This window comes from Protopterus annectens, chromosome 8.part1 (assembly GCF_019279795.1).
Source record: "Protopterus annectens isolate FY-2018-M chromosome 8.part1, PAN1.0, whole genome shotgun sequence".
Classification (NCBI taxonomy): domain Eukaryota; kingdom Metazoa; phylum Chordata; order Ceratodontiformes; family Protopteridae; genus Protopterus; species Protopterus annectens.
In genome coordinates, this window is record NC_056742.1 from 321753099 (window position 1) to 321897277 (window position 144179).

Sequence of the window (144179 nt, forward strand, 5' to 3'; positions counted from 1 at the left end):
GTCAGCCTCAGTAAAAAGCTGAGATCCCTCATAAAATCCTCCAAAGCTAGTTATGAAAACAAAATTGCCACTGATTCTAAAGACAACCACAAAGCATTCTATACCTATGTTAAGAATCTAAATGGCAACACTCAAATCTGCTCTGAGTTACAGCACAATGGCACTAAATATACAGAACCAACTTATATTGCCAACATCCTGGCAGATAGGTTCAGTGCTAACTTTACCCCCCTCTCACCCCCTAAGGGGCCCATCTCTATACCGGAAGAATGCAAAGTTCCTGTAATCATGGCTGCACAGGTAAAAAACACACTCTCCAAAGCCAAGAACACAGCATCCATGGGACCTGACAACATCCCTGGCTGCATTCTACAGGAGGTACAGAATGGACTGCACCCCACCTAAGTACCATATTCAATCATAACCTCACCCAGGCTTTGTGCCCACTGAATGGCGCACATCGATTGTAATCCCACTCCACAAAGGGGGAGCCACCACTGACCCCAGGAACTACTGCCCCATTAGCCTGATGAGCCTGGTCTGCAAGGCTGTGGAACGTATCATCATGGAACTTATAAACAATGACACTGGTAATCTCCAAACTCTGGACCCCACCCAGTTTGGGTTTGTAAAAGGCAGATCATGTCTCCTAAACCTGTTAGACTTCTTTGAAGTGGTCACTAAAGCCGTAGATGAGTGTAAGGTGGTTAACACAGCCTATCTAGATCTCTCCAAAGCTTTCCACACCATCCCCCACACTGGAATTATAGATAAACACACTAAACTAGGTATAAATCCCTATGTCACAAGATGGGTTGCTAACTGTCTCACTGACAGAACCCACACTGTGAAAGTAGCAGACTCCAAATCTGACTACAGACCAGTGACAATTGGAGTATCACAGGGTTCAGTCCTGGGTCCTCTCCTGTTTGCTATCAACTTTTCAGAAGTACAGGCTAACACAGAACGTCTTTGGCTAATGAAGTCCCCTGATGACTGCAAACTAGGAGCCATAATCGAAACTCCTAATGATGTGGACATCTTACAAAAGGGCCTCACTGAGACAGATGCCTGGTGTCAAAGCCATGGCCTCAAGCTCAATGCCAAAAAGTGCATTGTTATCCCTTTTAGTAAAAACTCTGTACCCATGAAGTACCACATAGGCGGCAGTCTACTTAACACTAAAAGTGTGATAAGAGACCTTGGGACACAGGTGGACAGTAGTCTCTCCTTTGATAATCACATCGCCACAGTAGTCAGGAAATCCTTCTACATGGCACACCTCATCACAAAAGGTTTCTCATCCAGGACAAAAGAGGTCATTGTTCCCCTCTACTCATCACTCATTAGACCCATTATAGAGTACAACACCCCTTTTGGTATGTACCTCACAAGACATCTACAACAACTAGAAAGGCCGCAGAAATACCTCACAAAAGGATTACTGGCCTCAAACAGATGCCCTACGCAGAACATCTCAAAAAACTCCAGCTTTACTCTGTCGCATATCACCTACTCAGAGGCGATCTCTGCCTAACATACAAAGCTATGTCAAACCCAGAGCTGTTGGACATGCTCCATTCAAAGAAATCCCAATCCCTCTGAGCTACATGCTCTAGGGACCTCAACCTTGTCACCACAATAAACAGACCATGCTGGAGGGATAGATTCCTGTCCCAGAGACTTCCTATACTCTGGAACAAACTACCTATCTATATCAAACAAAGCTCCTCATTAGCACTCTTCAAGAAAAGTCTTGATGACTGGATGGGAGATAGGAAATTCACCCAGGGGATCACTTCTGTGGCTCTGCTCGACAGGGGCACAGGAAAATAATTTTCTTGGGTGTCGAAAGGCAGGGTACGTTTTTGGCTAGGCTTATATAGGCCCTAGAGCTAATAGCCTAGTATCTAACTATGAACCATTGTATAAGTAGCCAAGGGAGTGTTAGTGCCCTCATTAGCATCCCGGTAATGAAGATTTTTATTCTGATCCTAACCCCAACCCCTGGTGACTGATGTTTGTACCTGTGTCACCTCAAGGGAATCCTATGCCCTTTCCCTATATTTGCAAACTCCCATAGACATGTCCACTAGGGCTACTGTCACTGGCTTGAAATCAAGCACATATCACCTGGTCCCATTTCCATTGGTAAGTTCCAAGTCTTCACTTGCACAGGAGTAGTATAACCTAATTGTGAGCAACGTTTCCCTTCCCCTAGGGTGACTGAGTCAGCCCTACTGTTCCAGTGTTTGAGATACTGCTTTACCTCAAGTTGTCTGTGTTGCATTCAAGACTTTGTGCTCTGACTCACTATTCTAGATAAGAACACAGAATATAGCTTGAGACAATTGGATATAACAATATATTTTTATTCTTAAATTATGCATGAAACTTGCTTCCTAGTTCCACATCCTAGTTTGGTGTATTGTCAGTAGCAATCTTGACCTCATACTGTTTTGTTATGTAAGGATATGGGAGAAATTACTTTCCATAGTTTTCCTATGATTATGATTATGTATGTTAAAGTGTGATTGTCTTATAAACTGTGGGTCATAGAATGTCTTGGTGAAGCTGGAGATACTGGATTACATTCTCTTGCCTTTTATAATTATTAAAATAAACTTTGAAGAACTCTGTTAGGGTATCTGTGAAGCATCTGTGTTTACACTTTGCAAAATTACAGACAGAATGTCACTCTTAGATGTAGCATGTACCCAAGGTCCCACTAGAATTTCTTGAACGTTTTACTAGGAACTGTCATATTCCAAGTGAGACATTGCTGTGTGCATGTATGCATTAAATTCTGGTTAGCATAATCATTTCAGTGTCAGACTTTTCCAAGGTGCATTGTATTCTGCTTCCATTATACTGGATGTTTTTTCTTCTACCTCTCTGAGATGGAATGTGTAATAATACAATGGCAAATATATTTCTGCTGGATTTTTTTTATACACCAGAAACAAAACTCATGGATATTTCTCAAGAAAGTAATATTTTCTGCCACTGGAAATATGTTGCCACAAAATATAGATAAATAAATACCTGCACTGATAACTGCAAAATGGTAGCAAGATTCAGTACTGAGCTGTATGTGATATGGTAAAAGTAGAATGATATTCTTACATGACTTAAGCATCCAAGTATCAAAATATAATTTCTTCAACAATGTTGTTGTTGTTGTCTTTCAGCTTTTCCCGGTTAGGGGGTCGCCACAGTGGAACTTCGGTCCGCTAATAATTGGCAGTAGATTTTCACAAACGCCGAGGTGCCAGCTCGACGTCCAAACTTCAACTAAGGCACGCCCTTTTACAATATGCTAAGAAATATAAAATGGCAACCTAAATATCAAATCTTAAATGCAGTCAAGAAATGCTAGTTTACACAGTCAGTTCACTGTCATTATCTGTAATTTGCAAATTGTATTATATTAATTTTATGTAAGAGGTGGTTATATCATTTTATTCAAGATGGTAAATTCACTACATGTCCACATCTATCTTTACTGATTTTTATATATGTTTTGCTAACCACGTTGAGGTCTATTTACAATAAAGGCCTGGGAGCATTGTCTGGGTAAGTGACTTGCAACAGGCAAACAGATAATGAAAAAATCAAACCTAGAACTACAGTCTTAAGTTTAGAAGCAGCTTGTATCCTTAATCCTCTCAGCTAAACTGCCAGAGTGGGCATTTAGTGGTCATATGCATTTATGGCTGAAAAGATGCCATAAACAAAAATCCTTGTACTGAAACGGGTTTAATGGTCAGGCCAAATTACGAATTGCATGTAAGTCCTTCAGGGTAGCATGACACAATATGTACCAAATGGCTGAAACAATTTTTTGCAAGCTTTACTAAGAACTGAGAAAGGGTGGTTAAAATATTGTTTCCTTCAGACAGGTACCTAATACAGGCTTGCAAACATTTAGTATTTCATTCTGACGAGTTTCACTCTACAGTGTTTCTATAAAAGCATAGCTATGCGATTGATTTTAAGGAAAAAATCCAGCAAGGCTTGATTTTCCATTGTGTGATTCCATTAGAAGTAACATGGGATATATGCAAATCACCCCTTAAGGACATCAGGTTTTTCAGCTATATGGCAGTTCTGAATGCCCATGACTTTTTTTCCTTTTAAGTCTGTTATGGATGAATTCAGGCCAATAAAGCCAACCCCCTAGCTGTGGACATGCAAGTTTCGGCCTTCTTATAGTCTTGTCAGCACAGCATAAGTGGAGTATCTGTGGCAAACAGTCTACTTATGCTGTGCTGACGAGGCCACAAAAAGTCTGAAACATGCATGTCCACAGCTAGTGGGGCTTGGCTTTATTGGCCAGAATTTCTCCATAACAGACTTAAAAGGGTAAAAGTTATGGTCATTTTGAACTGCCCTATAGCCCTTAAGGGGTTATTTGCATATATCCCAAGTTACCTCTAATATAAGAGGTTTTAAAGAATCACACAGTGGAAAATCTGCTTGGCTGGGTTTTTCTTTTGGTTTTTGCTGATTGTTTTTTCTGTGTGACCTTGTTTCTCATTGTTTGATTTTAAGGGAAAGGAATGCAATACACACCCATTGCAGATCTGTAATAAGTTGCCATTATATAACATGTAAAATCATTTACATTTCTGTATAAAATTAACCTTTTCTTTCATAGTGAATATGTTAGCCCCAACCAAATTTAGACACATTAAACGAAGAAATTTGCACCTATCTTTACCTAAAACAACACCAACAGAGTGCAGTCTGTAGCTGATTATCATGACATATTTTTCTGAGAGTATGATTTGGAAATTTCAGAATTTCACACAAACATTTCTGTACCACAAATGTATCTGCATAGCCACTGGACTGCTCTGTTTTATAAAATTTACTTCACAACAAATGTATTCATATGACCAGTGTTCTGGCTGGTAAATTCAGCAAATAAACTCAAGTCTTTATTATGCTGTTATAACATTATAAGTCAAATGTTATTAAAAAGTGATATTTCCTATCTTTCTAAATGTCACAGTAAGACAATTTTTCAAAAAAGTTGTATTTTCAGTTCTTTTGAATGTTGTGGTAAAAAAAGATTTTAAAATGCAAAAGTGGCATCCATACATTTAAGTCTTGTTTTTTCATTGTGTCAGTATGATTATCTGGTGCAGTGTATAGGATATTACAGTGTAACCAAATATATTCCCTAAACATGATCATTTGAAAAAAAGTGCTAAGAGAAATGGACGTTTGTGTTAATGGTTAAATTAAGGTAAACAATTACCGTTAACATTTCCAAAATGTTCAGTTTGAAACTTATGCATTGCTATTTATTATTTTCTGGATAATATAAATCTAAGCTATCAGACATATAAATATCAGTATATACTGCTATCAATATACTAGATTTAAAATGACTAGGTATACATCCATCAAAACTGAGATTTGCATTTTTCTAAGATGCATGGCATAAAACACAAATTTTAAGAAGCAGCTGCTACTTGGCCTTTGAAGATAAGAATGCCATCTGTTTAACAGGAAAAAACAACAATATAATTTCCTGAAAATATTATGAGACTAAGGTAAACAAATTTATAGACACAACCCTTCACAAAAAGAGGCAATAAAAAGCTGGACGCTGTCACTGATAGGGGTAGAAACTTCACAGGTTCATAGGCTTGATTATTAATAATCAGTAGCTTAATACATATTGCTTATTGTATAGCTTTTATTTCACTGTAATGAGTAGTAAAGGGGTCATGGCAATTGTTTAAGTACATCATCGGTATGATACTTCTTAATGCATACGTGTACCTAAATGTGATTATGAATTGCATTACAGCTTAGTCATAAGCTATCAGATTATAAATCATTAGTATAACTGATATGCAAGTGCTAATATAACTTTTACAGCACTGTTTAGTTGGACTGGCACTATGATTATTTAATTCAAATAGGAAATAAACAGAACATTTAGAGATGCATCAGATTTGTTCAGATAATCATAATCAGAAGTATAAATAAGGACATTGGAAAAAAGCAAATGTTAAATTATTCAGGAAGGATGATGCTGAAACAAATGGTAGTTACAGAGATGATCATAACCAAAACTATCTAATGGGATAAACAGAAAATAAAGTAAACAAATGAGCCCATTGGTATCCATGCTAACATTATAGTGTTATACAATTATAAGACAAATTAGAGACAATTGATTCATGAAGGTTTTTTTCCCCACAAGTAAGTCTCATCTATATATTCACAGATAAGAGTTACTTAGATATACTTAAATTGTTCAGTTCAGAGAAAAGAGAGACATGACATTTAATGGTGCTACTTAATAACAAAAGTGATGCTAATTTCTTGACTGCATCATTTTCTCATCTTAGCTTAACAATTACAAATCAAAAAATTGTGATTGAATGATGTTTGTTTACTACTGACCTCTCACATTAAATGTTGTAGTATGTTTTTCGAATAACAGTAATTTCAACAAAATATATACCTAAAACATCACTGGGAATAAAAAAATAATAAGATGTAATATCATATTAATGGTAAAAAATAGCATACTTATTTAAATATCTGCCACCATAGTGTCATTTTTAGCTTTACAATTATCTAAATACCTTAAAACACAAAGATACTTGAATGGATTCCTATTACAAGAACGAAAGTTCACAACTTCAAACATGTAATAGAAAGCCTCACTTACACGAAAGTTCACTTTAACGAAAGTGAACTTCCGCAAAAGTGCACTTCACCGAAAGTACTGCAACACAGTGGAGGACATCAAAAAACAAGCTATGTCCTCCACTATGGTGCGATACTCATGAACCTTAGGGTTAGGGCACGGGTTAGGGTAAGGGGATAGCTAGTAAAGCTATCCCCTTACCCTAACCCATGCCCTAACCCTAAGGTTCGTGACTATTGCACCATAGTGGAGGACATTGCTATGTCCTTCACTGCACTGCAGTCATCATGGACCTTAGGGTTAGGGCACAGGTCATGGTAAGGGGATAGCCCATAGGTCTATCCCCTTACCATGACTCGTGCCCTAGCCCTAAGGTCCGTGAGTACTGCACAGATGTTCAGTACAATGCCCGTTCATTGTACTGAACTTCGCGTAAGTGCACTTTCGCTGCAGTGTGCATTCCATACACTATTTCGAAGTAGTGAACATTCTATCTAGTGTATGGAATCCACTGGAATATACACATGATGTAATACCTTTTATTGGACCAACATAGGTTTTATAATTACTCAAGCTTTCGAGCTGGCATGAGCCCTTCGTCAGGAGTTATTAAGCTACCAATATAAAATACAATGCTTAAATATACACTTGTATCTTTTAACGGCGTGCAATCATTCATATTCTCTACATTCTGTTATATTCTACTCCATGGTGCAAGTGATATTTTCCTTGTAACATACATCACAGACATAGCAACAGCTTGTATTCATATGTGAAATCTTCCTGGAAACTTTCTCAAGCACTGATTTAGTTATTTCCTTTAGGGAAGATCTTACCCTACAGTAATTCTAACTTCATCCTGTTAGATCCTTGTACTTATCAGTGACATAGAGAATTGTCTCTTAGAGACTGATAGACATAGGAAAGTATAGTTTCCCTAGGAGCTTTTCTTCTTGGACCTTCACTTACACGGGGCTCTTCCAAATTCAGGATGTCTTAGCCTCTTAGCTTTCTACTACATACAATTACAGGACAGAGAGGGAAAAGTAGCAGATAATCCTCCCATCTTCTATACTTACTTCTATAATCTTTTTTTTTTTTTTATTTCTCCAAATGTTTTGGGTTTGTAATACCACGACAGGAATGGACCCCATTCCTAAGTCAAAGTATGATTAAAGTTCATGAAAATTAGTATTGTTTCAGTCTTTGATGTTAGCTAGAAGTGCTTTTCGCAGCACTTCAATGTGCCCAGTAATGACTCCTTCTGCAATTCATACAGTTACATGTATCGGTAACAGATCTAAATATGATTGTAGATTCTTTTTTTTATAAGACTCGTTGCTGCTACTACTACTGGAACTGTCTGGGTATCTTTCTTCCACATTGCTCTCATTTCTACCTGCAAATCCTGGTATTTTATGCCTTTATGTCTCTCTGTATGCAAGACACTGTAGTCACTGGGTATAGCAATTTCAATGATTAATGCTACTTTTGCCTTCTTTTCATGGGCTACTATATCTGGTTTTTTCACGTCTGTCTTTTGAACTGTTGTTAATGGGTGATTCCATGTGATGTAGACGTCATCATTTTCTACGATGGTTTGTGGCTCATGTTTCCAGTGTTTTTCAGCTACTTCAATATTACAATGTTTGCACAAACCCCAGTGCAACAGTCTTGCCACATTATCATACCTTTCAGTGTACAGTCCTTATGCCATTAGTATATTACAACCAGCAACAAGGTGTGCGACTGTTTCCAGTTCTGTTTTACAAAACCTACATTTGTCTGTTTCTCCCACATGTTCAATGGACTTTGTAAACCAACATACATGTAGTATACTATCTTGGGCCACCAATATTAACCTTTGTTCCAGGAGTTTTCATCTGATCCTTCACCTTATATTCTTTTTTTTTTTTTTTTTTTGGCACATTCAGTTGCTGCCTGATTTTTATCTACTTCTGGTTTGATTTCCATTCCTGCTTTAAGCCAATATGCTTCTGCTACACTAATCAGGGAAGTCATTTTAGCTTTATTCTCCTCATGTTTCAAAACTTCCACTATGTTTGGGTCTTGCGCAGGCAGCAGATATGTATGCAGTCCCATGATTGCAGCTCTATACATATAATTAATTTCAAGGAGGCTCATACCTCCTTCAGAATGGGGAATATATAATCTTTGTAGGCAATGACTTTTATAAATCATTTGATGAGCATGAAGCATCCTTCTTGTTTTCCTGTCCACCTTATCCAGCACCTTTTGGGGCCAGTCAATCACTCAAAAACTGTAAGTTAGGACAAGAAAAGCAAATTGGTTTATAGCCTGAAATTAGTTCATAGATGTCAACGTGGTTTTCAGGATAATTTAATTTAAGTCTTCTAAGATATTCCTGGCTAAGTTTTATTCACATTTGTTCATGTTTTATTGTTGATCCTTCATCATTTCCCAAATACATATACATTCCCACTTGCTCAAGTTCTATATAGGTTGTCTGATGATTCTGTATTACTCTTTGATAATCCCAAACATTCCCAAAAGTAATTGTCTCTAAATGCCCTATATACCTGAATAAGGCCTCCAGTTAAATGTTGATATGATACACTGTAGAAGTTCAGATATTTTAGTTTTTTATAATAGCTTAAATCTTCATATTCATGGATGCCATTGGTATATTTCTACTGTATTCTTTCCAAATTACTCATGCTTGTTTTCATATAAGGTTTCCATATTGCTATCCTATACTCATGTTTGTATCTAACGCAACTAGAAAACAATGATTTTTATCATTTCTGATTTCCTAGACTTTATAAACTTTTTTATGCAAACCATAGTTCTGTAACTATCACTAACCAATTTGCTGGTATGATTAGAAAAACTCAAAGCTAAAACAATAGGTAACAAGGTCACACAGACAAACCAATCAATAAAAACTAAAAGAAAAATCTAGCCAAGCTAGATTTTCCACTGTATGATTCCTTAAAACCTCTTGTATTAGAGGTAACATGGGATATACGCAAACGACCCCTTAAGGACGTCAGGAGTTTCAGCTGTATGGCAGCTCTGAATGATCATGATTTATTTTTCCTTTTTAAGCCTGTTATGGACAAATTCAGGCAAATAAAGCCAAACCCCACTAGCTGTGGACATGCATGTTTCAGCCTTATTGGTTTGTCTGTGTGATCTTGTTACTCATTGTTTGAGTTTGTTAGTTGGGGTATTTTGCAGACACCCTAATGCTTATGGACATCAGCTGGGTATGACAACCCTGTCTTTCCAAAGGTTAGCCAAACAGTCCACTTATGCTGTGCTGACAAGGCCATAAAGAAAGCTGAAACATTTTAGAGCTTGATGGTGTATCTGGTTTTATAATTACTTTGAATGAGACTGATTTATGGTGGGTGCAATGCTCTCCTATGTTAGTGAGTACTATGTCCAGGACATTTAAGCCTCTTGTGGGTGTGTTGACTAGCTGTTCCAGAGCATTTGCATTGACAAAGTCCAAGAACCTCTGAGCCAGCATGTTTGTGGTCATGTATGTTTCCCAATCGATGGTAGGATAATTAAAATCACCCATGAGTAAGGTGTTGGGCTGTATGGCAAGTGACTTCAGTAAGCCAAGGTATGTGGTGTGGTTTTCCTGTTTCATGGTGGGGGACCTATAGCTATGATGTGGTAGGGACTTTGCCTATAGCTAATTGGACATGGAGTAGCTCAAGAAAGTCATACTGTTTGACCAGTCCAGAGGTGTTCTTATCCTTAATGAAGATGGATACAGCTTCTCCTTTGGTTCTTACTTGTTCAGTTTGTGGTTTGAATGTATGGAGGGCATTGTAGCGCTGCATGGCTGGGGTGCTTTCTGTGCCTTTGAACCATATCTTGGTGATTGCACAAATGTCAGCATCTTTCAAAGTGAGGAGTGCTTCCAGGGAATGCAGTTTCTTGTTTAGATTCCTATCATTAAGCAGCAGCACCTTGAGTTTATATGGAGAGGATTTTGTTATTGTTATGTTGGCAGGCGTTTTTTTTTTTTGACACCGTGTAAAAAAGGCACAATAGGGGTGGTTAATGCCTTTACCAGTATTTGAAAGCCTAGGTGAGACACATGCAGACCATCTCTGGCAAAACAGCATGGCCTGTCGATCATGTCTCCTAGTCAGAAAGTCCTAGCAGATGAGACCATTTGTATCAACATGAATGAAAACAGTTCTATATTTCCAAACATTAGGACTTTCAAAAGCCTTTCTTACATTCTGTATTTTTGTTCCTGGCAAACATAACACTATGTGATGTTCATTAGTTTCTCTGGAAACATAAGTATCGGTTCCTCTTATAACTGAATCTCCAATTACAAGTATGTAATTTCTGACCAGAAAAAATGTCTACCTTCTAATTCAGTAACATCCGCTCTGTTAATTGTTACAAAGGAACGATCTTCCTCACCTTTCGTCTTATTATTCCCACTACTTTCTTTGCTTGTTAGATTTGTAAGCATACTAATCCAGCTGTCTTTGTACTTCCACAGCATGAGCCTTGTTGTCAACTTTAGACTTTCTCCTCATTTTGTCTTACAGTAATTTTCTTCAGTCATTCTCACTTCAGTTTTTATTTCTTCCTTTTCACCTGCCTACTTTTACATTTACATGAGAAAAAAAATCCCAGCTATAGTAGTACTGAATGAATGTCTTCTTTTTCTTTCAGCTGTTCCAATTAGGGGTCACCACAGCGGATCATCTGTTTCCATTTCTTCCTGTCCTCTGCATCTTGCTGTGTCACACCAACCATCTGCATGTCCTCTCTCACCACATCTATAAGCCTTATCATAGACCTTCCTCCTTTCCTCTTACCTAGCAGCATCCCTCTCAGCACATGTCCAAACCAATGCAATCTCACCTCTCTGGCTTTGTCTCCAAACCATCCAACCTGAGCTGACCCTCTAACCTAGTCATTTCTAATCCTGTCTATTCTCATCACACCCAGTGCAAATCTTAACATCTTTAACTCTGCCACCTCCAGCTTTGACTCCTGTCTTTTTGTCAGTGCCACAGTCTCTAACCCATATAACATAGCTGGTCTCACTGCCATCTTGTAGACCTTCCCTTTCACTGTTACTGGTACCCATCTGTCACAGATCACTCCTGACACTCTTCTCCACCCACTGCACCCTACCTGCACTCTGTTCTTAACCTCTCTTCCACACTCATATTCCACACACATATCATATTGATCTCAAGTATTTGTACAGGGTACAGGATGTTTGGACCCCGCCGATTCGCCCACAGATGTTTGGGCCAGCATAAAATAAAACAACGGAATATCGGAAGTGAAGCAAAAGCACAACAGAACCAAAATTCAAAAGAAAGACTGTTTAAACATTTATAAATTGGTTGAAATAAGTCTTTATTTTGTATTTATAAGCATGAAGTACAATTACGTTACATAAATAACAGTAATTAAGCAAAATAAAATACAAATAAAAAACTTGAATATTCCTTCTTGCAGACAAGCATATTTATACATCGTAAAAAAACTTCGCCGGTAAAAACAGAATCAAATGTTACAAACATACTAAAGAAGGCATTAAAATTAATAACAGTAATAACCAAAACAAATACTTATAAGCAAAAAAGCCATTCAAATTGAATTGAACAAAAAACTAACATAATGAAATGAGGAGGTAACTAACATTACCTGTTTAGTATGCAGAAATAAGGAATATACGACCAAGTAATCTGTACAGATTTGCCTATTCAAAAAAATTCAGCTTAAGTAGGGTAAAATAAATGGAAAATAGACATCAAAAAAATAAAGGTATAAAAATGCAACAACTCAATGAACAAAGGAACTAAACATCCAGAAGTTCATAGCATTGCCATAAGAAGGCTAGGTAAAACTGCAAACTTCCAGTTAGTAAGCAACCCAGATTAAAACAATTAAAAATATAACACAAATGCAACAAATAAAAACATAATATGACTATAAATTATGAGAACTGCATATAATGAAGAATGAATTACAAATAGTGTAAAACCCTGCATGCTAATAATAATAAAAATGTGTTAAAGAAAGTTTATGTTATATTTATACTAAAATTATATTTACTTATATGTATACTAACAAATGTAATAATTATTTAAAATAAAAATATTAATAAAAATATGTACAATGAAAAAATAAAAGTGTTATAATCGTATAATGATAAAGTTCATATTAGAATATGTTTGGGGTCGAATAGTTTGGAGTCAAATAGTCTGGGGTCGAACTGTCCACTAAAAAGTTCCATAGATAAAACATACAAATTTATACATGAAATTGCATTAAAATGCATTGGGGGTCAAACTGTTCAAGGGCGAACTGTCTGGACTCGAACTGTCCGGGGTCAAATAGTTCTGCTTCCTTTAAACTCATTCACCTTTGCCAGCTCTACTCCCTGCATTCTCAGCATTCCTCTGTCTTCTCTTTCATTCATGCTCATATAGTCTGTCTTAGTCCTGCTGACCTTCATTCCTCTCCTCTCTAGAGCATATATCCACCTCTCCAGGGTCTCCTCAACCTGTTCCCTACTCTCACAACAGATCACAATGTCATCTGCAAACATAATAGTCCAAGAGGACTCCTTTCTGATCTCATCTGTCAACCTGTCCATCAGAATTGCTAATAAGAAAGGGCTCAGAGCTGATCCTTGATGTAATCCCACCTCCACCATGAATGCATCCATCACTCCTACTGCAGACCTCACCACTGTTACACTGCCCTCATACATATCCCGTACTACTCTTACATACTTCTCTGCCACTCCTGAATTCCTCATACAGTACCACAACTCCACTCTAGGCACCTTGTCATATGCTTTCTCTGAGTCCACAAAGACACAATGCAATGCCTTCTGACCTTCTCTAGGCATTGCCATCAACACCCTCAGAGGAAACATTGCAGCTGTAGTGCTCTTTCCTGGCATAAAACTGTACAACTGCTCATTAATCATCATGTTCCTTCTTAACCTAGCTTCCACTACTCTTTCCCATAACTTCATGCTGTGGCTGATCAATTTTATCCCTCTGTAGTTACTACAGTTCTGTACATCACCCTTACTCTTAAAAATCAGTACCAAAACACTTCTCCACTCCTCAGGCATCCTCTCACTTTCCAAGATTTCATTAAACAATCTGGATAAAAACTCCACTGCCATCTCTCCTAAACACCTCCATGCTTCCACAGGTATGTCATCTGGACCAACAGCCTTTCCATTCTTCATCCTCTTCATAACTGTCCTTAGTTCCTCCTTGCTAATCTGTTTCACTTCCTGATTCACTATCCCCACATCATCCAACCTTCTCTCTCTCTCATTTTCTTCATTCATCAGCCCATCAAAGTACTCTTTCCATCAGCTCAACACACTCTCCTCACTTGTGAGTATGTTTCCCTCATTATCATTTATCACCCTAACCTGCTGCACATCTTTTCCAGCTTGGTCCCTCTGTCTAGCCAATCTATACAAATCATTTTCTCCCTCCTTATTGTCCAACCTTTCATACAACTCGCCATATACCTTATTCTTAGCCTTTGCCACCTCCCTCTTCAGGGTCTATTTTATATATTTGAATGCTTAAATGTTTGAATCACTAAAGATTGAACTTTAGTGATCAAATATTTAAATGTTCAAATATATTAAAAAATAAAAAAAAAACTAAACAAAAGAAATTAAAACTAAATGGTGTAAGCAGGGGGGCAAGCCAAATAAATATACCAACTCCAAGATCGCGCTACAGTGTAGGGAATGGGAAATTTTCCATTTCCACACTGTAGCACACTGAAGTGTGATCTCAGAGTTGGTATATGTAAGCAGCGGGGGGGTGTGGGGGGCACAGGGGTCTTGCCCCCTGCTTAAACCTTTTACTTTTACTTTTTTTTTGTTAAATGTTAATTTTTAATATATTCATACACTTACATATTCGTTCACTAAAGTTCGATCATTAGTGATTCGAACATTTAAACATTTGAATATATAAAATAGACCCTCTCTTCACCATATGCCGCATCTCCTTGTACTTCTGTCTACTTTCTTCATCTGTCTGACAATTCCACTTCTTTGCCAACCTCTTCCTCTGTATACTCTCCTGTACTTCCTCATTCCTCCACAAAGTCTCTTTGTCCTCCTTCCTCTGTCCAGATGTCATATCAAGCACATTTCTAGCTGTCTCCCTTGCCACCTCTGCTGTGGCTGTCCAGCTATCTGGTAAATCTTCACTACCACCCAGTGCCTGTCTTAACTCTTCCTGAACTCCACCTTACAGTCATCATTTTTCAACTTCCACCATTTGATTCTTGGAACTGCCCTCACTCTCCTCCTCTTCTTCTTGATCACCAGTGTCATCCTACAGACTGCCATCCTATGCTGCCTAACTACGTTTCCCCTGTCACCACTTTGTAGTCTCCAATCTCCTTCAGACTGGATCTCCTGAGTAGGATATAATCCACCTGTGGGCATCTTCCTCCACTTTTGTACGTCACCCTATGCTCCTCCCTCTTATTAAAATACATATTTACCTAAGCCATGTCCATCCTTTTCACAAAGTCTACTACCATCTGACCTACATATCACCTCCTCACCCTATCTGTTTCCTTCACTAACATGCCTATTGAAATCCGCTCCAATCACCCCTCTCTCACCCTTAGTTACACTCTCCACCGCTTCATCCAACTTGCTCCAAAATTTTTCTTTCTCATCCATCGCACACCCAGCTTGAGGAGCATATGCACTAACAACATTCATCATCACACCATCAGTTTCCAGCTTTATAAACATCACTCTATCCAACAATCTTTTCACCTCCAAAACACTTCTGACATACTGTTCCCCCAAGATAACCTCTACCCCATTTCTCTTCCCATCCACACCATAGTAGAACAGTTTGAACCCTCCTTCAATACACCTGGCCTTACTCCCCTTCGATCTGGTCCCTTGCATGCACAATATATCAACCTTCCTTTTCGCCATCATATCAGCTATCTCTTTCCATTTACCAGTCATACTGCCAGCATTCAAAGTTCCTACCCTCACTTCCATCCTCCTAACCTTCCTCCTCTCCTCCTGCCTTCCCACTCTTCTTTTCCTTCTCCTTCGGCGAACAGTAGCCTATTTTCCACCAGCACCCTGGTGGCGGTTGTTGTTAATCTGGGCCTTGACCAATTTGGTATGGAAATCTGTATGTTGTCCGCATATTTGATCTGCAAAAATTTTACACTGGATGCCCTTCCTGATGTAACCCTCCCTGTTCATCCAGGCTTGGGACCGGTATGAAGAAATATATATGTATTGAAACAGAAACCCTGGGATTCAGTAAGGTTCCATGCAGGAATAAGTGACCATTTAGGAGTGAAATGGCAGTGCACCATGCATAGTAATGAAGGTGCACTGCCTCTGCTCCTAAACAGACAAGGAGCGTGGACATGTACAGGGGTGTGTCTGAGAGCAGAGCTCTCACAATACACATGCCCTTGCACTCAGGAAGTGCCATTTGGCAATAACAATGAGCGAGAATGCTCAAAGGAGGTTGCATACCTCCCAACTGTACAAATCATTGCATAATGTCCACATTTGTTGCCCATATAGTTGGCCTGTACCCCAGTTGTACCCTGAAATCACAGGATGATGTCAGGAATGAAGCCATGAAATAATGGCATACATATGAGTATCAGACACCAAAATCCATCAGAAAATGTATATTAAAACCAATCCTGTTACTCTAGCAACTGTCCCAAGTTTATAAGAGTAATAATTAAAATATGTCCATAGTTGGACGTCATGTTGTCAACTTTGTCCAGATAATGTGCATTAAGAGGTTGAGAGGTATGGGGGTTTGCAAGGATGTCTGCCAAATGTGCAGATGAATGCAGAAATCCACAGTAATAAGTGAAACCTGTCCCTTCCAAGAGAAAATAGCAGTAGAAATTTTTTTTCAAACAGATTAAATTTAACCGTAGATGCGTGGGTTTTCCCATTGCTTAGCTACGCATACTGTAGCTTAAATGGCACAAGAAGATAAATAGCAAGATACATGCAAATGAAGCAGTACTGCAATAGTGTAGTGGTCAGAGAATTCGCCTTGTAAGCAGGCATTCCCAGTTCGATTCTCACTGTAGTAAATTCCATTTTCCATGTCAAATCACTTTATGAAGATTTTTTTGCCGTATAACCTACTAAATAACATATATTTGTGAACTGGAGTACTGCATTAAATGCAGATGTGAGGTGTCATTGTAATAATGTTGTGAAATCCACAGATAAACACAAGTGCCCCATACAGTATATGTACACATGAATCAGGGATACGAATTGAAGGTATAATGTGTAATGAATGATAAATCCATCGAGTGTCATGTCAAGAGCCATGTTACATTTCTGTCTAAATTAGTATGGGGGTAAGTGGGAGTAAGTACTTGTAAGCACTAGTAAGTGAGTTTAAGCCCATTTGCATGGGGGAAAGCAATGCGCACACAGGTTAAGCAATATTGAAGCTAACTCCCTGTAAGCATATTTAACCGGAAGTTAGCATTGCTTACCATCACGCAAACCTGCACAAACCCACTTACAACTGCTTAAAAGTGCCTTAATTACTCTGTATCCAACAGCCGCTGTTCTGCCCAGCAACAAAATAAAGAGCCCTTCCTGGTCTTGAACCCAGGACCCTGTACTATGTAGTCACAGCAGTTAACCACTGCGCCATGACAGCTGTGAAGGCCATTGTATTTTTCCAATATAGCTGTCAGTAGACATATTGAATAGTATTGAACAATTGCTGTGACTTCTACAATTGTGTAGTACTTGTTAGTGATATTACTGTTGCATCACATATGTTGTCATATCTAAATATGCACATATCAGGTAAATATGGTGTGATACATCTGTGAAGGTATACACAACAGTAATGTTTACACATGACAAGGATATATATATATATATATATATATATATATATATATATATATATATATATATATAATATGTAGATATATATGTACATGTACATACACATATATATATTCATATATATGTATTTATATACACCTGTATATTGCATCATATATATAGCATATTTAGATCTGTGTGTGTGTGTGTGTGTGTGTGTGTGTGTGTGTGTGTGTGTGTGTGTGTGTATGTGTGTGTGTGTGTGTGTGTATATATATATATATATATATATATATATATATATATATATATATATATATATATATATATATATATTTATTTATTTTACATTTATTTTACATTTGTTATACCGGGCTAGTCTGGCTGGATACATGTCCATTTTCAGCAGAGGCCGAGGAGAATAGCTCCACTATCAGACTATAACATACAGTTTAAACAGTATAATAAACTAACAATAAAATAATGTCAAAAAGTATATGCATATACAGTGTTCCTGGGCTATATGACTAGATGACAAGTCATATATCAGCCAAGGGCTGAGGAGAAATGTATCCAGTATCATAAATATAAAGTTTACAGTTAAAAATATATATAGTCACTAGTCAAAACATATATATATATATATATAAATATAAATAAATAAATAAATAATATGTCCAGAACATGAAGTGGAGTCCTACCTCAGCACAAATAGTCTCAACTTCTTAGTGCAAGGGGATGTCATGTATGTATTGCAGGTATATATGTAGACTATTGCTACTGTAACAGGGGTTGTCTTAACAGAAATGTTGTGTGTGGGAGGTCACATCTGCTATTGACATGTACACCATCAGTTACTGACAGACATCCTAAGGTCATTATAGAACAGTACCACTGATATCACAATAATGGTCCTGTGGAGTACAGCAGAGATATGACCAATAAATGTGGACAGTCTGACACACTCTGGTCAGTCCAGAGGTATACACAGAACCCCTTAGTGCAAGACATGTGAACCAAGCCTGACAATGTGGATGTTAACAGCCACGTAAATGGGTATATCACATAAATACTGGAATACATATGCCCACACAGTTTATGCATTCACACACTCCTGTCTGTCCTGACACATAACCGGTGGTGCAGAGGTCACATGGCCACATACTACCCACTAGTTAGTGACATACATCTGTACAGCATCCCACTGCTTTGTCAGAAATACCTGACAGTTATGGTGGCCTGGCAGCAGTACATCTGACAAATATCTGGATATAACATCAGACTGGGTAAGTACACTAAGCTGCTAGCCATGTAACAAAGCACTATGCAAACTACAGGCAGACTGCCACAACACTGGCCTACATTTCTTATGGGGGAATACACATGTACCTGCAAATATAGCAGGCTCTACAGGCATGTCACAGCACAGAGTAACAGACATCTGTGTGAAAGTGCATACCCACAACCAATGTGAACATAGCCACAGCCACATATGTTAAGCAAGCTTAATATTACAGTATATGGACTGTCTGATCAACACCATCCTAATATGTGCCAATCTCACACTAACCCTACATATACTGGGCCAATACACAGTGTAGTCCAATGTCTGTCTGTGGTATGGGACATGTGTGTGTTTTTCCTTACAAACATGTAAGCCAATAGGGTACCATACACTGGAGCAGCATGTAACATCAGATAGAACAAAACCAAGAACAATGACATCTACCACAGTCTGTACACAGGCCAAGGTACATATTCGCTATGCTCACACTGTCGACATTCACCATATGTGCACAGACCTCAGTACTGTACACACCACCACAGAATGCCCAGGTTATGTCCTCAAATATAACCCCTACTATACATAACATGTCTAGCAGTCTGATATCTCACTGGCTTGCTATCAGGTATGATGTCAATAAATAATGGTGTACTGAACATATGCACCTCTTACTGCATGACATATGTACAAAGGTTGACAGAGTTGTGGCTGGAGGCACACACAGAGGGCCAATATTGACATGTTGCTGTGATAACCTCATACATTTACTGTTGTAACAGGGTCTGTTGTGACATATGTCCTATGAGGGATATGAAGTCAGTAACTCTCATGGCTGTCACCATGTACTAACTGCAATCCTCAGACTATGCTTCTACAGTTCTAAGATAGGTAATCTGTGGGTAACACGAGATATATAAGACTCCAAACACTGGCCAGTCTGCAGATAACCCTACAGGTGGGTGTTTCCTCAAACATATAACACTGTCATGACAGGTATTAAATCATGTAGACCAGCCATATCCACACAAACCCTGTTAAACCAACAGTACTCCAAATGCAGAAGAGCAAAACTTACATTCTGTAGTCATGTCTGGAACATCCCCCTCGTGTTTGTTGGCCAGTCTTCACAGTGTATGTTGTTAGAGGTATATCCAACTACCCTCTGTGATGCTGTTTGTCAAACAATGACATGAAGTCCTGCTCACAATTAAAGAAAAGGGCCAACACCCACATGATGCTCCTAGTTATAGGAGTGTGTTTCCATGCAATTGGCTATGAGAATGTTACCACAGCTGTTCCACATGCAATCAGCTAGTGGGTGACTGCAGTTCATGCACAGGCCATCAGTTGATCATGAGCATCACTTACAAAACACAAGCTGCTGCCTAAGCAAAGCAGGTGTACTTCTCCACATCCACCAGAGAGGGAGTGAGAGAGACAGACAGAGACAAAGTAAGAGAGTAAAAGCTAAGCCTGCTTGTGTCACACAGTTACCAGTACAGGGTTTCAAACCCCTGCCTGACTATGTATTGCTATTACATTTCTATGCAATTATTGCATTTACCACAGAGCTTACATGCTGGGGAGCTGTCCAAAGGTATATTTGACAGTGAGTGACATCAGCAACAGTGATAAAGGAGGGATAAGGTAGGTGTAGTACATGTGCCTATCCACAAGAACAGGTGTCAAGGACAACACAGCCATACTCTCTCAGGGACTCACACACATTATCTCAGTTGGCAGGGTCAGGATTAGACTTCCTAACTAACTAGTTTGCCACACTTTGTTGTGTTTTGGTCTTGGTTTGGTGGCCAACAGGTGTGGTGAGAGCTGTACCTGGTATTGCAAGGGTGCTCTCTGTAGCCTTGGATCAGGTCTCTGTTACTGCATAGATATCAATGTTCTCCATTTTTAGGAGTGCCTAGTGACTGTGAATGGCCACAGAAGCATTGATCCCTACACACATGCCATGTCTGGGATTAGAATTCTTACCTAAGTAGTACATCACCCTACAGCATTACACAGTTATAGCTCACACCATGGAGCTTACTAGGCTACTTCTTCCACAAAGGTATATTTCAAAGTGAATGACATCAGCAGCCCTGCCAAAGTAGGGCAATGGAAATTGTAGTGAGTGGGAATGTCCTCAAAAACATTGATCCCTACACAGACAAACACACACAACGTTTTACAGTTGCCATGTCTAGGAATAGAACTCCTACTTAACTAGTACATCACACTACAGCATTATGCAGTTATAGCATGCACCACAGTGCTTATTGGGCTACTCTTTCCCCAAAGGTGTATTTTAAAGTGAATGACAGCAGCCCTGCCAAAGTAGGGCAATGGAAATTGAAGTGAGTGTCCTCAAAAGCAAGATCCCTACACAAACACAAAGTTCTACAGTTGCCATGTCTGGGAATAGAACTCCTACCTAACTAGTACATCACACCACAGCATTACACGGTTATAGGACACACCACAGAGCTTACTGGGCTGCTTCTTCCCCAAAGGTGTATATCAAAGTGAATAACATCAGCAGCCCTGCCAAAGTAGGGCAAAGGATATTGTAGTGAGTAAGTATAACTGGCTTGAAAAGCATTGATCCCTACAAAGGGAAACTCACAGAGAGTTCTACAGTTGCCATGTCTGGGAAGAGAACCCCTATCTAACTAATACATCATACTATAGCATTACACAGTTATAGCACACACCACATAGCTTATAGGGCTACTTTTTCCCAAAGGTGTATTTCAAAGTAAATGACATCAGCAGGTTTGCCAAAGTAGGGCAATGGGGAGTATAGTGACTGTGAATGGCCACAAAAGCATTGATCCCCACACACACACACACACACACACACACACACACACACACACACACACACAAACACACACACACTTGCCATGTCTGGGATCAAAACTCCTACCTAACTTGTACATCACACTATAGCATTATACAGTTATAGCACAAGCCATGGAGCTTATAGGGCTACTCTTTCACCAAAGGTGTATTTCAAGGTGAATGACATCAGCAGGCTTGTCATAGCAGGGCAATGGGGAGTGCAGTGTGTGTGTGCATGGGGAATAAACCATTCATCTGGAAGCAGACACACAATACTCAGGCACACACAGGTTTATATTTCACAGGTACGTGTATACAACTGCTAGATGAGTACTGACTTGTACAGTCATGTTAAACAGTTATCACAAACACCACAGACACTATAGTGGCTGAGGGATACCAGAGGCAAATGTCTGCAGTGATTGACATTTGCACAGCATGTGGTTTTAGCCAATTGGATGTGTGCTGGGTGGGACAGGCCTCATGATAGGAGGCTCTTTGTCACTGTCTGTCACCCTCTTTCACACATCTGTGTATGTGTAATTTTGGCCTAATATAGTGTGTTGTCCTTGGATATATGTGTGTATTCCTATCCAATGTGTGTGCAAAGAATGACTGGTGTGCAATGTGGAGTGTGTGCACAAACATCTGTGACTGTCAGATATGTATAGTCCAGTGTTGTTGCCACACATGGGCTTCATTACTTTGTGTGGGAGCATGCCCAGTATGACCTTTCAGTATTTTGTTGTCAGACACGAGCTTCGTTTCTCTAAGTGTGGGGGCATGCCCAGTATGACCTTCTGTATTGAATGTGTGAATCCATTCCAGGTAGGTTGTATTCCAGTGCAGGCTTTTGTGTTCTACACCTACAACTAACAGCCTGTTTCTGCTGGATATCTGTAGATCGGTTGACAATATGGGGTCAAAACGGGCAAAGAATAGTGGGTTACTGTAGGTAATTGTGTCTGTGCTGCTTCTGCTACATGGTTTTGGTGTTAGCAGAGATATTCAGACATATGTAGTGTTTTACGGTGTGATGTTTTATTTCATCAACTACTGTCAGGTATACATATTTGCTTGCAGTAATTTCCTGGGGAGCACAGGGTGAATGCAGCTGTGTCCAGTATTGTGGTCTGCAGCCTAAATATTCTTGCGCAATCATGCCATTCTGGAGGAGAAGCTGCAGACACTTGCTGATGGGTCTGTGTAAATGGTTCAATACCTTGGTATGGTGGTGGCTGAGGATCCCATGCTTGCACATCCATCGATGTGACAGTATGGCCATATCCTGCTGTGGCCATACCTCACAGCTGTACAGATTCACACAGGTTACTCAGAGGTAGGGGTCATATGTCTGGACATTACCTCTTCACATTGTGGTTTACAAGCAGGTTTGTAGTCACCCATTCCTGTGTTTGTAGGCAGGGATAGTATGTGCACACGGCTGAGTTTCAGACTTCACAAACTCCATGGCGTCCATGCTCCTACCCCCCTCTATTATTCTATCCTCTTCCATACATTATGCAAACATTAACTGATAAGTTCCCTACAGTTATCACTTCATCCCAGCAGTAATTTGGTGTTGGTCCACAGTTCATGCAGTAGGACATGTAGGACATGTTACTGGGATTTGTCCACATGGCCTTGCATTTGGGTTCTGTGGACTGTGTTATGTTGTTATTTGGGAGTCCATGACATAACATACATTGGCAGTATGGGTGAGACAAAGGCCTTTGGCAGAGGACTGTAGGGCATTTTGTAGTGATGCAAGCCAGCTGTAGCAGTCCATTGCATTGTGTCACTCCTACAGTTCCAGACTGCAAGCCACTATATTCCCCTGGGGTGACAGGGTAGGTGTGCAAGGTGTTAATGTCAATACTTTCTGTCATTATTGATCTAGTGGTATGGATGCTGGCAGGGTGCTGCTTACAGCTAGGGACACAACCTGCATGGGACACCTCTTCAGCATGCTGCATTCTGTGGCTATTTCCATACAGAGGTGGGCATCATATTGTACTCATTCTCAACAGCAGGGATAAGACCTGTGAAGTACCTGTGGATAATGGTGGAGTGAGCTGGGTGCATGTGTGCTATGGACGCTACTTGCATCTGACTCACAGATATACGTGGGGCATTCCATTTATGCTGGCTTGTGCAGGGACATCAGCAGTTTCTCAATACTTCATACCTGTGACCTTTGTGGTCTGCCGGTGTTTGGCCAGACAACATTGATATTCCATACTACAAACTAAACTAATGTGCTGCTAACCTGTATGTACATTTCCAAAGGTGTGTCCATTTGACAGTAACATATTATACACTGTCTGTCTGGGGTACTTCCACCTGTGTACTATATGTATGTCTGGGCCTACATTCATGCCATGTCCATTTTTCAGATGGTGACAGATATTACATACAAACAATTACTATGGCTTACTGCTGGAATGTGTTTTGCTGGTATGCATTGTGTTTGGCACTGCAGTTGTGAGAACTTGGCCCTGTCATCAGCAGTACTGGCCAACGGCTACCAGGACAAACCTCACCATACCTACATGCTGACCACTCTCACACAGTATACAACATACACCAACCTAACACACGCGGCCCTGCATATTGTACACATGTTAAAATCTATCCTGCTACTTTGGACAGCTCAGGTAATTTGTGCTCCACTGTTATTATACCTACACATACATGTTACTACATTTCTACATAGGATTGTGGGGGGCACACCTGACAAATGTACACATTTGCTGTGACTGTACTGGTGTTTCAGGTACTCCATTTCATTCTGTATTCTGACCTATCATGCAGACTATAGGCATATCAGTGTACTACAGTTCTTAGCTTTGATTGGCCTACATTTCAGTTTCTGACTTCTTACTCTTCAGAACTATCATCCCACTAACTGACCTGTTGTAGTCTGTCTGTGTAGGTCTGGAGGGGGGCTATTCTTCATAGCCATCAATCATAGGCCTTAGCACAGCCTTTCTTCATGTCTGTCTATGCTTGTCCTGATGGCTGAGAATGTTGTTGGGTATGTGTACCTCCCTGACTGGCATGTGTGTCCTATGGACACACATTTGGCCCACCACATATCCTGCAGTGGGTTTTGTCACCTTGTCTAGCACTGGCTACTGTGGTGACACCAGTGTTTGTTACAGATTTCATGCTGCCACTATAGGTGACTACTATCTCCTGGCATCCCATTCAGCCACCCGATTCCCTTGCATGCTCACATCCATACTATAGATGCAAGTAACAAAACATACTACTCCATTCAGCAATTGATAGGGAGAGTGACTTACCTTGTGGCTGTGCCAGTATTGAGGATGGTGCTGGAGGGCTGACTATGTCGGATACACATAGTACATTACCTATACATGGTTAAGCACAGGTAGTGTCATGTTTGGCATCCCTTTTGCTGTATGTGCGAGTCAGAGAGAGAGGTGTCATTCCCTGGGTTCCTACTATGTCAGTGTATGTGCTATGCGTTGCCTCTTTGTCAAGGCCTGGGCATACTGGACACACCTTCTTCTGCCTACTGGGGCAGGCTCAGGTTGTTCCTCCTCTGAGTCACTCTATGCTTGTGCAGGCCTTGGCAATGGTGTGGGACTGTGTGGTCCTGCCCCATGCTGTTCCTGCTGCAGCTGTTTCCACAGGATCATATTATGTAGCATGGCACATGCAATGACAATTTGGGTACATGTAGCTGGTGAGTACTACAAGGCTCCACCGGATATGTCCAGGCACATGTGAGCTGAGTATCCAAACACATGCTCTATTATGATTCTGGTCTGTGCGTGTGCCTCATTGTGGAGTTCTTGTTCGGGTGTGTGTGCATTTCTGATGGGTGTCATCAGCCATGGCTCCAGTGTGTAACCAGCATTCCCCACTAGGTGGCCACAAGGGATGTCCCCATTGGCAAATCTCTGGTACAGCTGCCTCATATGCCAGATGTGGGAGTCGTGATAGCTTCCAGGGCAGCCACCACACACATTCATTATAATGCCCTGGGCATCGCACACAACGTGGCAGTTGATGGAGGAGAAGCCCTTGCAGTTGATATAAACCCTACCTCGCTCACCGGGCGGTGCTTTGATGTATATGTGCGTGCAGTCTATAGCACCCACTAACTCAGGGTATTCTGCTATTTGGTGGAAGAGATGCATATTGCTGGTTAATGCCTCACAGCTGTTGTGGAAATATTCATGCTCACCAGCATGTGCTGACATGGCATCCAGGAACTGGTGGAGTACCCTGGATGCTGATGCCTGTGAGATCCTCATGATATCCCCAGTTGGCCTTTGCAAGGTACCTGTGTCTAGTATTCTTAGGCCTACACATACCTTCATACCCACTGGGATGGGTTCCCCTTTTTTGGTTCTGTGTGTGAGGTGTGGGCAGCACAGCTCAACAATTTGCTGTAGGAGGTCCCTGTCCACCCTATAGCGCTCCACTATCTACTGCTCATATAGCTCCTGGTATGTTACTTTGGGTCTGTACACTTTTCGCCTTCTCCTCATTGTGGGTTGGTCGTCAGCATTCTTATCCTCACCACCCTCAGCCTCTTCCACATGTTGATTTATGAGAGCTAATGCAGGTCCTATCAATTTGTTGCTTTTGTTTGGTAAAACTCAGTGGCGGCTGGTGACTTCAAATCAAAAGGGGGCTGCAGGAGACAGCTGAATGGGTGGGGTCAAGGGGTAGGGGTGTGGCCAACTAGAAAGGGGAGGAGCTATGCTCAAAACCACAAAAACTAACTTTAATTAAATACGCTGCCCTGGGTGCCAAACCATCATTATGAGAGTTCAATTAAGACAAAAATAAGTGTAGAAGAATAAAAATATTTCAATGCATTGGCTGCATGACAACTTACTTAATATCTAGATGGAAACAAAAAAGGTTGTGAGGCATGAAAAAATAAATTACTTTTTAAAAACATTACTGGAATGCCAGTCAAAATCAAGTATAAGAAAAACAAGCGGCACTCAACTCAAACCACTTCTCCTTGCATTGCAGTTCTAATTATACTTTATATTCAGCTTTATTAAAGTACCAAGTAACATGCTGAAAGTAGAAATCTCTGTGATGCCCCACTTGTAAAAATGTTTCTTATCCAAAAAAGACCTGCTGCCTGACAACTATCTACTTGTTTCATGGGGAAAACATGATCAAAGTAAAAAATGAAAAGCAAACAAGAAACAATCTCAAGATACATTGCTTAAAGGATTACTGTACAGGTTATGGACCACACATGATTGGCATTCTGTTTAGTTTACGGGTAAAGCCTGTAGAGATGACTGGAAGTCTCCAACAAGTGTGAGCTTTTTAAAAGAATGTAATCCTGTCCTTCAATACCCAAGGCTTATACATTATCTAGTTAGGTATTCTCTGCATGGCAACAACAGAAAGGCTTTCAATGTTGGCAATTCTTTAACAGTATGCTTATTAAAGCTTACTTGCATCTTACGATCTCAGACAAGCTTACCTTATGGTCATTAAAGCATTGCTACTTAAACACAGAGCAACAGGCACTTTGAGTAATAAGCATAAATCTGAGTAATAAGCATAAATCAACAGTACAAAAATATGACAGAAACCAGACCATTCTGCAAAATCAAGGACAGATGAAAAGCCACTGTAGTACTTGTGTCTACCTTGGATGGGGGGACACACTGCACATTTACACTGCATAACTACTCCTTGCCTTGCTTGGACACATCCAGAGTCACTACATGGGGGAGTGGGGTGCAACAAGTATGTCACAATTTGAAATGTCTCTGGCTGACAGTGATGGCCCTGACACATTTGTCATACCTCTCAACCTCAGAGCAAGAAATCTGGACAAAGCCATACACAGAAGTGGAACAAAGGCCCAAAAATAAGGACAATTTTTAAATATTGTTCTAATAAACTTAGAAAGATAATAGAATAGGTCTTGCATTAGTATGAATTTTCTGAAGGGTACAAAATCTGAAACTCAAATGTCTGTCATTATTTTCTAACTTCGGTCTTTAATGATTTGTCACTAATTTTCCAAAACACACAATTTTATGAAAAATGGACCAAAAATGTGATGCAAAAATATGAAATAGCCACACAATACAGCTGGGAACATGTCAAAGAAGGGACACTTTAATATTAGTACTGCTACCTTGAGCAGCTGACAAAATAAAAGAATCTACATGCATTTCAAGTAATCTATAACTTTGATTATTATAGTTATTTCTTAATTGTAAACCCTCCATGTTTTCTTCCAAAATTGCTATTTTGCGGAGGGATTATTAGGGGAAGAGCAACATTTTGAGCCAAAATCGGGGACAGTTGAGAGGTTGGCTATGCCTAATTCTATAAAGCAATTTATTTGCATGTACCTCTCAACCTGTTAATGCAGTAAATATGAACAAGGCCAAATATATTGGGGGAACATATAAACAGTACTAAAATTTGCTCTTGTATTAATTGAGACAGTTGATAGAATAACAGTTCTTACTTTAGCATGCATTTTTCTGAAGGTTATGAAGTCTGAAACTCAGTGTATCATTATTTAATGACTTAAAATTTGTAGTTTTCTGACAAATCATTTAGGAATTATGAAGAACAAACCAAAAATAAGAAGCAAAAATCTATACATTCTTTGAAAATCTGGACAGTTGGGAGGTATAGTTCATCTGGGCCTGTCTCAGTTTGCTGCCCTTCCCCCCTGACAAAATCATGGTTGAATGGAGCCTCTGCAGCCATTCCAATGATCCATTACTTGGCTATTTCACTCCATTTACCATAAACACTAATGTGCATACTGCTTTACTTCTATGATGATTTGGACTTCATTTGAAAGTTTTATTTTGTATTTTACAGCACAAACACCAAGACATCTGCTAAACAAAGCAATGCAGTCTCACAATGAAAAACAGACTTAGCATTAAAACTTCTCTGCCCTTGAAACTCACATTCATTGAAACAGCATTGAAACCCACATTCAAAGAAAATACATTTTGCCAGTGGCAGATAAAGATTAATTTTGGGCTGTTTTCAAATCATAGGCCCCTTGCATATGAAACATACATGTGCTCTTTGATACACCTTCCTCATTGTACTAAATTTATATTCCTTGTTCAATACAATACAGTTGTTAGAGGGTGTTTTAAATTTGTTTTGAACATTTTTCCAGTAAGCAATGAAACAAAACGCATGCACCCATAATGACAAAACTGCCCAGTTCAGAACATTTCCATCATAAAAGTCTACTCAGACTTCCACAGTCCACCATTATTAGTAAATATGCACAATTCTACAGTCCACCATTATCAGTAAATATGCACAATTCTACAGTCCATTATCAGTAAATATGTACAATTCTACAGTCCATTATCAGTAAATATGCACAATCTCTGAAGAAGTAAAAGTCATCTAAATAATTCCACATTAAAGAAATCTGTAACTAATGAAGAGGTTGCTGCTAGCAAACACCTTTATATTTCATGGTTTCATCGAAAAATCTGTTGCCCCTCAGGAATAAATTGCCTATATTATATTAAAAAAATGATAAGCTAGTAATATTGCAAGAGGAAATGGATGGCAAACTAATAACAGATTCATAGTTAGTATCTTCACCAAGGAGAACATTCTCAGTACGGCAGCATCCACCCCATGTGGGAGTAGAACCCACAGCCTTCTGCATCAAAAGCAAGTACACAACCTGTTGTGCTATTAACAAGGCAAGCCAACTTCACTTAAGCAACACTAAACTTCTGTTCCCCTGCAGCTCTCAGCTCCTTGTAAAATCGACTCAATACTCAACTTCATCTCAACTTCGTAGCACAAGAAAACTGGAAAAAGCCAAAATTTATTGTGGGGGGGGGGGGGTCAAAAGTCCAAAAACCAGGGACACATTAAACATTGCTTGTATAATCATGGAAAGTTGCTAGAATAAAATGCTGTGTTACCGCCATACATTTTACTGCCAAGGTCTCTGTGCAAAACAGTCAGAGCAACATACCACTACGCCAAATCAGCTGCTTTGTGAAAGAGAAATGCTGCATTACCACCATACATTTTACTGCCAAGGTCCCTGTGCAAAATGGTCAGAGCAACATACCACTATGCCAAATCAGCTGCTTTGTAAAAGAGAGGAAGACTGAAACTTAAATGGCTATCATTTAGTGAATTCAGTTCTCACCATAGCTGTCAACCTCTTAGTACAAAACACCTGGACAAACCCAGTAATGAGGGAATACAGCCCTCAAACATATTCAGTGAATTCAGTTCTTGCCATAGCTGTCAACCTTAGCACAAAAAACCTGGATGAAGCCAATAATGGGGGAATACAGTCCCAAAAATAGGGACACATTTCAAATATTCATCTTATAAACTTAGACAATTGCTAGAATAAAAGTTTGTGTTACTATGTATTTTCTGAAGAACATGAAGTCCGAAATTCAAATGTCTGTCAATTTTACTTCTGACAGAACAAAAACAATTTTCAGCAGAGGCCCAGCGAGAAATACTGCAGACACGTCTTTATAAAATGGCAGGGCACCAGAGCAAATCCACACAAACACAGGGAGGAGATGCAGACTCCACACAGAAGGCACCCCAGCCAAGAATTAAATCAGAAAAACCTATAGCTGTGAGGCAACAATACTACCACTGCACCATCAAATATGTAAGGAATTAAACATTCAGAAACCTGAAGTCTGAAATTCAAATGTCTGTCAATTTTATTTAACATTTGTTAATCAGGACAGTCTGACTTGGAACAAAAAAACAATTTTCAGCAGAGGCCCAGGAAGAAATAATGCAGACATGTCTTTGTAACATGGGGGGACACAAAAGTAAACCCACACAAACACAGGGAGAAGATACAGACCCCACAAAGAAGGCACCGCAGCCAAGAATCAAACCTGAAAACCTGCAGCTGTGAGGCAACAATGCTACCACTGCACCATCAAATATCAAGCATCGCAACATTTACAAACCACAGATATTATGAGGAACAGATCAGATCAAATATGAGGCAAAAATCTGCATTTTTTTTTACAAATGGTGGTGGGTAGGGAATTCAGGTCTTTAACACCTGCATACAAGGTACAGGGTTCAAGCCTGAGGTATTTCCTACCACACACACACACACACCTGTAGTAGCAAACCACAAAAACTAAATTTACTGCCCTGGGTGCCAAACTGTCATTATGAGAGTCCAATCAAGACAAAAGGAAATGTAGAAGAATGAAAATATTTCAATGCATTGGCTGCATGACAGCTTAATATCTAGATGGAAACAAAAAAAGGTTGTGAGGCACAAAAAAGAAATTACTTTTTTTTAAATACATTAATGGAATGCCAGTCAAAATCAAGTATAAGAAAAACAAACAGCACTCAACTCAAACCACTTCTTGCACTGCAGTTCTAATTATAATTTATATTCAGCTTTATTAAAGTACCAAGTAACATGCTGAAAGTAGAAATCTCTGATGCCCCCACTTGTAAAAATGTTCCTTATCCAAAAATAGACTTACTGCCTGACATCTACTTGTTTCATGGTGAAAACATGATCAAAGTAAAAAATGAAAAGCAAACAAGAAATAAGCTCAAGATACATTGCTTAAAAGGATTACTGTACAGGTTATGGACCACAAGATTGGCATTCTGTTTACGGGTAAAGCCTGCAGAGATGACTAGAAGTCTCCAAGTGTAATGAGACTCTTAAAATAATGTAATCCTGTCCTTTATTACAAATACTGGCATATGCATTTCAATACCCAAGGCTTATACATTATCTAGTTAAATATTCTCTACATGGCAACAGAAAGGCTTTCAATGTTGGCAATTCTTTAACAGTATGCTTATTAAAGCTTACTTGCAACTTGCAATCTCAGCCAAGCTTACCTGATGGTCATTAAAGTATTGCTACTAAATACAGAGCAACAGGCACTTTGAGTAATAAGCATAAATCAACAGTACAAAAAATATGACAGAAACTAGACCATTCTGTAAAAATCAAGGACAGATGAAAACACACACACACACACACACACACACACACACACACACACACACACACACACACCCTTACAGCAAACCGCCATATATCCAAATCCCTGTCCACACACTTACCTGTAGTAGATCTTGTCTGCAAAGTTTAACCAACCACCATAAATCCTATCCCCACAAGTGAAACCACCATAAATCCAAACCCCACGCAAATCCACTCCAGACCCGCAAAATCTTGACCCTGCACACAAAAAGACCCGCGAGGTCTTCCCCCGACGAGACTGCAGCAAACTCCAGACTGCTGACATTGCAGTCCGACCTCGACGCGTTTTCCCAGCGAGTTCCAGGACAGTCTATGCAGTTTAAAACTGCATAGACTTCTGGGAGCTCCATTCCTCATGTTTCCCAGTCAGGACTGCTGCTGAGACAATCTGCGCATGCTCCAGACTCTCAGCAGCAGTCCGGACTAGTGCGCATGCGCGAAGTCCGCAAATTTAAAATTTTTTTTTTCTTTTCTTTTTATTTTTATTTCTTTTACTTTACAGTTGAGGGGGCTGCAGTTTGGCAGTCCAATAGCACGGGCTGCCACTGGTAAAACTTCCCAGCTTGTGTACACCGGTGGTGTAGAGTTTGTGGGAAAAACATTTGCATAGGATTGTCTGCTAATGCCTAGTTACAACTCTGACACTGAGCCTTCCCCCTTAGCAACCACTATACACTAGTCATGTTGTCCTCTGCCTGCCATTGAATATAACGGCAAAATTGTGATTTTGGCTATAATACTTTTTTCAAGTTTTTTTTTTTTCGGGCCGATCCCATTTGCGTGCCTCTGCCCTACGCTTAAATGGCCAAAATTACCAAAAAAATCAAAGTTATTTTTTTTTTTATTTTTGCAACTGTTTTCCATGCCAATGGCCATATATTTGGCCATTTGCATGCTTTACACGTTATATGCACCCTTTATTTGGAGCTGTCATGGCTCCGTTTTGTAGTTTGTAGAAATGCTCTTGGTTACTAACTAAGTACATTTATGCAGATTACACTAGTCCTGCACAGCCAGCTGCCAGCTTCCTGGATTGCAAATTCACCTTGTTTGCATGGTTTTCACCTGCAAATGGGGTAATTTGCATACAGGAGCTGTGTCCGTGCAGGAATAGTGCAGGAACACTCATGCACATCCCGGGAGCTTGTTCCTGGATCTCCCGGCGGCTGTATTGCCTCCAGCAGCTCCTGCACTATTCCTGCAGAGCTTGCTGAATCCTGGGGAAAGTCTTGAGACCACAATATTGAGATGCTAAAACATTGAAAACATCTTCAAAAAAAACTCAAATACTGAAACTATATATAGGTTTCTACATCAAAAAATCTTGAATATTGAATGTTCCTACCAATGTGGATCCAGGAATGACTGCTACCATCGCTCCTGCAGTGAGAGAGGGGGGCATGTCCAAGAGATTGATACTGCGGTCTTAAACATTTTGGTCTTTCAATGTTATTGCCTCAGAATTTTGATTTTCAAAATTTTGTAAATATATATGATTATATTTCAAAATGCTGACAGTTCAGAATGCATGCAGTTTTACTGCAGTATCAGAATATCGACAGTTCATTTGACAGTCATAATGCATACATGGGTAAGTGTGTTTGTGTGAATGTTTTTGGGTTTGGGTTAGAATAAGGAGTTAGGAAAGATGGCAGCTTTAGTGATGGTCATGTTCCTTGGTGCATGTTTCAGTGTCTGAGCCTGTCTTGTGTAGTGGTAGTGTTACAAAAAAGTACAGGGTTAGGCAAGGGTTAGGAGTTGGGGCATTAGTAGGGTGGGCAGGGAGTCTTAGGCTAGCCCTAACATTCCCCCTATCCCTATCCCTAATCCTGTACTTTACATTATAAAAGCTCTTTCTGTAGCACTACCACTATTCAGACAAAGAAAAGCCTATGGTATTGCCATATGTGCTCTTTTTTTTATTTGTTTTATTTTTCATCAGTTTAGTTTTTGTGCGGTTGTGTTAGCATTGTCATTTCTTTATTTTAATGTGTGGATATTATAAACTGTCAGGTATTTTGATCTGTCACTATTATGAACTGTCAGCATTTAAGTGTCTACATTTTGAACTGTTGGTATTTTAATATGTATTTGTGTGTATGCACATATATACAGTGGATATAAAAAGTTTACACACCCCTGTTAAAATGCCAGGTTTTTGTGATATAAAAAAATGAGACTGCAATAAATCATTTCAAAACTTTTCCCACCTTTAATGTGACCTATAAGTTAACCTGTACAATTCAATTGAAAAACAAACAAATATGTTAGGGGAAAAAATATGTGTGCACACCCTTAAACTAATACTTTGTTGTGTGTGCACACCCTTAAACTAATACTTTGCTGAAGCACCTTTTTATTTAATTACAGCATTCAGTCTTCTTGGGTAGGAATCTATCAGCATTGACTTGGCAATATGTGCCCACTCTTCCTTGCAAAAGCGCTCCAAATCTATCAGATTGTGAGAGCATCTCTTGTACACAGCCCTCTTCAGGTCACACCACAGATTTTCTATTGGATTTAGGTCTGGGCTCTGGCTGGGGCATTCCAAAACTTTAATTTTACCTTCATGATGTAAAATGTAGGCTTTAGAATCAAACTGTATTTTTTTATATTATGCAATGGTTTTACTACTGTTGATTTCACATTGCAACCATTATAATGTAGAACCTCCTCCCTTCCATTTCTATAGGTTTAATTTAGTTATGGTACTTGTTTATTTGTTTATGTTTATGGGGCTGATTCAGAAGTTTTACCAAGATGTATACACAAGGTGTACACCTCACAGTAACCATTTTTAATTTAGAGACAGCTTTATCCTGATGATTTAGCACAAAGACATACAGCACTATGGTAGACTGGCTCTGTACTGTGCTAAATGCTAAGGAGACATTCAGGGGGTGGAGGAGCATATACTAATCAGACATGTTCTGTCCCCTAAAAATGTCTGTGTAAAGTAACATGGCAGCTCAAGGATACATGTTAATGAACATGATCAAAAGCTTGTGTTTACTCATCACGACAGAGGTGAGCACCAGAGAGTTTAGCGGACAGCTAGTGTTGGCGGATGTGTGTGTTTGTCCACTTCTGGGGCTCATACCTCTCAACCTCTTAGAGCAAAAAATCTGGAAAAAGCCATATATAAAAGTGGGACAAAGGCCCAAAAATTGGGACAATTTTTAAGTATTTATCTTACAAACTTAGAAAGTTGATAGAATAACAGGTTTTGCATTAGTATTAATTTTCTGAAGCGTATGAAGTCTGAAACTCAAATGTCTGTCATTATTTTCTAACTTCAGTCTTTAATGATTTGCCACTAATTTGCCAGAAAACCATAATTTTTTGAAAAATTGACCAAAATATGAGGCAAAAATCTGGACATTCTGCGAAAATCTGTATAGTTGAGAGGTATGCTGGGGCTGCATGTGAGAGTGTATGTGTGAGTGTGTATGTTTGCCTAGGACGTCATAGTAGGAGAGGGTTAGTTAGGGGATAGGCACGTGTGTGTGTGTGTGTGTGTGTGTGTGTGTGTGTGTGTGTGTGTGTTTGTGTATGTATGTGTGAATGAGTCAGTGTGTCTGTGGGTGCAATCTGGTAAGGATGCTGTGTGTGTGAGTGTGTGTGTGTGGGGATTGTCATATCTCCAAAATCTGTTAGACTAATGACCAAATCCTGCATGTTTTTTTTTTGGTGGGGGAACTAAACACTAGAGATACTTTTCATATTGTGCTTTAAAGGCACTTAGAAAAATAAGAAAGACAGCCCTGTAAAGGCACTAAGAAAGATTCAAAACCTGCACTCTTCCCCCTCATGCAGAGGGTACTAGTCCTCTATGCCATCCAGTAGACACCAGGGATACTTGAAAATATTAAGTGTGCTTAAAAAAACAAATATGTATTAAAGGGGCGTAAAGGTTCTGAATCTTTTACCCTTGAGAAAGGGACCAGCAGCATTAACCCACAATGCTAACTGATCAGTTAATACAACAGAGTCATCTTTTGTTCATATGTCTGGTGCGAGTCAAGGATTAAAACAGTGTATGATCCATGAGGGACAGTAGGGGGTGGGGGGCACTTCAGTGCAAAGTCATGAGCAACACTAGACTACACCAGAGTGATTATTTAAAATATTACCGGGACTCAATTCAAAGTTAATAGAGCAACAGCTCAAGAATCAATATGTAGTCTACAAACACTAACAAGAATGAAACTGTTAACAAATGCATTAAGTAAGCACATTTTGGAAAAAAGGCGATCAACATGTATTTAAATTTATGATTTTAAAAGTGATTTATAAACTTTGAGGAGAGGTGATGTGAAGATGTTAACAGAAAATGAGGAAATGAAATGGATTTTGTGAATGAAGTCCCATATACTACGAGGATTAAGTGACAGTTTCCTTTAAAACCTTATTTAAGAGAATTACACCAAAAGGTTTGAAACTATATCATATCAGTTTACTAACTATTTAAATAATGACTGCAACTATTTACATGTATTCGCCTGAAGAAGCCTTGTTGGTGAAAGTTTTAACTTTGATGTGAAGTTTTAACTTACGACTTTTAATAAAAGAATTTGAGTGTTCCAATGCTTTTTTTTTTGGATATATCTATAGATACATAGTTAGGTCTTAATCTAGATATGGATACACGGTTCTACCTGACATAATCGAACACAACCACAACACACACCACAACACCCACAACCACATATTCGACACCACATATTAAACAACACCAACACGCATAATACTAAATAAATATAACCCGACGGTACACAAACCACGAAACCCCATACACTGCACACACCACAATAACAATTAAAAACACACACCCACACACACACCACCACCACACACACACACACACCACAATCACCACAAAATCACACTAAGCCCACTAAACCTTACCCACCTTGCCTACACCTACCTTAGCACACACGCCTACCGCACCCCTTAACCCTAACTAACCTCCCCCCCTAAGCCTAACTCCCTAACCTAACCCTAATACCCCTACCCCACCCCCTAACCCTTAAACCAAACCCCCCCCCCTAATAACCCCCCTCCCCCTAACCCCCACCCCTAACCTTCCCTAACTAACCTAACTTAAACCACCCCTATCTATCCCCACGTCAATCTCCACTCACACCTTGCCCTGCCCTAACGTCCGTCACTACCGCATCACACAGCCTTTCCCCATGTCGCATCCTGCGGCGTTGGGTGTTGTCATCCCGTCGTGTCGGTCTTCTGGGATACACACATAGGATTACACACACACACACACACATATATATATATATATATATATATATATATATATATATATATATATATATACACACACTGTCAACATAAACAGCAAAGCTCACTTAGTCAGTCACAGAGCATTGAAAAGGCTGTAATCAGCCCTGCAGATACATTAAAACTCAAGCCATCACAAAAAGCAGTCCAGCATTCCTTGGACTATTTAGTCCACAAATACTGCTTCAACACTCCCTCACTGCTTATGCAGTGACGCAGTGATAATTAAAAATATAAAACAGAACTTCTGCAGTTACACATATCTCAGTAGAAGTTTACAAAAAAAAACAAAGTTACTGCCCAGATACTATTTGAAATAGACTTCAGATACATTAACAGAAACAACACGTGCTTGGAGCTCCGCCTTTCACACCCACTGATGTGGGGGCTTCATCCCCATGACCTTGACTTATACATTCTCTAACTCCATGGTTTTAGAATTGCAACTAAAATGAATACTCCCAAAATGTGCCGCAGTCAACAGAATGCAAGCTGACTGCATATAGTGACATTGTGCTTTTTCCTTGTCGAGACAGCTTCATAATCCATTGATAAAATCAACAGTCAGCATTACCAATTGCTTCCAAACGCACACGTATACACACACATGCACATTTAATATTTATGTTTATATTTCATTTTGTCTAAAGTACACTTCCTCAAAAGTAAAAACACTGCAGTACATTTAAACAAAAACTCATTCTGTTGAAAGTAAATTTCATATAGATTAAATATACCTCCGAAAGCTTTTTGCAGGGGTGGAAGTGACCCTGAACCCTTATACTCCCTAACATAAATAAACTTATTCCACAGTAATATGTCTTGGAGAAAAGAGAACATTCCTCTCACATTGAATCATAGCTGTTTCATATACATAAATCTCTAGAGATGGTGGCATAACATAACAGTGGGCATTAGCAGGGTACGAATACCGAGCAGCAGGAATTTTCTGTACTGTTACACAATTGTCAGTGAAATGTAGTTTCTGCGAAATGAGTTTTTAATGAAATGTACCACCGCTTTTTGCTTTCAATGAAATGAGGTTTAGACAAAATTAACCACAGCCATATATCTGTATAATGTACGGGTCATTTTATGTCACTTGAAATGTGCATATTTAAATGACTGCCCATAGTTATTTATCAGTATGCTCTATTTCCCTAGGCATAGCTAGAAAAAGATTTCTTTAAGCAAAGTACATCATGGTATATGAACATATAAGGTAGACACTTTTTATTTTTTTCTCTAACAGGCTAAACATGTTTGTTGACCCTATTTTGGCTATTTGCAATACCTAAATTCACAGTATCAGTCCTCTCCGAAATGAGGATATTTGACTAAAGAACTGTGAGTTGAAACTGAATGTTTAAAAAATATATTCAAATGCAAAGGTAAATCTGAAAAACAGAGACTGATGTGTAACAATACAATAAAAATGCTTTGTTCTTGAAAAGAGAACTTAGCTTGAAAGATAAGAATCATGCCAGAGTTAACTGCCTGCTGCTTGTTTAGTGTGCCAGAGACAAAGAAAGGCAGTGGATACTGTTGATACCTCATATGGATATGCAACAGATAATATGATTTAGTTATGTGTTAAGAAAGAGCAGAGAAGAAGAACTTTCACTTACCTCCTGGTCTCAGGCTCTTCATAACCACAACATATTAATGCAAAGACATTGCCAACACATGATTAGTACATAACCCACCATCTCAAGCCATTTCTATGTACAATGGATCTATTACACACCAAGTATAAACAACAATATAACCAACAGCTTACTTTGCCAACATTTATAAGAATTATTCTTTTATGTACCTATCTATGCATTCCTGAACCTCCCAACCATTTACCCTGTTTCTGAGGAAGGTAGTTCCATTCCAATTATCTTTGTTGAAAAAAATACCTTTTTCTATATTTCCATTTAGTTTGTGCTTCATCAAAGTATGCGGTCTTATTCATTCACCCATTTTAAAAAGATGGTACCCTCTTGGACTCTTTTGACTGCCTTTGGGATACTTAAAGGTTAGTATAGTATAACAATATTTCACCATTCATCACGTGCATTTATATTAAATTATTGCAATATTTCTGTATGTGGTTATTATCAGTGTACTAAGACTGTTTTGGTATACCTCCACTAAATATGTATATGCTTACAAGGCATTGTTTCTTGAATTGCACAAAAGGCTTTACATGGTATTTCACTGACGAGTACAGTACATGCTGTGTTTCGTTTTCTACTAGTAATGCCCCTCCTTTGTGCCCTGCTTCCAACCATCCTTCTTTGTTGCTTTCTCACACAGTGCGTCCTTATCTACTTGGTATCATATATGACTAATATGAGGTTTCCTTGTTGTTGTTGTTGCTGTAGTTATTTTCCTCTGAGCTGTATATCTCTTTTCTGTTCTTTTGTCACTTACATAATTTTGAATGTATTTGCATTGAATTTAAAATGTCAGTTTTACGATCATTTCTCCAGCCATGGCAATCTTGTTTAACCTTTTCTTTGCCTTCACTAGTTACCAGCGCTGTTGCATATCTTAGTGGTGTTTGGTAAAATTCATAGTTTGGCTTCAGGCATTCTGCAATGTCAGCCATACAGACTTTATAAAGAAAAAGATGCAGGGATGAACTCCAGAGCATGTCACTAACAACTGCTTTACCTCAGGGGGCTTCATTTCTTTTAGTTTTCTGACTTATTGTTTGTTCTGCGTTTTATCCTCTTTTACCATTCTACCATTCCTTTTGGTTATTTCTTATGGAGTGCTATGTTAAATGCTAACTAAAATCAAAGCAAACACACACATATCTTTTTCCAGTCTTCACTATATTGATTTCACAAAGAAAGCTTAATTGGAATTAAAGTGGCATCTTGGGTTTTCTTCTATACTGTCCTTTAGATACTGTCTAATCATTGTTTTCAGTATTTTCAGTAGTGCATTAGTCATCTGGTAGTTATCAGAGTGGATTAAGGCTATGACCTGTTTGAGTCTGTCAGCCTCCATTTGCCTTCTCTGCAACTCTAGGTATGTTAATAAGCCAGACAGTGATCTAGGGCAATTGGACTACACTCTTCACTGTCCTCCTGGACTGCATACCTGGTAACTATGGACCTATGAAGTGGTAACTCCATAATATCTTTAAGAGTGAGGGCAATGTGATAATGCAGTAGTTTCTGAATTTGTCAATCCCTGACTATTGTGAAGGGTACTAACAAATTCAGAGTGACCATAAAAAACATGGTTGACTGTCTGGTCTGCCCTTTCCTTGTGCTGCCCCAAATATACCTTTCATACTATAATACCACATATCGAAAGCACCATTGAAGATAGCTATTGTCTGACATTTTGTAAGGAAAGTCTACTCCACATGTTCATTACTTGTTCTATAGAAAAGTACTTTCTATAACCTTGTCAGAAAAATATGTATTAATGTGTGTGCTTAATGCTGATTAGAGACTAAATAAGTTAACACATTTTTTATTCTATTTTATATGCACTATTTTATATACAGTTGAGTTTCATATGAGACTAAAAGATGCTTTTTGAAACTGCAGTGTGCTTTCTGAAACTTGCAAGATGCCCTCTGACCTAATAATTGCTAGCACAGCAATATTCATGTTTATGCCTTTTGGAAATGTACTTGAGAAGCAGGTGATTATCTGCTAGGTCAGGAAGAAATGAATGAACAATGCTATATTCTGTAATGTAATGATTTTAAACAATCAGCTCTGTTCGAAGTATGAGAACATGCACAGCTGCAGAAGTTAGAGATAACATAGACAAAGGACTGTTAGAGAAATGAACTGCAATCTATACTTGCTTTGCGCTCGAATTAGCCATAGTACCTTGATTGGTAACATTGCATATATCTAACCAGTGGTAGCCAATGCCACATTGTTTTTCTTAGGAAGTTTCTCACAAAAATTGATAGTACCAGCAGAATATTGTAAAAACAATCACTACGAAATGATGATGACAAAACTTGTGATTCACTACGTCAGCTTGGTAGGCAATGTCTTATTAGAAAATGTATAAAAATGCTTGCATTTCCTGATTCTAGTTAGATAAACTCTGTATTAGCACGTTTTTGTCTCCTTGCTGCAAGATTAAAGTGCCTTAACCTGAACCTACCGTGTATTGATAATTTTTAAAGTATATTTTTCTTTGACAAACCTAGACTAAAATGTATGTCTTCAACCTGAAAATCATTTTTTTCTTTTTGCACACCTTTCATTTTTAAATTAATTTTATCATTCTGATCCCATATTACCTTATGTACCCATATCATGCCTCCCTCTTACCTACCATTCTTCCATTGTAAAAAAGATTAAATTCCTCCAGTTTCTACTGGTATCCCTTATTCTTCAGCTTGCTCTCATCCTGGTCACATTTCTGTGGACTGTTTTGCTTAGCTTGTCTTCCTTCTTTCTTTAAGGGAATTGTAAGTAAACATAGTACTTCACCCATGGCATGCCTAACAAGAAATCTCTACAGTTGTATTGCAATCTTTCTACCTCTTGAGTGAGAACCTTTTACAGTACAGCTTTGGTATCTTACTGGCTTTGACTACAGCTTTAACAGTTTATACCTACAGGTTCATTTATACTTGCATTATCACCTCATGGCCCTTTTGTATTACTCTCTTCTCTTCAGTATTACTGTACCTAGCTGCTAGTTCACTGTGAAGTTGTTGGACCCTACGTGAAGTATTTTGCACTTTCATGCAGTAAACCACCTTTCTTATTTCTCCATCCAAAGTCAAACCTGAATTTAAATTTCTTTTGCTCTCTAAATGCAACTTTGACATGAAACCAGTGAGTGTGCAATACAGAGAGTCACAGGTTCACCACTGTGACTGTGCAAACTATTAGGATTAAATAAGATATAATATACATTTTACTTATATAAGGATTTATAAACCACAGTAACTCCAGCAGTTAACCAAAAGTCCAGGCACCATCCACCAAACATGAAATCTAATAAAACTAAAATTAGAAGTCTGGGACCACAGTGAAATGATTTATTGGAATGACCATTTATATGTTTATATGGCCAAGCTTTCACACAATACCATATGCTTCCTCAAGTTATTAAACACTGTTAACAAAATCCAAGTTTAGAGCAAAATCAATTAAAAATCAGTGACATCACATACACCATTTACCTTCTTAAAGAATGCTGCTTTAAATTTATGGTTTCAGTAATCCCTGTTAGACATGTGCTATATAAAGTTGCAATTCATCAATATTCTATCTGTTTTGTTATATTAATGACATCTCCTACTCTAATTGCTTTATTTATTATTTTTAAAACACTAAAACTATGATTGTCACCAGATAAAACAATGTGCTTGCATGAAGCATTCATATCATCTTTTCTCCTAGCGCTTGGCAAATACTATATCATTCTTTACATTTTTGTTTGGTCTTGTCCACATAGAATGCAATGTATGCCATGTACCTTGCTAAGTAAACTAAATTCTCTGATTCGCAATTAGTACTGCATCTGAAAATAAATTCATTCCTAGTCACAGGATATATGAATTTTACATGTTTATCTACATACTTACGAAGACACACTTGCTATTCTTGTAACATAGCTGTAATTTTAAGGATTGCTTATTTCTAAATGCAAATTTGGAGGTAGCACCTACTAATGTCTTCATTTCTATATTACTAGTTAAAATACCCAATTTTATTTAATTACGGGACATACAACAATAATCCCACAATCATGTATAAGTGGAATCTGCATTTCTTGTTGAACTGTATTTTTTCTCTATAAAACTGAATCAGAGAAATATGGTCTATTATGAATTTCTCTTAATTGTATCATATCATCTCTTGCCTTATCCAACTCATTCAATTCATAACCTGTCTGAATAAAATGATCAGTAGTTACTTTCAGTTCATATTGTAAAATTTGATGTTCAGTTGTCAGTCTCATACATCTACTAAACTGACCATGTAACACATTTTTTAAAAACAAAATTAGGAAGCATATACTATTACACTGTAATAAGACTATTTATTTTAAACCCCTTTCTGTAAAACTGTGTCTTGAGCTTACCTTCAACAACCATATATTCTTGAACATTTAACAGATTACATATACATTCAGAAAATTCTATTAAAAATGTAAAAATCTATTATTTAAATAATTAACAAATTCCATTAAATTTGAGCTACTGGTTGACCATATAAGAAAAAATGTCATCTACAACTCTCACATAAAATTGTAGTGACTCAGGTTTATTACTAAAAATATAATTAAGCCCTCATTGTCTGCAAAAATGATTGATGAGGATTCATAAACCAATTTGCAATCCTGCATATAGACCAAGTCAGCCAGTACTGCCCACTTCTCATCACTTCATTGATTTATGTGGGTGGGCACAGAGGACCCCCAGTGGTGAGAATACACATTTAACCCCCATCTTCTTCTATAAAGACATTTTTTCCATCCACTTTATTAACTGTTTTTCTTTCTTGGTGTTCCTGCCATGGGTAATTTGATATAACATCTACTTCTTATTTAAATAATGTTGCTGGACTGGCTCATTAGGCACCCTTTATTCTTCTAGTGCTTTAGAAGACTTGCATCCGTGCCATCATCATAGTGACCAAGGTTAAAGGTATAAGGACTGTAAGGTAAGGTTGTCCCTAGTCAGAAATGACCTTACCATTGTATGTATGCTCACAAAAGGGGATCATGAAGACATACAGATGAATAGGACCACCTTGTCCTCAGACATTTCTTTCTGCTGTGTCCTTCTACCACTTTTAAGCTTTTCTTGTTTTAAACAGCCACCCAGTCTATTCATGTTTGTGTCTGATTCTTTCTGCAGTATTTCAAATATCACTCTGTCCCATTCTACCATACATCTCAGTTTACAGGATACTTTAGTTGCAATTTCTGAATATGGACTTCAACAAGGCTATCTCATGTTAAACAAGGTGAAATCTTTACATGTCACAGAGAGCTCCTTACATTGTGCTTGTCCAGTCAGCCTCTTGCTTTAGCCCCCTCTTCCTTGGTCCTCTCCCAGATCCTGATGCTGAAATCCCTGAGCAAGGTGATGCATACTATTAACATGTTTGAAAATATTGCCTAACACCTAATTGTCTGGTAAGCCCTAGCCATGGCCATGGCCCTTCAATGTGCCTCCTCTACACGTCTGCCTGCCAAGTCACTGGTGCAGACATGTACTACCAGATATGAGCTATGGTCACTCTACTTACTTAACTGAACAAACTACTTGAAACTTCTACAAGGTGTCTTTATTCCTCCCACAAGGAGGGTATCAGAGAGAGAGAGTCTCCTAGATCTGCTAGCTAAAGTGATTTTATCTAGGCTAATCCTTTGCACTTGGTTTCTTGTTAGTCCTGTCACCCTCTGGGTCACAGGTGAGATACCAGACTTGACTCAAACTTTCTGGATTATGTGTGTTTTCTGAACAATCTTAAAAGGGGTAAGCATGGATTTGAAAAATGATCATCTTGCTGGGTAAGAAAAGTTACATCATGCTTGGCTTATCTATTGAAGCTTCTTTTTCCAGGATTTTATTTAATTTGCCATTTGATAATCAGGAAAGAAAAATGGTCCAAAGACTCTTTTCAGGCCTGACCTGGGCCATCAAGACAGAGCAATATATCATAACAATTAGATATTCATGACACATAGCAGTTAACATGCAGCACAAACACACTGCACACAACATTCATTTCTCACAACAATTAACAGATAATGCAAATACACTGAGCCTTAGGCAAACAGAATAGAGTGAAAATGAATTCCACTTAGACTAACAACTGCATAGAACATAGCAACTGAAAGTTAATGAAAGAAACTCAACACGAAGTATGAATTATTTACAATATTTGCATTTATATTATTCTGCATAGACAGGCGTAACACTTTAGAGGATTTCTCTCACATTAGATTCATTTCCACAGAATGATACATACATTATAGAATGCGGCAGTCCACAGTTGTATTTTTATATTGTATTTATTAATTTTGCCAGAGTTATATATGACAGTTAACACTTGCTGAGCTATGTTACTAGATCTTAGTGATATATGTGACTGTATTTATTTGATTAACAAGATATTTTAGTTTTTATTAAATACGTGCTACTTAGCTATAAATTTTGCAGCCTATGTAACTTTATTCTGGCATGGTGGTACAATTTTTTTTTATAAAGGACCATTCAGTTAAAGTTACTTTAAATGTTAACCTAACTGTGCTATGTGAGTGTTTTGCAATGTGTAAGTTTGTTCCCTAAATTTATGTTTATTTGCTGGTGAACAACATCCCTCATTCAGCAGCTTGAAAGTAAGTGTGTTTAGTAGGATGTTGTCCTTTTTCAAGGTCATGACAGAAGAAAAGTTTAGTTCTTTACTCACGCATACATAAATGGCTCTATTTTTACTGCCATTACAACTCTAAATATATGCTGCATAATATTTGTACTTATAGCTGAACTAATTGAAGTATATGCTTTCCAGTGTACTAACTGTTAAAGTTTACTCCACTTGGGTATTAGTCTGGAGCTATGGCATCAACATTGTTTCAATAATGGTTATACCTCTCAGTATACTATCTCAACTAACAAATAAATAAATGCAAACAACGTTAACTATGTAACAATGCAAACAACAGTAACTATGTAACAGTCCTATCTAATTTGTAATGGATGGTAGACACTTAGACTGACACAGGGTCTTATGGAGAGATGCACAACAGATTCATGGCTTGTTTAAAGTAATGGAAGTGCCTGAATTTAGACTCTCAAGTATACAGATATTCTGTAAGAATACGTGTGTGTGTGTGTGTGTGTGCGTGTGTGTGTGTGTGTGTGTGTGTGTGTGTGTGTGTGTGTGTGTGTGTGTGTTTGTGTGTACCTGTGTCTTTGTGTGTTTGTAGGTGTACAATAAAACACTGAGAATAGCAGCAGGATGGTGAGTTATGGAGTGGCAGTAGGTATGAAGCACTGTAATCTGGCTGAGCTGAACCTGCATACTCTACTGCGAATAGTATTACAGTTATGTAAGATATTGCAATTATCCATAAAAGGCTGGCACTATGAGCAGGGCATGCCATACATATTGTATTCTTCATAAATCGCCTCATTCATCTGTGACATATACTGCCGGTATTCAGTGGAGAAGTATCTGGATCAGGTATAAGGAAGAAACATTACGTAGGTATTTAGGGTAAAAATTCCCTTTCTTTGCCCTTTCTGTTGTTTTACTACTCTGTGTAGTCTTTTCTGCTCTTCTAATATGAGGGTCTGCTATTTTGAATTTTATTGTTTTTCAATTAATACCTAAGGATCGTGATACCTGTTTTACAAAAAGTCTCATTCCATCAATACTTTCTTTACACTGGTTGTTGTCCTCTTTCATTGAAAATAGGGTGATCCTCTTGTAGAACTAATTAAAGGAACGGGTAGATTGCTTTGTTTGACTTATATTCAATAGATAATTGTTTCAGGAGTTTGTTTTGTTATTCATGTTTCAGGAGTTTGTTTTGTTATTCATGTTTCAGGAGTTTGTTTTGTTATTCATGTTTCAGGAGTTTGTTTTGTTATTCATGTTTCAGGAGTTTGTTTTGTTATTCATGTTTGAGTTGTTCATTTATTGCGGATCAGCTGTAGCCCTTGATCGTGCCGCATTCCTTGCTTTTTCAGGCACTCAGCAGAGCAAAATTACATCAAAGGGTCTCGAATCTGGGATGATATGCTTATCTGTATGAAGTATTCTGGAAAGGATTTTGGGAATGAATTGGAACTGATTGCTGCCAACATGGTCCAGGTTCTTATAATGCAGTTAGGTTAGTGATTTATTCAGGATCTACTCGTGTAATAACTTTCAACCATTTGAGAGATTTAGCCACCATACATTCCTGGTTTTCTGAAGTTTTCTTCTGCTGTTTTGCTCCAGGTATTTTGGTATAGGACCCTCAGTTTTACACTTGGCTGCAAACTGTTTAAATCATAGAGTAACTAGTGCCTCGGTCCATTTGGACTTTCATTCATGGATCATTGGGCTCTCACTGTCAAAGAACATGTTTAGATTTGCAGAGACAGGAAATGTCTCTCTGAATTAGATTATGAATTGTTTAAGCTTAACCTCTCACTGTAAATAGAAGGTTTAAGTATTAAACCAGCGATTGACAGTTCTTCATAATAAAGCAACATTTGATACATAAAAAAAGAGAGAGTGAGAGCAAGAGAGAGAAAAATATATTCTCATTTGATAAGACATGATTTCTGGTTGTCGATATTAATGTTATTGGATAACGAATACTAAATAAATAAAAGGCCAGGAAAGTAGGGGTAACAGGCTGCTTTTGAGACAGCCTTGTGGGTAGTCACTATATGGCCTTCACTCCTTTTTCATTCTTCCATTACTTTCCTGGGCCACTACAAGATACAGTATATGTAAGCGAGATGTTTCTTACACTGCACATGGTCAATGGCCAGTTTGCTGAGGGGCATGGTGGGCACGTCACTTGGTTGAAAGAAAACAGCCATACAGTTACTGGTCTAGAATGGTCAAGCCATCTCTAATGCCAACCAGTCAACCAGGCCTTCAAATAACTGGATTAGTGGTTTGATAAATTACAGCAAAAGTGTGGTATTTACTAATAAAATAGTACATTTTGAGTTTATCTGTAATAAAGTGTTATACTTAATTAATAAAATGGCTGCAATATCTTCAGTGAGTCCTGTGTATTTTGTGAGGAAGCAGAGAGAAGAACAAATGAAAGTCAAATGGCATCAGACATACTGAATCAAGGGATCTAAACCTCTTCAATCAACAGAACAGTGAGGGACAGATATGTTTAGTAGCGGTACTGCTGCTAAAGAACAGACTCCCTATATAGGTTCATAGGTTAGTACTAGGCTAACTGCCCTTTTGAGCCATTTGAAGCCTAGCAAGTTACCCCATGTGAGAATCAAACCCTGCACCTTGTGTCTTTAAGGTAAACACCTTAACCATTATGTCATCCTCCCACCCAAAAAGGAAGCTTATCCCTGTCCATTTTCAAGCACATCTTAGATGTATGGATGGGAAACAGAAGATTTATCCCAGGACTGTCCCCTATACTACTAATGGACAGAGGCAGTTTCTAAATGTTTTATCCCATGCATGAGTTCCCTCATATTATCTATGGTATGATCCCAATTATTCTCATTAGGAGTAATATATAATTATTGATCACAGGATGGGTATGGCCAGTCTATAACCAAAGGGACAGGTTATTTTGAGAACAAAAGGGGAAATTGTCTAGGCTTAAAATAGCCAGCAAGGGCAGCTAGCCTATTACTTACCTATGAACCCATGACGCTTGTGGTGTACACTATTTTCTCCTGCCCTGCTTGGTATTTATTCCCTGATCATCTGGCTTTGGCTACAATAGGTGATAGCTTAACTGATCTTCTCTCTTTCAATCTATTCAGACAGATGGTCACTTTGTATCCTCGCCCTTTTTTCATTCCCCCTATTACTTTCCTGGCTCACTCCAAGATGCAGAAAATGTGAGCAAGATGATTACGATGTTGCACATGGTCAATGGATATTTTGCTGAGGTGACATGGTGGGAATGCCACTCAGCTGAAAGAGAACAGTTATGTGGTTTCTAGTCTGGTAAATTATAATCTAAAAAAGGACAAGCTGGACTGGCTGGACCATCCATAAGACCACCCTGCTCAGTAGCACCTTCAAATAGCTGGGTTATTATGCTGTTCAATGTTATGTCAGTACTGGTTTGATAAATTATGATGTTCATAACTAGATCAGTGTTGCAGTAGCCTAAACTATATGGGATATTTCCTACCAGGACTGGACCAGCTGGCAAGCATCCAAAGCTTTAATCATCTACCTTTTACTCTGACCACTGCGCTGCATGAGGGGAGCAGGATAAAATTAGCAACTACAGCGTCAAAAGTTCAGAAATTCCTTGCTGCCAAAATGCAGTTTCCCTGTGGGCTTTGAGTGATCAACGGTCATCTAACAATTTTCCAGTGTTGGGCAAATAAGTATCCTATTGGGGAATACCTTCCACTATTAATTTTTGTTGAGAAAAGCTCTCTTTCATGTCAAATATTTATGCTAGAGGCAAGGAATGTTACATTCAGTGGTTGTCTCTAAAAAGTTGTACCTTAGTATGTTATTTTCAGTCAGGATTCCCTGTTAGGGAATCTCTGTTAAAGTATTATATTTTGTGAGAAACAGTTTTATCTTTTTCTTGTAACTAATAGCTAGGGGCTAGGACTGGTAGTTTTGAGGTTGTCAAAATTCTTTGTTTTACCAGTCAGGTAGTAAGACTAGCTTTCCTATTATTTTGCATTCAGAATTGGTTGTAAAAGGATGTGGTTAGTCTGTATGGTACTTTTCATTAAACGTTTTACCTCAAAATGTAATTATTCTGTCAGGAGGTAAGACCGACTTTTCCGGGATCTACTATCCACTTATCAGGTACCGTTTCTGCATGATTTCCAATCGGGATTCCTGTGGAAATTATCACTTTCTGTGGAAAAGAAATGTTACTTTTCTGTCAAAACTGGTTGCTTAGGGATGGAGATAGTCTACTTTACTGACACTCGAAAATTTCACCTTATAAATTAACCGTTAAGTCAGGAGGTAATACTGACTCTTCAAGGCCCTGCTGTTTGCTTGACAGACATGTTTGCTGCTAGGAAATGGACCCGAGTCCCAGTAATGTGATCATTCTTTTCCAAAGCTACAAAAAGAGAAAAAATTATCTGAGAGGTTTGGTCTTTTCTCCAGTCTCTCCTTTACCTCGGCAGCTGATGAGTGACCCGTCTGTGGCCAAATTGGTTTCCTGGATCTACTTACCACTTCTCTTACTCCCTTTGTTGTGCTCCTCAGGAAGCCACAAAGGACTGGGAGGCAAGCACATCCTCTCTGGTTTTTCAGATGCCCTCTCTGTGTTAGGGAAAACCACTTTTGCCAGCATCAGGCAAAGAACCGGGGAGGATGCTCCTTCGCTTAGCCACTTTAAAGGCATTCTTTCCTGAAAAGCAACCATCCATCAAGCTGCTCTTTTTCTTGGGTATTTCTCAGAGGGAAAATAAATAAATAATGTAAAACAAGACATTTGTTCTGCTAGAGCCCATTAGGAGAAATTGTTGGGCTTTGCTAAGGGTTTATTACAGATCTTTAGGAACTGAAATGGGAACAGGTGAAATTGCAGAAACCCAGTAAAGATATGATTTATTTCAGATTTTCTTCCAACAACAGTTCCTTATGTATTGCCAGTATTTCAGGATGCTTTCTTTGCATCCAGCAGCTTGCCTAACAGTCAGCCTCCCTGTTCCAAGACAGTCTGATAAATTATATAATAGGCACATATACACATATGTATTTTGTCTGCTGTCTTTCTTGGATAATATGAGAAGGGTTAATTCCTGACCTCCCTTTTTCAGAATCATAGGCTTCTCTGTGTTCCTTAGTATATTCTCGGTCTCATGATTACTAAACAGTTTCTAAACTGCATGTTTGGCTGTGCTTCTACACTCTAAATAAAGCAACAAATCCAAGATACCACACATGCCTGACATACCAGGGCACATCCAATCACTCACGGACAGAAAGTCGACCTTCCTAAGCTTGAACAAATTTACAGTTAAGTATCAGGCCATTCACTATTTTTCACACCACTAAAAACTGGTCTACTGAAAATGTAAATGACCATATACAATGCCCACACACTATATATGCATATATGTCTGTATATATATATATATATATATATATATATATATATATATATATATATATATATATGCATATATATGTGTGTGTGTATATATATATCTGTAGGTCTGGGTCAGATGATTGACTTTTTGGAAACTCGAAAAACAATATCAAAGAGACCATAAGATCGAGTTTCTGAAAACTCGAACATTAAAAAAAAGAAAATCTGAGAGAGGAGCTCAACACCATTTGATTGATGCAGACAGATGGTCAACAGGTGTGTGAGATTATGTACAGACTTACAAACTCTGAACGTCTTCTCTTTCTTCTGTTTTATGGTGGTTATTGTGTTTATGCCATCCAGAAAGGGAAAATGGCAGCGTGGGAGCCAGATTCCCTATAAAGACTGTTATGACCTATCTTCTGTCTGGGTGCTTCCCATGATCATATGCAGTGATCAATCTGCCAGGCATTTGTGTCTAAGACGTTATGTAGTCCATATACCTAGAAAACCAACATCTTAAGTTGTTGGCTCATGGTACTATGGCAGAATCCTCCTATCCCGAGGGCCAGCCATCTGCCAAGAAGGCCAAAAAAGCTGGGTCTGATCTGGCTGCTGTACAGCATCCCCCGGACAACTCTCTCAAGGTTGGTAAAAGCTCAGAGGACCGTCCAGTGGTTGATTTGGATTCTTCTGCTATAACCCTGTCAGAGGCTAGCGTGGATCCAGCTTCTTGCATGTTCTCAGAGACTTTTCAAACATCTATACCTAACATTTAGGGGGACCATTGTCTGACTATATCTGAAGGACTGAGGAGGATTTATAAAATCTTAGGGAGGAGAGTCCTACAACCATTACTGAGTCTCAGCAGGTGTTTGACTCTACAAGGGTATTTGGTACAGATGTCCCTCAGAAAAAGAAACAAAAAACAAAGGATATTTCTCCTGTTCTTAATGATATCCAACATGAATAGCAGCATTTTACTCAGGTTTATTTAATGCTTTGATGGCCTTGAAGCCTCCTCAAGGGCTATCTGTGCCTGCACCTCCCTGGTCTTCTACTCCTCTGAAGAGGTCTAGGGAATTGGATTCCTTGGATGAGGGCCTGGACTCTGGAAGAGAATCTTTAGCTTACTCTTCCCAAATCCATTCCCCCTTGGACTACAGTTCAGAGGAGGAGGACTATATAAGTCCAGAATCTCTCCTGCAGGAACTCTTCTTTGGGGACAACATTGCCCGTATGATGGATTATTTTAAGTGAGATTGTTCTCAAGTCTCTGAAATTCAGAAAATATATTATAAGCTCCTACAGATGGAGCCTCCCAAGCCATCTGCTGTTTCTCCTGTTCTGGCTGCCCTTCTGGATACTTTCTCAGTACTGACTGTAGCCCCTGATTCTCAGCCAGCTACACCTAAAAAGTCAGATAGATTCTACAAAGTGCCTAAGGAGTGCAAATGTCTTTATAGATGTCCTTCTGTAGTGTCAGTCTCCTCTAACAACCTTCTAAGTTACTACTCTCTATCACAAGGTTGCCGTCTGATAAGGATAGTAGAGCTATGGAAAGACTGGGCAAACAATTTACACTGTTGCCACTTTATCCTTTAGGGCCATCAACTACCAAACTCATGACCAGGTATGTTTTTGCTGTCCTTTGTAAGGTCTCTAAAGAGGTTTCTGACCTTCCTGAATCTGAAGAGAAGGCTTTAGCCCTGTACCTGCTAGGCTGTACTTCGCAAGTTGCCCATCTGTCAGTCAAATGTGGCTGTGATACAGCTGATTCCTTTTCCAGGGCTGATGTCTTTGGTTCTGTTATGAGACTACATTCAAGCTGTACCTCCTGCCCAGGATGGGAAGGGGTTTTATTCAATGATGATTTTGGTTCCACAAAAGGAGGACACATGGAAACCAATCTTGGATCTTTCCAGGTTGAACATCTTTCTCAAGATTTCTTCCTTCCTTTTGGATGTTATATCTGCAGACATTATTTCTTCTACCTCTTGTCCTTTCTGGTCTCTCTGGATCTCAATGATGCATACCTACTTATCCCCATCCATCCCCCCTTCAGGAAATTGTTATGTTTATATGTCACTTTCTTACATTTTTAGTTCTCTACTACTTCAAGTGTTTTCATCGAGTGCTCCGCTCCTGTTATTGCTTTTGCAGGGTTCAATGAATTCAGATCTTTCCCTATCTAGATGATCTGTTTATTCAAGATCTTTCCCCAGCACTCTGCTTCAGGATCTCAGGTTCACTACTTCCCTGTTACAGAGTCTGGGGATCACCATAAACTTCCAGAAGTCAGTTCTGATACCTTCGCAGGATCATATTTTACTCGGCTGTAGACTTCATACAATTCCCATGCTAATATCTCTGCCTCCCCCTGGCTGTGTTTCTAATTGCTTTTTCTAATCTCTTCTTTCTCTGGCATCTGTCTCCACCAAGGAATTTTTCAGGGTCCTCAGATGCATGGCTTTCACTGTTCCCATGCTCCCTCTTGCCAGGCTCCATATGAGGAAAATTCAGTGGAATCTTAAATCAGTGCGGCTCCAACACTGCCACCCCCTGGCCTTCCCAGTACCTTTTCTTCCCTATCTTAACCTCAAGCTTTAGTCATGGATTCATCAAGTTTTGTTCAACCAAGCACTTCCTTTTCAAACTCTAGTTCCAACTCAGGAGCTCTTTATAGATGCCTCAGACAGGGGGTGCCTCTTGTGGCCCCCTCAAGGTTCAGGGTCTCTAGCCTCCTCATTGGAGGTCAGATCACATCAATGTAACAAAGATGAGGGCTTTTGCTTTTGGCTTTTCAGGCTTTCCGCTTCCTCTTTCCTCCCAAGCCTCTCAAAGTTTTCACAGAAAATACCACAGAGATGTGGTATGTTGACAAGCAAGGTGGCATAAGGTCCTATCTTCTTTGCAGATTAGCTGTTCAGGTCTGGGATCTAGCTAAATAGTATCAAGTGACTCTTCAGGCACTTGACACTCCCTAGGAGCATAATTTAGTGCCAGGTTCCTGGAGTGGGTCCAGCACACAAAGTCAAGAATGGATGCTTCACAGAGGTGTGTCCTGGACATTGTCCATATGAGGGGTGTTCCTCATGTAGATCTTTCAGGAATACCCCATAGATGGACATCTTTCAGAGGCCTGTCAAAAATTCTTGAAAAATGCATTCACAAACAGCTCCTTAACCACCTTCTGAAAGAAAATCTCCTTACTCCTACACAACATAGTTTTCACCCAAAGCACAGTACTGCTACTGCTCTGACATCCTTCACAAATACTGTCACAAAATCACGTGATAACAATAAGCTAGTTTCCTGCCTGTTTCTTGATCTATCCAAAGCCTTCAATACTGTTTCTCATCCACTTCTATTATTCAAACTTGTTTCACTAAATCTCTCAAACTCTGCAGTCTCTTGGTTCTCTAGCTACCTCTCAAATAGATTCCAGGCTGTGAAATGGCAATCTAATTCCTCCCCCTTTCTATCTGTACAAACTGGGGTGCCCCAAGGTTCCATCCTTAGTCTCCTACTTTTTAACATCTTTATTAATGACCTCCACACTTCTTGTCTACTCCCTGCCATTATTCAATATGCTGATGATTCCACAATCATCTTCTGCTCTGACATCACTCATCTTCATAACCTCACTCAAGAGTCCCTCCACTCTGTTGAAAGATGGCTTACCTCCAACCAATTACTACTGAACCCAAAGAAAACTAACCTTCTCCTATTTCTCCCTACCACCCTCCAGGCTCATAAAACTTCCTTTTCTGTCTCCTCCCTGAACAATACTATAATTTCTACTGAACCCCACACTAGATTCCTAGGTGTTATTATCAATGACCATCTAAAGTTCGATCTCCATGCTCAGCAGTGCATAAAAAAAATATCAGAAACTAGGCCTGCTATACAGCCATAATAAATATCTCACAAATGCCTCCAGGATCTCCCTTGCACAAGGTTTCCTGCTCCTCACACTGCTCTATACAGCCCCTATTCTCACATACTTCCAATTTAACCTTCTCACTAAACTTGAACTCACCTACAATAAAATTTGCTCAATTTTCTTCCAACCAACCATACTGCACTCATCAATGCTTAACCCTACAAAATCTGCAGTGGCTAGAATTTCATTACCAAATTGTAGTAACCCAGCTTCTAATGGCTCATTCAGTCTTATATGAACCATCTTCTTGTCCCTCTCTCTCCACTCTCATCCAGTCTTATACTCGCAATCGCTCTCTCCGTAGCTCTCATCAGAACCTACTGCAAGTCTATAAGCCCAATAAAATATTAGCAAAATACTCCACAGCTATTCCATACCAAATGCTTGGAATAAACTACCTCATAATGTCAGGTGCATCACTAGCCATAACACCTTTAAAATATCAATAAAAGATTACCTCCATAAATCATGGTCATGTATTAGTAATGACCCAACATAATATATCTTCCTCTACTAATAGACTGCAGTCCTCTCTGCTTTTACTACAGCAGTTCTCTCACTGACTTCTTACCTGGGGTTTTCCACCTGTATATACTCCAAATACTCATCTTCTATGCCTCTCTCTACCCTTTGCTAGCTTGTGTATATACTGTGTTTATTTTATATTATATATATAGTTTGTTCACCTGTAATAACTGACCTAGTTATTTACTGTTAGTCAGTGGCAGCTGGTGACTTCAAATCAAAGGGGGGCTGCAGGAGACAGTGGAATGGGTAGGGCCAATGAGAAGGGGTGTGGCCAAATAGAAAGGGGTGGAGCTATGCTGAAATGCAAAAACTGGGACTTCAATTAAATACGCTGCCCTGGGTGCCAAACCTTCATTATGAGAGTCCAATCAAGAAAAAATGAAGTGTACAAGAAAAAAAAATATTTCAATGTATTGGCTACATGACAGCTTAGTTAATAGCTAGATGGAAACAAAAAGGCTGTGAGGCATGAAAAAATAAATTACTTTTTAAATACATTACTGCAATGCCAGTCAAAATCAAGTATAAAAAAACATGCAGCACTCAACTCAAACCACTTCTCCTTGCACTGCAGTTCTAATTATAATTTATATTCAGCTTTAAAAGTACCAACTAACATGCTGAAAGTAGCAATCTCTGTGATATCCCACTTGTAAAAATGTTTCTTATCCAAAAAAGACCTGCTGCCTAATGACAACTATCGACTTGTTTCATGGGGAAAACATGATCAAAGTAAAAAATGAACAGTAAATAATAAACAAGCTCAAGAAAAATTGCTTAAAGGATTACTGCACAGGTTATGGACCACACATGATAGATTGGCATGCTGTTTAGTTTACGTGTAAAGCCTGCAAAGATGACTGCAAGTCTCCAACAAATGTAATGAGGTCCTGAAAATACTATAATCCTGTCCTTTATTACAAATACTGTCATATGCATTTCAATACCCAAGGCTTATATGCCATCTAGTTATGTAAATATTCTCTGCATGGCAACAACAAAAAGGCTTTCAATGTTGGTAATTCTTTAACAATATGCTTATTAAAGTTTACTTGCATCTTACAATCTCAGACAAGCTTACCTGATGGTCATTAAAGCATTGCTACATAAACACAGACCAACAGGTACTGCAACAACATGCATTTTCTGAATAAAAAGAAGCAGAAATCAGCAGTATAAAAATATGGCAGAAAACTAAAACATTCTGCAAAATTAAGGACAGATGAAAAGCCACTGTAGTACTTGTGCCTATCTTGGATGGGGGGATAGTCTGCACACTTACACTGCATAACTGCTCCTTGCCTTGCTTGGACACACCCATAGTCACTACATGGGGGAGTGGGGTACAACAAGTATGTCACAATTTGAAATGTCTCTGGCTGATGGTGATTGTCCTGACACATTTGTTATACCGCTCAGTCTCAGAGCAAAAAATCTGGACAAAACCATAAATAGAAGTGGGACAAAGGCCCAAAAATAAGGACAATTTTAAATATTGCTCCTATAAACTTAGAAAGATAATAGAATAGTAGGTCTTGCATTAGTATGAATTTTCTTAAGGGTATGAAATCTGACTGAAACTCAAATGTCTGTCATTATTTTTTAACTTTAATCTTTAATGATTTGCCACTAATTTGCCAGAAAACCACAATTTTATGAAAAACAGACCAAAAATGTGATGCAAAAATATAAAATATCCACACAATACAGCTGGGAACCTGTCAAAGAAGGGACACCTTTTTAATATTAGTACTGTTAACTTGAGCAGCTGACAAAATAAGAGCATCTACATGCATTTCTGAAATTAAAAGTAATCTATAACTCTGATCATTACAATTACTTATTAATTGTAAACCCGCCGTGATTTCTTCCAAATCTGCCATTTTGCGGAGGGATTATTAGGGAGAGAACAACACTTTGAGCCAAAATTGGGGACAGTTGAGAGGTTTGGATATACCTAATTCTATAAAGCAATTTATTTGCAGGTACCTCTCAACCTCTTAATGCAGGAAATCTGGACAAGGCCAAATATATTGGGGAAACATACAAACAGTACTAAAAATTGCTCTTATATAAACTTAGACAGTTGACAGAATAACAGGTCTTGCTTTGGCATGCATTTTCCTGAAGCATATGAAGTCTGAAACTCAATGTCTGCCATTATTTAGTGACTTCATTCCTAAATGATTTTGCCAGAAAACTACAAATTTTATGAGGAACAAACCAAAAATAAGAAGCAAAAATCTATTCATTTTACAAAAATCTGGAGAGTTGAGAGGTATAGTTCAGCTGGGGCTGTCTGAGTTTGGTCAAATGGGGCATCCCCCTTGCAGCCATTCCAATCCCATTATTTGGCTATTTCACCCCATTTACCATATGTACTGTAATGTGCATACTGCTTTACTTCTACAATGATTTGGATTTCATTTAAAATTTTTATTTTACGTTTTACAGCACAAACACTAACAGACATCTGCTAAACAAAGCAATGCAGTCTCACAATGAAAACAGACTTAGCATTAAAACTTATAAAAAACAACACTAGGAATAAGAATGGGCCGGTACAATAAAAAAATCCAAGTAAAAAACAACAAAAGTACCAAAGTCCAACACAGCAAACTGGCAAGATAAATAAAATAAAAACTTTAATTCAGAATAGTAAGTACTTTCACGGTGTATCAAACCGCTTCATCAGACTGATTCTTGAAAGTACATACTAGGTTTAAGTAGCTAGCATAAAATCAGTTAACACCATCACTAAAAACATTTTAAAGAAACAGTCTCCAAATAGTGTTGCTTAAATAAAAACATTAAGAAAAAGCTCATATATAAAATAAAAACTGACAGAAAAACAAAACATTTAAAATCTCAGTTTTTAAGTGGTCTTGCCTTTAAGAATGGTTTTAATGAAACAACCTCATTTAAACCTGGTTCTTTGTCTGCATTCAGTGACAGAATCCATTTCTGTTCAGTAGATTCTGTCCTGTTCCTAATATCCCCCCTTCTTAAATTCTCAGAAATTATTTCCAGCACCGGAAAGCTAAAGGTATGGTTAGCACCAAAATTCATTATATGTTTAGCAAGGGCATTCATATTTTTCTTATTTTTAATGTCCCTCTGATGTTCCAAGATTCTATCCTTAAGCTGTCTGTTACTCATACCTTTATAAAATGCAGGGCACTTAGCACAATAACTAAGATATGCTATGTTTCTGGTCTTACAGTCAGCTTAGAAATCTATTTCTACCTCACACTTATTATGTGAATGTACATAATTCATACCTGTATGAATAAACTTACAGGCTGTACAATTCCTACATTTAAAAATACCTTTCCTAGTTGATGTTACTTTCGTAGTAGTGGATGCATTATAGCATGGGTGCCTCTTCACTGAACTATTATTTTTAAAAGAGAAATGTGGCACTGTGTCTATACCACTTCTTAGTTTATCCACTGTGTCTAAAATGTCCCAGTCACATTTGATGGTATCACAGACTCTATAGATATCTGATGAGTATGTTAAAGGAAATCTAAGGAAATCTGTTCTCTCATGTATCTGAGTACCTTTATTTAACAGTGGTTCAGAGAAATATGGCCTTATTTTACTTTGTCTCTGTTTCAGTGCATTTGTTATGCATCTATCAGTTTCATTTATTGAATACCCTCTATCTAAGAAGTCTTTCTTCAGAGACTCAAGTACTTGTCCCTTAATCACATTCTTAGAAATATGCCTGGGGTGCATACTACTCTTATGAAATAGATGATTCCTCCAAGTGGATTTTCTATAAATACTAGTCTCCATGCGGTTAAAGTCTGATTTCTTCACCATAACATCTAAAAATTACATTTGTTCTCAGGAATACTTAAATGTAAATCTAAGAAAACATGTAGATTGATGCAAGAACTCTACAAATTCAACAAGGGTCTCAGATGATCCATTCCATAAAAGGAAAATGTCATCCACAAACCTAACACACCATAAGATGTGGTGTACTAAAGCCAGGTTGGCGTAGCTGTTTGCACATGCTGTGCCCATTGCTATGCCAACCTTCTGTACATAAAACTATTTCTCAAACAGAAAAACATTATTTTCAAGTACAAGTTCTAGTAAGGCACATATTAAGTCTCTCTTATCAGTAGAAAAACAGTTGTTAATATTCATGAACTTTCTAATACTTTCTGTGCCCCATTCATTAGGAGTAATGGTAAATAGGGATTCTATATCCATAGTTACCAAGCAATAGTTACTGTCAAGGTTGGAGGTAGCCACATACAATTTCTGCAAGAAACTTCTGGTATCCTTAAGAATAGTCTCACAACCTTCTAATATGGTATGTAAACTTCTTTCAATAAAAATTGAAAGTGACTCCGTAGCCCAACCTTTTCCAGACACTATTGAATGCATTGGTGGATTAACTGCATCTTTATGCACCTTAGGTAGACCATAAATTATAGATACTAGGGGTTGTTTGACTTTAAAGTATTCAAAAAGCTTCTCATGGATCATGCCAGTCATAAACATATTGAATAGAAAAAATATACTTTTCAGTAATCGCATTGACTACAAATTTAGAGATGCATACATAGGTATCAGCATTACTTAATAATTTGTCCATCTGTGCTTTATAGCATTCTCTAACTAGTACTACTATTCCCCCTCCCTTGTCAGCTGGTCTAATTTCTAAAGACTTCATTTTTTTTTTAATTTTGTCAGTGCAACATGTTCTTCATAGTTTAAATTAAAGCATACAGGGTTGTCTTTACATTCAAACTTTTTCTGATTTGTTTTTCACAAATCTCTATGAACATGCCTATATTCACATTTGCAGGTGGGATAAAGGTGCTAGGCTTCTTAAAAGTGTCAATATCATTACTGTTATTCATAAAAGACATACTTCTTAGTGTAAGTGTCCTTCCAAAAAGTCACCCGTCTGTCAATACATCTGTTAGTTTTGCTTTCAGTGTAGGCATAAGTGACAGGCCTTTATTCTAAAGTGCTATTTGTGCAGTAGTTAAAGGTACAGAGGAGATATTAATAACTAGATCCTTTACATCCATTTCCATTGAGTCATCAAAGTCTGGTTGGTTTCTGTATTCGAGATCCGTTGTATTTTGCCATTTCTCCCTAGGCTTTGGGATCTGTCTCTGATCGGAAAATGGTTCCGCAGGTTAAAAGAGGTAGTAGCAGCCGTAAAATCCATATTAGGAGCTGTAGGCACAGAAAAACTCCTGGTTTCATTGTTGCTTGACTTCCTTTTCTTATGTGGATGTCCTGTTAGCGTTTTCTCAGCACTACCATCATGCCGAGACTGTTCAGAGCTCATTGCAGGCACATACGCAGGCTCAGTTGGTGTCATAGCAGCAGCTCCTCCCAAAGAGGAAGACAGCACTGAATCTACAGGGTTGTCAGTTTTTTTCAGTTAAAGGCTCCATAACTACTTGCAAATGGTCAACATTAGTTGCAGCAGTGCTACTCATTCTGCTCCATATAAAAAACACCCCATTCGCAAAATCATTGAGATTGCATTGCAATTTCTTAGTTTTTATCATCTGCAATCTCTTTTCATAACTTAGGATATTATCATGCAGGGAATCCAGTTTAACGCTGATAATATCTGCTGAAAAGGTGTCATAAATCTCATTCTGTAGTATATTTATTTGCTTATATAACTCATTTTCTTCAGGAAGAAAAAAAGTCTATTAGCATTTGCAGATAGCTAAAGCTGGCTTGTAAGTTAAAAGTCTGCCATTTTAGAAGCAAGTCTGGATATAAATTCCCATAGGTAGGCATATTAAGAATTCTAAGCCCCCTAGGTATAACTTTGTGTTTAAGAGATGTTTCTACATGAAATCACTGCTACTGCAGCCTCTTAAACTTGTACAGCTTATTTTCTAATTCCTTAAATTTGCCAATAAAATGCTCATCATTGCCTGTGTCTGCTGACTGCTGCACAGTTAAGTTGTTATCCAAAAGTGGATTAACAGGCACGTCCATAATTCTTTGAAGACGTTCAGCAAATGTTCTACTCTTAGTCTGGAGTCTTTTAGTAGGATCATAAGCCAACTCAACATTATTGCCTTCAGCCATGCTCTTATCCCAAAAAGAAAAAGAAAAAGAAATAAAAAGATTGTTTCTTTAAAATGTTTTTAGTGATGGTGTTAATTGATTTTATGCTAGCTACTTAAACCTAGTGTGTACTTTCAAGAATCAGTCTGATGGAGTGGTTTGATACATTGTGAAAGCGCTTACTGTTCTGAATTAAAGTTTTTATTTTATTTATCTTGCCAGTTTGCCATGTTGGACTTTGGTTCTTTTGTTGTTTTTTACTTAGCATTAAAACATCTCTGCCCTTGAAACTCACATTCATTGATTATTTTATTTATCTTACCAGTTTGCCATGTTGGACTTTGGTACTTTTGTTGTTTTTTACTTAGCATTAAAACATCTCTGCCCTTGAAACTTGCATTCATTGAAACAGCATTGAAACCTACATTCAAAGAAAACGCATCTGGCCAGTGGCAGATAAAGATTAACTTTGGGCTGTTTTCAAATCATAGGCCTCTTGCACAGGAAACATACATGTGTTCTTTGATACACCTTCCTGATTGTATTAAATTATATTCCTTATATAATACAGTACAGTTGTTAGAGGACGTTTTATATGTATTGTTTTGCATATTTTTCCAGTAAACAATGAGACAAAATGCATACACCAATAATGACAAAACTGCCCAATTCAGAACATTTCCATCATAAAAGTCTACTCAAACTTCTACAATCCACCAGTATCAGTAAATATGCACAATCTCTGCAGAAGTAAAAGTCATCTAAACAATTCCACATTAAAGAGATCTGTAACTAATGAAGTCATTGCTGCTAGCAAACAGCATTATATTTCAGTGTTACACCTACAAATAAAGTGCCTGTTGCCCTTGAGGAATAAATTACCTATGTTACATTAAAAAATGATAAGCTAGTAATATTGCAATAGGGAATGTATGGCAAACTGATTTCAAGTTCATAGTTACTAGGTATCTCTGCCAACGAGGACATTCTCAGGTCTGCAGCATCCACCCCCTTTAAAAGTACTACACAGTACAGTATCAGCAATGTATCTACATACTGTGGGAGTAAAACCCACAGTCTTCTGTATCAAAAGCAAGTATACTACCTGTTGTTCTATTAACAATGCAAGCAGACTCAGCATAAGCAGCACTAAACTTCTCTTCCCCTAAAGCTCTCAGCTCCTTGTATAATCTATTTGAAACTCAACTGTATCTCTCAACTTTGCAGCACAAGACATCTGGAGAAAGCCAAAGCCCAAAAAAACAGGGACACATTTTGTATAATCTTGGAAAGTTACTAGAATAAAATGCTGTGTTATCACCATGCATTTCACTGCCAAGTCTTGAATTCAGGACCCTGTGCACTACAGTCAGAGCAACATACCACTATGCCAAATCAACTGTTTCTTGAAACATGGGAAGATTGAAACTTAAATTGCTATCATTTAGTGAATTCATTTCTCACCATAGCTCTCGACTTCTTAGCACAAAACACCTGGACAAAGCCAATAATGGGGGAATACAACCCCCAAACATATTCAGTTAATTCAGTTCTCACCATAGCTCTCAACCTCTTAGCACAAAACACTGGACAAAGCCAATAATGGGGGAATACAGCCCCAAAATTAGGGACAAATTCCAAATATTGATCTTATAAACTTAGAAAATTGCTAGAATAAAAGGTTTTGTGTTACCATGTACTTTCTGAAGAATATGAAGTATGAAATTCAAATGCCTGTCATTATTTAGTGAATTAAATCCAGAAAACCACAGATTTTATGAGGAATAGAACAGAAAAAAATATGAGGAAAAAATTTGAGCAGTTTTCACAAGTGATGATGGGTAGGTAATTCAGGCTCTTGCTACCTGAAACCAGGGTACAGGGTTTGAGCCTAAGTTATTCTCTAACCACTACTGTTGCCTGAGTCTCTCTAGCAACCAGGTATATTTCCTGTATTCGTGTAGGTTTCCTCCTGGTACTCTGGCTTCCACCTATTTTACAAAGACATGCATCTGGAGCGTTTTTCTCCAGGCCACCACTGAAAATTGGCTTCCTTCCAAGTTCGACTTTCCTGGTAAACAAATCATAAATAATTAATAAGAAGAATGTATGTTGAATGATCTAGATGGAGAAACTAACTTCCTCCTATTGAAATGGTGGTATTCAAAATATCCAGTGCTGAAAAGTAAAAAAAAGTACAAAAACCTGAAGAAGGATAATCTCGAAAATCTGTCTTCTCCTTAAAACTTCTTTATGCGGGTGGGGCAACAACCACCTTTGTACTTTTATATATATATATATATATATATATATATATATATATATATATAGATATATATATCAACTCTGGAATCACCTCAGAGAAAAGATAATATTCTGAGCAATGGGATCTCAGACTTGGCATATAAAAGTTAGATTTTTCAGCCATTCAGAGTCCATGCTTCAGGACTGTCTCTAGCAGGTCCAGACATTTCAAATGTTTACAGAAACACTGAAACTAACACCATTAAAGAAAATGGTAGTGCATTGCAATAGTGGAGTGCATTGGAAATAAGCACCTTTATAAGAAATGTAATAAGATGAAGTAGACAGTATGATAAATAAATAGTATAAGGAGGCTACTTGGAAAAAAAAGGCACATACAGGGAAATGAGGTGTAGGGTCTGGTACAAGAAAACTAAATGAAATGTTTGGGAACAAAAAAACAAATATGGTCATCTTACAGACCATAACAGACTTAGGGACTCACTTGCTAGAATAGCAAAGGATAAGTGATATTTTAGATATATTTATAAAAGAATGTAGGAAAAGCTGAAATGAGATTTAGCTAGTAGAGAAGAAAGTGGGTAAAGAAATATGAAGTTGCAGGTGAGACTGACATACAATAAATCATTTTGTAATTTCATACCTTTGCAAAATAAGAGAAAGGTAGCAGACCAACAAAGGAAACTATAATGTTTTAATTTCATCACATCAGCTTCTAACTCAGTCTAATCTTTGTGCCAGGGTTGAAGAACTACCACCAGCTTCAGACACTGCGAATGACATCAGGAGCTAACTAAATCTTCACTGACTGGTTCTTTGGTTCCCAAGCACCGAACTTGGAATAAACATGGAATAGGACTTCCTGTAGCTTGGACAGTGTCCAGCAGCATGAATATTAGATGCAGAGTGGCTGGGAATTTTCCTAAGCATAGACTGTGACTGACTAGCAGCATTATACTAAGTATGTATTTCTACAAATAATGAAAGTATAATTGTAAAAAAGAAAACATCTGAAAAGTATAACCTGAAGTCCTGGTATTAAAAGATGAAATGAACTGTGCTATTTCTTTACTGTGACTATATTTTGCTAATCTTACAGTTTGTAATACAAATATCTGTCCCTTATCCTGGCCAATACATTGCAATAGAAAACATTGAAAGACAATAAATTCTGCTTAAAAGTTGCCAAGACCCCATGGTGAAAAATGAGAAATAGTCAATAAGGTTTAGTAAAGAATAGAACCACAAGTCCTTTTGTGAGAAAGCTGAAGGATTCAAATGCTAAAATAACTTTATTAGGGTAAAAAAAGCATTTTCACAGGCAAGAGGTTTACATTAAACAGTACATACAGACTTATACATATACATACACACACACACACACACACACACACACACACACACACACACACACACACACACACACACACACACACACACACCTTACCTGAGGGCTATCTCCATTGAAGAAATAAGTCCTAGCCAGCTCCATTGAAGATTCTTTGCTTTTTAAGTCCCAGCTCATTTGTAATCCCTGCGATGAAAATGGAAAACGTTCCCGCGAGAGCAGGCTGGATATCCAGCCTGCAGACGTTGCAGTCCGGGCTCTTTCCAGTCTGTGCGGGTCTAACTGCACAGACTTCTGGGCATTTCTGTAGTCTGCTGCCTTATGTCTAATTCAGACTGCTCTTAACTCAGTCCAGATTCTGCATGCATGCATGTAGTTCAGGGAATGCTCGTACGCATGCGCGGAGTCCATTCCAGAACTGTTTTTTTGTTATTTTTCATTTCAGCTGGGGGATTGCAGTCCTGCAGTCCAATAGCACGAGCCACCCCTGCTGTTAGTTCTTATATACTAATGTTTCTCTTGTAATCAATTGCTATGTTATATAATGTTTATTGTACTGTACTATTGGAGCTTTTCTCCTTGGGCCTCTGCTGAAAAAGGGCCTCGCCCAGTCAGACTAACCCGGTTAACAAATGTTAAATATATGAATCTTTTTGCCTCTACTATGAGCAGGCAACTTCCTGTATTCTGTTCCAGAGTCTCAAATCCTTTAGCTTAGAAAGTATACGCCCTGTCTTTTCACTGGAAGGGGATGTTTCTGTGTGCCTTCCTCCCCTTCCTCTGTTACCAACAGTCTTGCACATGATCAGGCAGAACTCTCCCAAAATCTAATGATTGCCTTTTGGTCCAGATAGTCTAATGAATCTAATGATTCCCTTTTTGTCCAGATAGCATTGGTTCCCCCTTCTTTCTCACTTGTCAAGAGCAATCATCACATGTTACCTCACCAGGTAGATCTTCTCACAGAAGACAAGGGGTTTCTTATCCATCCTCACTCTTCATCTGATGCCGTGGGGTTTTGATCCCTTTTAGGCACCTCTTTTCTGAGGGTGTGCTTTGGGTTCTGCAAGATGCCAGGAACCCCCCTACCAGGGACTCATATATGTCCAAATGGAAGCAGTTATATGTATGGTGCCTCTCTCACCATCAGGATCCCCTATCTGTGGAGGTTCCACTGGTTCTCTTTCTTATTTGGGTGATCTGTTCCATGCTGGGTAGGCATATTCTTCAGTTAAAGCTCACCTGTCAGCAATTGCTGCTTGTCTCCCCTTGACTCCTCTGGCCTCTAGATTTGAGGTCAAGCAATATCTTAAAGGCGTCCTTCATATCAGGCCTCAAAGGAAGCTTATTCTGCCTCCCTGGGACCTCACTTTTGCACTTGAGAAATTGATTCAAGCTCCTTTTGAGGCTGCTTCTTCAGCTTCCTCACAGCATTGTACTTGGAAGCCTGTTCTTCTTTTGGCTCTCACTTCAGCAAAGAGGGTTTTGGAACTTGAGGGTCTCATGGCTCTTCCTCCTTTTTTAGTCTTCCACAAGGACAGGGTGTCACTTCAGACTAATCATTCTTTTATGCTCAAGGTGCTCAATGAGTTGTTTCCTAGTCTATTTATCGTCCTTCTTTCCTTTTCTGCAGTCTGCCAGTGAGAAGTTTCTGTACACCTTGGATTTGTATGGATATTGTTTGGATAAAACTAAAGATATTTGCAAATCTGAGTAGCTCTTTGTTTCTTTTCATTTGAAGACTTTCGGTTTGGCTGTTTCTAAGCAAACCATCTCCTCCTGGATTTCTAAGGCCATTTCTGTTTGTTATTCTTTTCATGGAAAATATATTTTATTGTCAGTAAAGGTGCATTCAACTAGGATGGTTGTCTCCTGTGTTGCTTTTTTTTCAAGGGTTAGGATACCAGTTACATCCTTGTGACTGATACTTGGTCTTCTGTATATATTTTCACTAAGCATTACAAGTCGGATGTTATTTCCAGGGCTAGGGCAGGTTTTGCCAGGGCTATCCTGCATGGGTTTGTAGAGGGCTCTTCTGTGCCTTCTACCTTCAAGGCTTCCTCTTGAGCTGTTGCACTCCACTTAGGTAAATAATACTGGAACAGTGATATAGAAGAACATTGTACAGTTGTCTTAAATCTTACCATAACAGTAGATGTCCCTCTCTTCACTGTTGAGTTATTCAATCCTTCCCCCCTACTCCCTCTGTTTTAGCTCTTGCCCTCTAGGCTACGGATTTTTTTGTCATAGTCTTACTTTTTCTCCTACTGGGTGCACATGGTCCCCTTCTCTCTAAGGTATTCTGTTTCTCCTGGGGCTTTTTCAGTGTTGATTGTGTGCATCCATCCATCACCGTAATGTCCTATACCTTGTGTGGGGAGCATATCTGTGACATACGATGCCTATAAGTACTAAAGGCTTTGGTATTCTGGCTGGATGTAGTGCTATTCTTGGCAGAGGGTGCCTTAGGTATAGAGAGAAAACCTCTGTGGTGGTCTGTTTTACCTGGTGGGATGGGACATCCAGTATTGGCCTTGTGGTCTTGGTTGCAGGATGGAAAAGGGAATGTAGTAGCCTCTGGATATAATCCATCTTACTCACTTTGTCCCATGTGATGGCCTGCCATGCAGTGGGGTGGAGGGACAGATGTCCCCTGCCTGCCTCCAGAGTGGAGCAGTCAGGCAGACTTTCAGTGATACTGTTGCCTCCTGTCTGAAAAGCGACCATTGTTTCCTTGGTTCTGCAGACCACTTCTGCCTGTGGCCAACATCCATTGAAGAGTCCACCTCAGTCTGTCCAAAGGTGAGTCAAACTTCGGACATTTATATTTTTAGAACCAGAGAGAATGAGGCCCTTTTTGATTCCTGCAATATGTTCTCTGTGGGGCCTCTAACTTGACTCCAGTGGGTGGGGCCTCTAACTTGACTCAGTGGGTGGGGCCTCTAACTTGACTCCAATGGCAGATAACATCTTGCTGCCTTGCTCGTACGCCTGCATCCTTTCCTTTATAGGAGGTCCCAACAGAGGTAAAGCAGTATTTGTGAAGGATATCTTGATGGCATCCACAAAATTACATGGGCACAGCCAAGAGTGTCTATTCACGGCACTGCCAGACCTGAGCGCCATGGCCATTCCAGCTGCCTCATTGTACATAAGGCACATGAAGAGGTTAGATATGCTCATCATAGTAGAACTGGTAGTTTCCATTTGCTTTCTATGACAGCTGTAATAGAGTTGTTCAGAGTGGATAGGGCTTGTTGTGCCAAATACATCTAGAATCTATTCATATGAGTAGTGTAGTTCAGAGATAGCAGTGCCAAAATGCTCGAAACATACCCAGGCTGTCCATCTGCCTGGATTCTTTGTTAAGTGGGTGGATGGAATGAGAATTTACCAAGAACTCTATTTTTGTAGCTGCTGCCACAATAATAGAGTCCACTGCAAGGGATCCAGCCTAAAACTGACAGTCTTTAGGAGGTCTGAATATTTTATCAGACTTCTTGGGCACTGTCTCACCTTGTCAGGCTCCTGCCATGACCTCCGAGCTGCTAAATCTATGAACTTATCAGCCAGAGGTACCACCCCAGATGTAGAGGGTGTTGAACCATAAGCCTTGATTATAACTGTCTCTTTCTGTGCGTGTGTGTGCAGGTCTCCCCCGCCAAGCTCCCCTGTGGTGCATGAGCTCCAGGATATCACCAAAAGAGGTGTCCTCTGGAATGAATAGTGAGGAGTCCTCTCAATTCCCTGAGTCAGAATCTGAGTTGGGAGACTCAGATGGAGAATCCAAGACTTCTCTTTTGCATGTACTCTTTTTTGGTGCATCAGCAATGGCTCCATCTGACTTCTCAGAGGACTGAAGCTGCTGTGGATCTGAAGGATCAAGACTCATGGTTTGATTCCAACCACTAGCCATCTGAACAGAAAGTGGAGTCAAAATAGAAAGGGAGACTCTAGGTGGATCCAATCTTAGATGGGGCTGAGAGTGGGTTTCAGTTGGGAAACCTATAATCCAACCCAAAACATGAAAGGCTTAACCAATCTTAGAATGATCTGAATGCCGATCTTTAGCCAACCAATCTGACACTCCCTTCAAAGACCCAAATCAGAGAGCTTAAAGAAGAGGTCACAAAGCCTAAACCTTTATTTGTCATGATGTGGAAGAGATCAGTACCAAGCAATTGAAGGCAGACAGATGGGCAATGGCAATGGATACAAAGGTGTTGTTGACACCATCAGTCCAACTTCCTAGTTCTGAGACAGTGTCAGTCCTGAAGAAACTGGAGTCAACAAAGTTGGATCTTGAAACCTCAGAGCCAAAGCTAATTGGGAAGTCCAATCCAAGGGCCCTGGTCTAGGTACAAAGAAGTGATCTGAAAGCATTGAAGTGGAGAACTAGACCAGACAAGGAGTATAGATCAGGGTAAAATGGACAGATCCAATTGCCTTTGGAGTAGATGGTGTCAGCAAGACCCCCAATTCTATTTGCATCCTTGTGAAACTCTGCATCAAAAAGGTCCAAATTAGCTTCAGAAGTACTTCTGCAGGATCTCAAGGAATATACTTAAAGTGCAGATGAAGACACTTAAAGAGGGCAATGATCCAACTTCCCAAGAAACTCTTTCATGGTAGCATCTATCAAAAGACTTGGTATCAAAGGAATTGGATTTGAGGGGGTCAGCTCCAGTGGAGGAGCATATATTGATGTCCTGGCCAAATTGTCTACAAGTCTCAGCTGTTTTGGAGCCAAAGGTTGGGACAACAGATTAGCTGGTCTTTTCTTGGGTTCTGAGTCCTAAGGCTTAATATGTTTTTCAAAGCATTTTTTTAGTTATTGTGGTTTCTGTGTCTGGCAGATGTAGTTCTTTCAAAATAACATTGTTTCTGTGGTCAGAGAGGGGTCTAGGACTGAAAGATTTACAAATCCTACTGTAATATATGAGATAAGCTACACCAAGACAGACCGCACACTAGTTGTGTAAATACTGTGGTGGGATCTTGTGACCCTCATGATACATGTTTATAACTGGATTGTTTGTTTTTTTTCTTCCATAATGTATACTTTATCACAGAATAACTATCAGAGACACACAAACACAAATAGAACTATAAAAACTATCAAACTAATATAATTATCAAACTACAAGCACTGAGTATAAACACCCAAGTATAACAATTTATAATATCTAATATTACCTAACAACAACAATAGAGGGGTCAAGTCTATCTAATTTGAAATTAACTATATTTGCTGCAAGTAAGTCTACAGAAATAGTGGGAAATGCCCTGACAAAAGGAGATGACAGCAACAAGACAAAATTTACACTGAAAAAAGGTTGACTTAAGAGACAACTATCATAGAAAAGCTATAAGGTGATAGATAGATGAGCAGTGACCAAAAAATATTCTAAAAGAGTCAAAAAAGTGAGATGGAGCACTTAGCTGCCAAGATCTCTATCCACTCATGAAGGCAGCAAATGAGATCTGAGGTAGTTTGGGGAATTGTGTACTATGGGAGGAAAAAAGTTGAAGTGGCTCGAGGCTGGAGTACTGATTTTGCAGGACTGGGTACAATGAGTGGCTCCAAGGACACACAGGTCAGCTCAGATGGACTGAATGAATAGGATATTATCACTTTGTTACCAGAAAACTATACAGCTAAAATATGCTTAAAGGAATCAATTACGTCAACTGAGAATTAAACATTTTGGAATATCCAAGACAACAAACTACGAAATCCCGACTCCAAAAATGGAGAACTGAAGTGCCTTACTATAAATAAAAAATAAACCTACCAAGTATCAATACAGGAGGAAACCAGTTAAAATATAAAAAAAAAAAAAAAAACAAACAAAAAAAACATACCCAACAGCTAGCACTGTAATGAAAGCAGTTCAACTACTAGGGTAAGACAATCAAATCTTTACATTCAAATAGACAGACATTGCATCACCCTGGTCATGACCTCTTATAAAGTGAATCAACTAATATTTAGGAAATACATTTTCAACTGCCATCCACAAAACACCACCTTATGAACTTTTGCACTGTTGTTCTACCATTCCATCATGAAACATGATTTCATACACAAGCAGCAAAAATGTTCATGCAAGCAAATGTAAAGATCACCTCCCAAATGTAGTGCTACAATACAAATGTCACTTCATCAGGCAGTAACATAAAATGGTTAAGTAGAACATTTTTGGAAAAAATATTTACAACTGTCAAACTTTCATAGATACATTTAAAGTCATGAAAACATGGTTCATAATTTTAATGATTTATGATTCTTGATTTGTGGAAATTTTCTTGTAAAAGTTACAAAATTCTTGTTTTTTAGATGGTGTAATGAATGCATTAGCAATCTGCGGTGGTGGTGCTGCGGCAGCGTTGTCACCTCAGTTAGACGTTGCCCGTTCGATTCTCAGAGCGTCTTCTGTGTGGCGACATGCGTGAATGGGCATTCCTTCATTGAAGGTTGTGCGTTAGGCCCGACAAGCCAGCACGTAAAACTCTACTGCCAATCATTAGCGGACCAGAGTTCCGCTGTGGCGACCCCTAACCGGGAAAAGCCGAAAGACCCAAAAAAATGAATGCATTAGCAGTCATATTTAAACTTCAAACAGAAATGTGACTTTATTATTTCAAAAGCATCTGCAACCTTAGCAAGGACTATTTTATTTAAAGTGCAGTATAAAATAGATGATTGCATTACTTAAATTAGTTAATGCAAACTTTACTATTAATAAAAATGAGGATGCCCATTTTGTAAGTACAATGAGCCATTCAGGAACTGGAAGGTGATAACACTTTTATTTTATACAGCTGCTTACTAAGTAAGCCTTCTTAACACAAGTGTCTCTTTTCAAGAGCGAGATAGGAGCATTGCCTGGTCAAGTGACTTACACAGTCAGCAAATAGAGATGGCAGGAATCAAACCTTGAACCCTTGATGTCAAGAAGCAACTCATTAACAGCTCAGAGGCTTCATCTTCTGTGCTAACTGCCAGAAAAGAGGCAAAGATAAAGAAATGTGTGCCTGTACAACATACCTTATTATTAATATATTCATGAGCTCTAAACTTTTACGGTATATGCATCTTCATACAGTCAGTGAACTATCAATAATATAAGGAGGTGATCTGAAGTATAATATAGGAGGAACTTTTTAGCTGTTAAACTGGTCTGTGATATGGTGTTTTTCATTTTTACAAAAGTCTGCAGAACAATTATTTAATATTTATTATGTTATCAGTCCCATTAACCTCTGAATCTGCTGGCCACCTTTTCTTTCTTTCTTCTGCATCCTAACATGTGCTATTCTTTAAAAGGTGAGTCCCCCAGGTTACCTGTAAAGTGCAAAGACATGAACAGGAATGGGTAGAGATAGGTAGGTAGAACTAATGGTAACCAATTAATTTTATCATACAGCAAATACCAGATTATTTCTTAGTGTATCTAAAGTCCTAGGACTATACGTATGCAAACACAATGAAATGGAAGTCATGTGCACATATCTAGGCATCCTTTTCCTTTTTGCATCTGCTTTCTTAGCTCTTTTATTCTCATTAGGCAGGTTTACTTGCCCTACCTTTGGCCAGCGAAGATGGATGACAGTGGGGTACCAGGTTTTCATACCTTACCTTCCAAAAGAGGAGAGACAGAAAACAGTCTATACGTTGCTTAAGTTACCCCCTCACTTTTGATCCATCCCATTGAAACCTTGGCTGTTATTTGAACCTAGATCTTCAGCAGTGTATTTTGCAATGTGGACAAGCTGTAATTTCAAGACTTGCAATAGTGAGTTTCATAATGTGAAAAAGAAAAGAAAAAGCCAACTTCAGGAGAATAGCAAATATTTACAATTGCAGTTCTCTTTTAAAGTACATTTTGCAAACAGCAACCCCTCCTGCTCTCATATGTGGGGGTGCTGATTCCCCTACATGCCTGATAATTATATATATATAACTCTGAGATTGACATATCTTGAAGAAATGTGTAAACTCCAATTTTGCACATTTACTCTTGGTATAATAATCATTTTGGTCATATCAGTAGACTAAACAGTTTTTTTACCTTAATATAAAATAGTGCTGTCACTTCAGATCAGTTGGGTGGTAATTTCAGAAAAAGTCATATGTTTTGGGTGTAGGTAGGGTCATTAAGGAGTTGTTTTTTTTATTTTTTTACTGATTATGGGGGTGCAAAACTCAAAGGATCAGGAAAGTGAAAATAGTAGACAAAAGAAGCAAAGTATGCATGCACATTTCATTGTCAAGCTTACAGCCTTCAGGCCTTTAAGAAACTTGACTGATGGAACATATGTTGATATTTCTACTCCCCATACACATATCAAGATTACTTTTGAAGGAAGTTAATGAATAATACAATCTGGCTGTTAGAGAAAGCTTGTACCATAATCCTAAAAAGCACAGTTCAATATGTCTCTCACATTTTATTACTGATATTCATTTTTTCGTAATATCTACCCAGATCTAATATTAGCTTCCCCAGTAGTACATTCTAGGCATAGAAATAGAACTGGATCAGAAATTCTGTTACAGACCAGGCAAGAGTAACCTCCTAATAATATATATGAAAAAAAGAATAAAACAACTGTTACAGAAACTCTTCTGAACAGTACAGGTTTTCCAATCGTATGATTTTTCTAGTATGGAATTGTGTTTTTTTTTTTTAGGTTCTTTCAGGTGGCTTGATTGAAGGCTATAAAATACAGCATTTTATCCAATAATGGATTAGATAAGTGAAGTATAACTGTACAGCAACCTTCCTGGATGGACTAGACATTCTCTTTAAACTTAGATGGGCTATTGTCTGGTAGATATACACTGATCAAATTTTATTTTTTTTTTTTCATTTCTTAGGGTTGTTTATAGAGTTAAGTCTAACCAATGTAAGTCTGTCTCTGCTGATTAAGCTGTTTTAGGTGTTTTTTCTATAAAATGGGTATTTTTCCTTCATTCTGGTTGTTTGTCTTTTCGACTTTTTCCTGGTAAGGGGTCGCCACAGCGGAATTCCGGTCCGCTAATGATTGGCAGTAGATTTTTACGAAACGCCGAGGTGGCAGCTCGACGCCCAACCTTCAACGAAGGCACACCCATTTTCATTCTGGTATAACCTAAAATAATGTAAACCAAGGAGGCAGTCCTTCTTTAAATGTGTCTATGTCTAAACATTTGGAATTGGTTTGAATTTTTTTGTTTTCTTCTTATAGTATAAGTTTAAAATTGTCTGTTGCTGTACTGAAGTCTGTAGTGTCAGGGGCATTTTTATGATTTGGCCATCTATTTTGCAATCATAATGTATGCTGTTTTTCCAAGACTCATAATAATGTATTTAGTGACATTAAAGGTGAGGTTAGGTTTTTGTTTTGTAGGCCTTCTTAAAAAACTGCTGCATCTTTTACTGAAGTAATTGTGCTATCTAGTTTGCAGTCATCATTGTATTTGGTTATCCACAGCTCTTTGCTCACTTTTGCATCTAAAACTAATAAAAAAAATTGGACCTAGTACAGAGCCCTGTGGGGTACCACTAGTAACCGTTTTTTAGATACAGAGATAATTCCCCTACGCTGATGTGTTGTGTCATACTGCTTAAACAGTTTAGCCATTGAATTACACGTGACTCAACAATGCTTTTAATTTGTCACTTATTCCCATATGTGAACTAGTGCCAAATGCCTTATCAGGCTGAAGATAAGCCGTATGCACAGTCAGTTCTTCATCAAAGAATAAAAGGCAATACATCTCTTTAACAAACCCATACTTCTCATATCTAAAAACATACATTTCCATGTCTTTTTGCATGGATTCCATTGTATATGTCTCTATGATTCTAAGTGGATGGTGGTCAGGCTAAGGTTCTAGAACTGTTTGTGTCTAATGTGATCTGCCGACCACAGGTCAGGGTTGTGCCCAGCATGATATATGAACTAATCTAAAAGTTACAGAATAAAAAAACTGAAATTTGGATTTAATTTTTGCTAGGAAATAAAGGAATAATGGTTGTAAAAGTGGCCTGCATTAAATAATATGCCTTTATATTAAAGTAGTGAACTGTGACTGCATTATATGGTGCATTTCAAAGTTTGATTCCCACCATTGCCAGCTGCACAGTACATGACTTTGAGCAAGTTATTTTGCTAGGTTAGAGTTCAAGGGTCACTTCAGAAAGCAGGTAGCTGTGTTAATCAAGCTTTAGTCAATCACCAACCATATTAACCAAGTCATCAAAATAAATTGCATTTGGTGACAAAGGCGGTGAAAGCTTGCCAAAATCTAGTAGAAAGGAGAGTAAGAATATAGCTGAAAGCAGATTCTGGCTGCTTGAAAATATGCATACCATAATGCCCTAGACAGTTCCAAGCAGTATTCTTGGCATACTGCTGAAAAAGGCGTTAGGTAAGAAATGGTCAAGTAAGGGCTGGGAGGTACTAAGTCTCATTATAAAATGTCCACAAAGAATTATTGGGATATGAGGTACATTAGCTATGTATACAACATTAAAAGAAGATAAATGCCACTGAGAAAAACGTGCTTATGCCCTAACAGTGACATACTGTGATGTGCTTTGCACGCTACCTGCATGAGCCTCTGAGGCACATGCCGAAGGAATTGCTAGCCAAGACAAACCCTTTCCTTAAAGGGAAGCATACTACCACTGATGGCCATGTCATAACAGACCAGTTTTACTGGGAAAATCTCCCAGGGGAGGACTGTGATGTAGAGAAACACAGGAGTCCAATACCTTATACACAGTGTCAACATTTCTGCTTTGCCATTGCGAGAACCAGTAAGATGTCAGATAGGCACAAGAAGAAAAACAAAAAAAAAAAACTTTGCATGCAACTGGGTGCTAGCAAGCTGACAACTGTTGTAATAACTTAAGAAGTTAATATTAAAAGGTCCATGTATATTATGGTCAGGAAGCGTTCTGAGTTTTAACAAGTGTAACCCTCGTGATAATCCTGGAGAGCTATGCATCATGAGGGTGTATAAAAACTTTTTTATAGAATGTTATTATAATCTCATCATTATTAGAAATAGATTATTAAATACGTACATATATTAGTAAATATGATCCCAACTTCTTTAGAAATGCTTTAGTTAGCATGTGAACATTTATTTTACTGCTGAAAACTTGGAACCTTCATTACCTTTCATACCTGATATTCTATCAAGTTAGGCATGGGAACAGACACAGGTGATGAATGATACTTTTGGTCTGAGCAAACCTGGGGACTCAGATGGACAGTCAACTTGTAGCTGCAGAAAGTTGTTCAAAGACCACCCCTATTATGGTAACCCTGTTGCAACGAGAGCATCTTGCAGATAAAAGTGTATCATTTGTTGTCACAGCTTTAGCAGTTGTCTGATACCAATGTTTACTCTGAGGTATGAAGAAGGAAAAAGGAAGTACAGTGCAGGACAATGAAAGAAAAGTAGAGATCCATATCTCTTGCATTTATAATGAGAGAAGTGTTGTTAGACAAGGGCACATTAACTTTCATGCAAATGTGATCTGTAGATAAACTTTCAGTTGTAACTCTGTGGAAACAGTATACTTAACATCTCATGTTATTCAAACTAAGTATTGTTTTTTTTTTTTAATCTGTAAATCACACTAAACAGTGTTATATAACTGTTAGAATAAATTTAAGGAGTGTCAGGTACCATAGTTTAAATCCCACTAGTACTGTTTTGCTCTCTGAGTGACCATGAATCAGTAGCCTTCAAGTTTGCTGCTGTGTCATCTGAAACACAGACATTATAATACACAGAGTGAATTATATACAATGGTGTTTATCGTGTATCTGTATATGTATTGTGGATACGCTATGTTGGAATTTTTGTTTAAATAAGCAAGTCATTAATTACTTTTAAGTTGCAAGTATTGCATTGCCCTTTTTTCATCACCAAAATCTTGTTCAAAGTATACTACCAAATTACAAAAATAACACTTTCATGTGTAGCTCTATAGTTAGTATGTTACTCAGCTGTACCTACCTCTGTAATCATGTGTAGCTCTATAGTTAGTATGCTACTTATCTGTACCTACCTCTGTAATCATGTGTAGCTCTATAGTTAGTATGTTACTCAGCTGTACCTACCTCTGTAATCATGTGTAGCTCTATAGTTAGTATGTCACTCAGCTATACCTTCCTCTGTAATCATGTGTAGCTCTATGGTTGGTATGTTACTCAGCTGTACCTACCTCTGTAATCATGTGTAGCTCTATAGTAGCTCTATAATTGGTATGTTACTCAGCTGTACCTATCTCTGTAATCATGTGTATCTCTATAGTTAGTATGTTACTCAGCTGTACCTACCTCTGTAATCATGTGTAGCTCTATAGTTAGTATGTTACTCAGCTGTACCTACCCCTGTAATCATGTGTAGCTCTATAGTTAGTATGTTACTCAGCTGTACCTACCTCAGTAATCATGTGTAACTCTATAGTTAGTATGTTACTCAGCTGTACCTACCTCAGTAATCATGTGTAGCTCTATACTTAGTATGTTACTCAGCTGTACCTACCTCAGTAATCATGTGTCGTTCTGTAGTTAGTATGTTACTCAGCTGTACCTACCTCTGTAATCATGTGTAGCTCTATAGTTAGTATGTTACTCAGCTGTACCTACCTCTGTAATCATGTGTAGCTCTATAGTTAGTATGTTACTCAGCTGTACCTACCCCTGCAATCATGTGTAGCTCTATAGTTAGTATGTTACTCAGCTGTACCTACCTCAGTAATCATGTGTAACTCTATAGTTAGTATGTTACTCAGCTGTACCTACCTCAGTAATCATGTGTAGCTCTATAGTTAGTATGTTACTCAGCTGTACCTATCTCAGTAATCATGTGTAGCTCTATACTTAGTATGTTACTCAGCTGTACCTACCTCAGTAATCATGTGTCGTTCTGTAGTTAGTATGTTACTCAGCTGTACCTACCTCTGTAATCATGTGTAGCTCTATAGTTAGTATGTTACTCAGCTGTACCTACCTCAGTAATCATGTGTAGCTCTATAGTTAGTATGTTACTCAGCTGTACCTATCTCAGTAATCATGTGTAGCTCTATACTTAGTATGTTACTCAGCTGTACCTACCTCAGTAATCATGTGTCGTTCTGTAGTTAGTATGTTATTCAGCTGTACCTACCTCTGTAATCATGTTTAGCTCTATAGTTAGTATCTTACTCAGCTGTACCTACCTCTGTACTTATGTATAGTATTATTTCCTCTAAACTTGTAATTTAAGATGGGAGGAAGGGCAGAATGTGCTAATATTGTTGAGAATGAGAGACCACACATCTGTGTCTGCTTTGGTTAAGGGGAATCATTTCTGACAGCATACATGAACGAGCTTTCATGTCTCTGTGTGCTGCTGGGCAGGGATGAATCATTGTTTTGCGGTGTACATTAACAAACATGTGAGTCTATGTGTGATGTTACCTGGGATGGATCAATTTTTGCAGTGTACATGAACAAACATGTATTTTTCTGTATGTTGTTAGCTGGGATGCATTATTTCTGAAAGTGTGTATGTTTAAGCATGCATGTCTATGTCTGCTTTTGGCTAGGATGAATCGTTTCCGGCAGTACACATGAAAAAACATGCATGTCTATGTGTGACATCTATTGTTCCAGTTTTAAAACTTATAGCTGTGAAGCTTTAATTTGCTTGTTTGACCACAAGAGGGCTTTATTATTTTACAATGTAAGATAGCTTGACTCTTTCATTAGTTTTGTGTTGGATGTGTTTATTAATAATTGTTATTATTATGTAAATTAAGTGAGTTTGCTCTAATATTTTAATATTTTATTACTTTTAAAATTTAGAATATGTACAGTTTTTAATGGCATTTTTGTATGTTTTAATTAGATATTTTGCACAGCTCATTTTATATATATATATATCGTTTCAGCTACATGTATACACAGATCCCTGACCACCAGGCTGACTCTTAGGGGTGTAGTATCAACATTGTAATTAGCCGGGATGGTTAACTTCCCAAAGGGTACAACTATACATTTCTTAGCATTGAGCTTAAGACCATGGATTGGTAGTATTAGTTAGTCAGAAACTGGCTTTTTTGAAGAATGCAAGTGTCTGTAGGGGAGTCGATGATAACTTCCAGCTTGCAAACTCAGTCAGCCATAAATCTTCATCACTTGCTTCCTTTTCAGAGAAATAGATGCCAAAAGTGACTGGCCTCCCATCGGTGAGCCAGCTGGCTATCCAGCGGGTGATAAAAGGGTTTATGTCTAATATAGTGAACTTGTCTATAATGCCTGAGTAGGGTATTGTATCAAAAGACCTGGCCAGGTTGGTAAGCTGTGTGCATAGTCTTGCCCTCATTCATTGTTTTGCTGACCCTCTCAAAAAAGTCCACCAGATTTAATAGGCATGACCTTTCTTTAAAAGAGCTGAACTGTGATGGGTCCAGCATTTGTAGGTTACCTATGATTCTTTCCATGGCTTTATGCATGAGCTTGGTCAGACTTATGGGCCTGTAGTTACCCGGATTGGTGGTTGGACCTCCTTTGTGCATGGGAACTACTGTAGCCATCTTCCACTACTTGGGCACAAAACCTGACTGTAGGCTCCAGTTAAAAAGTAATTCAAGTGGACCAGAGAGGTCATGTTGCATGCTATTTAGTACGCATCTCAGGATGTTATCGGGGCTCATTGATGCAGTGTTTTTGGCTTTGGAAAATGCATTGAAGACCTGACCACAGCCTTGATGTGTAAGTTTGAATTGATTGGCTAGTTTTAATTGTTCATCGTATATATGTAAGCATTCTTAGTACATGGATTGCATACATCTGATGAAGATTTTATGAAAACGCTCGGGGGATTTTTAGCGTTTATGTGCTTATTCGGCTACTTCTTTGGTGCGTTGATACTGGTTCTATGTGTGACATTGGCTGGGATGCATCATTTGTGGAAATTTATACGAACAAACATGCATGTCTGTGTATGCTTTTGAAGTGTGCATACTTAAGCATGCATGTCTATGTGGGCTTTTGGCTAGGATGAATAATATCTGGTAGCCTACAGGAAGAAGCATACATGCCTCTGTGTACTGCCAGTGTGCATGAACAAACTTGTATGTCTGTATGCATTTGTGGTAGGGATGCATCATTTCTGGAATTGTGCATAAACAAACATACATGGCTGTGTGCTCTGTTGACTGAGGTTCATCATCTCCAGCAGTATGCATGAATAAGCATACATGTCTACATGTGCTCTTAGGTTCATAGGTAAGTATTAGGCTAGCTGCCTTGTGGACCATTTTAAGCCTAGCCAATTTCCCTTTTAAATGTGAAAATCAAACCCTGTACCTTATGACTGTGAGGTAAACACTTTAACCATTATACCAACCCCAACCACTTACCAACCCCAACTCCAAGATGGGATGCATCACTTCTGGTAGTGTGCATGAACAAGCATGCAGGCCTCTGTGTGCTGTTAGCTGGGATGCATCATTTCTGTAAGAGTGCATGTTTAAGAATACATGTCTCTGTGCTGCTGACTGGAATGCATTGTTCATGAAAGTTTGCCTGTGTGCATAAACATGCATGAATGTCTGTATGCGCTTCTGGTGGGGATGCATGATTTCTGGAAATTATGAGTAGCAGCAAAAAATATTAAATATCTCCCATGAGTGCAGGTAATTTATCTAATGGCTGTGCATGGTACTGCAAATAGTAACAACCTAAAATAAAGACTTTACCTGCTAATCTGGTAAGTGAATATAACAATTTCCTGGCAAATACAGACATTGCACATTTAATGCATCTTGCTGTTCTGTAACATATTTAAAATGTATGAGTGTAAGCTATGTGACAACATTAGAGGTGTTAATTACTAAGATACGTTTTCTTCTCTCCATGTACTTGCATATGTGGTCTTAATTTCTATCTGCAGCTTAAGTGCTTTAATCTTGTAAGGTAGGTGAAATGCTATCTTTCCCCATAGTTGCACATGTGGTCTTAATTTTTGCCAGTAGTGTAAGTCCTTTAATCTCGTAGGCCAGGTGATCATCCATATTGTAACCGTTGAATGATAAGCTGAAGAGGTTGGATGGCCCAGATGGAGGGCTCTGTACAGCAGAGATGTGGCCTTAGATGTACTGACATTGCTGGACATAAGAAAGTAGACAGGCAACACATGGAGGGTATTCCATATTTTATTTACCAGGCCTGATCAAATTCTGTAGATAGGGCCATGTGAAATTTTATAAATGGCTTTGGCCAAATCCAAATGTTGTATCTAGAGTGATTCTATCTTAGTAAATGATCAAAGAATGTAATCTGAGTTGTGTATACAGACCTAAGAGAAGGGCTCCTTGAGTGATTTATTTGTACAATTTGTGACCATTTTTCAACAATGAGAATGAGCAACAAAAATGTTCACAGAAACAACATTTTCAATGGAAAACTTTACTCCCAGTAATCTCCATATGAGACTGTTGACTCATCCATATCATTTAATAAATCAAACCAATGTTATACTGTGTAAAATAAGAATAAACAATAATAGGGTGTATTTTGGCTTCCTTTCCAGTTGAGCTCTATGTTGTGTGATTAAATTTTAGTACAAAATACCTTTTTGCCAGTGATCTATTTCTGGTTTACACTTTTAAGAGGGACAAAAGCAATTCCAGTTCATAAATTTATAGATTGTTACTTGGCTAACAACCTAAGGCGGCTTTTCTAAGCCTAGTCAAGTTTTCCCGAAACAATAATGTTGCCCTGTGTTCAAACAGGACATCGAGGGGAGGGCATATAGAAGTTACCTCTGTCCATAAGGGACATGGATGTCAGGTGTGGTGTAAAAATCCTATTCCCCATCCACTGGTCTAGTTAGTGCTTAAACTGGATATAAACAAACAGCTTTTCATGATGGGAAGCCTGTTCCATTGGAGGGACACTCTCTGGGACACATAGCTATCTCTCCTGCATATTCTATTTAAGTCACAGACAAAATTCATGTCCTTAGAGCTTGTATTTCTGGTACTGTTTGACTTATGAATAAGCAGGTGATTCATAAGTGTGGAGTTTGCAGATACCTTGTAAGCCAGGCATGAATCACCCCTCAGCAAGCTGTAGGAGACTAAGTAGAGGGAAAGGGCTTTGAGGCACTCTGTGTAAAGCAGGTTTGTTACGTCTTGTATTCTTTTTGTAAGGACCTTCTGAGGGTGCTCTAGTTACTGCCTGGTCAGATGGATACCAAAGGAAGCATTGTGCTCTATGATTGGCTTGATAAGGGCAGAGTACAGTGGGATAATGACCTCTTTGAACCTAGATGCCATGCCTTACTTATAAGTTGTGCAAAATAAAAGGATTTTCTCACCACTGTGGTCATGTGGTGGTTGAGGGTAAGCTACATGTATACACAGATCCCTGACCACCAGGCTGACTCTTAGGGGTGTAGTATCAACATTGTAATTAGCCGGGATGGTTAACTTCCCAAAGGGTACAACTATACATTTCTTAGCATTGAGCTTAAGACCATGGATTGGTAGTATTAGTTAGTCAGAAACTGGCTTTTTTGAAGAATGCAAGTGTCTGTAGGGGAGTCGATGATAACTTCCAGCTTGCGATCGTCTGCAAACTCAGTCAGCCATAAATCTTCAGCACTTGCTTCCATTTCAGAGAAATAGATGCCAAAAAGGAGTGGGCCCAGTACGGAGCCTGGGGGACTCCACTAGTGACTGGCCTCCCATCGGTGAGCCAGCTGGCTATCCAGCGGGTGATAAAAGGGTTTATGTCTAATATAGTGAACTTGTCTATAATGCCTGAGTAGGGTATTGTATCAAAAGACCTGGCCAGGTTGGTAAGCTGTGTGCATAGTCTTGCCCTCATTCATTGTTTTGCTGACCCTCTCAAAAAAGTCCACCAGATTTAATAGGCATGACCTTTCTTTAAAAGAGCTGAACTGTGATGGGTCCAGCATTTGTAGGTTACCTATGATTCTTTCCATGGCTTTATGCATGAGCTTGGTCAGACTTATGGGCCTGTAGTTACCCGGATTGGTGGTTGGACCTCCTTTGTGCATGGGAACTACTGTAGCCATCTTCCACTACTTGGGCACAAAACCTGACTGTAGGCTCCAGTTAAAAAGTAATTCAAGTGGACCAGAGAGGTCATGTTGCATGCTATTTAGTACGCATCTCAGGATGTTATCGGGGCTCATTGATGCAGTGTTTTTGGCTTTGGAAAATGCATTGAAGACCTGTTCCCTAGTAATGGTTCAGGAGATTATGGTATGCAGTAGTTCCTTTGGACTATTGAGGGATGTGGGGGGGATTTGAGCTGAACCTGTTAGCCAAAAGGTTGGCCTCTGGTTCAATGTGGGTGATGCCATTTATAGTAAGTTCTGTACACTGTTGTGTTTTTTCACTGAGGTTACCGACATAGCTCTAGAAAGCTTTGTGGTTGTCCTTTGCCTGAGAAGCTATTTTTTCTTCAAATTTAGCCTTTGAAGCATTTATTAAACCTCTTAGCTGCCTGTATAAATTGTTCAGTTTTTTTTCCAGTATGCTGGGCTTTGTTCCTCCTATGCTTGAACAAGATTGTTTTCCCTTTGTTAGATAACTGATTGCTATTATGATTCTACCAACGTGGTTTGTCTTTGAGTTTGTCTTATTCTCAATAAAAGTGGCCACCACAACTCATTCTATACAGCTATCAATATGGCTGTACAAGCATTAGAGCATATGCTATAGTGTTTTAATTTTTATTTCAAGCAATATTGCCTTATGTTCAGATGTGACAAGTGAGGACTTTACATTAGGTGAGGAACATCATTCCCCCATGTTTGTGAATACAAGGTCAAGGATGTTTGTACCCATGCTAGGAGAGTGGACTAACTGTTACAGAATGTTGGTGTTAAAGAACTTTAGGAATAGCAGGGATTGTGCATTAGAAGTGGCGTAGGATTCCCAATCTATAGACGGGTAGTTGCAATCCCCCATGAAGATCATATTGGGTTGAGTGGTGAGTAACTCCAGTACATTGAGATAGGTAGTATGGTACTCCTGGGATATGGAGGGGGACCTATAGGTTGCAAGAATATGGTACGAGACCCTGTTTATGGTGAGTTGTACATGTATGAGTTCTGGTGTGTCATACACTTTAACTAGTCTGGATGTCAGGTTGTTTTTAATCAGACTGAGACATCTCCACCTTTAGTTCTCTTCTGTGCAGTAGCTGGTGTAAAGCTGTGAAAGGCATTATAACCTTGCACTGTTGGGGTACTCTGTATGACTTTAAACCATGTCTCCAGCAGTGGAGATTTGATTAAAAAAAACACACACACAAACAAGACCTGTTTGCCAATCAAAAACAGCACAGTTTTCCTTCATTTATACAATCCCAGTCCAGAAAATGACTTGAGTCCCTTCTATTCTCACTAAAGTGGAACCAAAACAGTTCTAACTAAATTCTGTAAAAAAGGTCAAAATGTGCACATATTCAACACAGAAACTTGTTTTTAGCATACTGGTGGGAAAGTGAAATTCCTGTCATTGTCACACGCCTTGAATAATTTTTTTGTCAGTAGTAAGGACAAAGGAGAAAGGGCACTCTTCAGTCCAAAAACATCTGTATTCAAATGCAAGTCAAGAGAAACTCTAAATCCAAGTGGAATAATTGCTGCAAATACCATCAAGGACAAACAGATGGAAGGTTTTGCCATATTTAATGCAGAGATACTCAGCCCAGATGGATACATTCTGTAGCCATGCTTACAACATACTCTGTCATTCTATGTAAAGAGCAGACTAAGGATTAGGTAGATGCAAGAACACTTCCCCTGATTCTGTCTCTCTGATAGGAAGCAGTACCAGGTTTCTTGAAACTGAAAATGAAGGAAAACTGTGCTGTTTTTGATTGGCAAACAGGTCTTTTTTGTGTGTTTTTTTTTTCCAAACCATACTCAGTTAGAGCGTCTTCTGTGTGGCGACATGTGTGAATGGGCATTCCTTCGTTGAAGGTTGTGCGTTAGGCCCGGCAAGCCAGCACGTAAAAAACTCTACTGCCAATCATTAGCGGACCGGAGTTCCGCTGTGGCAACCCCTAACCGGGAAAAGCCGAAAGACACAAACAACTGCAGAATACATCAAAGGTGATGGAAGGTTTCCTCAATAATTATATGATAAATAGTGTTTGATGCTCTATTCAGAACACCCAGTAATACTTCAAGGCATATCCTATTTTAAGGAGGTGAAAGAATCCCTGTGAGAGATGCATGACACCAGCTTCAGTTTGGCAAACAAAATTCCCATGGGTGTACATTACAATACAAACCACAGCAGTCTACAAAGGCCTTGTAATGCTTTGTTGTTTGACTAGATAACTTGGCTGTTAAATTAATAATACAATGAAACCATAACAAAAATTCTTTAAACTGTAATTTAATTTAATCAGAGATAATAATTAGCTTAATAAATATTTCAAAGCATTCAAATGTCATTTCAGTGTACTCCTCAGAGAAATGTAAGTTGTTCAGTCCCACAGCTAGATGGATAAACTTAACATGGCAACTGTTAAGGACACATGCTAATGATATTAGAGAAACTTAACTTATTTCCACATATTTAAGATTTTTAAATGGAGTTTTAATATAAGAATCATAGGTGACTACAGCAAAATTAATGCCTCTAAGATTTCCCCACATTTTGTTGTGCTGTTTCAATACTCTTTCGTAAAACACATTCAACTATAATATCACTTAGATGTGTCTGTTTTTCAGTATTTTGAATGAAAAAAAAAATATTCTTTTAATGTGATACCTTTTAGTTTAAATAAGGCTAATGTACTCTGGGATCACTAGGTCACAAATAGCTTCAACAATTTGATGACTGTATGAGCACATACATACCAAAATCATAGGAGGATTAAGCAGTAGAAATAAATGCCTATTCCAAACTGTATACCTACCATATATTATACTTAGTCAAGATGTGTATGTCTCAGAGGCATATTTCAAAATATGTGAGAAAAAAACGCAATTCTCTAGGATAACAAGATTCATTAAATGTTTAGCTAAAGATCTGCATACCTTTACCACTTTTGGCTGTAGTTCCTTTCTAAGGAGGACACTATTTTATAGAGGCAAAACTAGCCTTAAATGATCAAATTAGAAGAGCATTTTCATGGTTACAAATTATTATATAAATCATACTGGTGTACTAACCACTGCAGACTCATAAAGTGGTACTTTCAAAATCAGAGCCCATCATTAACAAATTTGCATCAAATACAGAATTTGCATGAATAAATAAGTCTGGCTTCACTTCATCATCAATTACATATGCTAAATCTAAATAAGTCAAACAAAAGGTATGTTACTCATGAGCAACTTCCTGTTTGAATATTATTACATTACAAATTATTGCCAAATAAAAGTAGTACGTATTATTGTGCAACCATGTGCATGCCATATGTTATCTAATATGACTTTTGAAAATAAAGCCAAAATAATAACAGGCAGCAATGAAAAACAGGAGCATAAGAATATAAACTGGAGAATATATTCCTTTACAAAGACCTAACTTTCCGTTATTGTTTCCCTAAAAAACTAAGTCTTCCATTTCTTCATCCTCTCCCACCCAAAATCTCGGTTGATCTTCATTACTCTATCCATTACTGGCTGCTCTTTCTAATATTTTTTATTTTCACAGCTTACGTTGCATAACCTGCTATGTAGATAACATTGCACATTCCTCAGTTTTATTTTGATTTAATACATGATTTGCACACTTACTTACATTTTATGCATTAATTATTAATTTATTGATTATTTTCTTTATTTGTCTAATAATTTCAATTCTACAATTGATAAGGCTGTTTAAAGGAAAATTATGCATTAAATACAATATTTCCTTGCCCCAGTAAGCATTGTTCTCTCTACAATCCTTTTACCACCATATATAAACAAGGCAGACTTAGGTGTCTCTCTTCTTTGATGGAAATTTTATGTTGTTCAGCACAATCTCCTCACAATATGTTGGGTTTTCATGAAATTTCATTATATTTCTTTAGGAGTTTGACATTCTGGCTTTATGTCACACAGATCATCATAACATCTTTGGAAAGGGAAAAGTCCACATGGAAAGGTATATATAGCCCTTCTTTCTTTAATTCTTACTTGGGGGCCATATACTTACTGAGTCATAGGGATTCACAGCTCTTTTACTGGGCGGTGGTAGTAGTCATATCTGAGGGGACATCTGAATCTGAAATTTCAAGAAACCTGGTACTGCTTTCTATCAGAGAGACAGAATCAGGGGAAGTGTTCTTGTATCTACCTAATCCTTAGTCTTCTCAAAAGGTTGTATAATTTAACGACTGGATGCAAATGACAGATAGGATTCAGGACAACATGAATTAAGGAGGCAAAGGCCTCGAATGGATGAATATTATGAGTCAGAGAAATATGTAGGAGATGTTTTAACCATGAAGCATAATTTTTCAGTAACTGTTTGAAATGTTGGACCCTGTAGAGTGAGTCCCGAAATAAGGAGACTGAATGAACTTGCATATACTAAGTCTGTGATGCCATTTCTTGGAATATTCCCTTTCTCTGAAGTGTGGTAATCTTGGAGTTGGTATATATAGACGTTCAGGAGGTGAAGACCTTAAACCCCACATGGGGGGGGGTGAAGAGGGATTGCCCCTCTGCAAAAAGAAGTTTTAAGGAAAGAGCGATCTTCAAAATTTGTTTTTCTCCTGTGTTTTTGGTCTTCTTTTCCAGCATTTTGGCATTCAGCATTTCATGTGCCAACATTTCAGTAGACAGCCTAATTATTCAGTGCTGTTAGATGTGGTAAGACCACAGTCATGCAATGTTTGTGTTTGGCATGCTTTGTAAAACTGATGACTACTACATCAAAAACTCATATCTGCAAAACTGAAAGCTAAAAATAACAGCTCTCGGTGATAATAGAGCAAGCCCCATACCTCTCAGGCAAGAGGATTTTCACTGTCCCCAACTTACTAAATATAATCAGGTCTGAGGTTACACCAATGAAGGGGGATTTATCAGATTCATGGATGTGGGTTCCCTCGTGAAGCAGTCATCAATCTTGCAACTCATTATAGATAAATACCTTAATTTATGAGTGATGGACCACAAACCTGCTGACTGATTTCCTTCTTTCACAGTTTAAGGAGGGAGAATGGCATGTGCTTCAGAATCAGGAATTCTGATGTAACTATTAGTAAAGATAATATATTTTTAATACCTAGCAGTATAGCCTTCTGGCCTTTATGCCATGTCTACTAGAAGCACATGGATGACTTTCTATGCTTTTAGGACATGGGATGCCAAGTTCATTTTCCCTTTTGTTAAACATGACAGTTAGAAGTGAAAAGCAATTTAAGGAACTGAACAATGAGATTAAGGATAGAGAGAGAAAGAGAGAGAGAGAAGAAAATTAATGAACTGATCTGAGATTTATAGTCATAGCCGAAAGGTGGCAATGAAGAGAGTGACAGAAAGGTTAGCTGGCTTCCAGAAGAATAATCTGAAGGGTAAGAACCAACATGGAGTTATAGAAAAAAGTTTATACTAGTTCAATAAATTTCAGTTTTATGACTGGAATACGCTTTAACTTGACAAAGGAAGGCCAGTCAATATAGTATACTTTTTGTCAAACAGGAGACAGAAAAGAAAACTGAAAATGTAGATGAGAGCGTGTGTATATACCTTTAAGAAACATTTCTAGATGTAGGCAGCAGTGCCATTTTGAGAGAACAGTTAGAGTGTTAACATGTATGAGTGCACTAGTCAGTCTGTTTATAAGTTTATTTAGGTTTAAGTCATAGACCCTCATTTCTGATGTGTTTGTGTATAATAAAGCTGCTTGAACTGAACCCACGAATGTTCATCTGTGTTATCCTGACCAGATGAGCGACATGGTGTCAGAATTGGGATTAGAAGAGCTACTTCTTCAAGCTAGAGGTGCAGAGTTGAAGGTGAAGATTGAGTGAAACAGAACACGAAAATGAAACGATGCATTTATCACGTATTACTAATTAAATGAGTAGCACAAAAACATATTAAGCAAACAAAAGCACAAACCACATTATTAATTAAACAAAATGGTCAAAACCACAATATTTGCTAAAACTAGCAAAACTATTCATATGGGGCTCAGAATTACCTTTGATTTGCATAATGAGCATGTTTAAACTAAAACGGGCACAAGAAAAGTATATTGAGCATGATAAGAGATTAAAAAGGCATAATGAGTACAATAAAAGGGCAAATTAAGCTTAAAGAGCAAGGTGACTGCATGTTTTTTAGTAAAAGACTGTGTTTTGGGCACAAACTACTATTTCACATTGACCGAAGCCAATCAACTAGAGTTGTTCGAAGTATCTCAGAGTGTGCAAAGTGTTTGTAGAGTGTGTGCTTTATTACGGTACAATTATTTCAAAGAGTGTGCTGTGTGCAAAGTACAGTTATATTGCAAAGTGCAGTCAAAGTATAGCCATTTCAAAAAGTTTATTGTGCTGTGTGCATTTATTCACAGAAAGCTGCCATTTCACATTGTTTCTTACACTGTGCAGAGTTATTTTGCAGAGTACAGGCATTTTGAAAGGTTCTTGTGCTTGTGTACAGTTTATTTGCAAAGTACAGTCATTTCAAAGTATTTCTTACACTGATAAAGAGTGGTTTCATAAAGTACAGTGATTTTAAAGTGTTCTTGTGCTATGGAAACTTATTTGGCAAAGTAAAGAGTTTGTTGAGCTACTGGGTATAATTACAAGTACTGGCATAAAGTTATGTCATATATATTTATGTGTTTATGTTTGTATATGATTCCAAGCACCTTGACTACTGTGTGTTGATATGGCAGAGGCATTTTGCAGACCAAGTCCACTTGTATTTGATCATAATATAGCAGAGAATTGGAGAGTATTTGAGCAGGAATGCAATATTTTCATACAAGCAGCTTTTTCTGATAAAGATGGATGTACAGGGCATTCATTTCACTTAACTTAGATGGGTCAGAAGTTATTGAAAGAGAGCGTTCATTTGTGTATGCACCAGAAATATATGCAGGAGAGGGGGGAAACCATCATACTGTGGTACCGGCTGAATCCAGGGAGGACTTTGAGTGCTTAAAATGTAAATTTAGAGAAATGTGCAACCCCCAGACAAATTTTACATTATAGAGGCACTTATTTTATACAAGAGACCAAAAGCAAGGTGAAACTTTTGCAGCTTATATCATTGACTTGAGAAATAAGGCTAAAACTTGCAGAGTTGGTTACTTGAAAGATGAGTTAATAAAGGACAGGCTGGTTTGCAGTGTTAGGGTGTTAATAGTGCTGCAGTTAGAAAGATTTTGATTTGTGACAGAGATTCAACATTAAGCAAAGCCACAGAGATTTGTCAAATCTATGAGCTCACAGAAAGGCATACCAAGTATGCTTACAAGTGACAAGAGCATGGTTTCAGCAGCCTGTAGAGCAAACGTAGACAGTATGCAACAAGTAACAAGTGGCAAGAAGAAACAGGCCTAAGCACATGGCAGCAGCAACCTCTGTAGGTGTTTCAAGGAAAACCCAGAGCTTTCTAGCAAGTTCCAAGACTAGTTCAGTTAAAGGAGCATGGTCAGTACAGCATAAGAGTGAGTTAGCAAAACCCAAGTCAAGTCTTATTGTTAACTGTCATAGTTGTGGAGCCAATCATGAGTCTAAAGGAGAGAAGTGCTTAGCATTTGGTCAACAATGTCACAAGTGTAAAAAATTTAACCATTTTCAAAAGTTTTGTAAATCAAGCAAGCCTCATTCAGTTATTAAGAAAGATCGCTCAAAAAAGCAAGTTGATCATAGAAAGAGATGCAGCCCTATTGTCTACATAGATGGTGTATCACTGGTTGCTGAAAAGGTTAATACAGTTGATTTATTGGCAAAGAACAAAGTGTTTTGTACTGTCCTGATCAATGGTAAACCCACAGAGCTCAAAGTAGACACTGGCTCAAAGTGTAATGTAATGTCAGCAGAAACATTTGCTAAAGTGAGGGCTGGTGAGCAACTTAATTTGGTCAACTGTGCGAAGCTTGTTGCTTATGGAGGTGAAAAGATTCAAACCGAAGGCTCAGTAATGCTTTCATGCTATTCAGATGGGGATAGTTACAGCTTGCAATTTTATGTAGTCCAAAGACCCATGCAGTCATTATTAGGTCTTAAAGACAGTTTGAGAATGAAACTGCTTTCTTTTGCCAAAGAAGTACATCATGTAAGCACATGTCCCAGTTCCAGCTTTACTGATACTATGTTCTCAGAGTATGCTGATGTGTTCGACGACAAGCTAGGCAGACTTCCAGTTGTGTACTTCATGAAGTTAGATCGAGAGGTCAGTCCAGTGGTCAGACCAGCAAGAAGAGATCCAATAGCTATGCAGGACATTGTCTAGTAATATTATCAATCCGTCTGCTGTGTTTTTCCCAACTATCTTCTGCATCTATGATATCTCTTCATTTTCCATCTTAATTTACAAGTACAGTTATTAAGCATTACCTTTCTAATCCAGGTCTGCAAAGTGTTGTCCCTGGTAAACATTTGAAATGTTGAGACCTGCTAGAGCGAGTCCTGAAATGTGGAAATTGAATGGCTAAAAGCTCAGACTTACATATACAAAAACCAAGATGCCATTTCTTGGAATATTCCATTTTCTCCAAGATATGACAGTTTCTGAGTTGGTATATATGTTTGAAAGTGTTGGGGGTCTTGCTTCTCTGCATAAAAAGAAGTTTAAAGGAGAAGAGCGATTTTTGAGATTTGGTGTTCTCTGGGTTTTCAGTCTTTTTTTTCATACAAAATTTCAATAAGGAGCCGCTATAAACTTCTAGACCTAGATGGAGTCTGTCTCTGTCCATCCGTCTGTGGTACAGAGCTGGTATCTCAGTCAGAACTCACCAGTGACTTCCTATCAGTATCCTGTTCTTCCTTGACTTACATTGCAGCAAGTCATTGTGCAAGGTGTCCATGAAATACAGCACTTAGTAAGCAGAGTGACTGTAGGCCTTCAGTTTGTCCCCTGAGCAGGCCAGTGAATTTTCTGGATCACCATTTCTCACTGAACGAGCATTAATTACTTGCTGCTGTCTTGACATGTATGTTATCTCCCAGTTGTTGAAACCATGTCCATGATCATTTATGCATTCAAGCATAATTCCCAAGTAAATGACATTATGTGGTCCCTTCACCAGTAGCCGATCAATTGTTTTGAATATTGTGGTATGTCTGTCCATCCTACTGAGAAGAAAAATATGTCGTGATTGTCCAAGCAAGTTATGAGCCCTGATCTAGTGGCTGCCAAGGAGTACTGACATATCCCATCTTGACAACAGTTAGCCAGTCAAACATACCTTCCATCTCATTTTTTACTGTTAATGTGGAAGGCACAAATAGGCCAAAATAAGATAGTTATCTCTGCCTGAGGCAAATTTAACTACCTCATATTCTTCTACCTTTGGTTAATGTCTGTGAAATAGTGCTGAAATAACGTCTAAATGCACCTGTATAGCAGTACTAGCTGTGTGTGTGTGTGTGTGTGTGTGTGTGTGTGTGTGTGTGTGTGTGTGTGTGTGTGTGTGTGTTGTCGTCTCACCTGAAACAACAGTGGTGAATGGGCAGGAATACTGAAAGTGATATGTGCTTTAGCCACATTTCAGATATACACAGGTCAGGACATGTGAATTTGTATGGAAGAAGCTGAAATTGGATACTTTATTGGGCATACTTCTGGTTAGTTGTACTGTTTGATGATTGTTATCTGTTTTCCAAAAATGATTATATTTATTACATAAAAGGATATTCACTGGAACCAGTCTTGGATTATGGCACTTGATTCTGTGCTTCAGTAATGAGATACTAAGTGTCTGCTTACCACTTTGTTTTGTACATAGCTGATTGTGCTTCAGTAGTGATATACTATGTGGTTGCTTGGATTATTTTGTTTGTCTTGTAATTAGCCTGTTATGCCTATTTGATAGTGACATACTAGGTGGTTATTTAATTTTGTTTTTTGTTTGGTACATAGCATGTTGTCAAATCAGTATTCAGGCAAAGTGTTTTCACAGATAAAAAAACACTGTCTTAAGTCACAGAGATACAACTGAAGTAATTTTTTTAGCTCTTTTGTCTCTTTCAAATTACAGTGGCTTCTTCTGACTGTTAAAACAAGTACGATGTCAATTTAATTAACATTTAAAAAGCATATCATGTAAAATGTACCAACCAAACCCCAAGCTTTCTAGCCGTCTCTTTTAAATGTCTTATAGTCCCTTTGATACTGATAATGTAATTTCTGGATTTTTGCCTGCATTTCATCTCAGTTGCTATTGCATTCCAGTTTTGTCTATAAGGATGTCAATATCTCCCCCACCTCTACCTATTGTCACTTGGTCCAAGACGAAGAACACACATTCACACATTTCCTAAAATTCTGAGGTACTAACAAATATCAACACACAGCATTTCTCAAATGTTTTTTTCTTATCAGCTTTTATGTGCTTGAAAATTCCCTGTGTCAGCTCATAAGACACAACACTAACTTAGAATGCCTAACAGCTGTCACAAATAACAAGAAAAAAAAACCACTCCTGTGAAGTTGCTTCTGTACCTTGCACCATATCACCTTCTTGTACCATTGTGTAGCAGCTGAACATTTGAACCCTCACTGATAAAGAGATATTGTGGACACATGCCACCCTTAAATGTACGTTTGGGCTTGTGGGTACTGTTGTTTTGTTTTTTTTCAAAAAACACATTTTAAGTTGAAGTTCTTCCTCCGTGTAAAATTGGCTTAATTATTTATAACTTGGGAGCTCTATATATGGTTCCCTTCCCATTTCTCAACACCAGATTTGCAAAGACCGAGGCTGTGGCTAATAATTTGGGAGGTCCAATTTTGCTGATTATGTGAAAATACATTTGCATGTATTTTGACACTGTTTGCTGCTTGGGCATTTAGCAGGGAAGTACCTTTTATTGAAATATCAAACTCCATTTGATACATTTTGCTGGAGTTATATAAAAATCAGAGAGTTCCACAACATGATAATGCATAAAATGGGAATTACCAATCAATCAGACTTATAACAACAGAGAAAGCTCAAAAAATCGAGCTATTAGAAATGTCTATAGACCAGATTATCAGTCTTGTGTCACAAAATTCTAGATCTTTCTAATGGGACTCCTGGGACTTTCTGTATACAAATCCAACAGACTGAAATACTACATGTTTGTCTAATGGCTACTGCTTATTTTAACAAGCTTATATACTGTTGTATCACCGGATATGGGAATTGCTATGATAAGAGAATATGCATGGATAACCACAACTTTAACCAGTGAGAAAATAGATGTTATTTATGCACTGTCAGTATGCATTTTTACCAAGAATTATTTTAAGTTTCAAGAAAAGTACTTCCAGTAGTCAAGGGGAAATAGCTAGGAGTGTGACCAAAATATAAACCCTGGCAAATCTTGAGTGAAAGGGAAAGCAACCATATACACACACACACACACACACACACACACACACACACACACACACACGCGCGCGCGCATGTATGTGTGTGTGTGTGTGTGTGTGTGTGTGTGTGTGTGTGTGTTTGTGTATATGTCTGTGTATATAGATAGATAGATAGATATATAAATAGGATTCATAGGCATAGGGCTTATCGGAATTACAAGGCAACTGAATCCTGTGACCTTTTATGCTTTGCAGTACCCAGCCTTGGGCTGTATTCACATTCTCCAGGAAAGCGTGGCCAGTTAGTACCACAGTAAATGTATTTATACCCTTACAGTCATCCAGGTTCCACTTGAAGGATGATAGTGTATTGTACTGCTCAAGCTGCAGAGGGAATCTATTCTGTACTAGAGAAGGAACTGCAGGAAGATGCTGTCTTTCCATCATATTCTATCTGGTGGTGAAGACTAATGTCAATGGTTCTGACATTTCTGAAGCTATTAGATTAGCATAGATACTGGAGGTCCAGGACAACAGATTCTCTTATGGCATAGAGGCAAGGCTTAGATCTTCACTCCAGCATCTACAGGATACTAGACTGCTGCCATGGTGTTGAGGGATAAAGCCCTAACTACAGCCCAGGTAAACTGGGTTCAGTTAGCAACTTAGTCATTTGAGGTGCTGGCAGGGTGGGGGTTTACCTATCCCGATGGAATGGTATTCATATAGGCATACCCTGTGTGGAGAAATGGTCTACAGAAGGGAGTAGCCCTTGGACATAACAGTCAAATGCAGGGGGAGACACCAAGAAGTAACTCATAAATGGAAAGATCCCCCAGTGGCAGCAATCAATGGCAGGACCATCCTGTATACTTGTAGGTTCTGTGCTGGTCCCAGCCTTAGAACAGAGATAGTCTGAAGAGGTTGGTAGAGCCACTGATGAATGGGGTCACTAGGATAGTGGGAAGGAGTGAAACAGAAGGGGATAAAGAGTCTACAGAATACTGAACACAGGGACAGTGCTACCAAGCCCTCTTTTTTTCCTTCAGAAGAATTTTTATTTTTCTGTCAACAAGGTAAAAAGTTAATACATTACACGTTATAATAATATAATAATTAGTAGAAAATAATAATATAATTATTCAGACACTACCAAACTCTCTTGATAGCTCAGAAATTTTAAATCTGTGATCTCCTTAGTTAAGAATCTCTGGTCTAGGGTCTTTCCAGCTGTTTGATATGTTTAGTGAGGTGCATTCTGAAGTGGGTATTGTATGAAATAATTGATCTAATCAATGATGAAGACAAGTGAATAATGACTTCTTTTGATCTGGATGACATTCTCCTGGTAATTAACTGCAATAAGTAGTAAGATTTTCTGACAGTTATCACATGATGATTCTAAGAGACAGAATTATCAAGCCATATTCCAAAGTCCTCAATTACATTTTCATTTTGTAGTTGGGTATTGTCTATGTCTACTTTGAACCCATGTTTAGTACATCAGGTATTTTACAGCTGTAAGTTTTTGTTGAAGAGTTTGGGTATCAGATAGAGATTTGAAAATGACTTCCAGTTTCCAAACTGATATAGCCAGGGATTCTGATAGATATATAATTTCCAAAGTCAGTAGTAGTATGGACATCACCACTACAGTGCACCAACATTCAAGGACAATCCTGCAGCTAAACTTGGGATCATAGGATCATAGGATCACTAGGGCCCTTACAAGCCTAGCCAGGTTCAACCCGTGTTCCCAAGCGTGCAGACACTAAAATCAGCACCTATTGCCCTGCCCAGTAGGGACACAGATGGAACTCCTGGGATGAATTTCCAGTTACCCATCCAATCATCCAAATTGTGCTTAAATAGGGCCAACAAGGGGCTTTGTTTAACATGAATAGGAAGCTTGTTCCAAAGATGGGGTAACCTCTGTGAGACAAAACTGTCTCTCCAGCAAGTTCTTTTGCTTTGCCGGTTGACTTGTGAATGTGCAGCATTTCCATTAAAGCTGGGTCAGAGATTTCTCTATATGCAAGGCAGAGGTTGCCTCTGTGCAATCTGTATGACACAGAGTAAAGTGACAATGATTTCAGTCTGTCCACATAAGACAGATCTTGAAGACCCTGAATTTTCTTTGTAAGGAACCTTTGTGGTCTCTCCAATTGCTGCGGGTGTTTGGAAAGGAACATACCAAAGGGAGTGTTATACTCTGTTACTGGCCTGATGAAGGAAGAGTACAGCAGGGTTATAACCTCTTTTTTTCTAGAGGCAATACCCTTACTTATGAGATGAGCAATATAAAATGCCCTTCTTTCCACTGTGGAGATACGGTGATTAAAGTTAAGGTTGCTGTCAACTTGTGCACCCAGATCTCTCACTACTGACTGTGTGCTTAGGGTATTGCTATTGATGTGGTATTTTGCAGGAATATCATCCTTGCTGAAGGAGATGATAATGCATTTTTTTTGCATTAAGTTTTAGGCCATGACTTTGGTACCAGAGATTAGTCTGCATAAGACCTTCTTGCAGGATATTGACATCACTAGGAGTTTCAATGATTGGTCACAGTTTGCAGTCATCAGCAAACATTGTCAGCCACAGTCCTTTATCTAGTTTTATCCTGTACTTTGGAGAAGTAGATTCCAAACAGTAAGGGTCCCAGAATTGATCCCTGTGGAACACCACTGGTTACATGTCTGCTGAAAGAGGTGGAGTCCCCTATTTTGGCTGTATGAGTTCTATTAGACAGCCAGTTTGCAACCCACCTGACAATATGTTGGTTGATACTATCTGGGTGAGTTTATCAATAAGACTGGGGGATTGTGTCAAAGGACTTGGCTAAGTCTAGATAGGCCGTATGCACAGATTTGCCCTCGTCTAGGGCTTTGGTGACTGTCACGAAGAAGTCCACCAAGTTTAACAGGCATGATCTCCTATTGACAAAGCCAAATTGGGTAGGGTTGAGCATTTGGAGATTTCCTATATCTTTGTTAATAAGGTCCATGATGATTCATTCCATGCCTTGCAGATAAAGCTGGTCAGGCTAACAAGTCTATAGTTCTTGGGATCCATGGATACACCTCCTTTGTGCAAAGGGATGATGGTAGCTGTTTTCTATTCCACAGGGATGAAGCCAGCCCTTAGGCTGTGATTGAAAAGTGTGCTCAATGGTGATGCTAATTCCTGTTTTAACCCATGTAGAACTCTCAGTCATCGCCCTAACAATGCAACTGCTCTTCTTTGCCACTACACTACTCTTTTACCTTTCAGCTTTTACCTCATTTCACTCAAATCAGTCCTACCTCCCCAGCCCACTTATATGTTCCCCCACCTCTACCTCCCACACTAATCTACTAACTGCTTCATACTCAGCTATTTTTCCATCTCTCTTTAATTTCTCCTCCTCCAGTTTTCACAAATTTACCCTCCTTCACAACCAAACTGTTACTCACAAATCCAAACCAAAAATCATCTTCCTCCTCTTACCGTATACTCCACTCACACATCTTACAAATAACCTTCTACACTCTGGTGACATCCACCTTAACCCAGGCCCTCAGTCCTTTCTTCATCCCTCCACTCCCACCCCTTCTGCTCACACCCCTAACCATACTCCTACTCAGATACAACAGACTTCAGCTCATAAACACCTATCTATATATTCTATAAATATTCAAAGTCTAACTAACAAGATCTCAGAGCTACATTCCTGGATAGCCCATACAAACCCTAACATCATTGCCTTGTCCGAAACTTGGCTCAAGTCAGACATCACTAACAGTGAAATACTGCCACCTGGATACAACATCTATCGTGCTGATAGATCCCCAAAAAAGGTGGTGGTGTAGCCATACTCTACTCAGATAGCCTAATGGTGGTTAACACTGATAGTGGTTAACACTGAACAGCCTGCCTGTCCCTGGAGGAGTGGTTACTACCTAGAAGCTGTAGTTTTATTGGCCATTTTGTGTCAGTTCTAAACTCCTTGATCTCTCTCTCTTAAAACCCGGCTGCCTCGTGGTTTTGGCGTCTTTTCAGGCTTGCTAGTTGTTGCTGAAGCACCTACCAAGGGGAGAAAACGCTGAGAGAAGAAAAGGAGCCACTTTTGTGATTTTAAGTATTTTCTTCTGATTTTTTGTTAAGTTTTATTGCTTTGCCGCCTACTTTTTGGCATTTTCCGGCTTGCTAAAGTTTATATCTGTAACAGTAACAGTACTTGGAACACATCTAGAGCCTGTTTACTGCATTTCCTGTGTTGCACTTAATTTAAAATCATTTTTTTTCTCTAAAAACTGCATTTCACATGATTTTGGCCTAGCACTCAAGTGTGGGGTCATTTATTGCACTGTTGTGATTATTTTGCTGCTTGTGTATCTCTGCTACCTTTAAACTACAACAAAAAGAAAAGAAAAACAAAAATATCTTTCTTTTTTCCACTTTCTGAAAGTTAAGAAAGTTCAGTTACAGATTTGCTGTTCTGAACTGTTTGGGAGTTTCTAGAAGGCCAGTGCTTGCTCGGGCTAAAGGGAAGTCTCTGTGTTCACTAGTAGGAGTGGTTAACACTGAACAGCCTGCCTGTCCCCGGAGGAGTGGTTACTACCTAGAAGCTGTAGTTTTATTGGCCATTTTGGGTCATTTCTAAACTCCTTGATCTCTCTCTGTTAAAACCCTACAACTCTCTTTTTGCACAGTTTTGCGCACTGAGCAGCGTCGGGCAGCGCCGCCTAAACAGGTTTAAACTATTCCAGGCTCCACAAAGTCTGCTCTTCACTTTTTCCCTTAGAACTGTTCAAACTCTCAAAGTAATCACTCTATTCTCTTTCTAAAGCCCTGCACTTGCTCAGCTCTTATAAGGAAACACTAACTAACTAAAGCACTACACCCTCCTTGACTTCTCATAAGTATTAGGCTCCCGATTGGTCCTTCCTGATCAAGTGAAAAATCAGTTCCCTTCCCTAATCTGATCAGTAAAAACAGTTCCCTATACTAATCTGGTATGTCCAAGGGTCAGTTTCAAGGTTACTCTCCAGTCCAGCTGGTGAATCTGGGAATTTTGAGGCAATGTTACAATTGCCTTATGTACACAGACAACCCTCTCCTCCTTCCAACAAACTCTAATACATGTGAGAGATGCAGTTACACAGCCAAACTGGAGGCAGAGCTCTCTCAACCCAAGACTGGCACAAGTCAGTCAGGAGGAAAAGATAACCACCCACACCACAAATCCAGTCTCACACAGACCTATTGCATCTGCATACCCAACACATAAACGCACAAAAACATACTCGGAGGCTCTAAATAAAAATCTGCCAAAACAGCAAAGACCTCCTAAGCAGATATCCAAGCAACAGCCACCCCTCAACAATACCCATGAATCACATATCTAACAAAATCAGTGTGCCTCACAGTCACAGCCCTTAAGGCCAAACAACACACCAACTACACTTGTTATAGGGGACTCTATTGTCTGGCACACTGACGTCCCACCCACCAGACTGAACAAAGAGAAGGTCACTGTAAGCTGCCTGTCGGGTGCCAGGATCCGCCACATAATGCAAGCACTCAGGTCACTCCAAAGCAAGTACAAGTATGACTCCGTCATTGTCCATGCTGGTGTGAATGACCTGAGACGTACCTCCCTGGACTACATGAAAAGAGACATAGAGGAGCTCTCTGACCATGTAGCCCAGGCTGGTATGACCCTGACCTTGAGTAGCATCTTGCCCTCACCAAGAATGATGCCACAGTATAAAGACAAAATGATCAGTTTCAACAATTGGCTAAAGTATTGGTGTCATTCAAAGGGGATCCAGTGTCTGTCAGCCTGGGATGACATGCTCGACAAGCCACGTTGCTTCGCTAGGGACGGCTTGCACCTGTCACCCTTAGGCTTTCGTATACTGGCCAAGGCTCTTGCCACCCCCATAATGCCTTTTTTAGGCAAGGCTCAAAGGACAAACCCACCTCCATAGACAACCCAAGGATAAAAAAAACTACTCAATGCCAGAAGTCTAAACCTCAAGATGCACGCACTCGAGACTCTCCTCAGTATGGAGAAAATCGATGTCTATGCAGTAACAGAAACCTGGTTCAAGGCTCCTGAGAGCACCCCAGCACTACCAGGTTATAACTCATACCATGCGTTTCGGCCCCAAAACTCGGACCAAAGCACAAAAGGAGGGGCAGTATCTATATTCATCAAAGATACCTACACCTCCAGGTTAGTGGCACTGCACGAAGCATCAGAAACCATCCATGTGCAACTAACAGTCAGCAAAACTGCCTTTCAGTTTGTAGCCTGCTACAGAACACCCTCCCTATTACAGGAACCCCACTTGGCATTCCTGAGAACACTGGAGAATATGAAGGTCTCTCCAAACACTATGTTATTGGGTGACTTCAACTACCCAAACATTGACTGGGAAAACTACTCAAGCCCAAACACCCTCACCCAATGGTTCCCTGAATTTATAAACTCTAACGTAATGGAACAACTGGTCACCACTCCCACAAGAGGGAACAACATATTGGACCTGGTCATCACCAACATGGGGACTCTATGTTCCACACCAGAGGTAAACCCCTCATTGGTAAGATCAGACCATAAACAAATTTCCCTGGACATCCATATCCCGTCCCCACCCCCAGCCAAGGAAATCACTGTAAAGAATTTCTCAAAAGCCAACTTTGCACTTCTCAAGCCTGAGGTGGAATCCTTCAAAGCCCCTGGGCCAGAGGATAATACAGCCCAATCCGCAGAATCCTTTACAAATGCATTCTATGAGCACCTGCAGGAATGCATGGATCGTGCTATCCCAAATAAAACCAAGACTCACTCCTCCAAAAACAGGAGACTGGTCTGGTGGACCCCGGCCATAAATAAACTATACAACAGAAGGAGGAAGCTACTACATGACAGAGCAAAATCCCAAAAAGGGAAGGCATCTCTGATCAGTATTAGCAAGAAACTTTGATCCCTCATAAAATCATCAAAGGCCAGTTTCGAAAGAAAAATTGCCCTAGACACTAAGGATAATCACAAGGCCTTCTTTAGTTATGTCAGGAATATGGGCGGAAACTCCCAGATATGCTCTGAATTGTTGCATAACGGTACAAAATATACCAAACCTACAGACATAGCCAACATCCTGGCAGACAGATTCAGCGCAAACTTCTCCCCCCCTTCCCCCCAAAGGAGCAAATGCCTATCCCAACTGAATGTAACCTCCCTGACATCACAGATGCACAAGTGAAAGCTGCCCTCTCCAAAGCAAAAAACACAGCATCTATGGGACTGGACGGTGTCCCAGGCTGTGTCTTACATGAGCTCCAAGAAGAACTGAACCCTCACATTAAGTCACTGTTCAAACTTAGCCTTACTACAGGATATGTACCCAAAGACTGGAGTACAGCTACAGTGGTCCCACTCCACAAAGGTGGTGCCACAACGGACCCCAGAAACTATCGCCCCATAAGCCTGACTAGTCTGGTCTGTAAAGCTATGGAGCGTATTATCATGGAACTCATAAACAAAGACATTGGGAGCCTCCAGACACTGGACCCTACCCAATTCGGCTTTGTTAAGGGCAGATCTTGCCTCTTAAACCTAGTTGATTTCTTTGAAACAGTTACCAAAGCCACAGATGAGGGCACACAGCCTACATGGACCTCGCAAAAGCCTTCGACACAATACCCTACTTGGGCATCATAAATAAGCTTACCAGCTTAAATATCAACCCCTGTATCACAAGATGGGTTGCAAACTGGCTCAGAGATAGAACCCACATGGTCAGAATCGCAGGTGCCATGTCCGAATCCAAACCAGTTACAAGTGGTGTCCCACAGAGCTCAGTTCTGGGACCTCTCTTGTTCGGTATATACTTCTCTGAGGTTCAGGCTAACACGGGGGGATTATGGCTGACAAAGTTCGCAGATGACTGCAAACTGGGGGCCATAATCGAATCTCCAGCTGACACAAGCATCCTCCAAAAGGGTCTCACAGAGACGGATGCTTGGTGTCAGAGCCACGGCCTCAAGCTAAATGCTAAAAAGTGCATAGCCATCCCCTTTGGGAAAAACAAGGTGCCCACAAATTGCCACATAGGTGGTAATCCATTAAGTACAGAAGAAGTAATTAGAGATTTGGGGACCAACGTAGATAGTAATCTCTCCTTTGATAATCACATTGCCAAAGTGGTTAGAAAGACCTTCTATATAGCTCACCTTATCACGAAAGGGTTCGCATCTAGATCAAGAGAGGTCATTGTGCCCCTCTACTCGTCACTCATCAGGCCCATAATTGAATACAATGCTCTTTTTGGGATGTACCTTACCCGACACCTGCAGCAACTGGAGAGACCCCAAAACTACCTCACCAAGAGGATCACGGGCTACAAACAGATGTCCTATGCAGCTTGACTAAAGAAACTCCAGCTCTACTCAGTTGCTTACTGCTTACTCAGAGGCGATCTATGCCTGATGTACAAAGCCATGTCAAACCCAGAATTAATGGACATGCTCCACCTCAAAAAATCCAAGTCCCTTAGAGCTACACACTCCAGGGACCTAAACCTCAGCACAAAAATAAATAGGACATGCTGGAGGGATAGATTCATTTCCCAGAGGCTCCCCTCACTCTGGAATAGAATCCCAGTTCATGTTAGACATAGCCCCTCGCTGACCCTCTTCAAGCGAAATCTGGACGCGTGGATGGGAAATCGCAAATTCACCTCTGGGATCTCTTCTGTGTCCCTGCTAGACAGAGGCACAGTAAACTAATCTTAAAATGGTACCTTCTGTAACCTACTTTATAGAGGCACAGTAGGCTAATCTAATAAGGAGGCGGAAGCCAAATATACTCTGGCTAGGCTTATAAATGCCCTAGGGCAGATAGCCTAGTATCCACCTATGAACCTAAACCTCTCTCCTGTCACTATACCCATCCCTAATTTCCATCCTGCTGAACTTCTCATCCTAAACTGCCATCTAAATCCACACAAGAAATTTGCTGTCACCTCCATCTACATCCCCCCTGGAAATAATATACCCAACCTCGAAAATATCCTATCCTGGTTTAGCCACAACTTAAACTATGAAACTCTCATTCTTGGTGATGTCAATATAGACTGGTCCAAACTAACTAGTAACTCTCCTCAGTCTATAATCAACCTACACATTTTCCATCAACTGATTACATCCCCCACCCATTTCAATAAAGACTTATCTTCTAGCTCCACCATTGACTGGATAGTCACTAACTCCCCCCACCTCTACCATGGCCCATGTACCCTACCTGACTCCTTAAGTGATCACCTCCCCTCCTCTATCCTCAGACACGCCTCCCAGGCACACAAACCCCACCTATATAGAGACTGTTGTAAGCTCTCTAACTTTAATAACACCCAGTTTAACTCCATACTATCTAGTTTTGATTGGTCCATCCTTAAACACATCCCTCTTGATGATGCAGTCAGGAAATTTAACAACATTTTCCTAGATACCCTTAATTCCCTTGCTCCTTCTAGGAAAATTAGAATTAAATCAAACTATGCTCCATGATTCTCCAAAGATACCAGAGCACTGATGCATAACAGGGATAGCACCTGGAAGGCATGGCTTAAAACTAGGCATATTCCCCTTCTACATAAATATAGACAACTACGTAACCTATTCAAGAAATTAGTCACTAAAGACAAAAAAATCTTACTACAACTCTTCTCAATTAGACAGCAGATCCAACACTCGCAAATTCTGGGCTACTCTTAACAAAATACTCTGCCCTGGCAGCCGTTCTAAACCCTCACCTTACCCCAACAAATCTCCTCTGGAAATTGCTACCCTACTCAACAAACACTTCATGGATACTATTCAAAACCTCACTCCCTCTAACACTAACAGTTCAACTAGCACTACCCCCATCAACCCCCACAACCAGAATCTCTTCTCATTTACACCTGTGTCAACTTCTTACATTAAATCTGTTCTTCTAAAACTTAAATAATGTTCTCCCTCTACTGATAACCTACCTCCAATAGTCCTCAAACGTACTGCTGAATATATAGCCTATCCCATATACATTCTCATTAACAGATCTATACAAGATGCTGCAATTGCTGCTATCTGGAAATCCTTCTTTACTATCCACTACATAAGGGTGGCAACTCTACTGATCCATCTAACTATCATCCCATTTCTATTCTTTCTCCCCTCTCTAAGATACTCGAGAAATGCATTCACTCACAAGTTCTCAAAAACCTTCTCCGACACAACTTTCTCACTCCCACACAGCATGGATTCCATCCCTACCACAGCACATCCACCGCCATCCTATCTTTCATCCATACCACAGCCAAAGCCCTTAATAACAATTAACTGATATCCTGCCTCTTCCTTGACCTTTTCAAAGCCATCAATACAGTCGCTCACTCTGTCCTCCTTACCAAGATATCTAACCTCAACCTATTTACTTCCTCCCTTGCCTGGTTCTCCAGCTATCTCTCTGGTAGGCAGCAATCTGTCAAATGGCTCTCCTCCTGCTCTCCCTATATATCTGTTCCAACAGGTGTTCCTCAAGGCTCTATCTTGGGTCCCCTTCTATTTAACATCTTTACAAATGAACTCTTCACCTCTTGCAGACAATCTTCTCTTATACAATATGCAGATGACTCTACACTCGTCTCCATCTCCAGTAGTATTACATAATATGCAGATGACTCTACACTCATCTCCATCTCCAGTAGTATTACATAATATGCAGATGACTCTACACTCATCTCCATCTCCAGTCATATTACATAATATGCAGATGACTCTACACTCATCTCCATCTCCAGTCATATTACATAATATGCAGATGACTCTACACTCGTCTCCATCTCCAGTAGTATTACATAATATGCAGATGACTCTACACTCTTGTCCATCTCCAGTAGTATTACATAATATGCAGATGACTCTACACTCATCTCCATCTCCAGTAGTATTACATATATGCAGATGACTCTACACTCATCTCAATCTCCAGTAGTATTACATAATATGCAGATGACTCTACACTCATCTCCATCTCCAGTAGTATTACATAATATGCAGATGACTCTACACTCATCTCCATCTCCAGTCGTATTACATAATATGCAGATGACTCTACACTCATCTCCATTTCCAGTCGTATTACGTAATATGCAGATGACTCTACACTCGTCTCCATCTCCAGTAGTATTACATAATATGCAGATGACTCTACACTCGTCTCTATCTCCAGTAGTATTACATAATATGCAGATGGCTCTATACTCGTCTCCATCTCCAGTAGTATTACATAATATGCAGATGACTCTACACTTGTCTCCATCTCCAGTAGTATTACATAATGTGCAGATGGCTCTACACTCGTCTCCATCTCCAGTAGTATTACATAATATGCAGATTACTGTACACTCATCTCCATTTCCAGTAGTATTACATAATATGCAGATGACTCTACACTCATCTCCATCTCCAGTAGTATTACATAATATGCAGATGACTCTACACTCGTCTCCATGTCCAGTAGTATTACATAATATGCAGATGGCTCTACACTCGTCTCCATCTCCAGTAGTATTACATAATATGCAGATGACTCGACACTTGTCTCCATCTCCAGTAGTATTACATAATATGCAGATGACTCTACACTCGTCTCTATCTCCAGTAGTATTACATAATATGCAGATGACTCTACACTCATATCCATCTCCAGTAGTATTACATAATATGCAGATGGCTCTGCACTCGTCTCCATCTCCAGTAGTATTACATAATATGCAGATGACTTTACACTCGTCTCCATCTCCAGTAGTATTACATAATATGCAGATGACTCTACACTTGTCTCCATCTCCAGTAGTATTACAGACCTTCACACCCTTACTCAAAACTCCTTTCTATCCACAGAGAAATGGTTATCTGACAATCTTTTTATCCTTAACCCCAAGAAGACCACGCTCTTGTTCTTTCTCCCCCGCTCACTTTCAAACCATAAATCCACATTTACTATAACATCCTCCAACAACACTACCATAAAACCTGAACCCCACACAAAACAGTTAGGAATCATTATTGATGATGAACTCAAATTCAACTTACACTTACTACAAGCAGTAAAAAAAACACACCAGAAACTTGGCCTGCTTTATCACAACAAAAGATTTCTTACTCCAAATGCTAGACTCTCCCTAGCACAGTCATTTCTCCTTCCCACGCTTCTCTATGCAGCCCCAATACTAACCAATATACAAGCTACTACCTTGAACAAACTGAAACAAACTTACCACAAAATTGCAAGATTCATTACTAACTCCCCCTACAACTCTCATCACTGCCTTAGCCTGAACTCATTACAATGGCTCAAATTCCCTCAACTACTGCTACTTTCTCAGTTTTAAGTTATACACTCCATTCTATAGAGACCTTCTTCCTGTCCAGCTCTCACGACTTTTATATCTACCTACACCCCTTCTAGAACCCTCCGCACCTCTAACCAGCAACTTCTGAATGTAGATCATCCAAAGAAGAACATAGGCAAACTACTATACAACTGCTCAGTAGCCCACACTTGGAACAAACTTCCTCTACACATACGCTCCATCATACACCCTGCACACTTTAAAAAGGAACTCAAACTTTACCTTCTCAACACCAAATCTTTCCCTGCTTAGAACCTACCTAATTCCCCATTATCTATTGGTGCTTCTTCACTCTGAGTTCCTGTAAGCAAACATACCTTCCTAGGAAGCCTAGGCAATAAATCTGATCACTTGTATATAACTTGTTTGTACATATATCAAAAAGTTCATCTATTTATTTCATTGTGATTTTTTTCTTAGGGTAATCTAAGTATGTTTGATTATGTTCATATTTGTACTATCATGTTTTGGGAGTGTCACTTGGTATTGTGTCTTGCTAGTTGTTACCTATGTAATCCTTAATTTTTATGTAACTGGAGCCTTTCTCCTTGGGTCTCCACTGAAAACGGGCCTCTGGCCAGCTGGACCAACCCGGTTAACAAATGTCAATAAATAAATAAATGAAAACACAGCCTGGAATGTTGTCTGGTCCCATAGAGGCTGTGTTTTTGGCTTTGGAGAGGGCATTTAAGACCTGCTCCTCAGCGATACTAGGTGGGGGACAGGTGTTAGGGATGCTTCGGGGTATATGTGGTGGAGACAGGGGAGTGAAGTTTTTACTGAACCTGTCAGCCAGCAGGTTTACTAAATCCACATGTTCTATACATGTAGTACCATTAACTACTAGTTCAGTGCAAATCTGGGTCTTACCTTTGAGGTTTTGGATGTAACAAACGAAAGCCTTGTAGTTATCCTTAGTTAGGGAAGCTAATTTGAATTTGTAGTTAGCTTTGGACTTCACTAGGAGTCTTACTTGCATTTTTAAGTTGAGGAGGGAGTGTTTCCAGTTTTGAGACCATTCCTTCTTACTCTTAGACAGCAATTTCTTTCTCCTATTATATAGCCTATTAATGACAGTTGTCCACCTGGCAGGTTTGTTTTTCCTTGAAGATCTTGCTTTGGTTCTATCAGGTATGACAGCGTCAATACAATTGTGCAGGTGCTTGTAATAAAGCATTGGTAGTGGGGAGGGGCTATGAAGCTATTTATGCTGTCACATAAGAGGTTGTAATTGGCCTTGGAGAAGATTTTTAGTCTAGTTGTTGCTGGGGGGAGGGGGGTCTTGTGTTATAGTTACATCTAGCTAGACTGATTTGTAGTCATATCTCATCAGGGATGGCCAGACACTGGGGGTGGTGCAGCAGTCCAGGATGTTTGAGCCCTTTGTGGATATGTCAACTAGCTGGTCCAGGGCACTGGAGTTAAAGAAGTCCAGGAACCTTTGGGCAAATGAGTTAGAACACATATAATTTACCCAGTCTATGGACGTGTAATTAAAGTCACCCAAAACCAGGGTGTTTGGTTGTATCTTGATTGACTCAAGTAGATCCAAGTAGGGTAAACAGTTTGAGTCGTGGCTTTGCAAGGGCATGCTTAGCATTAATTATTAAAATCCAGATATACTGTTATAGGTTCATAGGTGTGTACTAGGCTAATGGCCCTGGAGCTTTTACAAGCCTAGCCCATAAGATTACCTTGGCATCATGCCACCCGAACTTAGTTCCCAGTGCCTCTGCTGAGTAGAGCCACTGGAGTGATCCCCTGGGGGAATTTTCTATTTCCTATCCACTCATCAAGATTTCTCTTGAAGAGGGCCAGTGAGGTGCTCTGCTTGACATGTATGGGAAGTCAATTCCATAGCATGAGCAGTCTCTGGGTTATGAACCTGTCCCTCCAGCATGTTCTGTTGATTGTGGTAATGAGGTTGAGGTCTCTGGAGTGTGTGGTGCGTAGGGATTGGGATTTCTTTAGATGTAGCATTTCTAACAGTACTGGATCAGACATGTCTTTGTAAGTCAAGCAGAGATTGCCTCTAAGTAGGTGATATGAGACACAGAATAGTTGGAGTTTTTTGAGTCTGTCCATATGAGACAAGTGTTTAAGGCCTAAGATCCTCTTTGTGAGGTACTTTTGCGGCCTCTCCAATTGTTGCAGGTGTCTAGTGAGGTACATTACAAATGGGGCATTGTACTCGATGATTGGCGTAATGAGGGAAGAGCAGAGGGAGACAATGACCTCTTTCTTCCTGGATGCAAAACCCTTAATAATGAGATGTGCCACACAGAAGGACTTTCTTACCACAGTGGCAATGTGGTGGTCAAAAGAGAGGCTGCTGTCAACCTGTGTTCCCAGATCTCTTATAACGCCTTCTGTGTTCAGTGGACTACTATCGATGTGGTAATTCATGGGAACTGAGTTTTTCCCAAAGGGGATGATGACACATTTTATGGCATTGAGATTAAGGCCATAGTTCTGACACCAGTCATTGGTCTCAGTGAGGCCTTTCTGTAGAATGTTAATATCACTTGAGGAGTTAATAATAGCTTCCAACTTGCAATCATCTGCGAACTTTGTCAGCCAGAGTCCCTTCATGTTGGCCTGTAGATACCAAACAGGAGAAGACCCAGGACAAACCCATGGGACTCCACTCTTGACTGGTCAGCAGTCTGACTTGGAGTCAGCTACTTTCACACTGTGGGTTCTATCTGTGAGCCAGTTTGCAATCCACCTAGTGATATAGGGGTTGATGCCTAGCTTAGTGAGTTTTTCTATGATTCCTGAGTGGGAATGGTATCAAAAGCCTTGACCAGATCAAGGTAGGATGTATGAACCACCTTGTCATCATCCACAGCTCTGGTGACTGACTCAAAGAAGTCGATCAAGTTGAGCAGGCATGATCCACCCTTCACAAAACCAAACTGTGTGGGATCCAGAGTTTGGAGGTTCCCTATATCCTTGTTTATTAGGTCCATGATGATGCGTTCCATATCTTTGCATATCAGACTCATCAGACTAATGGGGCAATAGTTCCCAGAGTCTGTAGTCACTCCTCCTTTGTGGAGATGGATGACTGTAGCAGTGTGCCATTCGGTAGGGACAAAGCCTGAGGTGAGGCTGTGATTGAATAGGGCACTCAGGTTGTTCTTTACCAATGTTCTATTTTTCACATCCTCTCCTGATTTCGTTCTTTTCTCCACATAGAACGTTTTCCAGTTTGATAAGTTGCTATTAGACAACACAATGCTGACAATATCGTTTTATGTTATACCACATTAATAGATATACCGTTGCCAAATCACAAACATACCTTATTCTTTGGATAGATCATGTGTATAAAATTAAATTATATCATTGCAACAACTACAATTAGAACAATGTACCAGTTAGCATCCCATAAGACTGCTTAATAGAATTTCGATGTTAGCCCCTATAGACTAACAATAACTTAAAGATCTTTAAAAATCTTTTAAAAAAAGTAATTATCAAAACTAAATGTGCAAATGTGTCATCTATATGCATGCCCACTTGGCCTACCAATGTGTCAATGTCATCTATTGAGAGATTGGATTCAGTTCGTCCCTTTGTTGAATGAAGTTGATATCTTGAAAAGCTCAGTTGATTGAGATATAGTATCTATATGAATCGTAGTAATATGGATATAACTTCTCTACCTACCGTTATTCCGATGGACGGCTATGACTCTATATCTGTTATACTTACACGCTTGAACAAATTTTTTAACTTCTATAATTGAATTGCTATGTATGTTGTTTGAATTTTACAAGAATGTAATATGATTTGGGTTTGTGTGTTTGACGTAATAATGTTTTAGTTAATAATGCAATGGCACTGCCGCTTATGAATACCTTATATGGGCTTAGTGTTAGCATTGGATGAGAGAAATAATATATTTGATGATGGGGTTAGAAATAGCAGAAGGTTAGGTTTTTATATTTTGATTGGGAGAGGTATGTTTTTACCAGAGGAGAGTAAGTTGATTGAATTATGGAGGTTCCTTGACTGAACTCACAGAATTTGTTGACCAATTTTTAAGGTCTAAAATAAATTTTCTAATTCAAATATAAATTTTCTAGATGTGAATAAAATTTTCTAAGGTGATATAAATTAAAGAGATATACATAAAAAAAGAAGTATCATGTAAAAAGATATTCAATGCATCTAGTATGCATGCTTCTCGTGTGTGTTCCAATGCTACTAGTAAGCATAACTTATGTGTAAGTAGAATGAATATGCGTGAAATGATTTTTGAAACAGATGGATGAAACGCATAAGGAATTTATTGAGAGTTTTGAATGGTCATTGTTAATAAGAATAAGGAAGGAAATAGAAACCAGTCCATTTGTTAACATAAGAAAAGTTTTATAGATCTTCAGTGATATCACTTTATAAGCCTACCTTAAAGACACATTTTGAAGATAAGACCAATTAATCTTATACCTCAAGATCATATATATAAGAATATTTAAGAGAAATACAAGTCACTCTGCACAGGATGACATTGCCGTATTGGTAAGAATGAGACCATCTTTGAGGATAGGAACAACTAGATCTTTAAAATGAGACCAAAGTTTTAAAATAAATGTTAAATTCAATACTATATATTTGTTATCACAGTAAGAGGTCTACAGGGGCTAAATTGTGCACATTAATTGTGCTGCAACCATATACTTCTTCCTTCTATTAGTATGGTGGAATCTATATGATATGTTTCAACAAAGTATATCCAAAAAGAATATTGTATTTGTTGATTTGGCAAAATGGTATATCTACTAATTGTGGTATACTAGCTGTATATCTGCTGCCTGTGTTTTCTAAGTGTCGGGAAAACAAATGAAAACTGAAAGACCGTATTATAGACATAGAGTCGAAATCAGGGATGAATATAGAAAATAAATGCTAATCAGGAGAGGGATAGACACTAGGTGAGACTAATATGTTTAAGTTTAGAGTTTTAGATAGTTTACAGAAACCCTTTTAGAGGGGTTATAAATAATAATAAATAATCTGTTAGAAACAAAAATAATAATATGGAATATGGCTGATGTATATCCAGTATAGAAGGTTTGGAACACTGTTCTTTAAACCAATATTGGTTAACAACAAACAAAACAAAAAAGAAAGAAGATGCTCTTTCATTCATATTTATATATTATCATATTTACATTTTTATATGTATTTTATACCTTTATATTATATAAATTAAATATTGACCTTTTTAATTGAATTTCATATGATCTGATCTGGGCTATGTGATGTGATGTCTTTTTTGTGCATTATTTAAGTGAACTTTTTATTTTGTTAATCATTGAGGAAGGGTGTCCCTAAAGCTCTGTGGTGTTTTTTATAAAGTTTTATTTAACTAACTGTTGTCTTTCTCACACAGGTGAGGTGCCAGTTCACTCTGTAGTTCATGTAGAACACAGCCAGGGATATTGTCAGGTCCCATAGAGGCTGCATTCATGGCCTTGGACAGTGCTGTTTTAACCTGTGCAACAGTAATACTGGGTGCCTGGCAATCTACTGGTATTGTGATTGTTCCTTTGGGGGAGGGGTAAAGTTGGCACTGAATCTGTCGGCCAGTATATTGGCAATATCTGTTGGGTCAGTATAGGATGTACCATTGTGTAGTAGCTCAGAGCAAATCTGGGTATTGCCGTGGAGATTCTTTACATAACTATAGAAAGCCTTGTGGTTGTCTTTACTATCTGCTGCAATTCTGTTTTCATACCTAGCTTTAGAGGATTTAATGAGGGATCTCAACTTTGATAAGGGAGTTTTTCCAGTCGTGGGACTTCACTTTATTCTGCATCAGTTTCCTCCTTCTGTTGTGGAGTTTGTTTATAGCAGGGGCCCACCAGATTGGCTTCCTTTTTTTGGAGGAGAGCATCTTGGTTCTATTGGGTATGGCGAGATTCATGCATTTGTGTACATGTTCGTACAGTGCATTGGTGTATGATTTGGAAGTCATGCAACTATTCTCCATTTGCATGGGTGCCGTGAAGTTAGCCACCTCTGTTTTTTGGAGCCCAAAATTAGCTTTGGTGAAGTTTTCATGGTGGTTACCTTTATGGGGGTGGGGTGGTGTAGGAGGGATGTGGATTTCCAAGATGATTAGTTTGTGGTCGGATCTAACCAGGCAGGAGTTGACTACTGGTGTAGAGTAAAAGTCGCCCATGTTAGTAATGACTAGATTAAGTATTTTTGGTCTTAGCACCTTCAGTACATGTTCCTTTGCAATAATTAGAGGTTTAAGTGATCCAGAAATGTGTGGACTTGGGATATAGGCCTTGGGAATAGAACAACTAGCACTGAATTTGTTTGCTGCAACTATTGCTTCTGAATGGGGATGCCATTTTGAGTGAGATGGATATTGTGCCTAAGTTTCCTAATGTAACTAAAGAAGGATTTGTAATTGTCCATAGCTCCAAATGCTAACCTAAGTTTGTGGGTTGTTTTAATAGACCTAAGAGTATTTTTTGAGTCCTTAATATTTTTGATATGATCCTTGATATGAGGGGTTTGGGATCTGCTGTATAATTTAAGAAGCTTTATTTTTCCATTTTTAATTTCCCATTGTATTTTGCTTTGGTTGGGACAGAAAAGTCTAGCAATTTTTTTAAGTTGGCACAGAAATCTTTTGTGGAACTACCGGCTACAGATGTTTCAGCCAAAACTGAATTTTGAAACCTTATCATAGAATTTGATGATGAGGGCAGCCACAGTGGTGCAGCTGTTAGCATCATCACCTCACAGCAAGAGGTTCTCCGGTTCGATCCTCGGCTGGGGTGCCTTCTGTGTGGAGTCTGCATGTCCTCCCTGTGGTCACGTCTGTTTCCTCGGGGTGCTCTGGTTTCCTCCCACATCCCAAAGACATGCTGTAGGTGGATTGGACACTCTAAATTGGCCCTAGGTGTGAGTGCATGCGTGTGTGGCTTCTGTGGAAGGTTGGGTGCCAGGCTTGCAACTCGACACCATAAAACTCCACTGCCAATCATGAGTGGATAGGTGATCCACTGTGGCAACCCCTAACTGGGAAAAGCCGAAAGAAGAAGATCACAGAATTTGATGAGGTTAGCATGCTTGAGTTTCTTGAGTTCAGAGAAACTGGTTGCAAGGACTTTATAGATTTTGAGGGTGAATGCCACAAGATTACGGTCTGTCCTAATTGGGGAAGGAGATACCAGAGGAGTCATGCATGGAGTGGCTATATTTGTAAGAATCATATCAAGAATATTATGCCTTCTAGTGAGTTTTTGTTTATTAAGTCAAAGAACTTCTGGGCACATCCTACATTGGAGCTATTTGAGCTCCAGTTTGTTGAAGTGTAGTTCAATTCTTACAATATAATAGAAATCTTGTTTATACTGAGTTAATTAAGCACATCTAGGAATTTTACATGATCATTAGAGGACATGGAGCATATCCTGTAACAGACTGTAAGTTGACAGTTTGTCCTGTTTATTGAGTTCTATGAGCCATTTTATGGGTATCTGGAAATCTGTCTGATATGGCAGTATGGTCCTTGACAAATAAGGAGAGGTTACCACAGTTGCCATCAGACCTAAAAGCATGGGAGATGCACAGTGATTGAAGGAACTGAGAGAATAGCCTCTTTATATTTAAACCAAGTCTTAGTAAATACACAAAAATGAATGCATTACAAATGCAGGAGGCCTCAAGATCAGGCAGTTTGTTGTTAAGACTTATGATACTGAGAAGCCCCACCTTAATGTTATCCATTTTAAGGCTTTATATGTTTGTTACAATGGAAGGTCCATTAGCAGGGCTTTGCTTAAAAAAAGGCTGTATGAGGGCAGCAACAGCCTTAGCTAGTATACAAAAGCCTTGGAACCACAGATGCAGGCCATCCTTTGCTAAGCAAGTTGGAATGTCAATCATCTCATCCCATGCTGACACATAATGGAATGACAGCTATTTAACCAGTTACTGAAGTGCTCAGATATTACAGATTGCCTTTATATTATGTTTCACTGGCAATTTTAACCACGATGTCTCCTTCTCTTCACAGAAATAAAAAGTTGTGCCAATATGAGGTAAGGCCTGTGGATTTCCAAATATACCTTCCCTTTTTTCTTGGTGATGATGAAGCAAAGAATAAGCCATGGATAACAATCTCCACTGATGCGGTGCATGGTGATGGAACATATCTGGTTTTCATTATGGATGAGGATCAAATAATGAAAAACAGAGGTACGTTTACATCTTTGGCTTTTTATATAGGAGGCAAGATGATATCCTTCAGTTTGGAGAGCAGAAGTTCATCCCTGATACTAACTAATCATAACTTCATCCCTGATACTAACTAATCATAACTTTATCCCTGATACTAACTAATCATAACTTTGTATAGTGATAAGAGGTACTTTTGAGGTTTAAAAGGAAAAGAAATCAAGGATGCCAGTGGCATTTATCATTTGTGGCAATGAGTGTGTAAGGTGCAGTATTTGCCTAGAGTGCTAGTATTACAATACTAACAAAATATTCGCTATTACAATGATTTTGGGATCTGGTAGGGAAAATGACAAGTTACAAGAGTCTTTAAAGTGAGGTAGTTTGAGTTATGTTTATGGGGGCCAAGCCCATTTACATTAAGGTCACTAATAAAGATGAAATTTGCATGTGAGATCAAAGGTGAAAGATTGTCCTATAGGGAGTTACATTTAAAAGGAGAGCATGGAGAAAGAAGATCCTTGTAGATGCACTTTGAATCCTTTAAGCAAGCATACTAAAAAATATATACAGTTGGGACCAGAATCATCAAGTGCTCTGCCTGAGTGACACAGTGGGCTTTAAGACCTTTTTTTTTTTTTAGCACAACTGCTCAGCCTCAAAATTCTCCCACATGGTGCATCACTGAGGAAGGCTTGATAAGATTTGTCGTGGAAGGAAGAGAATGATTTTGTTAGGTTTAGGCAAGATATCAGAAACAGACGTTATATGAGGTCTGTGTGCATAAGGCAATGCTTTAAATCGAGCATTCATATTAATGAGTCTACAAATGAAGTGGACAGGTTTTATACTGCTCTGTCAACCATACAAAGGGTTGGGATTGAGGATACTGTAATGGAAATTAGGGGAGAGGCGATTACTAAAATATGTACTGTACGGTGCAGTGGATAAATTGGACCAGGGATGGCTTTAATGTTCCCCATAAAAAGAAGTAACTTAAAAATCTGCTGTGACTTAAAAAATGATGTAACGTTAAGAAAACATTAATGGAGGATTTTCTGAGATGTTACATTTCGATTTTGGATGCAAACAATTAAAGACTGAAGAGTGTTTTATGTAGATGCATATTTTAGAATGTGAGTGAGTGTATATAGTCATTTAAAGGTGAATACTGGTAAGGAGGTACTAAAACAGAATAGATTCCTAAATGTTAGCAGCAGATTTTAAAAAGATAGTATAAAACAATATTTAAAACGTTAAGACTGTATCTAGGGTGTAGGTGGGCAAAACTGTATTATTTAGGAGACCCAGGGGAAGGTGAGAAATGAAGGCAACATTAATCAGAATGTAGAGTATTTATTGAAAGGAGAGTTTTAAGGATGCATAGGTTGATTTAGAAGTGATGGAAGAGTATGGCAGGAGAGTGTAAGGCAATGGTTGCACCCATTTTCACCAAAGATGCTCTAATACAGAGAATCAAGAGGCACAAAGATAACTCTTCAATGTTTTTCCATTGCCAAAGATTAAGAGTATTATTTGCTATAATGTATCATTTGTCTAGAGCTTTTTGTCTTAATCACAAAGCAGTGGAAAATAATTGAAAAAGATGACCAACGCTCTCCAATCCCCCCATGGAGGCACCTGCTAAACAGCATTGCTCTGTGTGAGTTATGAGGAGTTATAGATAGTTATAGATAGTACCTGAAATTCTCACCTTGATGTTACTATCTGAAATTCTTACAAAAGGGAAATTTGGGGAGGTGTGAAAGAGTATACGTGTGGTAAGAAGATAGAATGATGCTTGGGGCTGAAACTCATACGAAGTCAAGTGAGATTTGGTCAGAGAAAGCATTTTGGTCATTAAAGTAATGGATGAAGGCAAAACAGTACACATTTCATACATCAACCTGGCCAAAGCTTTTGACATAATTGTCCACTTAGGCATAGTGGAAAAGCTAAATAAACTGGTAATAAACATCTATGTCACACAAAAAAAAAAAAATGACAAAAAATGCCAAAGCAGAAAATGTTCATAAAAAACACACACCAAAGCCATGGTCCATAAATTATCTAAACTTTACTGATGCTTCCTAGTACCTCATCTCTATTGCCTTCCAGGGAACAATTACATCCTACAGATAGCATCCCTTTATAGTCACTTCGATTATACAATGATTCAATTAGCACAATGTGTTAATGAACAGCATTTATACAATTTGTAAATAAGCAACATTTCTTTCCCACCATAAAGTGCAGTTAATTTATATACATTCTAAAACATTTCTGATATACCAGACAGCAAGGAAAATTCAACCATGTCTAATTGAAACTTCCCCACCCAACCTGGAAAATACATATACACTTTAAAATCATATACATATCAATAACTTGATGATTTTCAGCAACTTAATTTTCAACAACATAATTTTCACCTATTTAAATGCAGTAGGAAAAAATAACAACTAAAGAGACACACAATGCTTTATCCTACACATTTAAATCCAACTATAAATTCAAACCATTAGGCCAACGAGTTTTGTAATTAATGATGTGTTTAGTCTCCATCTTCAAAAAAACTTGCACATAATCTACCCCCTGTACAGAGTATGGTTTGGCCAAAGCACTAAAAAAGAAACTGTTGAACCCACATGTGCAGAATGAAAATCTTGGGCAGCTGGGTTGTCCAGCCTGCCATTTCTAATATCTCCCACGTGTTACATTATTCTCATCTTCATCACACTTTTGGTCTGCCCAATGTACCACTTGGTAGGGTAACAACCACATCCTATAATATATAATATTCTGAAAGTGTTGCAGTTAAAAAAATCCAAGGCTTTGTATTTTTTGCCATTAATCAAACTGCCTGTTAGATTTTTAACCCTGTCACACACCTTGCATCTCACACAGGGAAAAGTTCCCATCTGTCTAACTGCCATGTGACTTACCCTTACGTTCAGTAGCTCCTTCAAATTAAGGAACGTCCTGTGAGAAAAAGGTATTTTTCAGGAAAAATGTTGCCCACATTTTCATCCTGCTTAACAATTGGTCAGAATCTATACACAAACTCCCTCAAAAGCTTTCTAAAAGAGGAAAACCTGTTAACAAAAAAGCTTACTTCATGTGCCTCAGCTTTTTTCTCTCTCTTAAAATTCCCACTGCCTTCTTATCTCTTATGATACATGCCATTCATACTATAACTGCCCCTTACTTTCATCTCATCCTCCTTTAAAACCTCCAAACAATATCCCCTATTGGCCAATTTGCTTGTGACTTTAATAAATTCATCATCTAACCATGTTTTATCAAAAGTGTTATTACAAATACATTTGTATTCCCCATATGGTAATGAATTTATCAGATGTGGGGATGCATGCTATCCACACAAAGGAAATTATTAACTGCTGTTTCCTTGAAATAAGGTCTAAAAAAGACTTTCTTGTCTACTCCCACAAAAAACTCAATGTCCAAGAACTGCATAACTTCCCTGTGAGTCTTATATGTAAATTGTATTCCACATCCATTCAAATGTAATTCTTCCATAAATTTCTCAAACTCATTTACCTCCCCCTTACAAATGAAAATTAAATCATCTATATGTTGTGTCTTTTGGCTTTTCCCAGTTAGGGGTCGCCACAGCGGAACTCCGGTCCGCTAATGATTGGCAGTAGATTTTTACGTGCCAAGTTGCCAGCTCTGATGCACAACCTTCAATGAAGGTATGCCCATTCACGCATGTCTCCACAGAGAAGACACTCTAGCTGAGAATCGAACAGGACAACGTCTTACTGTGAGGCGACAACGCTACTGCAGCACCACCACCGCAGTAAAAATTAAATCCTCTATATAACGTCTAAAAATGACCACATGCTGGGAATAAAAATTATTATTGTAAATGTATAAATTCTCAAAAAATCCCAAGAAAATGATCGCGTAAGAAGGGGCAAATGATGCCCCCATAGCTGTACCTGCCTTTTGTAAAAAACACGATTTCTCAAACACAAAATAGTCGTGGGTAAGTGCAAATTCAAGTAACTATAACAATCTATGGATCTTGGGCTTTCACCCATCATCTTTGCTATTGCTTCCAAACCCCACCTTTTGTTAATGCTTGTGTATAATTATTTCACATCCATGCTAGCCCAATAAAAATCCCTTTGCCATTGCATACCTACAACTAGGTCCAAAAACTCTTTACTATTTTTAATATACGAAGGAACATTTGCCAAAAATGTTTTCAAATAGGCATCCAAAAATATACCTACGTTCTGAAGATAAGCACCTACTCCCAGACACTATGGGCTTGCCTGGAGATTCATCAAATCTTTATGGACCTTGGGAATCACAAAAAAACTAGCATTTCTAGGATGTTTAATATGCAATTTCTTGACATCTTGGGAAGAGAAAAAACTAGTCTTTCTCCCCTCTCTAACAACTCCAACAAAGCGTTGTTATATTCTTTGGTGGGATTTTGTGTTAATTTCTGATACACATTACTGTCTTGCAATAGAACATCAGCCATTTGATTATAACCATGTCTTGACATGATAACCCAGTTGCCCCTTTTATCAGCCTGAACATACACATATTTATCATTTAAAGCATGGCTTCCCACTCATTCCTATTTAAATTATAAATCCTGCTGCTGCTACAATATTTCTCATATTCTTGCTCAATTTGTTTACACACCACCTTCGCAAAAATATTTATAGCTGCAGATGTGCTGGGGGGGCTAAAAGAACTGATGAATGGTACAAGTGGCACCTTCAATTTGCCATACCCAGTCATCAAACTTGTGTTAATTTCACCATCATCTTCATGTTTTTCAATACTATCATGAATGTCAACTAACTCATTTTCATAAATTGACACATTTAAAAATGATTCATCATTTCACAATGTGCTGCAGTCATTATCTTGTGAGTTCTTGCAAAAAAACACTTTGAGATGCAATTTTCGACAAAAACGACCCACTCCCAGAATCAAATCAGCCAAACTAGGAAAATATGTGTGAACAAACTTCATTCCCTTCATCAACAAACTGTGCATATCCCCACTGATATTTAAATCAGAAAGATTAATAATATTTAACTCTTTAAATACACTAATGTTTTCACTTTGTCTCAAAACTTGTACGTTTTTACTTAAGAAATGTGCAGTGCCCCCCTCATATGCAAATGCTTTGGAGAAGTTTTTCAAGGTGGTTACCTTTGTGGGGGTGATGAGATGTGGATTTGCATGGTGATTAGTTTATGGTCGGATCTGACCAGGGAGAGAATGACTACTGGTGTAGAGCAATGGTCGCCAATGTTAGTAATAACCAGGTCAAGGATGTTGCTTCCTCTAGTGGGGGGTCAGAATGAGCTGCTCCAGGGGATTGGAATTGAAGTGTTGGGCCAGTGTATTGGTGCTTGAGTAGTTTTCCCAGTTGATGGAGGGGTAGTTGAAGTCTCCTAGTATGAGAGTGTTGGGTTGAACCTTGATAGATTCCAGGGTGCTTAGGAATGTGGAGTGAGAGTCTAGGGACATGGTTGGGGGCATATAACATACTATGACCTGGATAACCATCTTACCCAATGTTAGCTGTACCTGAAGTATCTCAGATGCATTATATTGGGCTACTAGTCTGGAGGTGTGCATATACTTTATGAATATGAAGACACCACCACCTTTGGAACTATGGTCCATGTTTTGGTGCCAAAAGGTGTGGAATGAGTTATAGCCTGGTAGCACAGGGGTGCTTTCTGCTGCTTTAAACCAGGTCTGTGTTACAGTGCAAATGTCAATACACTCCATTTTGAGGAGTGCTTCGATTGAGTGCATCTTGAGATTTAGACTTCTAGCATTGAGCAGCATGACACTCAGATTGCATTTATTTATAGCTGTTATGGTGGTAAATTGGTCTTTGGAACACTGCCTAAAAAAGGCACTATAGGGGTGACAAGAGCCTTAGCCAGTACCCAGAAGCCCAGGGGTGACAGATGCAGGCCATCTCTGGCAAAGCATCAAGGTCTGTCAGTCATGTCATCCCAAGCAGACAGATACTGAATCCCCTTAGAATGACACCAGAAACCTAGCTAATTGTTAAAGTCAATCATTTTTTGTTTGTACTGCAGTATCATTCTGGGTGATGGTAGGATACTGCTCAGGGCTAGGGTTATACCTGCCTGGGCCACATAATCCGAGAGCTCCACCATGTCTTTTTTCATGTAGTCCACAGAGGTATGTCTCAGGTCATTCACACCCACATGGACAATGACAGAGTCATACTTGTACTTGTTGTGGAGTGACCTCGTTGCGTGTGTTATATGTTGGATTCTGGCACCTGATAGACAGCTGACTGTTACCCTCTCCTCATTCAACCTAGTGAGTGGGACATCTGTGTGGCTCACTATTTTATTTATTTATTTTATTTTACATTTGTTGACCGGGCTAGTCCAACTGGATATATGTCCATTTTTAGTAGAGAGGCGGGGAGATAAGCTCCACATAAACCAAAAAATGATAGCAACTTCAGGTACAGTACTATTGTACAGTGTAGAATACAATTGTTATATAGCAGCATAGCAACTTTTAAAGTAGCATATAATAAAAAGAAAGAGAAAGAAAAGCACACTATAGGTGTATATATAGGTGAAAACATGTTCACACAGTAAAAATATTTACTATACAAGTTCATACTCTGTAGTGGTTCCTATATACGAGTAGGTTTTTAAGGACATTAGTTAGCTTAACTGTAGCTACTCTCTGAGGGTAAGGAAAGAGTTAGATATAAAAATTGCAAATGGTTAGATAGGTAGACTTTAGACATAGCTTGAGGGGATTATTAGTCTGGGTTACTACATGGGCATAGCCAGTGTTTTTTAAGGTATTGTCTAAGTTGCTTTTTGAAAAGTTGCACTGAAGAAAGAGATGAGAGTTCCCTGGGAAGCAGATTTCAGGATTTACCCACGGTGTTGAATAACAGTGAATCTCCAGCCTTATTTTTGGATTTCAGTGTAGAGACTAGTACTTTATTTGCTGAGTGAAGGGTTGTCAGATTATTATGAGGAGTTAGAAGGCTAGTAAGTATTGGAGTATTATTAGGATGATAAAGGATCTTGTGGGCAATAATAAGTTGGTGAAACTGAAACTGATTATGTAGTTCCAGCCATCCTAGTTGCTTTAGGTTTTGACAGTGGTGAGTTCTAAATGATGAACCAGTAGCAAATCTGGCAATCTTATTGTAGGAGGTAGCCAGTTTGTTGAGGTTGTTTTTTGATAGATTGGTATAAATGGGAGAGGTGTAGAGGAGGGTAGAGATTAGATGGGTATGGGCAATAGTTGTTCAAGTTGTTGGAGTAAGGAAGGGTTTAATCCTGTAGATGGAGCCTAGTTTTTTGTTAACTGATGTTATTTTTGTGTTAATATGTGTGTTAAAGTTAAGGTTATGGTCTATTATTACACCTAAGAGCTTGGTGGTTGGGTCGGGAGATATGACAATGCCATTGTTGGATATAACTGTGAAGTGTATTAGGGAGGACTTTTGTGTGCAAGTGAAGAGCAGTAGTTTTGTCTTTTTGGGGGTTCAGGAGAAGGCTGTGCTGTAAGAACCAGTCTTCTACTATGTTAAGCACTTTTTGGGTAAGGGACTGGAGTTCAGGTGCAGAGGTGGTGGAGTATATTAGTGTGGAGTCATCAGCATATTGTATACATGTAGCTTGAGGAATTATTACATTTAGATCATTGAGAAAATTGAGAAAAGGAGAGGGCCCAAGATTGAGCCTTGAGGGACACCTAGGGTAATAGGAAGGTGTGAGGATAGATTATTCTCCCAAAGCACAGCCTGTTACCTGTTTTCTAGGTAGGATTTAAACCATCGTAATGCCTGTGTATCTAGTGAGAGACACTTAAGTATATTCATAAATAGCTGATGGTTAACCATATCAAAAGGCTTTTGATAGGTCGATAAAGAGTGCAGAGGAAGAGTATTGTTATGATTTTGTTAATGCAGTCAGAAATGGATAAGAGGGCTGTGGTGGTACTGTGGAAAGGCCTAAAGCCATGCTGACAGTTAAGTAGTAAGTTATTTTGCAGTAAGTGGTCTAGTAGTTGCTGGTGGATACATTTTTCCATTAGTTTTGCTAAAGGAGAGAGTAAAGCTATTGGGTGATAGTTTGAGAGTTCAGTTGATTTGCCATCCTTATGTAGTGGGATAATGTGGGAGATTTTACAGATAGATGGGATGGTTCCTTCAGTAATGGTTCTATTTATTAGGATAGAAATAGGAAAGGCTACCACTGTTGTTGCTATCTGCAGATATTCTGCAGGTAGAAGGTCAGCTGAGGGGGTACAAGGTTTGAGTTTTTGAAGAAGAATGCAGATGAGGGATGTTGGGACTCACTGTTGAGTCACCTATGATTAGTGTATTGGGCAAGGTGTTTAGCCTTAGGGGATTAGGTTGAATGGCACACTGTGGAGGTGAGCTATGTGTCCTGTGGTTTGTGCTGTGTTGTGATGGTTGAGTGCATTTCTGTCTTGGAGGTCTTTGCTGTTTGGGTCAATTTCTATTGAGAGCCTCTGTGAAGGTGGGTGTGTGGTTTGTGTTTTTGTGTGAGAGATGTGATGGTGGGTGTTATGGTTGGCTATGTGTTCCATGTGGTGTGGTGCAGGTGCTGACCTTCTCCTCTTGACCAGCTAGTCCAATCTTGGCTGGAGAGTGCATAGCTTCCAATTTGGTGATATAAGTGCATCTCTCACAAGTCTGAGTGTTGGGAGGTAAGAGGAGAGGGTTGTCTGTGTACATGAGGCAATTGCTACACTGCCTCAGAATGCCCAAGTGCACCAGGTTAATAGGAGAAAGTACAGTGAACTGGCCTTTAATCAGGCCAGGAGGGGTGGTCATAACTACTAAGTACTGGAGCTATTTCCGTGAAGAACAACTAGTGCTGATAGCACTTAGGTGTGCTACAATAATTGCTATAAAAACCTGTTGAAGTGCAAAGCAATTAAGGTATTTGAAGTGCAAGAGAGAAAGAACTAGCAAGATTCAAGTGAAAAACTGAAGAGCAGAATTTCTGGCACCAGTAATAGCTTACCTCAGCTCAGTGCCACTAGGCGGAGCTTAAACAAGTGTAAACCCATGCAAATGCAGGCTTTTAAACCAGAAAGTTGAAAGGGATGGAAAAACTGCCAAACGGCCAATAAACTACAATTTCTGGGCAAGAAACCACACCTCTTGTGGTAGATAGGCTACATTGTGCTTACCACTCTCACTGATATGCTAGAAGGCTTCCCTCCAACACAGAAAGGCTTGGGAGGCTCAGAAGCTTACAAACAGTCCTGGATACAGCAAATCTGTATCTGGACTAGACTAGTTACAGGAAATGTGGGAAACAAGTGCAAACGTGCGCTTTTAAACCAGAAAGTTAAAAGGGATGGAAAAAACTTCCCAAATGGCCAATAAACTACAATTTCTGGACCAGAAACCACTCCTCTTGTGGTAGATAGGCTACTTTGTGCTTACCACTCCCACTGATAAGCTAGAAGGCTTCCCTGCAACACAGAAAGGCCTGGGGGGCTCAGAAGCTTTGAGTCTCACAGGGGATAAATGGCTAGGCTTAAAATGTCTCACAGGGGCAGTTAGCCTAGTACTAATCTATGAACCTATGAACCTATGAACAGTCCTGAATACATCAATTCTGTATCTGGACTAGACTAGTTACAGGAAAGATGGGAAACAAGTTTAAAACTTTGTTGTTTAGTTTTTTTACAGAAAAGCAGCTACAACAGAAGTAAAAACAATTTAAATGCAGTGTAAGCTAGCACACAAGTGTGAAGCAGTATTAAAGCAAATGCAGTTTAAATAAATGCAGTTAAATTAAAAAAAAAAAACAACTAAAAACAAGTGCAGAAAGCAGTAAGTTAGGAAAAAATCAAAATGGAGGCACTCAGAGTATCGGAAAACAGTGCCAACAGATATATAAATAATTCAGTCAAGCAAGAATTAAGACAGTGCAGAACTCTGAACAGTTAAAAAGTGCCAAAAATATACGTATGAGCTCTATATTTCCAGATTGTTTGAGTGTAGAAAATACACCTCAGGCAATGACAAACAGTTAAGATGGGCTGGCTGAACAACCCCTACCTGAAAGTAGCTTCTGATCTACCCTGAGAAACAGAGTGCAGACAACAACAAAGGACAGAAACAATACAGCAAATATATAAACAATAAAGCAAATATATAAATACAACACAGAGCAAACTGAGTTGCAAAAAGTGTAATTATCAGTTTGGAATATATCATGGGAAAAGGTTCCAACTCTGTTCACAGTCAGGATAATTTAACTCTCTACTATATCAGCTCTGTACAAATTCACAGAAATGCAGTACTCTGAATACTTGGTGGACATAGGGAGAGCAGGGTTTGATGAGGGTTTGTCAACAAAAACCGTAAATGTAAAATAACTGGCATGAAGTACAAGTGCTAAAACCAAAACTAAGATGCACAGAATATCAGGCACATTTAATCAGGCTACTAACAAGCAGTAATAAGTGCAGAATAAGAGCACATGAACACTTAAGAGCACACAGAACAGCAAACTAAGGTGATACGGTAAAAGACAGTTACAGTAAGAGCAGCTGAATAAAGTATATATCACAAATAATTGACAATGCCTAAGTAATTCAGACAATATAACAGGTTAGACAGGTAGGTTATAATAGTTACATGCAAAAGAAAGCCGAGTAAGCGCTGACTGCTAGGTGGTCACTTAACAACAGTGGTGTTGATGAGAATGAAGAGGAGAGTGGGATAACAGAAGTAGGAGAACAACTCCGACTATAAACAGAAGCACTGAAGGACAGTTTCTAATGGTGCAACAGATGTAATATTAGGCAGCTTTGCTGAAGGATCTTTTAGAAATGGAAGTACGAAAAGGAAGTCAGTAAAGGGATATGAAACCTAAAAGTTGTGATCTGAGAGAGTGTCTGAGATACCTTGATGTAGTATGATGAATGGAAGACAGTAGCAGTCATTGTAAAGAAAGTGCTAAATGAGATCTGTAAGTAATAATAAATGACTTAGTTAAGCTTAGAAACATGCAATCTTTGTGAGTTACCTAACTAATCTGTGAAGGGTTTTCTGTAGTGTGAATTTGTTGTGTAAGCTTCGTAAAGCAATTAAAGGAAGCTCATATTCTAATTTTGAAATTAGGAAGCTCTTTGATAAAGCATGGGAGTGAGGGCTGAGTAGTTATGTGAGCTTATATAGGTTCATAGGTTCATAGGTTTGTACTAGGCTATCTGCCCTAGGGCATTTATAAGCCTAGCCAGAGTGTATGTGGCTTTCACCACCCCTTAGGATGAGAATACTACGTCCTTATAGGGTTTAGTTTACTGTGCCTCTGTCTAGTAGTGACACAGAGATGACCCCCGGGGTAAACCTACGATCTCCCATCCACTCATCAAGATTTCTCTTGAATAGAGTCAGTGAGGAGCTCTGCCTAACATGGACTGCCTAACATATACTTACATTAACTGTGCTTGTGCATTGCTAGTGATGAATTAGGCATGAGGATGAAATTAAAACAGGGATATAATACCTAAACATATAAACACTCTGCAGATTTTGTCTCCCCAAGCATCAAGTGTAGAGGATTAATATTAACTTATTTAAAGGAAGTAGTTAAAGCCATCTTCTTTGAAGGGAGTAGTTAAAGCCATATTGACATGTAGGTCAGTATGTGTAAACCAAAAAAGGGATTATTGAGATCTGAGTGGAGTGAGTTATGTATAGTGTCAGATATGGAATATGAAAAGGTCACTGGCATACATAGTGATATTTGGTTGTGGGAGGTCTAATGGAAGCTTATACGAGGTTAAAAAAGGAGCAGAGTTGAGGATAGACCATAAACCAAAGCACTTTAATTGACAAGTAAAAATTAAATAAAGTTAAAATACACTAGATAAAATGTTTAACTGAGCACTTTTGTTTTGGTTAGGTTAGGTTCTTATGTTTCGACAGTGTACACATTTTCCAGTACATACTTGCACTTTCAAAGTTGTCACCCGGCCAATCAGAAAAAATCAGTTGCTAAGGGACAGATGCTGGGACTGTCCAGGCTCACTGTTGAATATGAAACATTTATTGATGAGATACACCAGCTTATTTGCATGTTTGTAGTTAGAGGCTACCCTATTGAATTGCTCAACAAAATTAAAGAAGAAATGATACATTAACTTAGGAATCGGTTTTCATCAATTTTGAAAATCCTCTCACTGGTTGAACTTAATTTAACACCTAAAATTGTGGACAAAAAGGTTAAAACTGTATTACCACTGGCTACTCTGATGTTTTCAATTCCCTTTAGCTTGATCATATCTAAATACACCAGTACGGTTAGATTTAACTGGGAAATTATTTTTCCACATGACTTGATGGAACTATTAGGGCCAACTCCTGTGATAATATACAGTAAAGATAGAAACATTAAGTCATTAGTAGAGAAGGATGTTGACAGTTGGAAAACTGAGTAAACTAAAGGCATTATGTATAAATGTGGAAGCTGCAAAATTTGCAGGTTTATTTTTATTTTACATTTATTTACTGGGAATGTCCGACTAGGCCAGAGGTCCATTTTCAGTGGAGGTCCAGGGAGAAAAGCTCCATTACATTTTACAAGCTAACAAGTATAAATTGTACATACATAACATGACAAATTACAACATAGCTTATTCTGTTTCATTTTTATACAAAATTCAAATAAAAAATATATAAAGAGATCAAATAGACAAGTATCATATTGGGTATAGGTGTTAGAGTAAACAGAGATACATTGTGGTGAGTTGAGCAGCATGGGAGACAACAGTCATCAATTGCACTGGATAACTAGCTGAATCATGCATAAGACAAAGGTGGTTGTGAAGATAGTAGTTGGGTTGGGGGTTACTGGTAGGAGCAAGAAGTACCCAAGTAACAAGTTGGGTGTGCTGCTAATCAGAGAAAGGCCAGGTCATCTTGGGGTAGTGCAGAAGCATAGCCACTTATTGTTTAGGTGTTCCTTGAGGAGTAGTTTGAATTTAGAGCAATTAGTAGTGTTGAGTATATGTTGAGGTATGGAGTTCCAGGTTTATGCTATTTGTCTAGAGAAGAGGGAGTATCCGAAACTATTGATGGATTTAGTTTCTTTTAGTAGAAGCTTGTTGGAAGACCGCAGGGTACAAATGGTTCAGTAAGGTTGAATTAATTTTTCAGGGCAGGGCAGTAGTCTGGTTGGTGTATAATGGTGTGGGCAATTGTAAGTTGATTGAGAGATAGAAGATTTAGTAATTTGATCCATTTTAGTTGGTGGAGGGCTGAGCAGTGGTGTGATCTGTTAGGGGATTAGTAGCAAATCTAGCTATTTTATTGTAGAAGTCCACTAATTTGTTTAGGTCAGATTTTCTAAGGTTTGTGAAATAGGAGAAACATACAATAGAGTGGATAGCAGATGTGTTCTGGCTATAGACTGTCTGGAGGTATGAGTGAGGAATGGTTTGGTTCAGTCCACTGAGCCAAGTTTGGCACGGACCTTTTTAATGGATAGGGCTATGTGTTTGTCATATTTTAGTGAGTTGTCAGTTGTGACTCCTAGTAGCTTGGTTTTGTCAACACGATCAGTTTTGGTATTGTTAGAGGAGTGAATGATAAAAGGAAATGGGGAATCAGGTGTTCTGTTATTTAAGAGTAGCATAAGTTTTTTCTTGTTTGGGTTAAGTATGAATTGGTTGTCAGTAAGATACTGTTCTATGTCTGTGAAGGCTTTTTTGGGTTCTATCCAGGAGTTCAGTAAGGGAGGAAGCTGTGCAGATGAGTGAGGAATCATTTGCGTATTGAACAATTGTTGCTACGTGGGATGCAATACTGAGTTTATTGGTGAAGATAGTAAAAAGTAGTGGGCCAAGAATTGAGCCTTGTGGGACACCTACTGAGACAGGCACCAGGACTGAGATCTCATTTTGCCACTTGACTGCTTGTTGGCATTCAGAGAAGTAGCTGTGAAACCATGAGATGGCTGATTGGGGAAGATTTATGATGGATAGTTTGTTGAGTAGTTTTTGATGGGATACTATGTCAAAAGCCTTAGACATGTCAAGGAAGATGGATGGTATGCATTTACCATTGTTCCTGTGCTGGTTGACTGTGTCTGTAAAGCTCAAAAGAGCAGTTGTGATGGTGTGTTTTCATCTAAAACCATGCTGAGAGCTGGGGAGATGGTAATTGTGTAGTAGATAGGGCAGGAGTTGTGGCTTTATGTATTTTTTTGAGAATTTAGGCTTGTGGGGGAGTATGGCAATTGTCCTATAGTTTGATAATTCTGTGGATGTGCCTCCTTTATGCAAGGGGATGATATGAGAGATTTTCCAAAGTTTAGGGAAATATTGTTCAGAGATAGTATGGTTGATGAGTAGGGAGACTGGATAGGGGATGGATTCTGCTGCTATTTTAAGAACTTCATTGGAAAGTAGATCAGTGGGAAGTGTTGTGGCTTTTAGTTGTAGTAGGAGTTTTTTTTATGAAGCTGGTCTGGGTAGGTCTAATTGAAAAAAGAGTTGGGATGTGGGGCAAAACTATTGGGAATAATTAGTGGAGTGTTGTTTTTGTTTTTTAGTAGGGACAGTATAGAGTTTATGAAGTGTGAGTTAAATTGGGTTGCTGTGTTCTCGGTGGTATTAGGGAGGTTTGTGCTGGGATTAGTGGATTGTCCTGGATTTAAGAGTTGTTTTATGGTGGCTCAGAATTTCTGGGGGTTATTTTGATGTTTTTGTTGGACTAATGTGTAGTAAGATGTTTAGTCATTATGGATATGTTTTTTGGCCTAATTTCTTAACTGGTGATAATTGTGGAGAGATGTTTGGCTTTTGGTTGACTAGGCTCTATCTCTCTGTTTAATATCTGTTATTAGCCACAGACTTGGTTTTGCTTTGATGCACATTTTTCTAAGTGGGGCCAGGGAATTAAAAATATTGAGGAATTTGTTATTGAAATATTGGACTGCATTGTCTAACTGTGGGTGTTTTAGAAGGGTCCAGGTTTTGATGGAGAAGCTTCTTTTGCTTTGGTTATATTTATATATAACATGTTTGGTAGGACATATTTTCTGTCTGAGAAGATAGGTGGGCATATGGTCACTAAGAGAGTCTAGGAGGCAGCTGAAGTGGTGACATAGGGATGGGCTATTTGTGAGTGTCCAATCTAGTAAGGAATGTTTATTACTGTGCTTGTCAGTTCTGGTAGGTGAGCAGATTATCTGAGAGAAACTGAAGAGGTTGATAAAGTTGGTTGGGTTGTCAGAGGTACAGGTGGACCAGTCTAGGTTGAAGTCACCTAAGATAATTGTTTACTAGTTATATGTGGAGGCACATTAACAGTTCATAATCATTATTTTTTAATGTACTAAAATAAACTATTGGTTTTGATATTAACTAATTTTAAATGTTTTTTTAATGTTTTTAAAATGTATTTAAATATGTATTTAATAATGTATTTGTCACTGGTTTAGTTAGGGGAATTTTAACTATCAAGACTTTTAACATAATTAATTGAATGCCAAATTACATTGGAAGGAGCCTGTGAATTATGGATTGAAGAATTACAGACAAATGGGGTGGCACCATGGGGGAGAGCCTATTGGACATAGAACAACAGGTAAATATGTTAAAGGATGGATTTAAATTTAGTTATAATGGGTTAAACATTTTTAACTACACTAACATGAGTATTAGTGAAACATTTTGATTTATTTTCAAAAGGTTTTACATTTATACCTAGGGTTAAAGCCAACATATTTAATTTATTGGTGGACCTAAAACTTTTTACTAGGAAGAACATTTTTAAATTGGTCTTCTGTGGACAAGAAACAAGGATTATCAATAATAAATTGGTCAAGAAAAGTACTTTTTAACCCGCCGTTGCACCCCAGGTTAAGAATTTTGAGGTTGTGGTGGAAAATGAGTAAAGAGAAGTACTTAAAAATAATAAAGTAAAACCTAACATGACCAAAGAGAATGTAAGGAGAATATAAATTTGAAGGTTATGAAATCCGATAAAGGTATGGGGGGTGGTAGTGATGGACCACATAACATATTAAGGGAAAATGTTAGAAATATTAAGTGATGAGGATAAATATGCAAGAGTGTCACTCAATGAAGTTAACATTGCTTACAGGAAAATATCAGTGTGTTTAAATGATTTGTTGTTGGAAGGGCTCATAGATAGGGAAACATACAATTTCTTGCATGTAGAAAGACCTAATGTCCCCTCCATTTTTGGCATTCTGAAAGTCCACAAGAATTCCACCAACCCTCTGTTAAGACCTAATGTTTCTGCAGAGGGGTCAGTTACTGCACCTTTAGCGAAGTATATTGACCATAAAGTAAAAAGGTTTGTTTTGAGAAATGGGGATATTTTAAATGATTCCTGGGACTTCTTAAGATGGCTCAATAATACATTTTACTTTGATAATTTATGTTTTATTACCTTAGATGTGGTAGACTTATTTACATGTATACCACATGATACTGGTTTAAACTGGTTTGAGGAATATTTAGCAGACTTCAGAGATATCTTCTTTAATAAATTTTGGACAGTTTTAATTCTAATGGACTTAGTTTTGAAGAACACTTTTATATTTTTTGAAGGGGAGTATTATAGACAACTTAGAGGTGTAGCAATGGGTGCACATTGTGCACCCACATATGCTAACATCATTCTTTCACACTGGGAAAATAATTATGCATTTAATTCTGAGTATAAACAATACTAGAGATTTTACGGTCTTTTTTAGATGATATATGTCTTTTTTGGGTCAACACAGAGAGTAAGCTTAAAGAATTTTTAGACTATTTATCGGGGAACACCAATTTTTTAAAATTTACTTATGAATTCAACAGTGTAGAGATTAACTATCTGGATGTTAACATACAAAAAGACAACAATGGCTTTAGATCTAAAATATTCAGGAAAAAGACTTTCTCCACTATAATAGTACCCATCCCCCCTACCAAAAAAGAGGGGTAGTGAAAGGACAATTGGTCCATGCAAGTAGGATGATCTCAGATGATAATGATTTTCAAACTGAGCGTGAGTTTTTGATGAAATTATTTATGGCTAGAGGTTACCCCAGTGAGTTTCTGACTGAAATATACACAGAAGTATTAAAGACAAGGAAAGCAAAGTTTGCACCAGTTTTTGGGAAAAATGATTACACCTTGGAGAGAATTAATCCAAGTGTAAGTGATGGAAATGATATATACTATTCTGCACTCCCTATTACGTATGATGGGGAAGCAGGATTAATGAGGACAACAACTGAGAATGAATGGAACAAATTTGCAAAAATATCGGATTTGAATTCTATTTTTGACAAACCATTCAAATGTATATTCCATAATGGTAGTAACATCAAAAACTTGCTAGAGAGAGGTACACATTACAACAGGGGTGGAGGTCATTTAAACAATAGAAAAGGTATATTTAAATGTGGCACTTGTGTCCAGTGCTTAAATATATGGACAGGAGACACGGTATATTTAAAATCTAGAAATAGGAATATTAGTACCAATGGATACTCTAATTGTAATGCAAAAGGGATTATATATCTAGCTTTGTGTAAAATATGTGATTCATTCCATGTGGGAAAAATGGAAAGGAAATTTAAACAAAGTGTATGAACATATTTATGACATTAGGAGACTGAATGAAAACAATGCTTTGTTTTAACACACTCAAACATGTACAGGGGCTGATTGTTTTTTTTTTTTTTTTGTTATTGAGATAGTGGTTATGGATCCAAGAGGTGGCCCCTGGGAAACTAGGTTGGAGTACAGGGAGCTCTACTGGCAGGTAGTTTTAGAGGCCAGTAGGCACCCAGGTCTAAATGACACAGTTTCCTTAATCCCAGTACTGAAGCTTAGATCGGCCAAATTATGAGACATCCAACAGTAATAAATTTTTAACATTAATTTACATCAGTATACACTTCATCAAACCATGTTATATTATTTGTACACTATTTAATATTTAATATTTATTACATTTATTATGTTATTTTTGATGGATCCAAGTAGTGTTTTTAACATTGTCCATTAGATGGTGAACTTATACCATATATGAACATTCATCAACAATTCATAATCATTATTTTTTTTTCCAACTTATATTTTATTGCATTTTCAGATTTAAATGTTAACAATGACAAAAAAAACCAGTATAGAATGAAAGAAAATGAAAAACATTATACAAACTAATTTTAAATGTTTTTAAAATGTTTTTAAAATGTATTTATGTATTTAATAATGTATTTATCTTTGGTTTAGTTAGGGGGATTTTAACTATCAAGACTTTTAACATAATTGAACATCAAATTACATTGGTTGTTTGGGGAGAATTATGTTATTTAAACTAGTAATGTGGGTTAGTACGCTCATCTGAAGAAGTTTTATAAGACAAAAACATGGAACATTGTGTATATAGTGTTTATGTGTTGCTGGTCATTTTTGTTCATCAATAAAGGCTCTGTGGTGGATCTGTTTGGTGTCCGGTGCCTAAACTTTTGGTTACATGTGGAGGCAGCCCAGCAAAGAAGGTTTTTGATTATGGGGGTATTGTTTCTAGGTGAGATATAGGCTGCTATAATGATAATGCTCTTTTTAGTGTTTAGGTGGAGGCATGATACTAGTATTTCAGAGGTGGAAGGATCAGAGGGTTTGCTATCTAAGTATTCTAGGCTAAGTGTATTCTTAATGATAATGGCCATGCTGCCACTAAGTTTGTGAGACCTGTCGAGTCTACGGATATTATATCCTTGATTCAGGAATTTGCTGTCTTTAATATGATTTTTTAACCAGGTTTTGGTTAGCAGTGCTATGTCTGGGGAGTATAGTCAGAGGGTAGCATGAAACTCATGTATTTTGTTAAGAATAGTTCTTAGATTCATATTAATGATTAGGTGATCTGAGGCATTGTGTGAGTGATTTAGGAAGTTTTGAAGGACAGAATTACTTTGTGGGTGGGGTGTGTGTTGCTGGAGTCCTGGGCCTGTATCTGGGTGTACATCTCTGCTTAGACTAAGTAGTGATAAATTGAATAGAAATAGGTGAGAGAGTTTGGGTAGCAGTTTGGCATATTTGTGTTGTGGATGTGGGGCTACCTGTGTGTAAGTGTATTTAAGTGTAGTGAAATCTGTGTAGGAATTATTGTATAGTTGTGGTGGTATACTAATGTCTGTATGGATGTTGCTTGTTGGAGGGTTGGTTGGTTTTGTAGGGGCATAAATATAAGTGACTTGAAGTTTATGGTAGGATGTAATTAGGTAGGTTGAGGTGAGTAGGCTAAGCAGAAGTGCATGTATAAGAAGTATGTTATGTGTAATAAGAGTAGGGTTGCTGGTGAGAAAATGTTGGTGTGAGTTGAATTTAAAGTGAAAGATTGTAGTGGAGATGCAGAGTAATTGGTATTATAGAGAATATAAGAGTAGCTGAGTTGGATTCTATGATCAGAATGGTTTGGGTGATGTGATTGGGAATGGGAAAAGTGGTGTGATTATCCTTACCTATAAGTTTAGGTATAGTGGGGGTGGGTGAGAAATGGGGGTAGGGTAGGGGATCAGAGTGCCCGAGTGCAGTGAGGTTGAACAGAGCGGGTTGAGCCACAAGACAACCATGCAGCATGATAGAAACAATCAGTTGCCTCTGCTATCTAGGTCAGTCAAAATATTGTACCCCTTTGTACAAACTGTTACTATCAATTTGTAATGATGATTAGCCAGATTGTTAGCAAAAGGAAAAATAAACACTTGCTTTAGAATAGAAGACAAAGAAGCAAGGTAATCTTTGAATTTGAAGAGGTGTTAATAGGAATTACTTAAGCCACTAGCTGATGGGGGTGGGGGGGTCCAGTAGTGTGCACACCCTGATTTAGGTCTATCTAGATATATTTAAGAAAAAACAAATTCATTTTCTGTCAGCCACATACACTTCAGGAGATTTTTTTGTATATGCTTTTCCAAAGCTGTGAGAATCAAGCAGCTGTATCTTATTTGGGCAGGACATGCAGCATGTATTTGTAATGGGATTGGTGAACACACTGCTGGAGGGATGCTGAATAGTACAGCTGATGTCTTGGGGAGTTTGTTGTAACTTATACACAAAACATTTATACACAAAGGGCCATATGTTTCAGTTGCTAATTTCAAAAGAACAATTGCTTGTGCTGAGAAATGTAATTGCAATACATCAAATATGGTATATTAGGCTTCTTGCACCTCATGAGACTGTTTTCACATGGGAAAACAAATAGGAAGTTAAAAGATAGGGTCTGTGAACACCTTTATGGCATTAGAAAAGGCAAGATCACTAATATTTTCTTCAGACACACTACTTCATGTTCAAAGTTTAAAAAGTTTTTTTTTTCATTATTGAGCATGTTATAGTGGAACCATACAAGGCGGACTTGGAATTTTTACTGGAATTCAAGGAATTAATATGGCAAATAAGACTCACCTGCTCAGTGTTACTTTGTATTAATGAGCCTATGTCCTTAGCTTGTCTGTTGAAGAAGATAGTACAGTGTCTTTGAGTCCTTGCATGTCCCACTGGGTATTTTAAACTTTGCACTGTTTTGTGCTTTGTTTTTTTTTTTTTTTTTGTATTTTACACTGTTTATTGATTGTATTATCAACATTTGATAATATTACATTTCCTAATTTTTTACAATATTGGATGTAAATACTCAGGTACAGTTTTAGCATGATGTGAAACACTATTACACAGAATTTTTACATACATTACTTGTCAGTTTAGGCAAGTCTATCCCATGAGCCAAGGTTTTATAGTTTTAAAGATTTTAAAGTCTTACAGTTGGTACTGTAATTTTGAGTGTTTTTTACAATTTTACTAACATCATACATTTAAGTATGCCTATGGTTTGCACAAAATTTTAGATCAGTTAATAATATAAGTGTTTTTATTACTGTAATTTTATTTCCACTTAATGATATGGCATCAATAGTTTTAATACACTTTTAGTCATTATTCATGCACTTTATTATTCAATATTTATTATATTTTATGTTGGGGGGAACATGTTATGATGCATGAAGGCTGTCTCTTTAAATTATTTTACTTTAAATTATTCTTCATTTTAATGCCGTTCACTATTGGTGAGTTTGGGTTATTTAAACTTCAGTTACCTAATGGTTCATTCAACTCTGATGAAGTTTTTAGAATGTAAAACAAGATGAAAGTGCTCAGTTATAACTTTTTTTTCAGTGTATTTTAACTTTATTTTATTTTTATTTGTTGATTAAAGTGCTTTGGTTTACAGTACATCTTTTCTTTTGTGGATCCTTAAAGTACACCACTAGTAGTGGTGCCCTATAATGAAGTGGTATCTATGAAATTAAAAACAGGGTCTATATTATGTTGTCAAAAGACGAATTAACCGAACACATCTTTATCGACACATAAATATCTACCTCTGAAATTGCCGAATGGCCACTTCAGCAAATCTTTTCCCAGGGAAAAAAATTGCTTGGCTGTCATCAGGGATTTGCCATTTTTCCCACTGTAGTGCAATCTCAGAGTTGTTATATTTAGTTAAGGGGCGTGTGGGGGGCAAAGCCCCCCACTATGTAAGGCTTGAAAGTTTGGTTTGTGTGTCTTCGGCCAAGTGATTTTTTCCCCTGGGAAACAAATTCGCTGAAGTGGCCATTCAGCAATTTCAGAGGTTGATATTTATGTGTCAATAAAGAGGTGTTCAGTTAATTTGTCTTTTGACAACATAATATAGACCCCAAAACAGTATAACCAGATAGGTAACTGTGGAATCAGAGGAAACTGTCTTCTGAAAGAAGGGTTTATGAAGTATTTTGTATGAGAAGGCAACGGTTAGCTTGATCAAACACTTTTTTTCAGGAGCAATAAAAAGAAGGTTGACTAGAACTTTATCCATATTTGTGAAAATGTGATCATTTGCTTGGAAGATGGCAGTGGGGTGTTAGGTGTTAAAAGAAAGACTCCATTCTATGAGTTAGCAACCAGGTAGCTGTCACTAATAAAGTTAAGCATTTGCTTACTAGTAAGTTTTTCAAGTATTTTTGCTAATTATTATAGATTAACAATAGTCCAGTAATGATCACATGCTGAAGGGCTTTTAACTTTTAAAGATTGTAGTTTATTTCCAGTCAACATGTATTATTCTGGGACATTAGACAAACTGAAGGAAAAGTTGAAAAGTTTCATGTGTAATAAGAACGCTTAAAATTTGGGGTGTAAAATGGTCTTGTTTTATGGTGTACCATCAGGAAATTAAAAAAAAAAACTTTTTCAAATTTATCTGATAAAATTATTAGTTTGTAAGAAGGGGAATAGTATTATCAAAAGATGACAGGGAGACAGCAAGATCATAAGTTTAGGATGTTGGCAAAATGTAAAAGCACTTGGGGGTGAGGCATCAGGAAATTAATATTCCTAAATAGTTATTAAATTCAGTTCAGTAAAGTTTAAGCTTACCAAGGAAGCTGTTGTTTTTTTTAGGGTACATTAATTTTGCTTCCTTAGTAGATATTCTGCCCTTGCATGGAAGCTGACATGGGTAATTTAAAGTCATGCTCTGGGACAAAACATGCCTGTGTGCATCTTGGCCTGGTGAAAAAGTCACAGCATGAAAAACAACTCTTCCCTCAATGGAAATGACACTCAGGTGGCTGCCCTACTCTTCTGCTATCACTCATGCTGCTTCACCAATAAGATGGCAGTTCTCACCTGATAAAGGGGCACCCCTCACCAAGATATTACAGGACAAAGTGAGTTGTAATGGAACAAACTGATAGTGTTAGTGAAACAAATTGTTCAGATGAGGACACTATTAGCTATGGGTTATGGTAAGCTGGGGATGTGGGGACAGAAAAAAATAAATAACTGAAAGTCTTTTCTTGGTATGTAATCTTCTAGATGACATGAAGTTTATAAAAGTTATATGTTGCTATAGTAACTTGCAGAAATTTATGGGAGAAGGACAATATCCTGCTGTATAGGCACACATCGTTTGTAACTGTCAGCTGTCGTGCTGGTAAAACTAGAAATTTCTATGAGAAGGATACTGGCCTCCTCCATATTTATTATAACAATGCTGACCAGTAGGAGTATGGGCCCTGTGAACTGCTGCCAGGTGACCGCCTACATTGACTCCTTGAAGGGGAAGATCTTGCAGCCTGAGTGCTGCAGTTAAAAGACTATTTCACTATTATTTCCTAGTCATTTAGTATTTTGTATTCCTTTTATCAAATTCTTGTATTTATTTTTCAAAATAGATACTCAATGTAGAGCATGCTTTTGCCGTGCCATAAAAAATAACACTAATACTGACTGGTCAATATGTTCTTTTACAGTTTGCATTTTGTGAAATGATTATATAGATGTATTTAATCTGATGAAAGAAGAAAAGTGAGTGTTGCTGTGCTATACAGTTAACCTGGGTGTAATAGTATTGCAACAGGCATGAGACAGGAAAAATTGTTCTCATTTTCATTGAGTAAATGTTATGGGAAATGGTGACTGGCATATGTTAGACACATAATTAAATATTGATTTATCAAGTTGAAGTGACCTGACCAGATCTGTAGCACAGGCTAGTCTATCAATTGCGTTAAACTAAAATGTAAATTTAAATGCTGTTACTGTGTTCTTCAGCTCACAAGATTTCTCTCTTTAAAGAGTTCTTATTGGCAAGACAACAGTGAGAAGTTGCTGGCAGCCTGCCAGCACTCATCATATCAGGGAGAAACAGGTGTCAAAGAATATGTGCCAGAGTGCGTAGAAAGATAGTGCCTGGTATTAGTGAGTAGTCAGGAACATTTTATCTTTTATTTTAGTATTTGCAATGGCCGAAATTATTACACAAGAACTCATCCTCCTCCTGTCTCCCCTACATATCTCTCAACTGCCCTGGTTCAGTACAACATCCCTGATTTTGCCTTATATTTTTACCCTGACCTGACAAATTTTGTCCCTGATCGTGGGCCTTTGCCCCCCCCCCCCATTATTTTTGGCTTTGACTAGAATTCTTCAGCAAAGAGGTTGGGAGACATGCTCCTCTGGGCCTGGCTGATTCAAATAGTGTAGCAAGTGTGAATAATTCTATTCAAGCATTCTGGGTGTTATGGATTAATGTGAAATGAAGGAAACTCTTACTCAGAATCTCTGTGAACATGTTTAGGAGTGAGTAGTTGGTCCAGAACCACTTTCTAGGTAAGGAAGAGCTTTTCTCATGCTTATACAGGAGCACTGCTTGGTAATACTAGCTGGGTTAGCAAGAATGTGGATACTTGTTTTCTGTTCCTACACTATGTTAAATTCTGAGAAAGGGAATGCTTTCTCTTTCTGTCTCAGTTCCATACTAGTTCAGAAAGTTCATGACCAAGCTGTTGCAAGTTTTAGTACTGCATCAACCAAGGTACATAAATGTGTGATGATGATACCTCAAGCTGAAGTAAATCATTTTCATTGCGGTTTTGAGCATAGTGCAGCGGCGGCTAGCTAGGGTTAAACTATCCCCGGCTTTGCAGAGTCTGCTCTTCAGTTTTTCCCTTGGTACAAGCCAGTCTGTCCATTTTAGTACTGAAATCAGAGCTTTCTGACTAGCACTTGGCTCAATAAGAGACAGAAGCACTAATAAACTATTGTACTCGATCCCCAACTGTTGCTTGTCGGGAACAGTTAAACTACTCTCCCCTACCAGGCAAATAAGAATAGTTCCTTAACCCATTTAGGCATGTCGAAGAGTCAGCTCCCAGTGTGTTCTCCTGTGCACCTGATGAATTTGGGCATCCTGAGGCAATGTCACAACTGCCTCATGTACACAGACAACCCTCTCCTCCTGCCACACAACACCAACATCTGAGAGAGATGCACTTACATAGCTAGACTTGAGGCAAAGCTCTCTCCAGTCATGACTGGTATTGGCAGTCAAGAGGAGAAGGTACCAACCTGCAACACTTCACCTACTACACATAGACCCACCACACATGCAATTGTAAACCCCACACATAGATACATAGATACATAAAGACATATTTGGAGGCTCTAAATAAAAATCTGCGGAAACAACAGAGACCTCCTAAGCAGACACGCAAGCAACCTACACCCACCAACACACCGCAATCATCATATAACAACCAAAACCAGTGTGCCGCACAACCACAGCCCTTAAGGTAAAACACCTTACCAAACACACTTGTAATAGAAGACTCCAAAGTCAGGCACACCAATGTCCCCCTCACCAGGCTGGACAAGGAGAAGGTCACTGTCAGTTGCTTGTCAGGTGCCAGAATCTGCCATATTACCCACGCACTCAGGTCACTCCACAACAAGTACAAATACGACTCTGTCATTGTCCATGTTAGTGTGAATGACCTGAGACATACCTTCCTGGACTACATGATAAGAGACATAGAGGAGCTCTCTGATTATGTAATTAAGGCAGGTATGACCCTAGCCCTGAGTAGCATCTTACCCTCACCAAGAATGATACCTCAGTACAAGGAAAAATGATAAATTTCAACAATTGGCTAAGTTTTTGGTGTCATTCAAAGGGGATTCAGTATCTGTCTGCCTGGGATGACATGCTCGACAAGCCTCGATGCTTTACCAGAGATGTCTTGCACCTGGCACCCCAGGGATTCAGGATACTGGCAATGGCTCTTGCCACCTCAATAGTGCCTTTTTTAGGCAAGGCTAAAAAAAAAATACACCACTGTAACAAGTACTAGTGACAAAAAACTGAGGGTCATGCTGCTGAACACTTGGAGTTTAAACCTCAAAATGCACTCTCTCGAGGCACTCCTCAACATGGAGAACATCGATATTTGTGCAGTAACGGAGACCTGGTTCAAGGCTTAAGACAGCATCCCAGCGATTCCAGGCTACAACCCATACCACACATTTCGGCCGCAAAACCCGGACCAAAATACAAAGGGAGGAGGCGTATCCATATTCATCAAGGATAACCACACCGTCAGACTGGTTGCAAAGTATGATGCCTCAGAAATCATCCAAGTGCAACTGGCAATGGGCAAAACTGCATTCCAGATTGTAGCTTGCTACAGATCACCTTCGCAGCCCCATGACATGCACTCTTCTTTTCTCGAGGTATTGGAAAACATGAGAGTCCAACCGAACACCCTTATACTGGGTGATTTCAACTACTCAAACATCAACTGGGAAAACTATGGAAGTACTAATACCTTTGCTCAGCGCTTCCTGGAGTACATTAACTGCAATGCACTGGACCAGCTTATTAACATCTCCACAAGAGGTAAAAATATACTGGACCTGGTTGTCACCAACATGAGGGACAAATGCTCCACACCTGTGGTAAATTTCTCATTGTTCAGATCAGATCATAAACTCATCACCCTAGATATCCACATACTACCCTCACCCCCCGCCCCAAAAGAAACCATGGTGAAAAACTTCTCCAAGGCGAACTTTATGCTACTCAAGACAGAGGTGGCAAACTTTGCTACTCCCCAGCAGAAAGGCAATATGATTGAATCTGCTATATCCTACACAAAACCACTCTACAAGCACCTACATGAGTGCATGGACCATGCTATCTCAAACAAGACCAAGACACACTGCTCCAAAAAGAAGAAACTGGTCTGGTGGACCCCAGCCATAAATAAGGTCTATAATAGAAGGAAGAAATTATTGCAAAAAAGAGTAAAAACCCAGGGATGGAGGAGCTCCCTGACCAACCTTAGCAAAGAGCTAAGAACCCTCATAAAAACCTCTAAGGCTAGCTTTGAAAGAAAAATCACAACAGACACCAAAGACAATCACAAAGCATTTTTTAGCTATGTCAAAAACCTAAATAGCAACTCACAGATCTGCTCTGAGCTACAGCGTAATGGTTCAAAATTCACGGAACCAACTGACATTGCCAGTATAATGGCAGATAGATTCAGTTCAAACTTCACCCCACCCTCTCCCCCCAAAGGGCCCATTTCCATACCAGAAGATTGTACTGCCCCTAAAATCACAGACACTCAGGTGAAAATAGCACTTTCCAAGGCATGAAACACAGCATCCATGGGACCAGACAGCATCCCAGACTGCATACTACATGAACTCAAAAACAAATTAATCCCTCACCTTAATACCATGTTTAACCACAGCCTCACCTCAGGCTATGTGCCCACAGAGTGGTGCACAGCAACAGTTATACCACTCCACAAAGGAGGTGCCACCACTGACCCTGGGAATTACCACCCCATCAACCTGACATGTTTCTTCTGGAAGGCCATGGAGCGCATCATCATGGAACTCATAAACAAAGACATTGGGAACCTACAAACCCTTGACCTAACCCAGTTTGGGTTCGTAAAGGGAAGGTCTTGTCTCCTAAATCTGGATGACTTTTTCAAAATGGTCACTAAAGCAAGAGATGAGGGAAAGGTGGTTCACACAGCATACCTTGATCTTGCAAAGGCCTTCGATACCATTCCTAACTCGGGAATTATTGGCAAACTCATCAACCTAAATATAAACCCCTACGTTACAAGATGGGTTGCTAACTGGCTCATGGATAGAACCCATTCAGTGAGAATAGGAAACGCGAGATCTGACTCCAAACCTGTGACTAGTGGTGTAACACAGGGCTCAGTCCTGGGACCCCTCCTGTTCGGTATCTACCTCTCGGAGGTACAAGCAAACACGGAGGGACTACGGCTAACAAATTTCACAGACGACTGCAAACTGGGTGCCATAATTGAGACCTGATGTAGATATCCTTCAAAAGGGTCTTACAGACACAGATACATGGTGCCAAAACCACTGCCACAAGCTAAATTCCAAAAAGTGCATCTTCATCCTCTTTGGGAAAAACCAAGTACCTATGAATTACAACATAGGTGGCAGCCCACTTACCATGGAGAGTGTGATAAGAGACCTATGGACTCAGGTGGACAGTAACCTCTCCTTCAACAACCATATTGCTAAAGTGGTTATAAAAACCTTTTACATGGCCCACCTTATCACAAAAGGGTTTGCATCCAGGAATAAGGATGTTATTCTCCCCCTCTACTCATCACTCATTAGACCCATTATTGAATATAATGCCCCATTTGGGATGTACCTAACAAGACATCTGCAACAACTGGAGAGGCCTCAAAAGTACCTCACAAAGAGGATAACAGGTCTCAAACAGTTGCCCTATGCCATGAGGCTAAAAAAACTCAGACTGTACTTGGTCGCGTACTGACTACTCAGAGGTGATCTCTGCCTGACATACAAGGCTATGTCAAACCCTGAATTGCTAGAAATGCTCCACCTAAGGAAAACCCAATCCACCAGAGCTACTCGCTCAAGGGACGTAAACCTGACAACAACAATAAACAGGACTTGTTGGAGGGACAGATTCGTGTCCCAGAGACTTCCCTTACTCTGGAATAAGGTCCCCATAAAGGTGAGGCAGAGCTCCTCATTAGCGCTCTTCAAGAGGAATCTTGATGAGTGGATGGGAAACAGGAAATTCGCCCCGGTAATCACTTTGGTGGCCCTGTTAGACAGGGGTGCAGGAAACTAGACCACTTGTGAGGGATGCATAAGCAAAACATTTTTTACTAGCCTTAATTATGTCCTAGGGCCAATAGCCTAGTACCTACCTATGAACCTATGAACCTATAAGCATTCCCACTGTTGACTTCTCCAACATACAAGTTCACATGCACATATACTTGAAAACATGCAATATTTTCCATACAAATGATATTCAGACTCCTTCTTTACAGACTACCATATAGATATTGCTGTTTTCACAGATTAAGCAAGCAAAATCTCCCTATTTTTTACTATAATTTAGATTTCTCTGCATATAATGTGCTATAGATTTTTCATTCCAGTTGGTCTCATGTTTTAGTTCTGCATCAACCAAGGTACACAAATGTGTGATGACGATGCCACAATCATTTTCATTGTTTTGTGTATGATTAGAGATCTGAGGGTTAGGAGTGAAAATGTCTATATTTCACCTTTATTTATGG